Genomic DNA, 131480 nt, shown 5'->3' with positions numbered 1-131480 from the left:
TACTCCTTCTGTGCATCTCCTTGCAGTGCAGCAATTAACTCCTCCAATTGTTCTATATTGATCTGCACATCCTCTGGGATTGCGGGCCTATGGAGCATCATGTAGAGTCGCTCTGGAGCATTGTTCCGTACCAATAAGAACTAGATGCGGGTGCAGGTGGTGGGAACTACAGGAGTTTTAATAGCGGATGCGGTTGGTTTTGTAGGGATACACGTGGCAAATATTGGTTGGAAAAGCTCACCAACGTTCTTTGAGTGCCCTAAAAGCTCATGACAAAAAGCTCACCAAAAGATTCTCCCCACTTCCTCATCCTCCCCCTTCTCATTCTTCCACTAATTCTTTTCAATTGGGAACTTATTTATAATCTTAATATTATTCATTTTTATTTGAGGATTAGCCTTATTTGACTCAAGTACTTCAAATGTTTTTAGTTGCACAAGAACACTTAGGAGACCAGGAGGTAGTGCCCTGGAAATTTGTTCACAAAATCAGCATGTACATGAAATAAAACCTTGAACAATGTACATTTGATTTCTACGTTTGCTTGCTTCGTGTTGCGATCTGCATTACACACCCTTTCGTGTCATATCTCAAGGCAGACGTCGAAGTTCCTGAAGAGGCTCAATCGCTGTGAGATGTAAACTCTGGTTGCTTCTTCTTTTGTGCACGTCCGTTGTCGACGTTCTGTAAAAAAACATATTGGGCCGCAAAGCCTAGCGTTGTGTGCAGGGACCTCTGCGTTGGCCAGAGGCCAGTTTTTTCCTCCGGAGGATTGAAGCCTCTCCGATAGCCAGGAAGCGTTCGGGTATGGCAGATCGCCCTGTAAAAGTAGGGAATGAGGCCAGAGTAGCGATCCATGAGGTAAGAGCAGCGACAGGAAGGGCCGTCAGCTGAATTCTGAGCAAATGAAGATTGAGAAGCAAAGCGGAAAAAGAGATTGGCAGCGATGGGTGGAGATCTAGGAGAAGATGGATTTTGTCACGACAAGAGCTGGGAATGAGGCTGGGAAGGAGGTTTCCTTGTAACTTTGGTCAACTATAAGTAAGCTGGCAACTTATACAGGAAGACATTTATCGCCTGTAAAAGTTGATTGTCTCTCAACTTATACAGGAAGGCATTTATCGCTTGTAAAAGGTGGATTCGCTTTGTCAACTTTACTCATCCATGAGGCTAAGTAAGTAAGCCATATGATGGCTGTATCGGCAACGTTTTCCTTACAGCAAGTGTTTAAAAGTTGACTGTCTCTATGCATCAATACTCTCTTGAATCTTGACCTCTCACAATCGGCTTTCGAAAAGTCTAGAACTCCCTGAGAAGGTGCAATTGTAGTTGTTCCAATTGTCCCATAAGTGACGTGGCCCCTTCCCATCCGCCCATGGTTATCCTTTTTTTTAAAAAGTCTTCCTTCGAACCATGAGTATTTCCTTCAAGACTCACTTACATCATCTTGAGGTTCATCCTTTGTGCCTTGAGTGGGAGTCATCATGATGTTTGTTTTCATCCCCTCTCAAAAGAGCATGTGCTCTAATGCGGCTCTAATATACACTTTGCCCATCATTTCGTTGAACACATTGTCCTTGTTGACCAAAAGTAATTATTGACTCATTATTCTCGCCCGCCTCTCAATTTCTAGCTCCCAGGTCTTTAAAAGAAAATAGAATATGGACATCAACAAATACACACAACTCCTCCAAGTGAGACATGCTAGTATCCCACATTTTAATGGATTAGCTTTCATTCTCTTTCATTCATTATACGGAATAGAGGAGTTCCCATATAATTTCAAAGTATATACTTCTAGTATCTCCATTATTCCATTACATAACCATTCATTATAATTTATCATTTCCTCATTTCAAATGCCATTCACCTACATGTAAGCAGTTTATTCATGAAGTTATGTAAACATGCGGACGTAAACATTTAACCTTGCTTGACACTTTAAAATGCTTGGTAAAGCTTTCACATTTTTTGGCTTATTGTTCTTTGATCTGGTGTAACTTGGGATTTAGAAGGAGTGTAGTGACGATTAAGTTGTATATCTCTCTCTATATGTAGAACTTGCATCTAGGATGTGCATATATAGAAGTTGCATGTAGGAGTTGCATGTTTCATGTAGGATTTGTATGTAGGAACTGCATGTAGAAATCGTATGTAGAACTTGCATGTAGGAGTTGCATGTAGGAATCGTATGGGAATTGCTTGTAGAACATACATGTTGGATTCCTAAGAGAGATTATTCCTAGCCTTATGCAAGTGCAAGCGGAGCTTTGCGGCTACTCTATACACACATTCTGTGCTACTTAAGTCCATGTTGACTTTGTGTCAACATACCCTAGATCCATTTTATTACCCATCCTCGGGTTATTGCTTATTATGATCATAGAGTTGGGATGCCATGTGTATAACCTAGTGTGACTGTGAAACTTGTGGTGTGCCAATCAATCCTACTATAATGCCTTTGCACCATACAGTTTTTTCTCTATTTCCAGAAAGCCTATATCCACCATTTGTTCAGACAAAGACATTTGGCATGCTTCTAAGATGATGACTCTTTGATAGAGTCTGCTTGTAGTCTGTGAGAGTGCTCTCAACAGAAGCAAGAACGGAAGAGGGAGAGAGAAAAACAGAGAGCCACACAAGTTTTGGTGGGTGTAGAACACCCTAATCTTCTTTTTCATTCATTTATATATGTGTTTGAGTATTGTACATAACCAAGGTAAAGGCACAGTGAGCTTTAACCCCCACAACCTCCCACTTAAAGGACAATGTGTCTTTAAGGGAGAACAACCAGTGAGCATACTATCCAATGCCCATCAATACACGACAATACTCAAATCGCTGACTAGGTAGACTCTTCGTCAGCATATCTGCAGGGTTATCATCTGTATGAACCTTAACAAGCTCTATGCACTTGTCCTCAAGTACCTCCCTGATGAAATGGTACCTGACCTCAATGTGTTTGGTCTTTGCATGAAAGACTGGATTCCGTGCTATAGCTGAATAGCACTCATGGAATCACTATGCAATGTCAGTACACCTGTATGAGTCCCCAAATCTCCCACTAGCCGATCAAGCCATATAGCCTCCTTGTAACTCTCTGTGGCTGCAACATACTCAGCCTCTGTGGTAGACAAAGCAATGCACTTCTGTGCACGAGACATCCACGACACTGCACCACCTGCAAAGGTGAACACATAACCAGAAGTGGATCTCCTACTATCCACATGCCCTACATAGTCTGAATCTGTGTACCCAAGCACACGCATGTCTCCTCTACCAAAGCAGATGCACATCTCCTTGGTATCCTTTATGTACCTCACGATGCACTTAACTACCTCCCAATGCCTCTTTCCTAGATTAGCCATATACCAGCTAACAACTCCCACTACAAATGCAATGTCTGGTCTAGTAGCTATCATAGCATACATAAGACTCCCAACTGCTGATGCATAAGGAACCTTGGCCATCATGGCCCTTTCCTCATCTGATTTGGGACCATCTATATGACTCAGTTTCACATATGGAGGCAATGGAGTACTCACTGCCTTCCCCCCCTCCATATTGAAACGTTGCAATACTTTTGTAACATACTCTTTTTGTGAAAGCCAAAGGAGTTTCCTACTCCGATCACGCATGATGCGCATACCAAGAATATGACCTGCAAGTCCCAAATCCTTCATATCAAAGGCCTCATGCAACTTGGCCTTTAATGCATCTAGCTCATAAGTATTCTTGCTAGCCAATAGCATATCATCCACATATAGTGCCAAGATTATCAGGCTATTATCCTTAGCCCTTTTAGTGTAGAGGTAGTGATCAATTTCACTCCTTCTAAAACCCTGGGACCCAATGAAAGCATCAAACTTCTGATACCATTCTCTAGGCGCTTGCTTAAGACCATAGAGACTCTTCTTCAGCTTGCAAACTAAATGCTCTTTGCCCTTTTCTTCAAAGCCTTCCGGCTGCATCATGTAAATTTCCTCATGCAAATACCTATACATCTCAACTACGGCATCATCAAGTTAATTCCCAAAGACGGTCGTAAGGATGTGCTAAAGAATTGGAGACCTCTAACTGTGCTCGATTGCAGCTACACAATTTTAGCCAAAGCCCTTGCCCTACGAATTCAAGACAAGATGGCCAAATGGATCCTGCCACAGCAAAAAGGATTTATTAAAGGAAGGCACTTACTTGAAGCCATTATAAATCTATGGGAGGGATGCATCTATGCTGATGACACTGGTCAAGACGTATGTTTCCTAAAGATACACTTTGACAAAGCATACGATAGACTAGATTGGGAATTTATCATACACTCATTGCAGGATTTGGGACTTGGTTCGATGCTCACTCAATACATTAGGCTTCTACTAACTAATGCATCAGCTAAGGTCAGTGTTAATGGAAAAACGACCCCCTCTTTCTCCCTGAGGCGATAAATCAAGCAGGGGTGCCCCTTTGCTCTTTGCAATAGCAGTTAGGTGATGCTCTGGGATGGCTAGTTAAAGAGAAGGTTTAGCAAGGGTTAATCAGAGGGATTGAGTTGCTCCAGGAAAACAACTCATGGCCTAGCAGTTCGCGGATCCCCAAGAAACACTCAACAGGATGTTTCAAAAATAATGCAATGCTTGGATGACTTCTATGAAGCATCACGATTCCTCATCAATCACTCAAAAACAGGGTACTCTACGCAGTGGAAGCCAACAACCTTTTCTGAATAATATGGGATGACACTTCCTCCCTCATGGTAAAGTTTTTTAGACTCCTTGGCATCCTTATGGGATTTGGGATCACCATGAAAGATAGATGGGGTTGTTGGTCTTGGACAGATTCGACACAAAGGTTGACAAGTGGCGGGGTTATCAAGCAAACTTGGCGAGCAAGGGAATGGTACTGAATCACTGCATTTACCCCATCACCATCTTCTACTTGTCATGATGGCAACCGAGCAATAAGGGGCTCCTTGCCAAATGTAGATTTTTTCTCTGGGGAGGTTCTAAAAGGATATCTAAGGCCAAATGGACTTTTTGCACTAGGCCAAAGAGGAGGGAGGTCTAAGCGACTTGGATTATCAAAACAATACTACATCCTAAGGAAGACTGAGCTCACCTTCTTTCAAGGCAAATTGCTAGTGTCCGTCCTACAAGAAACCCAAAGTGGAAAAACTACCCGTTCTCTCGGTGTTATGCTACCCTGAACCTTGTTCATCAAAGGGTAGTCAACTATGGAAATTCATGTGGACTACATATGAACAGGTCAAAGCTTAGATAGTCTTCTCTAGGAAAGGCTCCTTCATGATGCTGGACTCCATTTGGGTTTTAGCAATTCACCGAAAGGCATACTTGAATGATGAAGACTTTGAACTAACAGGGAGGATGTTCAAGAAGCGGCTACAGAGTCGGGGTCTGCTATGGAATTGGGAGCACATAAGATGGAAATCATGGCCAGAAATAAGGAGAGAGCTTGCTCTCACTAATCAGGCTACTACCTTGGTAAGAGAACGCCACTCACTGTGGGAAGGAACTACACAGTGGAAAGGAGGGGAGGTGTTGGTTTATCACAAGGAATTTAGATGGGACTATGCTCCTCATCTTCTGCCTATCCCTACCCCTTTCGAGGATAGCACTAAAATACAAGGAGTATTGAACAGACGATGGCACTTGCATGACAGCCTATTCTATTGAAAAAACAAGTTTTTCAAGATTTGGACAAAAGACATCCTGAAGAAAATGTCTACTCTACTTTGGCTGATCCTTCAAAAGGCTATTTGGACTAACGCTAAGAGCCAACAAAAAGGGAAAAGAGATGGTAGATGCAAGAGGTGTCTGAATGTGCAAGAAGATGTCTTTCACTTATTTGTAGCTTGCCCAAACGCTAGGAGAGTCTGGAAAGCTATGCAGATGCTTTATAGGGAACCAGTTAACTTGAAAGCCATGATGCTAGGCGATTCAATGAAAGTTCAATCAGGGGCTGGTCAAATGTCCGAGCTCACACACATTGGTTTATATGGACTTCAAAAAAGAAAAATGGAACATTCAAAATGTGTGTGGACTATAGGGCACGAATCGCTATGCAATTTCGAGAGTTGATCATCTATTGGATAAGTTGAGGGGAGCTAAGGTGTTTAGCAAAATTGATTTGAAATCCAGTTATCACCAAGTAAGAATGGTCGAGGAAGATGTTTATAAAATTGCTTTTCGAACACAAACAGGTCATTATGAATTTTTGGTTATGCCTTTTGGTTTGACTAATGCTCCTCCTACATTTAGTAGGATGATGAATCAAATTTCCTTGGAACATCAACATTGTGTAGTTGTGTTCTTTGATGACATATTGATTTTTAGTGAAAATGTTGAAGAACATTAGAAAAATCTTGAGTTAGTTTTTGGACTAAGAAAATCTATTGTTTATAAATCCGAAAAAGGGCACTTTCTTTCAAGATCAAATTGAATATTCGGTTCATTGAGGAATGAACAATGTAGAGGAGAGATTATTTTTTTTGTGGGCGAAAAAAAGATAGTATTTTATTATATGAAGATTTTACAGTGAACAAGATAGAAAGACATGAGACACAAAACTATAGTAGCTGCAGCATGTATCAGTAGTACTCCTAAAAGGATCAGTGACAACATATGCTCCAGTAGACAAAACATCAGAGAGGACAGCGTAGGAACTAGTAAAGTGAATAGCAGTAACAACAAGAACATCATGCATAAGAATTGGTAGTAACAGCCCATATATTTCCATGGTACCAACAAGTGTTTCTTCAAATTCTTTGATATTGTTCGTCGTGGACATGGAGTTCTTCAAATAACAGATCGTGATCCTTGTTGAATACCTCAATGGCCTTTGAGATTCTGCTCCTTTCCTGAGAACCATTCAAGGAAGAGAAATTCCGCATTAGTAGAAATAGAGTTAAATTAAAATGCATTAACAAGCACTGGTGCACCATATGGGGAACTACTCGATCTTATAAGGTTTCTTTCTAGAAAGACTTCAATATATCGTTGAATTTCTTCTTGTTCCGTTTGTTTACTCTATAAGGAGCACGATAGGGAGATGAATTGCCAGGATGTCTATATTATGATCCTCAGGCCTAGATGCTAGTAGACCAGGCGGTAATTCTTCCATAAAACATTTAAGAAACTGGGATAAGAACAGTGAATGTTTCTTATTAGTTTTTTCTTGAGTGGCAGTGATAGAATGGACAAGAACCAAGTTAACTTTTTCCTTTTTTCATTGTCCTTTACATTTCGCATTTGATGACAATCATAGTCAATATTGGGGTTATACTGATGTCTCCATGTCATTCCTAAAATGATATCTTTTCCTTGAAGGGGTGTTACTAGGAAATTTCTTTTCTGTCGTAAGGACCAATCATGATTTTCAAATTCCTAACTTCCTTCACACAATTCTATTTGGCTCATGTGAAAGGTACTTTGACTTTATAGTGAGTAGATGAAGTGTCAAGTTTTTAACATTCCAACCATTCTTTCAGAAATAAAGTCCTGCGAGCTACCATCATCATGCAGAATTGTGACATCTTTATTACAAATTCTTCCTTTCATTTTTAACAATGAATTTGGAGCATGCTTATATGAAAGTCTAGGAGATGAGTTACCTTCTTGCTTAGCATCGTCGTCATCAATCATGTTGACTCTTGCTAATGGAGCTTTCTTCTTTTCAAGATAAGTGTTGGCATAGTGTCTCTCTTTATGGCATTGGTAGCAAGTAATGGCCTTCTTAATTGGGCCCTTTTCTCCATTGGACTTGTTATCATCACCTTGTACTTTGTTGACATTTGTAGGAGCAAACCTGTAGGATGGCTTACCCTTGAACTTCTTGCCCTGTACTTTGTTGACATTTGTAGGAGCAAACATATAGTATGGCTTACCTTTAAACTTCTTGCCCTTCTTTAAATCGGTACAAATGGCATTTTAAGTCTCACCTTCTTTAGGTACTCTATTTTTCCTTTCACAGTTTATTGTGAGTGATATTGCAGAACTCAATGAACGTGGATTGAACATGTTTATCTCTGCCCTAATTTTAGATCCAAGGCCCGATACAAACTCTCTCTTTTGCGCTCTTTCCAAAATTTTGTCAAATGACTAAAGCTTAATAAGTATTTGCTCAATGTAAATACATATAGTCTCACTCTCAAATTTGCTAGAATTGTCCCATTCTTGCCTAACTTTAGCCCTAAATTGAGTCGATAAGAATTCTTTCTTGATAAGCTTTTTGAGCTCACGTTTTAAGACGCTTCCTACCATTCTTTACCACATTTCACCAAAGAGCTACATCATCGACCAAATGATTCACTGCACACTTTGTCATTTTCTGAAAATCTCTCTCCGTGAAAATAATAATCATGCTAACTAAGCCAAGACAGTACAGTGTGTGCATCCTTTCTTGTGCTAAAGTTAAAAACTTTTCCCACTAATCTTGCTATCCTTTCTTAACTTTTTTTCTCTCGGTGTGGCCTTTATAGTGCATCAAAGTCAAATTTCAAAGTACTCTTCTCTCGTGAGTGCCTTTTCCTCTTTTTCTTAGTGCGCAATATCTATCTTAAAAAATTCTCGGGGTGCCCCCTCTCTTATAACTATTGTTCTTACAGTGCGTGCAACTGATCTTGGATTGATGGTGATTGTGGAAAGTGTTGTGCCATTATGACTCAAAGAAAAATAATAAACACTTACTCGTGATTTTTTATCGAAAAATCTCCAAGAGTGAAAATCAACCGAAATGTCGATTGTCTTCAACGGATTCCCACAATCTCAATTCAATGATGCTATGTGATAATGACATTTTTTCCCACGTATCAATAGATATGAGAATTTCGATGTTCTCCCTCGAAAGAGCGTAGAAGACTTTGTCAAGATGTTGATGTCGAAAAGCTTGTTGAAAATCACTTGGAAATATCACTTCTTCCGTCTTTCAAGACGAGGCTTTTGTAAGAAAAAAGGAGGAATAATGGAGGGATTTTTTTGGAGACTTTAGAGAGAATGAAAAGAGTGGGTGGAAGAAAAGAAGAATGATAGCTTATAAATAAAATTTGAGCACTTATCTACACGAAATTCACTGCTCTTATCTCCCTCTTCCATGAACTATGACGATTTTCCTCTTGATAAGCACGGATCACGCTCGTTAATCGGCTCGATGAGAGCCCAAACGGTCCGAGGAATTGGATCTAGAGACCTGGAAAATGGTATAGCCCGATTATTAAGCCGTATTATCCCCGAACGAAGAGTACTTATCGATCCTTCTCTCTCACGCGCCGAGACGACGTTCTCTGGCTGTAAGCAAGCTAAGTTGAATTTTCAACTCCCTGGATGGATAGAGAGCTTCAGAAGGGCTTTAGAAGCCTCTTGGGAAAGCGCGGATGAGAGATACTCAAGCTTGAAGGTTCACGCAACTCGTCTTCTTCCTGCGTGGAAACTCGTCTCTTTTTCTTTGCTTGGACAACCTTGGCTACTCTCTTTCGTCCTTCGGCTTTGAGACGTCGACTCCTCTCAAGCTCTCTTCCCAATCCTCCTCAAGTTAAGTACTTCACAATCCACTCCCTCAAAGAGCGTACCAAAGCTCTTATACCATTGTTACGAAAGTGATATTTAAGCAATACCACATAATAGCATCAATTCATAGAGACACAAAAATCCATTAAGAAGAAGAAGACGAGAGACAAGCATTGGGTACAATCTCCCTCCCCCTAGGTGTAAGGCTCTCACTTTCACACCTAGAGTATTTATAGATATTGCATTAAGCTTAGAGCCATGAACACAAAAGATGCCTAGTGTGTTCTTGATCCCTCCTTTTCCATAGTTTCCCTCTCATCCATCCTTTTCCATACTTTCCCTCTCATCCGTCCTTTTACATACTTTTTCTCTTATTCACCCTTTTCCATACTTCTCCAAAACTAAAGTGGACACGTGCTCAAAAAGTATGGTAGGCATTTTAAGTCCTCTATCATGTTACAAAATCATTTGAGCACTATTACAAAAATGAGGCCTATAGCCTTGCATACAAAACTAGAAGGAATATTTCCATGAACTCCTTCAATCCCATTAATCCACGTCTTCACCTATACTTAGGTCATCAATAACATTAGAAGTCACAACTGAATGCATTACACATCAATCAATTCTAGTGTTATAAATCAAACATTAATAAACACATGAACATGGCATTACACCATCATATGGTCATATAAGCACACGCCATCCATACTAGTATTTACAATGGAATCACCCATGATACTAAATGGCAATATGAAATATACATGTCTAGCTAGGCGTCCCCAACTAAACACACAAAGTATAGATAGAACCCTTGCCACGTCTCGTGTGCTTCTACCTAATACTTAGCTTACACGTAGTCACTCACTGCTGCTCACTACCAATAATCCTAGCAAGTAGGGTGAAAAATAAATGTGTGTAGTCTTTGATACTTGGCTTCAAACCATGATGCTGATCCTTGCATTAGAGAGAATACATATTCTAAGGCTACAGGAAACCAAGTTGCAAGAATTGGTTTAGGAATAAAAGTGGAGAGATGAGTATGCCCTGCCAATGTCCTTACATGCTGCCACATCATCATGACAAAACCAACCAGGTCATCTTGACTTGTCACTTTCACATAAGCAACATACTAAAAAAACCATCTCATCAGGACCCATATTGAATCTGATATGCCAGCTAGATTACCAAGCCACAAGATAGCAACACCACATTCTTGCCTGAAACATTCAGCATTTCTTCCAACTTTTTTGAAGTTGGAAAAAAACAAATAAGAGTGACTCCTTTTTTTCCAAAAAAGGCATACATTCACTTTTAATTCATCTTTCAAGGTTGATTCTAAAACTATTTGAAGATTGGAAGTTGGTCACGTGCTAAAGCATAAGATAGCTGTCCGGAACCCTGAAAACACTGTTCAATCATTTAGAGTGTTGTACGCTTGCGTGCAGTATTCATATATGGCCGTATCACCCATTCATTTTGGGCTTCCGTTTGATCCATCGTCCCTAACTTAACCTGTAGGACAGACAAAACATGTATTATGGGTGCTTTAGGCACATGTCCAAAGTGCAACCTAGCTGCTAGCATGTGTGGCCAGAGATGAATGTGGAAGCAACAACAATACTGGATACATCAGAACCTGACAATAGATGTCTAAAGATGCAAAAAAGCTCATCCAAAAGAATTATCATCAATGACGGATATAGTAACACTATCAAGCAATAGAGCACAAGCACACTGTCGTACACAAACTTAGCTTCCCAAAAGTTTTTAACCATACCATACTAATCATGAGAATCAAGACTGTAAGAGCCCTACTTTATGCCAATTCGCTTCCATGGATTTCGAGGCTTCATCCCATCAAATGTTATGGCATATTTATATCTTTCCCAGAAGATAACAACACATTGAAAGTTTTTGCTGTTTCACATACAAGTCGTCTATCTATCCTATAAGGTCAACTGAATTGCAGATCAAATTTTATACTTCCATCTCATACGAAATTTTATAAAAGACATGGGTGCACAGCCATGCACACGCGTGCGCGCACACACACAACAAGTCGACACCCAACACTTATACTTGTACAACAGGAGTTTACTGTTTATCTTCTTTCCAACATATTAAATTTCTAGAACTGATATTATATTTCACATCCCTTCCATTCTGAATCCTTTCTGTAAAGAGTCTGTTAATGAAAAAGGCCCATGCAAAAAGCAATCAAGAGACTTCACGTCCAACATGTCACAGCTGATAGGTACTCATACATGAGGATGCCCCTTAGAAGGCAGAAAATGACATATACTGTGCAGCCTCCAACCCCTTCCATGATCTGAGCGCACAGATTAAAGCAATAAGAATATATGTGCCCCTTTTGATTCCATATGTTGTAGTGAATACTATCTTGCATTCACTACAATCATGACGGGATTGTTGGGAGAACAACTCGACATCAGAAGAAGGATCCTGTTCTAACATTCTCTCTACTTATACATTTATTATCAACAGGGGTTATCCCTCCACCATAGAAAGTGCCAAAAAAGGTATCAACACTCCATAGCAAACCTTAATCCTGCCTACCGTTAGGTATGAAAATTAACCTCTACTACAATGTTAGTGTACAGTTTGCCATGCATCTCTCATGTATGCTCTATGATGCCCCTTTCTCATTCTCGCCCATATATACTTGAATACGGTATCGAAAAATGGTGTATGTGAGTTTGAGCTTCAAGCTTTGCATTGCGTGCTTTTTCTGAGTTTTGTTGAAATAACTTGCTGCTTTGAGCAATGTCGACCTGCTCTATTTGCAGGCTTTCTGTACCCATCCGCTTGAGAAGCAAGCTCTCAAACTCAAGCTTTAATCACCTAAAGGCTTCATTGTGCCCCTTCTAAGTCCTTGCCAAGGCTTTGAGCCTTGCAAAGAAAGGACCAAACAGGCCACAAAACCCATGAGCTCTCATTGCAATCTAGACTTCACATGTGGCCATTTCCCATGCTCAATCACTATTAGGTCCCTCAAAAGGAGAGAAAGGCCAGTATATGGGCAAATACTTCAGTGCCAAGCCACTACTGTCGGATGCTTGATCATCTCTGTTGAAGGCATCAAAGTTTACTGCCCTCTCCTAACATTCAATAACATCGACACATGAAGCACACAAAATAGCTTCGCTGGACATAGAACAACCTGGCTATTATGCATGGGAGGCCTACACTTCCCTGTTAAGCAACGTACCCAGTTTGGTACTCCAATGACTGTCTTTCCGACCCATCCAAAATTTCAAACGTGGCATTTCTAAAGACTTTTTGGAATCTCTCAAGTACAACTCGAAGAGTGTTACTCAAACTTCAAAGAAACAGTTAGCGACACTGCATCCTTTCAAAAAATAGGATCTTCAAGCAATATCAACCTGCAAACATCAGCTAAGCTCAAAAAACCAACTATCGCACATGGAAACATGGATGGAAACAATTCTTGTCTTGCAAGATACATGACAATACCTTGATGGCACAATCCACAAAAACCCTAGAGATTCAAAGATTCATGCAAATAGCCAAACAGCAAACAAAATGGGAAGAAAGACTGATATGCATTTCGTCCAATCAGCCGAATGTGCAAGTTGTAATGCTTGGACAACTCAACCTATGAAAACCTCATAGATATATCAGATATGGTTACATCATTGTATAAAGCAAAGATGCATCAAGAACCTTGACATTGAATAAACCAAGACAAATCAAAGGTATAGGCAAAACAATGAGACAGGCCCTCCATGTCTTCGATGACCAACTAGCTACAGCCAGAGAAACTGAAGCTTTGGTTCAAGCAATGGTTTAGCTGAAAGATTTGGTTCAAAGCTTACAATTCCAAAAATAGATCCACATTGGTAGATTACAACCAGTGTTATTGAGTAAAAATTTGACAACACGGGTGATTCAAGCCAAATGTGGCTGATATGCAGGCGGGACAGCAAGCTGAAATGCCTTTGAGAAGATCAGCTACAGTGTCTAGACCGCCTGAGAGATTTGTTCCACGGGCAGACTATCTGATGCTTACTGATTGCGGAAAGCCTTCTTGCTATAGGGAGGCTATGATGCGCGAGGATCAGTGCAAGTGGCAGTATGCTATGTAATCACATATGAGTTCACTCATGAAGAACAAGACTTGGGACTTGGTTTCTTTGCCACATGGAAAGAAAGCATTGCCATGTAAATGGGTCTACAAGATGAAGGTCACAGGTGATGATGTGCCTAAGTACAAGGCCCGTTTGGTTACTAAAGGGTTCAAGCAAGAGAAGGGTGTGGACTTTGATAAGATCTTCTCTCCGGTTGTGATAAAGGGTTCAAGCAAGAGAAGGGTGTGGACTTTGATAAGATCTTCTCTCCGGTTGTGAAGATGAACACACTTAGATGTATACTTGGAGTTGTGGCAGCAGATAATATGGAAGTAAACAAACCACAGGCCTGTCATCTGTAGCCACCCAATCATGGGGTAAGGCTGCATCTATCTAAAGCATCCTCCCTGCAATTCCTCTGAGGTGATTGACCAAATGTTGTTGACGATCTTCTCGAAGCCTTTTGAAGGTTTTCCAAGAGCCTACAGAAGCGGAAGGGCCTCTCTCCCACTTGGACCGCTACATATAATGAGACAAACCAAGCTGTCTACCATGCTCATCAAGTATACAATCATTCGAGCTTGTACTCGAGCTGTGAGAGCGTCTACTGGTTGCTGTAGATCTCTCACGTGTTAGTACAATAGCTAGGCATATGGCGCTCCTGTGAGCTTCCCCTCCCTACCGCCGCTCGCTCTACCTCCCCTTAGCTCCTCCTCCCGCCGCGACCACCTCCGCTCCCTTCCCTCCCCTTCCGCCCTCGCCCCCCGCCCCCCCTCCCCCTCACCCGCCGGCCACCTCGCTGCGCCCCTCCCCTCGCCTCGCCTCGCTCTCGCCCCCCCCCCTCGCTGTTCTCTCTCGCCCGCCGCTTCGCTCCAAACCGCCCCCCCCTCACTGTTCTCCCGCCCCGCCCCGCCGCGCCGCTCCATCTCCCCTCACCCCCGCCGCCCCCTCCCTTCGCCTCTAATCCCCCCTTCTCCCCCGCTCCTTCTCACCTCACCCTCGCCGCCCCCTCTTACGCCTCCACCCCCCCCCTTCCCCTCGTCTCAGCCGCCCTCTCATCCCCCCCTCCGCTCTCATCCACTCCGCCCCTCTCCGCCCCACCTCGCTTCACCCCTCCCCCCCCCTCGCCTCGCCTCACCCCCTCCCTCCCCCGCTCTGCCTCACCCGCCGTCCCCTCTCACCTCACCCGCCCCCCCGCCTCCATTTCGCTCTCCCCGCCCCCCGCTTTACCTCTCCGCCCCCGCCACCCCCCCCCCGGCCCTCCCGCGCCCCCCCGTTCCCCGCACCCCGATCCCTTCACCCCACCCTCCGCTCCAACCCCCCCGCCCCCTCACCCCGCCTCGCCCGCCTCACCCCCAGGCTCCACCTCCCGCTTCGTCCCCCCCCTTTTTTGGGGTGGCAGCCTGTTCATACTCCCCATCGGAAGCTTGCAGTTAGTCTTGGCGGTATGGCGGCCCCCTGCCCGGATCCGGAGGCCCAGTCGGACCCTCCCTCTCCAGATGCCTACCGCGTTATCCTGACAGAGCGACAGTCATCTCGTGTTCAGGAGGTTGCCATTGACTTTACGCGTACCTCTGTTTACGGTAGAGTCATTGGTCACTCCCCCTCCAGGTTAGCCATCAGGGACTGGCTCCAGTCCACTCTCCTGCTAGAGGATGGCCATATTGAGGAGGTGGCCCTTATGGGAAGGGGCATCTTCTGGCTCAAACTCTCCACTGAGAAAGCTGCGAGCAACCTGATTGCCAGTTCCCCCACCTCGGTGGATGGGAAGATTATCATGATAGTCCCGTGGTACCGTGGATTCAGCGCAGCGGAGTTCGATGCTCGGTTCCGCATACCTCGACACCCAGTGACACTTGTTTTTCCAGGGCTTGCTGCAGAGTTGCGCCCGATTGTCAGGGACTTGGGCTCCCATTTTGGCTGGGTTATGCACGACACCTTTGCCGACGCGGTGACCACGGCAGGAGCCCCCCGAGTCCGAGTGGCGGTGGCGGATCCTGCGACTCTCCCTGCTGTGATCGAGATTGTGACAGGTGCCGGCAGTATCACCCAGAGCATGATAGTCACCGGACAGCCAGGTCAGTGCCTGCGGTGCCACGGCTTTGGGCACTTGGCGGCTGCTTGTCCACGTTTCGCCAGCTCGTCTCGACCTCCCCCGCCCCCGACCCCTCCGCCCCCACCCCCACCCCCTGGACAGCCACGTCAGGAGGAGCCGAGACAGCAGGAGTCGGGTCCAGAGGTAGTGGGCGGTTGGACCGAGGTTAAAAGGAAAAGGGGAAAGAACAAGAAGACTTCGGATAAAGGCAAGGAGGCAGAGGTTACCCTTCCTGCAGCAGCACCCCAGAGACCTGTCAGGCAGCCGCCCCAGGGGTCTGGGAGAGCTTCTTCTTCGACGGCAGCCCGCCCTCCACAGCCTCAGTTCCCCCTCTCTCCCGTTCCCCCGCCCCTTTCCTCCCCGCCCCAGCCCCCTCCCCAGTCTCCCCCCCCCCCCCCCGCCGCCCGACCCGCAGTTTCAGCCCCCGCCTCCTCTTCCTCAGTCTTCTCTTCCTCCCTCTCAGCCCCAGCTCCAGCTGCACCCCCATCCCCCCCCCCCCCTGGTCCCCCTCGCCTCTCCCTCAGAGTTAGCTGCACCACCGGCTTCCCAGCCGTGTGCAGCCCCCGCTCCACCTCCTCCGCCAGTCGCCTCCGTGGAGTCAGAGCTGCCTATCCCTCAGCCTCCTCCCCCTCCCCCCTCGCTGGCAGGACACCCGGAGTCTACACCACCAGTGGAGCAGGCTTCCCTTCCCGCTAGCCCCTCAGTGGTAGACTCAGTTGGGTCTCAGTTCCATGAGAGAGAGCTTCCGCGAGACTTCTACAGATCTGGCCCCTGGGACTACCTGGATGTAGCCGACCTTGGGACCTTCCCGGCTTGTCTCGACATCAGTATTTTCCTGCTCCGCAAAGGGGCGGATGGGAGGATTGGTGCCTTGGCTCCCAGGGATGGCCCTAGCTTCGCTTTCACGTTCCTCAGTGATGGCACCGAGACCTGGACAGACGACTCGGTTTGGGAGGCTCTCAGAGAGCAGACGCACGCCCAGGTGTGTTCCTGGATAGGCCCGTCCGGTGGGCAGCTCCTCGAGACTCAGTGGTCCGAGGGCGACGTGCGCTTGCGGTGGCGTTGCGCCGCCAAACGCTTCCGACTGATAGTGATCCTCCGACCTTCCCTGTCATGGCCTCTCCCCCAGGATGTCAGAGCTTGGTCCCAGCAGAAACTCCGAACCTTCTACGGGATGACCTCTTCAGAGATCTCGAGCTGGCTCGAGAAAGCATTTGTTCATGGCACCAAAGGCCTCTCGCCTTTGCTGAAGGTGTTGAAGAACGGGCAGGACGACCCCGTCTCCCCCTCCAAACCTTCTCATAAGCGGCAGCGCCTCCATTCCAATACGTCTGGTTCTTCTTCGACTTCGACCGCGAGCAGACAGTTGTTCGCAGCCCCCCCTCCCTCTCCATGAGCTTACACCTCGTATCCTGGAATGTGAACGGGTTTCACTCCTCTGGCACCCGTGGTCCCAGGAAGCTCATTTTGCGGCAGGAACTTCAGCCTGCAGTGATTGGTCGTTTGGATGTACTTCTGCTCCAGGAGCACAAGCTTTCTGTGGCTCATTCCCGTAGCTGCGGGAAGATTCTCCCTGGACGGTCCTACACTTACTGGGAGCCTTCTATCGGCGCTCAGGGGAGGAGTGGGGGTGTCTGTACTTCCGTGTGCGAGCAGTTAGCCCAGGGAGTTTTTGGTCACGGCACGTTGATTCCTGGCCGAGCCCTTTGGGTAGGCCTGGACCTGGAGGGATCCAAAATAGGCATCCTCAACATTTATGCCCCCACAGACCTCCGTTGCAGAGCCACCTTCTGGAGGACACTTACAGGGATTCTTCCAGACATGGATTCCTGGATTGTTGGAGGAGACTTCAACAACCTGGAGACCCTGGAGGACCAGCAGGGCAGAGGCCCGGAGTTCACAGGTATGGCCCAGGCAGAGCAGTCAGCTTGGGACTCTTTCATCTTCGAGACGGGAGGGAGGGACAGCTGGAGAGACCCGTCCTTCCGGCGTTGGCACGGGAGCCTGGACTTCTCCTGGGGCTTCCGCAGGGAAGGAGGCAGACTCCTGGAGAGGCTTGATAGATTTTATGTCAGTGACTGGGCCATCAGCAGAGGCGGCCAGGCGGGTATAGTTCCAGGGACGACACTCTCCGATCATGCGCCTGTGCTCCTTTCCTTAGATTCGGCAGCCCAGACCCTCCCCTCCCGATCATGCAGGATTCCCGACTCCATCTTCTCGAGGGTGGACGTGCGCAGTAGCATTTGCAGTCTTTGGGACAGAGATTGGGGGGAGGGCGTGGATCTGGTAGACTCAGTCGCACAGGCTCTGCAGGAGTCTAGCCAGATCTGCCAGCTCGCAGCTTTACAGGTTCGACAGGATTGGTGGGGCAGAGAGAGAGCTCTTCGGAGGGACCTCGCCTCCATTCAGCGACTCCAGCAGGCTTCCCCGGGTTCGGAGGAGCTGCGGATCCAGGCCCTTCGAGCCAGAGCCCTCCTGGAGGAGACTTTCCAGCGTCGCTCCGAGTTTTCCTTTCACGCCTCTCGCTCCTTTTGGGCCCGAAAGGGTGACCGGATGTGCAGGGAGTTCTTTAGGACGCATGGCCAGAGAGCTGCAGGTGATCAGCTTCGGAGTCTCAGGACAGCGGAGGGTCACATCGTTACGGATCCAGGGGAGGTCCTGGGGTTGGCCACGGACTTTTACAGGACCCTCTTCCAGCAGGAGCCGCTTGCCCCTCGTGCCAGTCGTGCCCGTGAGGAGGTGTGGAGGCACATTCCATCCCTGGTCCAGCCTAGCATGCAGGCGACGTTGTTGGCGCCTTTCACCTCGGATGAGATGTTGGAGGCCTTGATGGCTATTGATGGTCAGAAGTGCCCAGGCGAGGATGGGCTATCCCGAGCTTTCTTCACCTCCTTCTGGGACCAGATCCATCAGCCCCTCCTTGCAGCTCTGCAGGGGATTTTCAGCAGCGGTCAGATGCCAGAGAGCCTTTCCTCGGGACTGATTTGCCTCATCCCGAAGGGAGGAGATAGACAGGAGATCCGCCAGTGGCGTCCGATCACTCTCCTTACCACTGCCTACAAAATCCTCGCCAAGATGATCAGTGCCAGAGTTCGACCTCTACTTCCAGACCTCGTCCATGACACTCAGACAGGCTTTGTCCAGGATCGTAGTATCCTGGATAATGTCTTCACCTTTTCAGAGGCGGCGGAGTGGGCTCAGTACAGCGGATCACACCTTGCCATTTTACTTCTCGACTTCGAGAAGGCCTACGATCGCGTGGATTGGTCCTTTTTGGAGGGGACTCTGGAGCGGCTAGGTTTCCCGGCAGGCTGGATTCAGGGTATCTCAGCTTTGTACAGGACAGCGTCCAGCAGAGTCATCATTGGAGGCAGGATGGGTGAGCGATTCAGCTTGGAGAGATCAGTACGTCAGGGCTGTCCCCTGGCTCCTTATCTGTTTCTCTTCTTCGCCGAGGCCATGACTTACTACCTTCGGGCGAGGTCCACAGGGCTCAGGGGTGTTCGCCTTCCACTCCGGGAGGACACGGAGCTTCTGGACTCAGAGTACGCAGATGATACAGCCCTTTATGTCCAGGACGATGAGAGGATGCTAGAGAGGGTGCGGATGGCCCTGGAGGTTTTCTGCTCGGCCGCTGGTGCGAAAATCAACTGGAACAAATCAGTTGGTTTTCTCACAGACCCGGGGGCGTGTTCTCAGTGGGGGCGATTTCTAGGCTTCAGATGGATTCCACGTGGACAGACAGCTAGATACCTTGGCTTCCAGGTTGGCCTAGACATTACGCCAGCTCAGCAGTTTCTCCCGGTGCTAGATTCCATCCGACGGAAGCTGGCTTTCTGGAGCACTGCTAAGCTTTCCCTTGCAGGTCGTGCTTTGGTAGTTAACCAGGTCCTTCTAGCCACGGCTTGGTATGTGGCTTCCTGTTGGTGCTTCTCGAGATCCAGCGTGGCACAGCTCAGGAGGTTGGTTCGGAACTTTCTTTGGTCTGGGGAGGATGGGCATAGAGATACCAGAGCCAGGGTTGCTTGGCAGACAGTCATTCTTCCGCAGGCTGAGGGTGGTCTGGGGGTCATTGATCCAGAGCTTCAGAGTCAGGCCTTGTTAGGCAAGCTTATCATCCGCGGTTTGACCCCAGGGGGGCAGACGTGGAAGATGTTACTTCAGCAGGGAGTCGGCTCTTGTGTCCCGCGCCGAGGTGGAGAGTGGCTACCGTCCTTCAGGTGGATCTTCACTTCCGCCCCGCTCACTCAGCCCCGCTCCCCACTCGTTCGTAGCCTCCTCATGGTTTGGAGGCGGCTCCGTCTCAGTCTCATTCAGTCCCAGCCCAGCTGTCAGGAGGAGATCGATCGACAGCCGCTCGTCTGGAATGGGCAGGTCAGAGACGCCGAGGGCCTTCAGTTGGGGGAGAGATCACATATCAGGTGGGACGGCTGGATGAGGGGGCCAGCCCGGTCCCTTCGAGTTTGGAGGGATACGTACAGACATCTGGAGATGGCCGATCTTGCAGACGCAGCTGGAGGTGCACGCGGAGTCCAGGCGAGACGCACGGAGATCGACGGTGCGATCCCAGCCGCTTGGTTGGCTCCACCTGAGCCTCAGGTCCTCATGCCTGGAGACACCCACTGGCTGGGACAGTTCACCCCCCGTGGCATCCCACTGGTGGTCGCAGGACGTTTGGATGACTCCTCTATCGCCTTCTTCGCGGTTTCAGGGGATGGACGACTCAGGAGAGAGGATGCGCTCATCGACCCCCTACTCCCGTGGCAGAGGGTTAGGGTCGTAGGCCTTCTGGGGAAGGTCTGGCATACCGACCCTAGTATCGAGCAGGACCAGTTGCAGCTTTGGCGTCTTTGGCTCTGGGAGGGGCGGGCCTTGTCAGAACTTGAGTGGGACCCAGGAGAGTGGTGGTGGCCAGAGATTGTGACAGGACAGGGGCCGACTTCCTTCTTCGCTTACAGCACGACTCTGGGCAGGCGAGTTCTCGGGAGGATGCAGAGCCGCCCCCCCACCCAGCGTCCTAGCTGGTACGCACAGGGTATTTCCAGGTTCTTTTTGCAGGCATTCTGGAAGGCCTTGTGGGAGAGCTGGCGGCCGCGGAAGATCTCATACTTCCTGTGGCTTCTTACCCACAAAGGTCTTCCAGTGGGGAGCTGGTTGAGGCAAATAGGCCAGGACGGTTGCTGCCAGATTTGCCATGCGGATGAGGAGTCACCAAAACACTGCCTGTGGAGCTGCACGCGCGCCCAGGAAGTGTGGAGGTGGACTTTCGGGCTTCTTGCTCGAGCAGCACCAGAGCTAGGAGTGATCACTTGGGGCGCGTTCTGTTGGTGCAGCACCGCACCTGGTCTTCATCACTTGTTCGAGGCATGCCAGCAGGACCCCACTTTCCTTATCACACAGGGGACGTGGGGGCCGCTCGAGGGTATCCCACAGCACCTAGCAGAGGCTGATACAGGAGTTCGGGAGCGGCAGCCAGTCTGGGAGATTATCAGCAGCATTACAGGATGGCACATCTGGACCTCGCGCTGCGCGCAGATCCTTGGTGGCACCTCCCTATCGACTGCCCAGATCATGGCGGAGATTTGGAGTGAGATTATTCATACCCTCAGAGGCCAGTGGGACCAGATTCAGGGAGACTCCCGGGCCGGTCAGGAGAAGCGGAGACGCTTCCTCCAGGCTTGGGACACACAGAGCCTCTTCTTCGAGCAGACTACGCAGGGCCTTCGGTGGCACTACTCACCACCCCGATGGCTGTTCATTCACACTCAGCATATCCCTCCGTGAGAGTATGATCTATTATGCTACCTTTTGGGCTGCGTCCGGTTTGTGAACGCAGCCCGTCAGCTATAAGCTGACCTCTTGTATCTTGTTTTCGAAGTAATATAATTAGCACTGTTTTTTCGGAAAAAAAAAAAAAGTATACAATCATTCCACATGATAGGCTGCCTGTTAATCTCTTCGAGAGAGGAGGGAGGAACTCTCTGAAGGGTACTTCTGAAGCTTGACCAAGCTTTCTAAATAGCAACCATAAGCGGGGAGGAAGGAGATCTGAGACGGGCTGACGTGAAAATCCATCTGGTGTTGTCCATCCAGTCTCCACTTGAGGAGTGTCTACATGTCTAAATGCACTGAATGAAGAAATTTTACCATGGCTCAAGCCCACACGCAAAAAACTTCTAACCACAAACGTGCAAAGCAAGGCCTTGCATTGCAAATATGGGTCAATGAGAAGCATCAAGGTCTCCCAAGCCACCCTGGCAATAGTGTCTATTGTGCCATCTAGCCCACTCCATTAAAAACTCCTTATAGGCCTTATGGGCTGAGTGATGCATTCCTTGGAGCGGCACCAACAAGAGCAAACATACCAAGCCATGGCCAGCAAAACTTGGTTGACAACCACCACCCTGGATGCAAGGTCCAACCTGGCTGAACTCTAGAAAAGGAGTTTTCTCTTGATACTCTCCAACAGAGGAGCAAACTGTTGCGCGAAGAAGAGATGCCCATCCGACCTAGCGCTAAGTATCTAACTGACACACCCTCTGAGTCCAAGTGAAGCCCAAATCAGCCCCCAGTCCGGAGTGTCCATCACTAATCCAAAAGCCATTGGACTTGTTCCAATTAATGTGAGCACCTTCTGCAATACAAAACAAGTCCAAGGTTGTCTTGAAAGAAGTTAGACTCTGAGGGGCGACCTCCAAGAAAATAGCAGTATCATCAGCTAGCTCACTACAATCGACGAGGTCCTCCTGCTGTCTGAGTGGTAGTTTGAGCCCAAGAATGTCAGCTCGAGATCTGAGAAAAATGCTCATAGCCTCAGCCACAAATAGGAAAAGGGGCAAGAGGGCATCCCTGACGGACTGATCTGGAAATCTGAAATCTATCTCCCCTGACCCCTCCTATAAGTACCCGGCTGTGGGCTTATTTGTACAAGGCTGAAACCCCTCTAATCCATGCATCTGAAAAACCCAAAATGAAGAAGGGTGCCCTCCAACAAATCCCAATCTACCCTGTCATACGCTTTTTCAAAGTCCAGAAGTAGAATGGGTATCTTTTGTTCACTCTGCATGGCCCACTCAGAAGCTTCCCAAAAAGAGAATATATTATCAAACATGCTTCTGCCATGAACAGATCCCGTCTGCGTATCATGAATAAGTCCTGCAAGTATGGGATGCAAACGCGATGCAAACGCAAGCTGATTGCTTTTGCCGGGATTTTATAGCAAGTGTCCAATAAAGTGATAGGTCTCCACTGTGACACTAAATTTCCGCACCCTCCTTTTGGGATTAGATGTATGAGACCCTCTGTAAGTGAGTCAGCCATCTCACCTGAGTACCAAATACCCTGCAGGGCTGAGGTAATGCAATCCCCAATCATATCCCAAAAGGTCAGGAAAAAAGGTGTAAGGCTATCTGAACCTGGTCACTTTCCCTTATGAAGGGTAAGAAGTGCAGACTTGAACTCTATGTTGGTGAAAGGTATATCAAGAGAGAGTCTCATATCTGGTTTCACCAACCTAGGAATACCTTGCCATATGACCTGTCTGGCATCATTAATGGCTGAGAGAAGGGAGGCATAAAAATATGTAGCTATGCGCATAACGGCATCTGGATCTGACTGCAAAACTCCGTCTGAGTCAATGAGCTGAGAAACACTCTCTCTACTATGCCCGGGGCCATGAGTAGAGAAGAAACTCTTATTGACTCTACCTCCCATCTAGATCCAGAAGTATTCTCGTGCATGAAAGGCATACTCTGCTCTCTAATCCAACAAAATCTGCTGATGAGCCCTTGCTGCAGCAAGGCGCTTCCTGTCATATAGGTGTGAAGAATCCCTTCAAAGAGAAGCGGATCAATAGTGTACACAACCTCTTTGCAAGGGAGCTGAGGGAAGGAGCTGCTCTAAAAATGCTATGATCCGAGAAAGCTGCAGGGGGCCTCTCTAGCCGGAAAATTATCATCAAGTGCCTGGCCAAGGAGAGGGGCTACCGCTGAGTCAGTGAGAGAAGCTGCAGCCAGGGCTGCAACTGGAGCACTAGCGTCCTAAACCGAGTGATATGCAACATTAGCGGGAACAACCAGAACAGGAATATCCAAAGCTCCGAAGGGGATGGCGTCTTGGACGGTGGCCTCTTGATCTGGAGGGTGTGAAGGCTGCACACGAACCAATACCCATCTAGAGACAGCGGGTGAAATGGAAGCAGGTGAAGGTACCAAGGGAGAACTCTGTTGACGAAGAGCACTCTGACGTGGAGGTGCACCAACACCCTGTCGAGGTCAAGGTGTTGGAACTGTACCAACACCGAGGTCGAGGAGGAGGTGCTAGACCTGTAGTCGAGGTCGATCCTGCACTTGGTCCTATCTGCCCGCAATCTCCACTCTCTGTTAAAAGAAAGAACATCCGAACGCTGAAGCATGATATGATCATCTGATAAATTAGGGTCCAGCGTAAGAACCCTAACTCTAGGAACCCCATCAAACGTGATCGCCTCTGCAGCTGGCGAGGGCAAATCAAGGAGGAAGGGAGTCTCACTAATAACACCAAAGTACTCCCCAACAATCACTGGGAGTAAGCGATGGTAAACCTGTGGGAGACCGAGAAATCGGACGAAAAACGAAAATCCCTGCTTGGCCTCCTCCACAGGGTCGAACCGCAACATGAAAGGGTCAAAAAAAATCTTTCTATGTCCCAAGTGCAAGCACTCGCAGCCTCCAATGAATCAAAAACAACCTAGAAGAAACCTCGCCCTAGTAAGCAAACATCTTTGAGTCGAGGGTTCACTAACGAGATGTTGCTACATGTACAAAGGTTCTACATCTGCTCATTCTCTTGACTACTTGAACAACACCACAAGTTAGACATCTCATCATCATAGTACAATCATCTCACTCTATTATTGAATATCTGTCGGCAGAATTCACTAACGAGATGTTGCTACATGTACAAAGGTTCTACATCTGCTCATTCTCATCTTGAACAACACCACAAGTTAGGCATCTCATCATCATAGTAAAATTAGGGACTTTTGTTACATCATCCCTAAACCTGGCATGAAAGGTGTCAGATCGACAGACTAAAATACAGCCATGACTCCTATGTGAAAACTAAAAAGTACCATCCAGCATTCATATATCATATCAATAATGCTTTGTCTATATTCATGCTCAACATGAAGGACACCAAATAGATAATAACGTTTCATACCTGGTAAAGTCGAAGCTCAAACCGAGGACCCACTTCTTTCAATTCTATTGATTTCACACCTGCCGGTTTTTCATAAATATGGTGCCTACATAGTCCAAAGTAAGTCAATTTTCCTTTGCATGCTTTGACGCAGCACAGCCTATTCAATAGAGAAACAAGCATCAACATTTCTATACAGATGCACGAGGGGTAAACGAGTTCCAACAATATATCTTACCTAGCTATACATCTTACCAGCTATAGTAATATAGCAAGCTATACATCTTACCAAGCTATAGTTCCAACCATACATCTTACCTAGTTATAGTCATATAGCAGCTTAAAGAAGCCTTTGAAATGGCAAAAAGCCTCTGAAATTATACATATACCCACAAGACCATTTGCCCTATCATCTTAACTAGGAGGCCACATAAACTAATAATTTTCCTACTAATAGCAACCTGTGCATGGAAATAGTCAAGAACAAGTATCAATAGAACTGATTATAGCCATTGAAGCCATGCCTCCACTGACACTTGGATGCGCTTCATACTTTCTGCGAGACACATGACTGGAAGGCGCGACTTTGGTAAAACCAAGGTCATGATCTTCAATACATCCCGAGCAGCCATGCACAGACAGCACTTCACATTGGATGGGTCACCAGTGGAGGGTGTTGCACCCTATTGGGGTCCCTTTTGGCTAACCCGAGTTTCACGATGCGACCAACGATGCAAGCCCGACCGAGCTAGGGATATGCTACGCTCGCTAGACTTGAGCGGCAGTGCTTTCACTCTCATTTCCAAGACCCTCACACCAAATCTCGTCTTTGACTCCTTCGTCCACCCAGTGGGTACGTATGGCAGCCCTTGTTGGGGGGCAGACCTGTCGTAGACGGATTGGGCTCAAGTGGAGAGGCTTCACGTTCTCTTGCTCTCATGAATTATCCTTTTTAAGCCTTCCGTCTCACATCGGATAGTCCTAGCTGAGTTTGGAGCATCCCCATTACAACTTGGTGCAGCATTCCAGGTTATCGCGTACCACTACAACATCAAGGATTATGCTTCTTGAACTACATGCCGACGTAGACTACCATGGCTGGCCCTATCTTCATCCATGGCTTTGGCAGTTGAGGGTAACCAGAGGCGTTGGCATGCACATACATGCAAATGGTTTGAGAGTCTGGGGCTCCACATGAACAGATTACCCCCCTTTAAGTATAGCATTGAGGCCCCCTCTGTCTTGCTCATATATTAAGAGGTCATCCAAGAGATCCTTCTAGATCTCTTCCAATTCCATACATTCAAGACCTGGTGGGCACCTAGCGAACTCCTTGTGAAACTCAACTTCTATTGAGACCACTACTTGCGGATTTCAGCGAAGGGCTTCATTGACCCATGAGGATATACATAGATTCAGCTTCCCCACTGCTTGAGGATATCAATCAGTAATTCCATGTCTCATCACAATAACCTCGTATTGAGAGTGGATAGGCATAGGGCATACCCAGAGGGTCGCATATTTACTTTATGTGATCGGCAGGACATCGAGTAGGAGGAGCATTTTGCTTTCAGATGCCCTCTATACTATGAGATCCAAGGTCGCTATCACTGTCTTTTTAGGGATGGCTTCGGACCCCTACCTAGTTTCTTGTCCTATCGAGATCAGAGATACCTGGCAACTTTATTCATGAGGCCGTCCAACACAAGGGGCATTTGCTCAAGACACAGAGACGAGATCAGTGTGCATAGCCAAACTCCACTCAAAATATGATCACTGAGTTTTTCCAGCCAAATAGCACAAACCATCAGCAAGACGGCAAACCCAAGGCCTAGAGCGAGAGACACAACAGACTTGCCAACGGGTTGAGGCACAGATCAAACTAGGAGACCTTCCCTCCATTATAACCAATCGAAGGCACGACCGACGGGGGTGACGATGGCACTTGTCCAAAGCTAGGAGACCACAATGGACCATATATAGCAACAATCTCTAGAGCTCTATCACAGGCTTTATGCCACTGCAGCCTCATACATCATCGGATTCCTATTATGCTTGACCCCTCCACCAGCTTCCACATGATTATCATGTTGAAATATAGGGTCTTCTATGGTCCTAATACCCCCCATGGCACCTTGGACTAAGTGGACTAATGGAGAAATCGAAGGCTTAAGGGCCTCGTGCCTTGACACATGGCAATATGACTCGGAGAGTAATCCCATGAGCAAAAATGTAACCTAAGTGACCAAGCATATGAGCACTTAGTGAAGTCCCCTCCTCAAATCCCTCCCGCGATCTTTTGGGAGATGAGGAGGCTCTGTGTGGCTATGGGACGCGAAGTGGGACCCCCACGCCCAACACATCCATGTGTGACCAGTGGGGTGTTCTCCCACGCTTTTCAACATGATATCAGAGCGGGTCCAACCCGCTAGACTCTATGGCAATGACACTATGAGATTGCAGACGACTAGCGTGGTACCCATGTGAACCACAGCTCATGGCAGAGCATGCATTGATTGCATGCGCGTGCCACAGGATCTGGCGATCCATGCACACTTTGCTCCTACCTAAGTGCGGCCGCTATGTGACAACTGGCGGGCGGGCGCATTCACGGGCAATGGCAGCCCGTGTGTATGTTGTCTAGGGCTCTAACTTGACGCCTCATTTATGTGTGGCACATAATTGGCAGCTCTGCTCTTCGTAATTGATCGTGTACTGACTGATCTACACTATGTAAGGTGAGTAGTACTCTATGATTGGTGCTCAGCTAGTCAAGTTGTGGTGTTAGGACCAAGGAGGGGTGTTGAAATATAGGACCTTGTGTGGTCCTAACACCCCCCCCCCCTCCCCAAATGGCACCTTGGACTAAGCAAAGTAATGGAGAAATTGGAGGCTTAAGGATTTTGTAGCCTCACACATTGACATGTGGCAATATGGCCCGGGGGGGTAATCCCATAAGCAAATATGTCATTTAAGTGATCGTAGATATAAGCACTTGGTGAACACCCGTCCTCAAATCCCTCTTGGAATCCTATGGGATAGGGAGTGGGAACCCCGCACCTGGCACATCCCTATGTGACCAATGGCATGCTCTACCAAGCTTTTTAAACACATGACAATGGTGCCACATCAAAGGACGTCCTCTTGCATGGGCTTAGATTTTTCTTTCCATGAAAAGCACAAGAAGATGCACGAAAGTTGATGCATGTACTGCATGTCCTTTGCCAAAATAGTGGGCTGTAAGCAAACATAGACAAGACAAAGATTATGTTGGTGAAAGCTCTCAAGAGAACACTGCCTCGTATTACTAATCATGGGGAGGATGTCGGAGTTGTGGAACCCCTCCAGTATCTTGCCATAGACGTCCCTTCTGACCATCAATGGCATAGATGTGTGTGTAGTCTCAACAGTGACTCACATGTCGTGGGGATCTTGAAGGAATTCCAATGGAGCCTCCACTCCAAGCTACTCCTTGTGAGAGCAATGCAAGGCATGAACCGTCCGCATGTGTTACTCAAGCGACTCCCGGACTGTAGCAATGTGTTTCCACGAGAGAAAGAGGAAAAGGGGAGAAAGAAGAAGAGAGAGGACAAGGGAGGGAGAAGGAGAAGGGAAGAGGAGAGTGAAGGGGAATGGAGTGGAAAACACAACGGAACTACAAGGGAAACAAGAGAACACCCAAAGTTAGTCTTGAAGAGAAGAGGGAGCTTGTATTCCAAACTTGTGCATACAACAATAAAGACTAAAGTCAACCATTTGGCCTTTTATACAAGTCACCTTTTGAATGGAGAGCCAACCCTTTTTCTTTTTGCACTCTCCCTTTCTTTACATTCACAAGGCTCTTGGGCCCGTAGGGTGCCAAGGCATCTTCACTATCCTTTCCATCTCTCCTCTGTTGTTTTACTCTTCGTGTGTTGAAGATAGCACTTGTATTAACCATATAAGAGCACTTGGGACAATCCTGGCATTAGGAGGTGCTCCTAACCAGGTCCCAAATAGCGCTTGTGTTAACCTCATGCCTCTGAGTCCTAAGCTATTTGAGGCTCAAAACCCATCTACGAGACTCAAAACCTAGAGTAGTGAGGCCGATCTTGAGCCATTTGCGGCTCAAACCCTGTAAAGCTTGTAACCACTTGGGCTATTTGTGGCTCAAACCCTGTAAAGCTTGTAACCGTACTCCCTCCATGGCGGAGACGAGCATTTTTCGAGCAAAATCTTTCGAGCGTTTGAGCGAAGGGGAAAAAAATAGATCGGAACAAAACATAGTTTCACTTAGAAATATGCAAAGTATTATAGCAATGCCTATTTTATACACAAATCTTTACATGAATCTTTGGAAACGGTAAGTAACATAATGGGATGGCCTTTGAAGAAACCCACATATAGAGTAAACTTCTCTATGAAAATTCCCTTATGATCCTTCTTGCAACTTTTACTTAATAGGGGGCGATATTGAAAACCCTTTCTCAACCTAGCTTCATGAAAGGGTTTCTCCAAAGAAAACTCATTTGAAGCAAGCCATCACTTGATCCACATGCCCCGATTCAGCCACATGCTGATTTTGCACCTCCATAGGGTGTGGATGAAGTTGTCAAGCAAGAGATTCCTTGTATTTCGTTAGGAAACATGGTTTTTACACTTTTATTTTCACTAGAACTAGATTCCTTTATCATAAAAATATATAGAATAGTCAGTCATCATTTTTACATAACATAAATTTTGTTATTCATAGACATCCTTTGACCCCTATTATTACCTTAAAAAAGTGTTGAAAAATAATTCATTTAAGAAACATCCCTCATAATCACTCTCAATGTAATAATATTATACATATATAATTACTTAATAAACACATTTATATCAATGAACCGTACGGGGTGTACAGAAGCATGGCTTTGGCCTACATCCTTGTGATGACCTTCAAGGGTACCGCTGCCACCTAGACCTATTCAATACTTAGCAAGTTAAAATTGGTGCTCTTAGGCGGGGTGACCGGAGTTGTTCTTCTTCTCAAGGGACAATCCTTAAATAAATGTTCTATCTTGCACCCAGCAAACAAAGGTGTAGTGCCTGTCATGGGTGGAACAGCTGGGGTAAGATCCCTGTAAGGGTAGTCCTTTAAGAAATGCGGCCCCTGGCACTTGAAGCAGGACACCGGAGGGTTTGAGGTGCCCTTATAGGGACACTCACTTGTCCTATGCGGGCCCTGGCAGGTATAACATTGGATCAGGAACCTTCGAGCAACAGAGTTCATGTCTCTCGTCCTTGCAGTCAAGGGGGTGGTCTAGAACACTAGGACTTGCTGATCCTCATGCAAGAGGTAGTGACTTAGGGTGCCCTTCCTTCCTCATAAGGGTAATAGTCAGGGTGATTGTGGTCCGGATCCGGTTCCTCCCAATCATTAGGCACTTCCTCCATCAATACTTGATTGATGGGAGTTATACGGGGTCGGGGAGGTTGGGGACCCAGTATGGGCGGCGATAGGGGAGCCTGTTGTGCTATGTACTACCCTGGGCTAGCCAAAGGGGCACCTTGTGCATTTATAGGGTTAGGCGGGTCCGTAAGGGCTTGGAGTAGGGCCCTTGGGAATCGGCATTGGGAGGTATCATGTTTTCCCCATCTATGACAGTGTGTGCAGTAGAGGATTGGCCTTGCCCTAAGGCGGGAGCACTCATTGGAGGGATGGTTGCCATTACATATCTTGCACCACATGTTGTCTCTCTGTGGAAACAAGTGGGGGTTACCTGGTGCCTCCTTGGAGGTCCTTGACCTCCACTGTTGGCCTAGCTGATTCAATAACTTTGAGACCAGTTCACTCATATCCAAGCCCTTGGGCTTGATATTCTGCTCCTTGGTCGCCTCCACACTGGAAGACCTTCCCGATGATGATACTTCTGATGGGGTCACAGTTTTGTCCTGGATAACCTTGTCCATCATATTATCACTTACACGGATAGCCGCCTTGCTGCATAGTTCGAAGGAGGTAGGATTCATAACCATCACGTGGTCATGCAGCTTCGGGTCTGCCAGTCCAATGAGGAAGCGGGGCAACAATCATTCATCGCTCATCCACTCGTATGATTCGCAACGGGAATTGAGGTGCGTGATTCTAGTTATGTAATCCCGAAGGGATTCTTTGTCATTCTACTTCACCTCATATAACTGATTAATCGGGCTCCATTAGGGTCCACTGGGGGAAAATCCTATAATGAATGCTTTCCTCAGTGTCTCCAAGTCGACCTTTCTTCGGGGGTGAGAGCTCTATACCATTGGCTTCCCTTGCCATCCAGACTGAGACCAAACGCATTAGCCATTTCTAGATCTCCAGGAGATCCAAAGGTTTCACATATCTACTCAAATCGCTCCACATGGGAGACCAGATCTCCTTCCCCAAGGAATTTGGTCATCAACTTGGAGATGGCTATGGGTCGACTCCTCCAGGGATTCGTGATCCCTGCTGGAAACACGGGTGCAGGCGGGGGTGGTATGGCCCCTTTCCTAGCGCATTCACCAGGATGCACATCGCCTCGTACCGTTTGGGAAGTACTCTTCGTGTGTCGAAAATAGCACTTGTGTTAACCATATAAGAGCGCTTGGGACAATCCTAGCGTTAGGAGGTGCTCATAACCAGGTCCCAAATAGCGCTTGTCTTAACCTCGTGCCTTTGAGTCCTAAGCCATTTGAGGCTCAAAACCCATTTACAAGGCTTAAAACCTCGAGTGGCGAGGCCGATCTTGAGCCATTTGTGGCTCAAACCCCGTAAAGCTTGTAACCACTTGGGCTATTTGTGGCTCAAACCCCGTAAAGCCTGTAACCATACTCCCTCCATGGCTGCAACCGTTTAAGTAAATCATGAAGCCTAATCACCTCTAATCATTCATTACCATGCATTCTGCGACTGTACTCTGTGGATGTTAACAATGTGTGGACAAGAGGATTCAGGCTGGCTAGAAAAGCTACTATGCCTTTGAGAACGCTTGTAGACAAGTCAAGATACGGAGCTAGAATCTGACAAAAGTATCTATTTGATGCATTGGTTACACCCATGGTGATTTACGGGGTAGAGGTCTAAGGTAGGAGCTTATCCAAGTCAGCCTAGAATGAGGTGAGGAAAAATCCAGAAGCATTTCATAACCAATATCCTAGGACACTCCTCCATATTCCCTCCTACTCTTGGTGATGGAGAGAATGTCACGATACTTGGTTAAGGTCACCAGATTGCTTGAGAGGAGACTCCCATGTCTATCATGGGACACAAGTTCGAAGTTATAAAAAACTAACAAAAAGCAAAATTCCGATGGAAGGTATAAAGCGATGGATCAAACAATGGGGTTCAGAAGCATTATGGTGTCTATGATAGAAGACAACTTCTTCTAAAGGCCTTCTTGATGAGGAGACGTTTGTTAGTGTCATGGGAGCATGCAGATCATTGCACAAGATTTGAGTACTACACTCAAACAATATGCCCGCATACACAGACTATTTCTTTGCACCATGGGGACAACATACTCAGCCTACCATATGGATCTGATTCCAAGACTTGCCATTCATGTAGTTGCTTCAATAGAATAGGCTAACATCATTTAAGACGTGAAATAGGTAGATGGCGTGCTACATGCCTCACACCCCTCCTCATTCAAAGAGGCTATGCACACTATGCCATCAAGGCACATTAGAGTCCGCCGAGCAGCACTCCTTTTTGGAATGTGATGCCTACTTAAGCATCAAAGAGAATTTCAAGACTATCATCTCAGGGCATTTGAACATTGCTAGTCTCAAACTCACTTAAGTAAAGGAAGCATGTAAAGCAAGTATATGGGCAGTCTGTTGAGATGGACAAGCATTGATTACAGACCTCAAATCCAAACCCAAAGGCTCTCATTCTTAAATTGATGCTATAAAGGCCATCCTATGAAAGTATTAGTTACATTTTAACATAACTCAAAAGGAGTTGAGCATTGTGCACTCTTAAGATTCTCTGGTTATCCATACGCAATAGTCACTTTTTGCTGATATGAGCGAGTTGCATATGATGCTTTGTCAGTTGCTACTACTTCATAGATGGCAGATGCATATCTTTGGCATGCCTGATTTGGCCATTTAAATTTTTGTAGCTTGCTGCATTTGCATAGGCATGTTATGGTGTCTAAGATGCCACGGATACATGCTCCTGCCCGTCATGTTTGCGGTACCGTGTCTCATAGGTCCACGAGGCCTTCTACAAACATTAATGCATCTCTTTCTTTCTTTCCTTCTATTCCCTCAGCCCCACCTAGAGCTGACCATATATATCTATTTTTCAGACTATCCATCCCACTCACACTACCGAGCACACCACGGGTGTGAGGAAAGACTGGAGAGCGGCGTCATGTAGGAATGAGTGATAAGGGCAGTCTATCCTTAAGTAGGTGGATCATTGGGGCTATCAAGCATAGGGCCATATAAGCAGGAGGTAGTCTGTGATAAAGTGGATCTCTTGGAAAGTGTTGTAAGTGGCCAGATCCACCTGCCCACCACCCATTGGATCGGTCCCTTGCAATAGCTGGTACAATTATGAGTGCAAGGCCTTGCACCGTCAACTCAAACTCAACACCAAGCAACATCTTCGACTCATGCAAAGACCTAACGAGAGTATCACCATCTAGTCTGTTGAAAGAAAGAGACTTTGTCCATCGAAATGAGGAAGAATTACTAAGCATTTTGTTTAGTAATAACTCCCAAGACGTAGAAAAGGGGTAGGGGACAGATTAGAGAAAGGGGGAGTTGAGGAGAGGAAGGGAGAAGGGGTGTAACAGAGAGGAAGAGGGGAGAAAGAGAGAGAGAAAGAAAGAAAGTTTATTAAAGTCTTCGGAAGACCGATGAGTCTATGAGACTGTGAAATCCTAGTACAAACAAGATGTGAGGGTGGAGCTACTAAACGAGCATCCACACCAATGTAGAATGCAAAAATGGAAATGGTAGTACTAAGTACTAAGTGCAACATAGTCATGTCAGTGGTCGACTACATATCAATCTCATCATCATCATCATTATCATCGTCGTCATCATCATCAGGACATCAGGGTGGATGAGGCAATGGAGGCATGAAAGCGGCACCCTTGTTTGACCCCAATAGTGCTCATGATCTCGTTTGTCGGCCCAAATCCTACCTGAACTCTGCCTGAGACACTCTCGTAAAGTGCCATGACAACCCAAATGATCTCCTGGTCATAACCCAAATCCTATAAGCGCCGGATGAGGCAAGCTCTCAGAACCGTATCAAATGCTTTGCGGAAATCCACAAAGCAAAAGTAAACCCTCTGCTTTCGTTCCCTTGCCTCCTTCATGATACACCTGAGCGTGAGAATGTGATCCATGGTGCCATGATCACGTCGGAATCCAATCTGTCTTGCTGCTCTAAGTCCTCAGCACTTCGTAAATTGGCTAACCTCGAAATCAAGCACTAATGCATAAATCTTGGACATGACATGTCCAATCATAATGGTCCCGTAATTCTCCGGGCTCATGGGATCCCCTGCCTTGTGGATGGGTGAAATAGTGTTAATGGTCCAAGTGCATGGAAACCCCAAACAAACAGCTTCATTAAAGATCTTTGCTAAGATCAGGACTAGCAGGTTAATACCATATGAAATGAACTCAGTGCATAGTCCCTCATGATCCTTCGCTCGGCCATTATGAAGCTTCATTATGGCGTCCTTCACTCCCCCCTTAGTGAAGAGGGCACAAGAAGTGGGACGTGGCAAATGTGAAAGGTCAAGGATTGGCTGATTTGAGATGTCATTTGAGATGTCATATAGTGTGTGTGCATAATTATACCAGACCTGAGTGTCAGTGAGTGGTGAGAGGGACCGTCCCTCTAGAAATCTCCGCCAAAAGTCCTTAGAGTTGTTACTAAAAAAAATGTTCAGTAGTTCCTCCTCGTTCCGGCGCACGAAATCTAGTTTCTTTCTACGTATTAGTCAAAAGATACTCGCGTAGTGTCTCTGATTCGCTCGGAAGACTGTTTTTGGTTTCGAATCTGAGCTGACAATGTAAAGCCTTACACTCATCATCGTACCAACTATTATAGGGTACGGCCAGATGGTGGTGGGCGAGTGGAGCGAGTGGCGTGAGGGAAAGCATGAAGGGAAGCCTCATGTAGTGAGCAGGTGATCAAGGCAGCGCGGTCCTCTATTAGGGGTATGAAGTCAATATAAGCAAGAAGTATATACAGGTGACCTGAGTAAATAGGTGAGTGGTCGTGGTCGAAGTGTATATCATGATAGGTGAAGTACTCAGTGGGGTGGAGGGTGTTGTGTGACGTTTTTGAAAATGCTAAAGAATAGGTAGGTAAGATCAGCCCCTGGAGGAAGAGGTGCTACAGTAAAATCAGTGATGCAAGATGTCAAGGCAAGGGATCCCATGATAGAATCAACAACACTAGAATCTCCCCCATGTGGAAAGCATGTGTGACCACTTGAGGCCATCTGTCAAGACCATTATAAATAATGAGATCGTGTATCCTACCAAGGTCCAATAGGGCCTGCCCATAAGATGTGACCGGACCTCGTCTATCAGCCGAAACCCATAGCATACATGCACCCTCAAGGTCAACATCTGGCAATAGAATGGAATCATCCCTGAAGTCGAGGAGTGGTACCTGACAAGCGCATGTCCTCGCAAGTAGGGGAGAGAGAGAGAGAGAGAGAGAGAGAGAGAGAGAGAAAGATATATTAACGTCCATGGGAGGCCTCACGGGCCTACGGGACAAAGTACACAAAAAAGCGAACTCATACAAGCCTCAATGGGCTGAAGCAAAGGGTACGCTAGGACCCTTGCTGAGTATTAAATTTTAATCTATGCTAACAGAATATAATCATAGAAAAAAAGTCAACTACAACTGCAGAGTGGGCCATATCAATCAATCAATCTATCCAGGTGCTGGGACAAAACCAAAGCCTGGTACAGTGATGGCTCTCTGGTAGACTTCAAGTAGGAGGAAGGAGGAAGGGTAGATGGGATTAGATGTCACATCCAAAAGTGTTACAAGGAGTGGAGCGCTTGGACTTATATAGTCCCCTCCACTATCCCCTCTAACCCTCACTAAAGCATCCCTAAATTAACCCCCTTTTCCCCTTATTACAGCCATTCCTCCTCAAAAATAATTCTATCCTCAAAATTGCAAGAGACAGTTAGGCACCAAGGTCCCCTGCTGTGAAAAGCACATACTTTATCATGCATGCCACCAGGGTCAAAGGGAGATGTGGTATATGCCTTTGCCTTGGGTGTTGTGGCACCTCCGGGGGTCATGTGGGTAGTACAAAGCTCCATAATCACATAGGTTCTAGCTGTCCCCATGGTTTATGTTCTGCACAATGCATTGTGTTTTTCTGTCCCCTTTCCTCCACATGGGAAGCATTGATTGCTTTGCCATATACCCCACATGATAGCTTCAATGAGTGCTTCAATGAGCTGTCTTTGCATTGCATCTCTAGTTATGCCATCCTTACCAAATGTAAAGAACTGAAAATTATCTTCATTATAAGCTGCTGTACTTGGACTCAAACAGCTCCATAAATTTCTCTAATCCCTGAACATCCCATGGATCTAGAGTTCTCACATTTGAGATACCATAGGGCTCCAATACTTGGATGCTAGCAAAGATTATGTCTTTGCTGCAACATGGTGCATTAGCCTCCGAACAGCCAAAAGATAAACCAAAGTCCAGCCCCCCGACAACAAAATAATCAAACACATTGTCTGAATCTGTTTTGATAGAACAAGGACGGGGAATTGGATGGAGCAGGTAAATGCTAGATCCTCTTTTGACCTCCATTTGCTTCAGGCAGAAATGTAGGCCATCCTCTGGTGGTTCTAGTGATGCCCTATAGGCCATGGTATGTGCCTTGTAGGCATAAGTGTAGGCACTTATAGTGTTAGTGCCTTCTAGGCCACATAGGACACTTAGTCCTATGTGACACCTAGGACACTTAGTCCTAGGTCTAGGTACAAGTACTTTGTACTTGTGTATTTTCATCTTATCTAAGTTTTGACGTGACTGCTCTATCGACTCGTCTTGTACCTGCACTCTCTCTCTCTCTTCGTTTCGTACCTTCAGTGGTATCAGAGCAGGTATTGCTCTAGTCTTCCAACTCTCCTCAGCCCCCGAGTCCTCCATTGCTCATTGGGAGTTTTCTGCCCTGCTGGTCGACACATTCCCAGCCTGTTCGAGGCTCTTCAGCTGCTGTCCAAGATCCAGGCGTCCAGCTTCCCAAACCAAAGGTGTAACTGCATCCCTTCCGTACAGTCGTACGGAAGGTCTGGTATCTGCGTCCGTACTACACATCGCCGTACCTACGTGTCGCTTTGCCGTACTGCACGTCCGTGCCTGCATCGCCGTACCTTCAATAGATTCGCCATACAAGATACCTACACCGTACAGTTGTACCTGCGTAGGAACTCCGTACAAGGTACTTTCACCGTACAGTTGTACCTGCATAGGAACTCCATACAAGGTACTTGCACCGTACATGTTCCGTACACGGTACCTATTTTCGTATGATCTTCCGTACATGTATACCTACAGATCAATCGTCAGCAGCTTGTACCAGCTTCGCGTACACATGTACATGTAGAACAGCTGATTGTACAGCTTGTACTTGATCTGGGTATTCCGTACAGTTTCACTACAAGTTCCGTACATGTTTTGGCATTGTCTTGAATCAGGTTCTTGGTCTCACTGCAGCCATCTACAAACATTTGCAGTTTTGGGGCTTTTACAGGACATTGGCAAATTTGGGGCTTTCATTTCCTTTCATCTCCTTTGATTGCAATTTCTTGCAAGAATATTGGAGTTTTGGGATTTAGTCTGCAATTTCTTGTTTAGATTGCAGTACATTGGGTCAGATTGCAGGACATTAAGTTACATTTGCAGGACATTGGGTCAGATTATCTTACATTGGGTCACATTTGCAAAATTTCAGCAAAATTTGGGGCTTTTCTACATTTACCCTCTTTTTGGCCTATTTGACCTCAATAAATTTGGGGCTTTTGCCAAATTTGCTGTTTTTGCAGTGAACATTGCCTGTCACAGTCACATTTGGGTCAGATCTGCATTTGCCCTTTGATTTGGGTCAGATATTTGCAGATATTTGCTGTCATTTTTGGGACAGCCAGCTTTTTGCAGTGATAGCCTTGAGGCTTTTGGGTTTTCAGGTCTTTTTCACGGTATCACAGTTGCTATGGCTGGGAACAATCAAGATTTATTTGGAGTTCTTCGTGAAGATGATAAGTTGGATGGCACCAACTATCCGATGTGGTCTTATCTCATGAAACATATTCTTGTTGCAAAGCATTTGTGGAATATTGTTTCTGGGGCTGATCTGAGGCCAGCGAATGCTACAGTGGTTGTTTCTACTGCTGGTTCTTCTGCACGGGGTACTCCTCCTGATGCCTCTTCCTCTAGCACTCCTGCTGCTGCTCTTCCAACTCAAGAACAGTCAAGATGGGATGCAAGAGATGCAGTGTACATTCATGCATTGCTTTATCATGCAAGAGAATCATTATTCCACACATCCGGTCTTGCAGGACAGCAAAGGATACTTGGGATAAATTGGCTTCTCTCTATTAGATACGCAATGAAGCTCGTGTTGCATATTTGAGAAGGCAATTACAGGAAGTGAATATGAATGAAGGTGAGTCAATGGATGCATATTTGACAAAGGTCAAGAACCTCATGGAACAGCTTGCCAACATTGATGAGGTGGTGCCAAATTCACAGCTTGTCAGTACCACATTGAATGGACTGCCAGATACATATCAAGGGTTTGCTACAACCCTTCGATTAGTGGCCATGGGTAATCCAGACCACTATGCTTTTGACCAGCTAGTTACTTTGCTTTTGCAGGAAGAGCAAAGTAGAGCTAACAGACAAGCCATTATTCCTGATCATGCATTTGCTTCACAGCAGACTAGAAGAGGCAAGGCTTCCAAGCCTATGGGCAAGCCGAAATCTGCGCACAGCAGCTGCAATTCCTCTACGCATGGCAGCTGCACTTCCTCTACGCATAGCAGCTGCAATTCCTCCCATGCATCTAAAAATACAGCAGATAAGGGAAAGAAGAAAAGATGCAACTATTGTTGCAAGCCTGGACATGACATTTCAAAATGCAGGAAGCGCATTGCTTCGGAGAAAAAGAAAGCAGGATTGACAGTTAATGCCTCACATGCCATTGAATCCCATGAGCCAGCAGATGCTTCACATAACATGCTCTTCAGGATGATTGGGCATGGGCTGTCCATTGCTCATTTGATCCCTCCAAAGCTGATGCACTCTTTACTGCTAATGATGCTCAGTCCTGGTACTTTGATAGTGGTGCTTCCAAGCATGTCACATCTTGCAGACAGTTGTTTCATTCTCTAGCTGATGCACCTCAAGGGGGGACTGTTACATGTGCCAATAATGCTTCATATGCTGTAAAAGGAGTTGGAGATGTGCAGCTCACATCCATTTCCAGCCATCCTGTCACTCTGACAAATGTTCTTTTTGTGCCTGGCATTGAAGTCAACTTGATTTCAATTTCAGCAATTGCTACTTCAGGTTTCAGAGTAATTTTTGATGGCTACAGATGCCTAGTATATGATCTTCGTGATGACAATGCCTGACAATGCCATAGTTCTCACTGGCACTTTGCAAAAATGGCTTTATCACCTTGATCATCATTCAGCTGCACTTTCTATTGAAGCATTGGCTATTTCAGATTCACAGCTTGCTGAAACTCATCTTTGGCATGAGAGAATGGGCCATCTCAATTATAGAGCTCTTGCAAAGCTACATTCACAGCAGATGGCAAATGATGTACCTCAGACTCACACAGTTTCCAAACATGTGTGTGAGGGTTGTCTTTTGGGTAAGATGCATCGATTTCCTTTTCAAAAAAATTGTCCAAAACTCTCACAAAGGAAATTGCAGCTAGTACACAGTGATGTCTGTGGCCCAATGAGGACAAATGCCATTGGGGGGTATAAGTATTTCATGACTCTCATTGATTATTTCACAAAATATTGCTGGGTATATCCTTTGAAGGCCAAATCTGAAGTTTTCTTATGCTTTCAGAGATGGCTGAATATGGTTGAGAATGAGTCAGGATGCAAGCTTGTCACCCTCAACACAGATAGGGGAGGGGAGTATATGTCAAAGGAGTTTGATGTATTTCTATCCTCACGCGGCATTATTCACTCATACACTACTCCTTACACTCCTCAGCAGAATCCTGTTTCTGAAAGGAAAAACGGGTCCACAATGGAGATGGCCAGATGCATGCTTAAGGTCTTTGCCCAATAAATTTTGGCTTGATGCAGTAATGTGTGCCAACTACGTGCTGAATAGATCACCTACACGGGCATTAAAGACTATTACACCTTATGAACCATGGAAAGGCAGGAAGCCTTCACTTTCACACATGAAAGTTTTTGGGTCTCTTGCATATGTTCATGTATCATCTCAGCTGAGACATAAGCTTGATGACAAGGCAATCAAATGCATATTAATTGGTTACAGCCAGGAGAGCAGAGGGTATCGGTTATATCAACCAAATATTGGGAAGATTATTGTCAGTAGAGATGTGATCTTTGCTGAACATTCAGCTTCTCCTCTTGTGGACTGCAAAGCAAAGCCAGATGTTGACATGTTTGATGCCTTTGAATCTTGGTTACCTCTGCCATCATCAGAGGAGGATTTTGAGCAGCAACATGAGCCTCCTGCAGGCCCTCCACTAAGCAATAATCAGCCACAACCTCATGCTGATTTGCAGGTTTCTCTTCCGGCACAAAATGATCCCACTACTCATGATGCAGTCATTGAAGAAAGAGCTGTCAATAGACAGCAAAGGCAAGTTCCCAGATGGCTTCTTGATAAATTGAGGGACATCAAACAAGATCAGCCTTTTGCTGCCCGGACAAGATCAGGGAATAGACAGCATGGTCACTTTCTTGAATCTGCACTCCTTGCTACAGCTTGCAATGAAGAGCCTTTGTGCCATAAAGATGTTTTTGATAGCAAAGAGTGGATGGATGCAATGAAAGCTGAGTTACAATCTATTGCCTCAAATGACACATGGGAATTAGTAGATCTCCCACCTGGCAAGCATGCCATTGGAACGCGGTGGGTCTAGAAATTAAAAAGGAAATCTGATGGCAGCATAGATCGATACAAAGCCCGTCTTGTTGCACAAGGGTATGCCCAACAACAAGGCATTGACTTTGAGGAGACATTTGCTCCCACATCCAGGATTACTACCATTCGATGTGTCATTGCCATTGCAGCCCATCATCATTGGCAAGTGCACCAACTTGACATCAAGACCACTTTTCTTCATGGGGATCTGCAGGAAGAAGTCTATGTCACACAACCTCCTGGCTTTGAGGTTGTTAATTCTGAAAATAAGGTATGCCGGCTTAGAAAAGCCCTTTATGGTTTGAAGCAAGCACCCAGGGCATGGTATGCCAAAATTCATGCACACTTACTATCCCTTGGTTTTCAGAATAGTCCCACAGAACCCACTCTTTATGTCCGTGGGAGTGGATCTGATTTTTTAGTGCTGATTTTATATGTGGATGATATGCTTATCACGGGCCCTGATACTCAAAAAATTGCAGCTTTCAAGGCTGATTTGCAGCAGATTTTTGACATGTCAGACATGGGACGGATTCATTATTATTTGGGCATTCAGTTTGCTCATGTTGAGGGAAGTATCATGATGTCTCAGTCCAAGTATATTGGACAGCTCCTTGATCGTTTTCAGTTTGAGGATTGCAAGCCAATCTCTACTCCAGTGGACCCTGGCTTCAAATTCTCAGCTCATGATGGGAGCCCACCATGTGATATCACTCTTTATCAGCAGGCTGTTGGATGCCTTATTTATTTATGTCACACCAGACCTGACTTGCAGTATGCAGTATCTCAGATCAGCAGATTCATGCACATGCCCACTTCACAACATTGGCAGGCAGTGAAGAGAGTCTTCAGATATCTCAGAGGCACTCAGGATTTAGCCCTCTTTTATGGTGATCAGGGTTCACTTACCATGCATACTTACACGGATAGTGACTGGGCAAGATGTTCCGACACCAGAGTGTCACATACTGGCAATTGTTTTTTGCTTGGCAATTCATGTATTTCTTGGCTCAGCAAGAAGCAACCCACAGTTGCCACGTCTAGTTCTTTCACCGCTACAGTAGAGTGTGTTTGGCTTCGACAGTTACTTACAGATCTTGGTATTTGCCGGACATCCTCCACTATTGTCTACACTGACAGCCAGAGTGCTTTGGCCATTGCGCATAACCCAGTGTTTCATGCGCGTATCAAGCATATTGAAGTTCACTATCATTATGTTCGGGAGCGGTTGTCAGCAGGAGACACAGAGTTGTCCTATCTTCCCACAGAGGACAACATCGCAGATATGTTTACAAAGGCACTTCCTCGTCCCAAGTTCGAAGTCTTCCGACAGGCTTTATACTTGGTTCCCTTTGTTACATGATCTGACATTCCTTGTACATTCATAGGTGGCTATATCCTTTTGGATGAACATGTGCCACCATGACCAGAAACTACCAGGTATTCTGAGACGTTTCCAGAGTACTTCAGCCCATCCCATGGAGGGGGGTTTGTAGGCCATCTTGTGGTGGTTCTAGTGATGCCCTATAGGCCATGGTATGTGCCTTGTAGGCATAAGTGTAGGCACTTATAGTGTTAGTGCCTTCTAGGCCACATAGGACACTTAGTCCTATGTGACACCTAGGACACTTAGTCCTAGGTCTAGGTACAAGTACTTTGTACTTGTGTATTTTCATCTTATCTAAGTTTTGACGTGACTGCTCTATCGACTCGTCTTGTACGCCGCTCTTGCCAGGCTGGAGCGATAGTGCTACAACTCCCACTTCCAGGACCCGCGGACCAAGTCTCTCCTTTTTTATTCTTTGGTCCGCCCAGCAGGCATGTACGGTAGCCCTTGGTGGGGAGTCGACCTTTCAGACACAGAGTGGGCTCGAGTCGAGCGCCTACAGATATTGATGTTTGCTCAGATGATCCGTAGCAAACCATCGGTACCACACCAGATCATTCTAGCAGAGTTCGGCGCCTCACCCCTACAGCTTGATGCGGCTTTTCAGGCTATCACCTATCTCCACAGAGTCAAGGATTTCAGCTCCTCCGCTGACGGTCGCCTCCGCCTACCTTGGTTAGCCCTATCCTCCTCTATGGCCTTATCCGTTGATGGGGACCAGCGATGCTGGTATAGTCGTCTTTCCAGTTGGTTCACCCGACTAGGCCTTCGACTTAGACCGGTTGCCTCCTTTTCAGTACAGCCTCGACGCTCCACCATCTCCCCTCTCCCCCACTGACCAGGAGGTCAACCGGCTCATTCGAGCGGATCTGCTCCAGCTCCACACCTGGCGGACATGGTTTCTTCACTCCGAGCTTCCTGTGAAGCTCGACTTCTACCGCCGACACTGCCTCCAGATCTCACAGGAGGGCTTCATCACACCTCCGGGTTACACACAGCTTCATCTACCACATGCGCTCCGGATCTCCCTCGGTCAGTTTAGGGTCTCGTCACACCGATTACGGATCGAGAGCGGACGTGCAGAGGGTATCCCACGAGAGGACCGCCTTTGCCCACTTGCGACTTGCAGGAGATCGAGTCGGAGGAGCACTTTGCTTTCAGATGTCCTATCTATTATGCCATTCGAGGCCGATACCACTGCCTCTTCCGCAACGGATTCGGCTCCCTCCCACACATGCTATAGTTCCCGGATCAGCGATGCCTAGCCGCTTTCTTACATGAGATGACTCGCCACCGAGATACCTCTCTCCGAGCACGGCGACACGAGCAGCGCACACAGTGTGAGGACACCCAGCGGCCTATTACTGACTTCTTTCAATCACAGGATACCTCTTCTCAGTATAGCCGACGACGCAGACATGAGCGAGAGCCAGAGCCACGACAGCTGCGTCAGCGGACAGACTCACACATCCAGGTCCATGACATCTCGTCTCTGCTCTCTGCCCGCCCCACCGAGGTTACCGTTGCCCTCATCCACAAGGCCACCCGCCGCCCCCGACGACCGAGCTCGACTAGGCCGCGTGACGTCAGAGGCCAATCATCTATCGCAGGGTTTTTTCCGACCTCCCATTTGACGGCCCCTCTATGATTGGTCTCTGACGATCACCACCTGCACATGTATACTGTATCTCCCCCCTCTGCCCCATTTTTGGTGCCCCCCCCTTCTTTTTTGTATCATCTGGAGGTAGACACATATTTTTTGTATCAGCACTAGACACACAGTCCTTCATAACCTCTTTTTTGTAGAAACGGTTGGTTGGCCCGTTTTGAGACCACCACCGTTATGCTCATTGTATCAGTTATCTTTAGTCTCATAGACCTTCACGGTCTCCCGAAGACTTTAATAAACTTTCTTTCTTTCTTTCTTTCTCTCTCTTCGTTTCGTACCTTCAAGAAAAGGGTTAGCTGTCCATGTTACTGTTGTAGCAAGAAGACAACATAAACATGCACATTCCCCAAAAGCCATCAGCCATGTGTAAACCATAGTCTTGCGTACGCATGCCATATTGACTGGAGCGGAGCACCATTGAGCAAGTCATCTCTACCATAATCCTCAAATACCATTAACCAAGATCTAATCGAGCACTCTGATAAGTACCCCTTCCTTCTTGAAGGTGAGGCATGAACTTGCATATGTGGATATTCAAGATATCCTGCAACCAAATCTGTAACAAAATTACCATTTGCTTGCTGTATGCTTCTGGCCCTTTTCCCACATAACACTAGCAGGTTGCATGTAGCTCCTTTCCAAATCGCTCCTTCAAGCACAATCAGTTCTTTTGCAAAGCTCAAGCTCTCCATAAAAGGCACAATTCCCAAGATTGGTGCCATTGTAGGATTTGCAGTCAGCTGACAAATAAGTTTCCATAAATCCTCATTGGGAATGGACTGAAATAGTGGCATGCAGATAATGCTGTGTAATGCATTACCCCTTGAAAATAATTTCATCAAAAATTTTAGTTCCAAAGCCACAATGCTCAAATCTGAAAGGAGTCCATTGTCCAGGCTTGAAAGTGACTTATCAAGCAACCATTCATTTCAATAGCATGATTCCCATCTATGATTACATTCTGCAAGTGGCCATGAAGGAATTCGCACACATATGGGTGGTCTCCCTGTTATACCAACATCCATGGACCATTGGCAAGCTGGAACAACTGCATGCAGTATAAAGAAGCATAATGCCCTGATGATAAATAAGCCAAAATTTGTGGCCCAAAAACCTCAACATCATATACCTAGATGAATCCAGGAACATTCCCAAACTCATCCTCTAAAAACACAACATAGTGCAGTTTCAATCTCACGATAGTCACTCATAAGATTGAAAACCATAAACTCCATCACGCATAGCAGGGACTAGCTACTATGACATCCCCACTGACGTCATCAGCGCCCAACAGTGGGTGTAGACCATAGTATAAAAGTATGCTCTCACACATACAAATCCACACACCCACACATACTTGAGCATCCATTTATACAAAGTCTTTGTACTGAGTTTCTGTCGGCACTCCGGAGGTGAAGGGCAAACCTCAACATCACACTGCATTGGGACTGCAATTATAGCAGCTGAATCTCGGTGCTTGTCTTGCTGGTTTATGTCTGCAACTTGCTGGACAGAGAACCTATTTACATATTTCTTGAATTTCTAGCTCAAAGGTTAGTGATATCTGCATGTTACTAGTAGTCAGCCTCGATGTACTGTAGTTAATAGTCATGAGACCACCCTCATAATTTAGCTCGGCCTCATCGTGTGCACATGTATATGATTTTGCAAGTGCCAAAAAATGGCAGCAATACTTTTCATGTGATGTACGCAGCATAAGGATACCGTTCCAAAGTTCTTCCCTTGCATTTAAAGCACTCCTACAAGATACCATTGTTCTCATTATGGCTGCTAAGTGTAGAAGGCAAAGCTCCCAAATATACTCACGTAGTGAGCAGTAATGAAGGGCATTAGGTATGTTAAAGCTGTGGCCACATTCCCCACCGTCATGCTCCTGACTGTTGTGATGAAGCTTCAAGATTATGCATATCTTGTTCTTGCTGCACAAGTTGCTGCTCCTCATTGTGTGTAAGTTTACTTTGGCATCCTTTGCTATCATGTGTGTGGTCATCGATATTTTCTTCCTTTATGGACACCATATAATGCTAGATACTCACCTCCCCCTCGAAAACATTGCCCTCGACATTGCATGCCTAGCAGTATCAAGTGTAGGCACATGCAAGTCCTTATTGTTTGTCAACATCCTCATCTTGATTTCTGTCAGATATTTGCTCATCATTGCTTGGCTCCTTATGTATCTTTTCACCCATCAGGCCTGCTTCATTGTCACTTTATGTAGGCTTGTTCCATCACCTTCCATATAGGTATTTCTTCCATTAGTATGCTGAACTGCCAGGGTATCATCTGAAGCAATGTATTGTTTCTGCAAACTGATAGTACAGCCCTTCTCTTGCTGTCCAATTGTGTTTGCATTATGTGGGTTGCTGTTTGTGCAGCTATACCCACAAAACCGTCTTGCATTTGCAACCTGAAAACAACCAAATTTTTTTCTTGCATACGGAGGCATCGCATCCACTCTGAAAGATTATTTGGCTGTATACTAGGGAGAGGCATAGCATGGTGCTGGCCGCATTACCAGCATTGGCATGACTACATTTTCCTCAGATGTTGGGTGTCTACTTTTATAGGCTTGCATAGCCTTTGGCATGACTTCCCTCGGCGTCATAGCTCCAAGAACTGACTGTCCTATGGCCTTTGTATCTCCACATTTAGCATAGAAGGACTTACTTTATCATGCATGACACCAGGGTCAAAAGGAGATGTAATATATTCCTTTGCCTTGGGTGTTATGGCAGCTCCAGGGTCATGTGGGTGGTAATCCATCCTGGCAAGATCATCACAAAGCTCCATAATCACATAAGTTCTGGCTGTCCCCATGGCTTTTGTTCTACACAACGCATGGTGTTTTGTTGTACACTTGCCTCCACCTGGGAAGCATTGATTGCTTTGCCATATACCCCACATGGTAGCCTCAATGAGTGCTTCAATGAGCTGTCTTTACATTGCATCTCCAGTTATGCTGTCCCTACCAAATGTGAAGAACTGAAAATCATCTTCATTATAGCTGTTTTACTTGTATATATGTTGCTATATAGCGACACTTGCTTAGAGTCGCTATATAACGACACTTGACTAATCCCTCTTTGCTTACCAACAATTAGCACCCCGCACGCACTAAACGTCGGTGCTTAAGCGTCAGAATAGGGCCCGTGTGTAGTAGTGCTACTTTCTAAAAGAGAAACATGAAGTGTATTTCAAATTTCAAGAATTCAAGCCATGGTAGAAAACTAGACAGGCAAAAAGATCAAAGTCATGAGATCGGACAGAGGAGGTGAATACATGTCTTCAGAATTCATGAATTTTTGTAGAAGTCACAGCATTCGAAGATAATTCACGTGTGCAAATACTCCTCAGTAGAATACAAGTGATGAAAGGACTAAATTTCTATAATCCCTCAACATCCCTTGGATCTAGAGTTCTGACATTTGAGATAACATAGGGCTCCACTACTTGGATGCTAGCAAAGATTATGTCTTTGCTGCAACATGGTGCATCTAGCCTCCGAACAGCCAAATAATCTAAGACAGACAAATCAGGCCTGCTAGGAGTCTTGTAAGAATGGTCCCATAATCTTTCCTTGTAACCAGATACACCGAAGTCCAGGCCCCCGGACAACAAAATAATCAAACTAAGGTTTACGTGCAGGCTGAGGCACCATATAGGTCATGGGTATAGGCTCACGGAAGCAAAAGGATGCAAAGAGTGGAGCAAGGAGTGAAAACCGTCACATCAACTATGAATGAAATGAAAGTACAAAGCACAATAAAAGGAAACCCTAGGACCTAGTGTCCTAGTGGTACCACTAGTACTAGGTGTCATAAGACACAAAGTACTAGGTGACCTAAGTGCCAATAACTAAAGCTACATGGCACATACCAGGGCCCAAAGGGCATCAATACGACCAGGAGAAGATGGACTACAAACCCCCCTCCATGGTATAGGCTGAAGTATTTCTGGAAACATCTCAGAACACTTGGTATTTTCTGTTCATGGTGGCACATGTTCATCCCAAGGGATATAGCCACCTATAAATATACACGGTATGCCAGATCATGTAACAAAGGGAACCAAGTGTAAAGCTTGTCCAAAGACTTCGAACTTGGGACGAGGAAGTGCCTTTGTAAACATATCTGCTATGTTGTCCTCTGTGGGAAGGTAGGACAACTCTATGTCTCTTGCTGACAACCACTCTCGAACATAATGATAGTGAACCTCAATGTGCTTGGTTCACACATGAAACATTGGATTAGGCCCAATGGCCAAAGCACTCTGGCTATCAGTGTAGACCATAGTGGAGGATGTCTGGCGGCTACCAAGGTCTGTAAGTAGCTGTCGAAGCCAAACACACTCTACTATGGCGGTGAAGACTACCCTGTACTCAGCCTCCCAACTGGATGTGGCAACTGTTGGTTGCTTCTTGCTAAGCCAAGGGATACATGAACTGCCAAGCAAAAAACAGTTGCCAGCATGTGACACTCTGGTGTCGGAACAACCTGCCCAATCACTATCCAATTAAGCATGCATGGTAAGTGAACCCTGATCACCATAGAAGACGATTGTGCCTCTGAGATATATGAAGACTCTCTTCACTGCCTGCCAATGCTGTGAACTGGGCATGTGCATGAACCTGCTGAGCTGGGACACTGCATACTGTAAGTCAGGTCTGGTGTGGCACAAGTAAATGAGACATCCAACAGCCTGCTGGTAAAGAGTGATATCACATGGTGGGCTCCCATCATGAGCTGAAAATTTGAAGCCACAGTCCACATGAGTAGAGATTGGCTTGCAATCCTCAAACTCAAAACGATCAAGGAGCTGTCCAATATACTTGGACTGTGTCATCATAATACCCCCTCAACATGAGCAAACTGAATGCCCAAATAATAGTGCAGCTGTCCCATGTCTGACATTTCAAAAGCTTGCTGCAAATCAGCCTTGAAAGCTGCAATATGCTGAGTATCAGGGCCCGTGATCAGCATGTCATCCACATATAAAATCAGCACTAAAAAATCAGATCCACTCCCACGGACATAAAGAGTGGGCTCTGTTGGGCTATTCTGGAAACCAAGGGATAGTAAGTGTGCATGAATTTTAGCATACCATGCCCTGGGTGCTTGCTTCAAACCATAAAGGGCTTTTCTCAGCCAGCATACCTTGTTTTTAGAGCCAAAAACCTCAAAGCCAGGAGGTTGTAACTTCTTCCTACAGATCCCCATGAAGAAAGGCAGTCTTGATGTCAAGCTGGTGTACTTGCCAATGGTGAAGGGTTGCAATGGCAATGACACATCTGATAGTAGTAATCTTGGAAGTGGAAGCACAGGTCTCCTCAAAGTCAATGCCTTGTTGTTGGGCATACCCTTATGCCACAAGACGGGCTTTATGTCGATCTATGCTGCCATCAGATTTTCTTTTTAATTTGTAGACCCACCGGGTACCAATGGCATGCTTGCCAGGAGGTAGATCTACTAATTCCCATGTGTCATTTTTCGCAATAGATGTTAGCTCAGCTCTCATTGCATCCATCCACTCTTTGCTGTCAAGCATCTTTATGGCACAAAGGCTCTTCATTGCAAGTTCTAGCAAGGAGTGCAAAATCAAGAAAGTGACCGTGCATCTGTCTATTCACTGATCTTGTCCGGGCAGCAAGAGGTTGATCTTGTTTGCTGTCCCTCAATGTGTCAAGAAGCCATCTGGGAACTTGCCTTTGCTATCTATCGACAGCTCTGTTTCATCAATCACTGCATCATGAATATTGGGATCATTTTGTGTTGGAAGAGGAACCTCCAAATCAGCATGGGGTGCTGACTGATCCTTGCTTGTTGGAGGGCCCGCTGGAGGCTCATGTTGCTGGTCAAAGTCCCCTCCTGACGAGAGAAGAGGTAACCAAGAGTCAAAGGCATCAAACATGTCAACTTTTGGCTTTGCTTTGTAGTCCACAAAAGGAGAAGCTGAATGTTCAGCAGAGATTACATCTCTACTGACAATAATCTTCCAAGTATTTGGTTGGTACAACCGATACCCTCTGCTCTCCTAGCTATAACCAATGAATATGCATTTGATTGCCTTATCATCAAGCTTATGTCTCAGCTGAGATGGTACATGTACATATGCAAGAGACCCAAAAACTCTCATGTGTGAAAGTGAAGGCTTCCTGCCTTTCCATGCTTCATAAGATGTAACAATCCTCAATGCCCTTGTAGGTGATCTATTCCGCACATAGTTGGCACAGATCACTGCATCAAGCCAAAATTTATTGGGCAAGGACTTGGGCCTTAAGCATGCATCTGGCCATCTCCATAGTGGACCTATTCTTTCTTTCAGGAACAGGATTATGCTGAGGAGTGTAAGGGGTAGTGCATGAGTGAACAATGCCTCGTGAAGACAGAAATGCATCAAACTCCCGTGACATATACTCTCCTCCCCTATCTGTGTTGAGGGTGACAAGCTTGCATCTTGATTCATTCTCAACCATATTCAACCACCTCTGAAAGCATGAGAACACTTCAGATTTGGCTTTTGAAGCATATACCCAACAATATCTTGTGAAGTCATCAATTAGAGTCGTGAAATATTTGTACCCACCAATGGCATTTGTCCTCATTGGGCCACAGACATCACTATGCACTAGCTGCAATTTCCTTTGTAAGAATTTTGGACAATCTTTTTGAAAAGGAAACCGATGCATCTTAACCAAAAGACAACCCTCACACACATGTTTGGAATACATTATTTGCCATGCCCTGTGAATTTAACTTGGCAAGAGCTCTATAATTTAGATGACCCATTCTCTCATGCCAAAGATGAGTTTCAGCAAGCTGTGAATCTGAAATAGCAAATGCTTCAATAGAAAGTGCAGCTGAGTTATATTTAGGTGATAAAGCCCCTTTTTCAAAGTGCCAGTGAGAACTATGGCATTGTCATCACGAAGATCATATACTAGGCATTTGTATCCATCAAAAATCACTCTGAAACCTGAAGTGGCAATTGCTGAAATTGAAATCAAGTTGACTTTAATTCCAGGCACAAAAAGAACATTTGTCAAAGTGACAGGATGGCTTGAAATGGATTTGAGCTGCACATCGCCAATTCCTTTTACAGCATAGGAAGCATTATTAGCACATGTGACAGTCCCCCCTCGAGGTGCATTAGCCAAGGAATGAAACAACTTTCTGCAAGAGGTTACGTGCTTGGAAGCACCACTATCAAAATACCAAGACTGAGCATCATTAGCAGAAAAGAATGCATCAACTTTGGAGGGATCAAAAGAGCAATGGACAGCCCATGCCCAGTCATCCTGGAGAGGTGCATGTGAGGCATCTGCCGGCTCATGGGATTCAATTGCATGTGAGGCATTTACTGTCAATCCTGCTTTCTTCTTCTCCGAAGCAATGCGCTTCCTGCGTTCTGAAATTTCATGCCTTGGCTTGCGACAATAGTTGCATCTTTTCTTCTTGGACTTATATGCTGTATTTTGAGATACATTGGAGGAATTGCCACTGTTAGGCACATATTTAGGCTTGCCCTTAGGCTCGGAAGCCTTGCCTTTTCCTTTCTGCTGTGAAGCAAATGCATCATCAGGAATAGTAGCTTGCCTATTAGCACAACTTTGCTCTTCCTGCAAAAGCAAAGTGGATCAAATGAGTAGTGATAAGGATTTCCATTGGCTACAAGTCTAAGGGTTGTAGCAAACCCTTGATATGTCTCTAGCAGCCCATTGAATGCAGTGCTAACAAGCTGAGAATTAGGCACCATTTCATCAATATTTGCAAGTTGCTCCATGAGGTCCTTGACCTTGGTTAAATACGTATCCATTGAGTCACTTTCTTGCATGCTGAGTTCTTGCAATTGCCTTCTCAAATATGCAACCCGTGCCTCATTGCGAACCTGATAAAGAGAAGCTAGCTTATCCCAAGTATCCTTTGCTGTCCTGCATGACCGGATGTGTGGAATAATGATTCTCTTGCATGATAAGGCAATACATGAGTGTGCATTTGCATCTCTAGAGTCCCATCTAATCTGATCCCGAGTAGTAGTAGTAGTGACATGAGTACTAGAGGAAGAAGAGTCAGGAAGATTCCCCCCTCGAGGAGTGCCAGCAGTAGGGGCAGCCACTTGAGCATTGGCTGGCCTCAAATCAACACCTAAAACAATATTCCAGAAGTTTTTGCAACTAGAATATGCTTCATAAGGTGGGACCACATAGGATAGTTGGTGCCATCCAACTTATCATCCTCACGGAGAACGCCAAACAAATCATTGTTGTTGCCAGCCATTGTAAAAAGCACAAGTCAAAGCACAAGTCAAAGTGCACTGACCAAGTGATGCAAAAATAGCCTCAAGGCTTTCAATTGCAAATATAAGCTAAGGCAAAATCCCACAATCTGAAAGGGCAAAATGGTCAAAAAGAGGGCAAATGGTTAAAGCCCCAATTTAAGCTGCAACTTTGCAAATGTGACCAAATGTCCTACAATGTCTTGTCAATTTCACTGAAAACTGCCAATTTCATATCAAAGCAAGTAAATGTCACTGCTATTTAAGAAAATGTGACCAAAATAACCTACAAATCTGAGAATATCTTGCAATCTGCCTGCAATAAACCCAAAAGCACCAAATTTCTGCAAGAAATTGCAACCAAAAGCGGCAAATTGATTGAAAGCCCCAAACTTGGCAATGTCCCTGCAATTGCCCCAAAAATGTTTGCAAAATTGCAATGCAAGACCAAAAGCCCCAAATTTCTCCTGCTTGAAACCACAGCCAAACAATGGCTTCAAGTTGGCAATGTCCCTGCAAATGCCCCAAAAATGTTTGCAAAATTGCAATGCAAGACCAAAAGCCCCAAATTTCTCCTACTTGAAACCACAGCCAAACAATGGCTTCAAGATGCACCTATGTAGCTAGAACAAATCCCAAAATGCAAGAGTCTTGAGATGAGCCTACAATAGAAAGAACCTATACGGACAACCTGCTAAATCGTATTGTTGTACGACGCTGTACGGAACAGGTGTACGGATGTTGAGCGGGAGCTGTAGGGACAACGCTCGGGGAGCTGTACAGATGGAGCACAGGGGATTGAACGACTGACAGTAGCGCTGTAGGTACGACAAGTGTACGGCGTGATGGCGCAAGCTGGAGCAGCACGAGGTGGGCAGGACTGAAGGAGCAGGAGGAAAGCTTGCAGGGCAGAAGAAGGGGCAGACCAAGAGTAATGAGCTGCTCTAACAATGAACTACTTCGGGATGTGGAAAAAAGCTGCCACGAACAAGTGCTTGGCCGAAATCTCCTCGAAAAAGGTATAGGTCAGCTCTAGAACAGTCGTCTCGACTGAGAAAGTGGAAGATTGTTGATGATGGAGGCGCTTGCAAAGTCCTCAGAGACCCACACGTGCCAAAAACGAGCTGTATGGAGCTGTAAAACAGCAAAGGTACACCTGCCTCAAAGGTGTAGAGGGCTCAGGATATCTGGGAGTGACAAGAGCAATAGGTAGAACCCGCTCTGATACCACTGTAGGCTCACGGAAGCGAAAGGATGCAAAGAGTGGAGCAAGGAGTGAAAACCGTCACATCAACTATGAATGAAATGAAAGTACAAAGTACAATAAAAGGGAACCCTAGGACCTAGTGTCCTAGTGGTACCACTAGTACTAGGTGTTATAAGACACAAAGTACTAGGTGACGTAAGTGCCAATAACTAAAGCTACATGGCACATACCAGGGCCCAAAGGGCATCAATACGACCGGGAGAAGATGGCCTACAGTGGGCTTGTTGGGCTACGGATGAGGAGGCAACGTAACATATGGGTCAGGGTGAGGGGCAGATTAGGTGTATGGAGCAGATTAGGCCTATGAGCGGGTAGCCACGTCGGGATTACTACCTCCGTCCATCCTAGTGTGGCTTGGAGAATCCGCCTCTCCAACCCGACTCTCCAACCGAGGAATGCCTCAACCTGACGATTCAAGTGTTACAAGAGTAGAACCGCCAGATTCAAGTGGAGCTGGTTGATTTGGGTGAGGCTTATACGGGCGGAGCTGATTCGGATGGAGCTGACGTAATTTAGTAGTAGTAGAAGGATTCAAATGACCATTCCAAGTCAAGCGCTACTAAGCTAGGTCTGGCCGTTTGCGAGAGCCTTGTAGAAGTCCTTTGCAGCTGTTGCAATCCAGCTCAAGTGGCTGGGAGAATCTGCTAGTGTTCGCCAGCTTTACCATGCTCAGACCTTTGCTAGTCTTTCGGACATTTGCAGTTTGCTTTGCCATTGAGTCAAAGAACTGCCCATCCATTTTGACAAAGAACTGTTTGCTTTAATCAAATAATCACATTGCGTTATCTATTTGCGTGAATACGATGTGCTAGTCGTTGAATCCTATGTCCTTTGGTCTACTGCATCCATTGACCATCTGGGTTGCTTGTTGCTTGAGCTTTCGCTGTCTATTGTAGCGTGTGTGTGAGAAAGAGAGAGAGAGAACGATATATTAACGTCTGCAGAAGGCCTCGCAGGCCTATGAGACAAAGTGTGAATCCAAAAGGTACCTCATACAAGCCACTGAGGGCTGAAGCAAATGGTTCACTAAGACCCTTGCTGAAGACTGAAAAACTGAAAGCTAAGGCAAAAGTGCTAACACGCTAAACTAGTGAACATAATACTAGAATAGCAAAGTAACAGAAGAGTGTCAGGTGCTCAAGACTACTACTCCTAGCACATGCTCAGGTTCCACATATCCAGGTAACCTAGTGGCACTCTGATGAGATGTGAGAAGCTCTCATATCTGCGTCTGTCGGGCTGTCTCGCGACGTAGGGGGGGGCGTGGTCTCCTCGACCTCTGGATCCGGTGGGCTATGTCAAGGGTGATGCCTCGTCTCTGGCGGTCGCATCTGAGAAGGGATGAGATAGACCGTACCTCGATCGAGCATGCTCTAGTCTCTCTATGTGTCGCACGTGGAGCGTGTGTCCCTCGTCTAGCCGCATCGTGGTGGACACTCCTACTGCTTCTCCATGATGCTCTCATCTCATGAAGCTCCTCTCCCTCGGCCACACTGGCAGCCGACTCAAATGCATAGAAGTCTGCAACAAAAGTTTGTGATCTGCCGATGGTGACCTGTGGCATCAATCCATGCTGCTCTCTGGCTTGTCACATCAGTGTGTCTCTGTCGGCGTATCTCAAGCAGGTAGAGCCCAACACAGACCTTGTCGTGAAAATGTATCAGCCGTGTGAGTAGACCAAATCCATGTCCCTCCTGAAAGAGGCTATGCTATTGTCCTCGAATCTCATAGTAGACTGGGTAGACACATAGAAAATGCTCCCCCATCTCGATCTCCCCCATCTGGTATAGTGTGCAATTCTCTGCTGTCTGGGTATGCCTGCAGCTCTCCCACACCTGATGTGATGAGACTCATAGCTGACCAATGGCCATCCTCAGTGCATGTGAAACTCTCCTGTCCTTGAGATACTGAGGTCTCATGACAAGGCCGTGCTCTGAGATCCTAAGGAAGTGATCATGGTAGAACTAGATCTTGGTAAAGAGCTCCTCTCCCCCCGAGGTCCGACACGTATGGAGCTGGAGGAGGTCCAACCGTATGATACGGTTGATCTCATCTCGTGGGATCATCTCGGGTGGTGCGTCCAAACTGTACTGAAAGAGGGGAATTCTATCCATCTAAATGCCGTGACTACCAAACCACGTCGATATCCGTGCGTACCATGCCGTATCAACACCACTCTTCGCTAGTCGCCTACAAGACTCTACTGCTAGCCTCGGTAGTCTCCACTAGGGTAAGGCCCAAACTCTCTAGAGGAACATCACAGTCTGGAAGATGGCATCAACCTAGAGAGGGGTCATGGTGAACTATGCCTGTATAATCTGATGAGGGACTGCGGGTTTACTCCGAATCATCCTGGATCCCTTGGTCACCTGTAATCTCTCAAATCTTTTCCACTCAGTCTCGCTGAAATATCACTCCCCCAGAAAGGTGTTGCGTACATGGCAATTAGTCTCACCAGCGTGTCAAAGAGCCAACCCTTCGTCGGGGGGTCTTGGAAATGTGCTTGGAAGCATCGCCTCTCTACTCAGGCCAGAGCACCCCGTCCTCGTGTGAGTCGTGCCGTACCCACATGGATCATCGTGAAACCTGGTCCAGTGAACACTATCCCCAACTATGTGTAGGACTGCACTATATCCACAAGCTCGCCACGGTTTGTGAAACTATGGTGACGGGACACTGCTCGTGAGGTGTTGAAGACCGTAATCTTGGTCTTCCCAAGGCTAACTGTCAAGTCTCTCTCCTTGCAGAACATCTCCAGAGCCTCTAGATGTTTCTGCAATCCCTCTGCTGAGGATGATATGAGGACTATGTCATCAGCATATAGCAATATCTGCACCATCAGGTTGGCCATGAGCGAACCCTCTCCGCTTAGTCGATCGATAAAAGAAGTGATCTCGTCAATATAGAGCCCGAAAAGAGTCGGTGATAGGGAGCAGCGTTGCTTTACTCCAATGGTGTTCTCAACCCAGTCTGATAAGCCTCCAGGGACGCGTATCCTCCCTCTGACAGACTCAAGACCCCCCAAATCATCATATCTAGGAGCTGTAGTTCCTGTAATCTCCTGATCAAGTGGGAGCGTGGGACAGTGTCAAATGCCTTACAGAAATCTACGAAGCAAGTGTAGACTTTCTTATGCCTCCACTTCGCCTCCTCAATAATAGTCCTCAGGGTGAAAATGTGATTCAGGGTGGAGTGCTATCTCCGAAATCCTACCTGCCCAAGTGCCCACACTGGGCGTGACCCTCTATGTGGCTGCTGATCTCCCTCTCTAGTACCGACCCATATATCTAAGCCAAAGTGTGGCCAATCATAAGAGTACGGTAGTTCCCACTGTCCATGGGATCACCAGCTTTGTGTATCAGTACTATGGTGGTGGTGCTCCAGGTAGGTGGGAAGCCATGGCATACGGCATGGTTGAACAGTTGTGCTAAGATCGGGGTCAGGATCTCTTGCCCATGCGCAAAATGCTCAGTACGTAGTCTCTCACGGTCTGGTGACTAGGCATGCGCCAACAGGGTTAACACCGGTTAACCAAGATGTGCCAACTTCGGTTGGAGAGTTGTGCCAACTTCAGTTGGAGAGACTTGGCTATAATTAAGGCGCCTCGACCCTTGGTCAAAGCTCCTTAATTATGATCAAGAGCGTTGACTTCGGTCAACCAGAGAATAAATATATTTTTTTATATTTGTTATGTGTGCACATGTGTTCAGTGGGGACGCCCACCGTGACTAGAACTAGTCCACAATGTGTTGTTTGCATGCAAAGCGCTAACAATTAATGGGTGCCATGGAATGTAGACTCATACCTGACTATGCCACCTGCAAGAATTGATATTCAAGAGTTTCAGATGTCCCTACTGAGCACTCTACAGACTCAACGGCTAACAACAAAGAAGAGGGTTAAAGCGAGCTGCCTCCCCATACTTCCACTCCATAGAGTACTGTTTGAACCACATATGCATCAAACAAAATGTTCCGAATCTTCCAATTGCGAGTGTCGGTGTGCCTGCAGTCATTTTCAAAATGATAGTATTTGCCCCAGCCTGTGTCTAGTCTTCTTTGGACACATTGCCACCATCTATGATCTGCTGGAATATCAATTCCTAGGTATTTAAAAGTATCGACATATTCGAGGGGCTGTCCATCGAATATAATGTCTGGGGGATGTAAAGGCTGAATGGTGCACACTGCCATCATTTTGGTTTTGTTGACATTAGCCCGCTCTCTAGACAAAAGGTCTTCAATATCTGTAATAGTTTGTGCATGTGGTCGGGATCATATGCAAAAAGAACTATATCATCTGCATATAACAGTAACAATATTACCCACACTCCTATTTTGGGGACTTGTATGTCTTCTGTTGTTCTTCTAGCCTGTCAATGCATATCCCAAATAAAGTGGGTGAGAGTGGGCAGCCTTGCTTGCCCTCCTCCTCCTCCTCCTCCATCCTCCTCCTCCCTCCTCCTCTCTCTTGTTTCCCCCCATGCTCTTACACCTTCTTCCATGTTGCTTTGAAATGCAATCGATAGTCCCTGAGATTGCTTCAATCGGCATAGAACTTTTTCATATATCCGGGAGATGCCCACTCTGAGTGTCAGAGGGACCTCCAGGATGTGCATTCTATCCCATAAACCTCCTCGTGGTACTGTATCAAATGCTTTTCTGAAATCAACAAAGCAACAGAGTAGAGTGTTTCCGTGTAATCTGCTTTCATCCATGAGGACCCTCAGTGTAACGAGGTGGTCTGCAGTTCTGTGTTCTTTGCGGAAGCCTGCTTGCCCAATAGCCCTTTTCTTGGCTTCTTCTGCCCAGCTGCTGATTTTTGCTTCAAGTACTGTACTAAAAAGTTTGGCTGGGGTGGAGCTGACCATTATAGTTCGATAATTGGTAACTGAATTTCTGTCGCCTCCCTTGAAAAGGGGCTGAACCCAATTTTCCTGCCAATCAAGCGGGAAACCATGTTGTAAAGCGTGTGTTAACACCTGTGATAGCCACTCTCTTGCTTTGTCTCCTGTCCATTTTAGAAATTCAGCGCACATAGACATGTGGTCAGATGCTTTTCCATTGGCCATCTTTTTCAGCCCTGTTTCTATGTCTTCAAATGCAAAAGGATTGGGAGAAGCAAGTAGTATCTCTTCAGTCCCCATTTCTGTCGCATTGACGTGATTGTAGAGTTTAATGACGTATTCCATCATATCTTCATCTGATATATTCCCCATGATCTTTTTCTTTGGACTCTTGACATGCCTCCAACCTTTCTTGGGATTTTTAATGAATGTAAGTAAATCAGATTTTTCCTTTTCTAGAATGTAATGCCTCTTCTTTTTCCGTGTGAGAGCATTATATTGTTTCTCCTTCTGTCTGTACACGTCTGTGTTTGGAATGTGTTTCAATGCTTTGCGCATTTGCTTGCACTCTTCATCGTACCATTTCTTACATGGTAGACCTTTGACCAATTTCTGTCTTGCTTGGGGGGCTACTCCAAACACCTTTGTGGCGGTGTCCAAGATAGCCTCTTTGAGGGCTCCCCATGTGGGTGTAACTGCCATTGTATTCAGCTTTGCATCCAGTGTGATGGCATATTCTTTCTGTTTCTCTTGATCCACGCGGAAGCCTCCTGGATGTGCTGTAATTTTCTGTGTGTGGAATTCAGCCTGCACACTAAGGGTGAGCCACAGGGAGAGATGGTCTGACTCTGGCTGTTTTGCTCCTATTTTGAGGCTCTGAATGTTAGGTAATGCATCTACATGTGCCAAAGCATAATCTAATACATTGTGCCCTCCACTAGCCGAAAAACATGTAGTCCCGTTGGTCCCGGGAAATAGTTGCATTCCATTTAGTATTGGCATATGTAGACCATTCATCATGCTTCTGAGTGCTCTGCGTTGTGCATTAATGGTGTTATCATCTGAGATCCTGTACCATCTGTCATCCACTTCGATTATATCCTCTTTATCCATTTCATCATGCATGATCGGCTGAAATTGCATTTGTCCAGTTCTTGCATTGAGATCACCCAGTATTATGACTTTACCTACTTCCTTCAACTCAGCAATGTCTAGGCATAAGGCTGCAAATGCATCACTGGTGTCTATTCCATTCCTGCCGTAAAAGGGAGAGTCATGATGTGGTATATAGCAACCTGCAATGAAGAGAGGGCATGCACCTTCAACTTTCAGCCATATAAACCTCTTGTATTTGTCGGCTCTGTAGAAACTGATCTTTTCTGCCAAATGTTCCTGATACATGCATGCTACACCACCTTGACCTCTTTTCCCTATCTGTTTCTCATACACGGTATGCACCACGTATCCTCGTACGTCTGGAATCCTGCAAATTTCGCTCTCCCATGTTTCTCCAAGGAAAATGATGTCTGCATCTTGTATGAAAGCATTGATACTAATTCCCTTGTTCCAGGGGAATCCTCTGCAATTCCAAAACATTACTTGTAAGGACTTGTGAATCCCATGGGTCTCACATCCCTATTTGATAGTCTCCTCCATTGGAGGGATTTCCCCTGTCGCTTGAGCCTCTCATTGTATTGCTTCCTTCTTATTTCTTGCTGTTTTGGGGTGCGGTTCTCACTGACATAGAAAGGGGAGCCCTTGAGGTATACTCTATTGCTGTCCAAAATGATGTCACATTTTGTTGTGTCCATCACTGTGCATACAATGGCTCTTTTGCCAGTCATACCTTCTTCTATTCTACCCACACAATGTGCTCCATACACTGCCACATCTGACATCACGAAGTGCTCTGCAAAGAACTCTGTCACCTCTTTTGCTAGGCTGAGGGGACTCTCCTTTTCCACCTCTGGAATTCCTCGTATGACAAGGTTACGGGATCGTCTTTCTTTTTCTTTTTGTTCCTGTAGGTCTTCCTGTGTAGCAGTGTTGTTACAGGCTCTGGAGGAATTTGGGCTTGTTGAACTTGTTTATGCTCGTTTGCATTTCCACCGGGTGTGAGCTTTGAGGCAACTTCTACCCACTTTTTGGGTTCCTCTAGAGTGAATCTTTCCTTGTTCCCCTGTTCTTAGGCTTGTTTAAGTTCATGCACCTGTTTGCAGCCTGTTTCCACTTTGGTTTCTAGCACTATCACTCTGTTTTGCAATTGCATCACAGTCTTGTGGAGTTGGAGATTTTCTGCTTGGAGTTCCACCAACATGTTAATGAGCATGTCAATTTTCTTGCTATTTTTGGTGCTGTAAACCTTCGAGAACGGAGTGGCAAGATCTAGTTTCTTGCTCAGTTTGAAAGGGGTCTGAAAAGTCCCCATCTCTGCCTTGAGGCCTGTCAGATTGCTCCTCTTCCTACAGGACCTTGCTAGACGAGCTGGAAGGGGGACGGCCTGTTCTTGGTGTACTGAGCAATACCCGTGACCTCTTTCGAGGTGCAAGGGAGTCGAGGAAGGCAGGTCGGCGAGGTACCGCGGGCTGCTGGTTGGCGAGGTGCGAGGGTGTCGAGGGAGGCAGGTCGGCGAGGTACCGTCCAGCCTCCCGAGAGAGAGAGAGAGGCTACGGGAGGGGACGGAGAGGCTACGAGAGAGAGAGAGGCTACGGGAGGGGAGGGACGGAGAGGCTACAGGAGGGGACGGAGAGGCTACAAGAGAGAGAGAGAAGCTACGGGAGGGGGGGGCGGAGAGGCTACGGGAGGGGGGGGCGGAGAGGCTACGGGAGGGGAGGGGCGGAGAGGCTATGGAAGGGAGAGAGAGAGAGAGAGAGAGAGAGAGAGAGAGAGAGAGAGAGAGAGAGCTCTTATGAGAGTGTTTCTACAGTAACTTATGAGCGTAAGGTTCCACGAGAGAGTTAGTATTTCATTGGTATCAAAGCATAAGGTCTCATTTCCTTCCTAGGAAGTGACGATCCAAGTGAAATTGAAGAGTGCAGGCTTTGGCGTAGAATAGTGACGGCATGGCGTAAACCCAAAATTGAAGGTGTAGTGTTGATCACTAGCACGTGAGAATCTAAGGCGGGCGGCGTCACACGGAATACTAAAGTTATAGTGTATGAATTCCATCATGCTAGTGTAGAGCTGCTAACAAAGTTATCTGTCTGGAAGTTGATGCAAGTAGCGAACAGACGACGATGTGGCTATTGATAGCGCAAATGAGCTCCACTGCCATAGGTCCGATGGCAGCAGAGGAAGGAGAATACGCCGGCGATAACTAATACGACAGGCGTCGTATGCAGACGAGGAGCAGACGATTGCTTGACGCTCAGGGCGGAGGGCTAGGAGGGATTACTGATGCTGTCACGCGGGCACACATGGTCCCCACGCAGGACGTAGTGTAGCATGGCGTTGGCGTGACGAGTAGCGACAAGATTCGTAGGTTCCATCGACCATTTCCTTGCGCAAGGGTTGCTGAAGGGACCAGGGTGCCGGCGCGACGCTGCCCAGCCAGCCAAGGTTGCATTTTTTCGATCTCATTCCATGTCGATGGGGGAATGCTGCCTCCCCATACTTCCACTCCATAGAGTACTGTTTGAACCACATATGCATCAAACAAAATGTTCCGAATCTTCCAATTGCGAGTGTCGGTGTGCCTGCACTCATTTTCAAAATGATAGTATTTGCCCCAGCCTGTGTCTAGTCTTCTTTGGACACATTGCCACCATCTATGATCTGCAGGGAGGACATCAGCTGATGTGGCAGACCCACATGCAGGGATGACGTGGCATGCACGGGTGAGATGACCTGGCATTCTAACAGGTGACATGGATGCTGACGTGGCTGACCAGGGGTTAATCTAACTCAACCTTGGTTAGTGGACTGGTTAGAGGTCCAGTTAGTTGACCCAACCAGTCTAGTCTGGTCACTGTAACCAGACTGTGACCAGTCCAGTTAATCTAGTTGCAGACTAACCAGACCAGAACCAGTCAGTCTGGTTAGAGTAACCAGCCAATTACTCCATCTGGTTACTGTCCCCAAAAAAAAAGAAGACAGTTGGCAGAGACTGTTTCTGCCAGTAGTCTTCACCTATCTGAGAGAGTATTTACTGTCAGAAAAGCAGCAGAAACACAGTAAAATCAGAGATTTGCAGAAAAAGAATACGCATGCCTTTGTGCTCAGGAAAAGATGAGTCAGATGCATTCTGAATGCTTTTTGCAACAGCCAGAAAAGGGGCAATATAGTTATTGATGCCTTGGCAACTTTGTGGGTATATGCCTTCAGTTGACAGCCCGGTACTGGCATAGATTGTGAATGCAAGACACCTCCTGTTGAGGTAATTTTTCCCTTTGAAAAGCAAAGACAGCGTGCATCAATTGCATACACAGTGTGTGTGAGAAACTTGCAGATCTTAGACGAGTTGTAAGAAAATGGCTCAATCACCTATCCAGTGGGATTCACAAGATAGGGATGTACATCCAAGGCAGAGAAGTGTGCAGCAAACTCAGCAAGAATTTGAGCAGATGGTACGCACTCGTATACAAGAGATGGAAAATATCAGAAAGAATCCAAGGGCTCAGCATTTGTTTCAAGCAGAAGCTATGCCTAATGCAGCATATGATGTGCCAATGCCAGAGGCACACTCTCGTGTACCGCCAGAGAAAGAGAGATCTCATAGGGGGCAGTCTCATAGCAGGAAGAGATCGAGGCATCATCACTGATCTCCCAGTCCTTCACCGTCTACCTCGAGCTCGACTTCTGTATCTTCTTCTTTATCAGATAAACCATCCAGGAAAAGAAGGAAACACAAGAAGTCTAGGAAGAGTAAGTCTTCCAGAGAGACCAAGGAATTCAAAGAGGGAGGTAAATCTGTCAAGTTTATGACCTACAATGGACAGTATGGTCATACAGACAAAGCATTGCAGTTCATCAAGCAGTTTGATGCTGCATTCGGTACAGAAAAGTTTTCAGAATCCTCCAAGTTAAGAATGGTCAGTTTGCACTTGACAGCAATAGCTAGTGCATGGTGGAGTGCACAGACCACAGATGGGTCAGCCCCAAAGAAGTGGAAGGACTTGAAGAAAGCCTTCTACCAGCAGTTTATGCCTAAACAGTTTAGAGATCATGTTCTTCAAGATTGGGACAGTTTACATATGGATGCAGGAGATACAGTGGATGTGTACAACCAAAAGTTTTGGGATGCTTATTTGCAGGTTGCACCTTTCAAAAAGATCTCCAAAGGAACCTAAATGAGAAAGTACAGAGCAGGTCTCAGTCCAAGAATCCGGGCGGTAGTGAATGCTTTGGGGGCACAGAACATTCAAGACCTTATGCATTCAGCTTCAGTAGCTAGTCTTGTGCCATTACAAGATCCATCTACATTACTATCCTTGCATGCAAGACGTGCTGAAAGAAAGAAAACTGATTTTTCAAAATCAGAAGAGAAAGAGTACCCCAAGGTTGAAAAGAAAGGGTTTCAACCTCAGAAGCCGAGGGGTGCTTAGTTTTCAAAGACTTATAAAGGCAAATCCCCATTTACTCCTGAACAAATAGCTAAGTTTCGCCGAGATGGGAAATGCTTTAAGTGTGGGAAAGAGGGGCATGTAGCTGCCCAATGCCCTGAGAAGCCTTCGGGTTCTAAGGAGCAAAAAAAGCCACGAGTACCACCGAGGCCAATGGTGGGAGCAGTCCCAGATGTTTTGGGGAGTACCTCAAACCCAAAAGAAAAAGAGCTTTTGCTATCATGGGGAAAGATAAGAGATCAGCAAGCATTAATCCTATTTGATCCAGGGTCTACAGACATTTCATATCTAAAGATTTAGCCCTGAGATTAGGGATAAAAACTGAAGAGCTAGGCAGAGCTCTTGATGCTGATCAAATGTTTCAAGGGAATCCAGTGCAAGTTACTCCTTTGATTGGAAAGCTTCGTGTCCATGTGTAGAACTATGTAGATCAGGAGGACTTTTTAATCTCTCCTCTCAAGCAGCATGATGTTGTACTTGGTACACCATGGTTCCATCGCAAGGAAGTGACGATAGAATACCCTGAGAGGGTGCTGAGTTTTATCCATAGGGGGAAAAACCAGCGTTTAGTTGCCAGGAATAAAGGGGAGACTATCCCGATTGTATCTGATGTTACATGTGGTAAAGCAGTAAAGTCTGCAATTTCGCGTACATGGTTTTTGTAAAAGAAAAAGAGAATGATATGCATGCTGAAATGAATGATGCAGACAAAGTTTCAGTTTCTTGTAAACTTTAAAGATTGCTTTTCCGATGCTTTGCCAGGGGAGTTACCCCCAGAGAGACCAGAAGATCATCAGATAGAGTTAATGCCTGGTAGTGAGCCACCAAAGAGACCACCTTATAGAGTCAGTGCGACTCAGAGAGAGGAGATTATGGCTCAAGTACAAGACTTGCTATCCAAAGGGTTGATTCAAACCAGCTCGTCTCCTTTTTGTTCCCCTATACTGCTAGTACAGAAGAAAGATGGCTCATTCCGTATGTGCGTCGATTACCGCGCACTGAACAAAATGACCATCAAGAATAGATTCCCTATTCCGCGCATTAATGATGTGCTGGATCAGTTAAATGGAGCTTCAGTTTTCAGCAGGATAGACTTGAAGAGTGGCTATCATCAAGTCAGGATACAACCACAAGATGTGCATAAGACAGCCTTTCGCACTACATTCGGGTTGTATGAATACTTAGTGATGCCTTTTGGGTTGACAAATGCTCCAGCTACATTCAATAGAATGATGGATCGCATCTTCCGAAAGTACAGGCATTTCACGGGTACTTTCTTTGATGATATCCTTGTCTTTTCAAAGACAGAAGAAGAGCACAGGGAACATCTTGCTTTGGTATTTCAGGAGCTTCGAAATCATCAACTTTTTGCCAATAGCAAGAAAAGTGAATTCTTCTTGGAAGAGATCCATTATCTCGGGCGATGGATCCTGCAAAGATCCGAGCCATCCAAGAATGGCCTGAGTTGAAAACTGTGCATGAAGTCCGAAGTTTTTTGGGATTTTGCTCCTATTATAGGAGATTTATCACGCATTTTGCTGATATCGCAGCTCCATTACATGACCTTACTAAGAAAAATGCAGCCTTCACATGGGGAATATCACATAAGAAAGCATTCAATACACTCAAGGAGAAGTTGACTACAGAGCCTATTCTTGTAGTCCGGGATCTTTATCAACCTTTTGATGTTGATTGCGATGCTTGTGGAGAGTGTGTTGGGGCTGCATTACATCAGAATGGACATGTAGTAGCCTACGAGAGCTGAAGATTGCGTGATGCTGAAAGATATCTGGGAATCTATGAGAAAGAGTTATTGGCTGTAATTCATGCCATCCATACATGGAAGCACTATCTTTTGGGTGCAGATTTTACTGTTAAAACAGATCACCAAAGTCTGAGATACTTTTTGACTTAGACCAAGCTTTCCGAGAAGCATATGAAATGGACAAACATGCTGTCAATGTATCATTTTTAGATTGTCCATACCCCAGGAATTCGGAACAGAGTGGCAAAAGCCTTGTCCCGAAGACCCCAGGTCAATAATGTGACTATTGCCTATCATCAGGACCTGGAAGGCATGAGGGAACAATATGCTAATGATGCAGATTTTGGCGAGATTTTACAGCAAATGCAAGAGGGGCAGTCCATTAGTCACTATTGTTAAAAATGGGATGAGAGACAAGATCTGAGGCATGAACTGATGTTGATAGATTGTGTAATCACAGCAAGTACATAGCCTCTTTTATAGGCTGGGCAAGCCTTATCTTCCCACACAGACACCTCATAGATGAGGTCACACACAAGAGAATCTAGATCCTATAATCTAGGGGAGGAATCACACCTACCATATGAGGTGGCACAAGTGGCCTCAAGACTCTTCACACTCACACAGTTGTAGGACACTCCTAGGATTCTAGGACCACACACACTAGGACTCCGATTCCAACAAACCCCCCTTCGGAGCTAGGGTGAGAAACTATGACATCATCCAGACTGTGCATCCCAGGCAATCTCAGAGGCTAACAGCTGAGCATAATTCAGAGGTTGAACCAAGCACTCTCATGGCTTAGGTGTCAATGTGATCAGAGACTCAAATCTAAGCATGGATCCATGACCAACTCATAGGTCTAGGGAGTACACCAACATCCTGGAACTCGGCCAGGCCTGATAAAGGAAAGACATAACAACCCCCCTGTCTCCTAACTGGGTACATGGAAATAAGTGGAGCCTTTTATAGGACAAGGCACACAAAATGACAAATTATTACATCATTTTAGGGGGACCACCCAAGGCAGAGTACCTAACACACATGACTAGAGAAAGCCCACTCTTCATCTATCACCTCATGGAGGGATAGACCAGAAACAACAGCAGTGCAGGCTTGTTCCTCAGGTCCAGAAGGTGTAGCTTCATTGTCTTCGTCCTCGCTCTGCTCCGCAACCAAATTGGCATGTTCTTTGGCTTGTACCTTTGCCATCTTCTTGAAGCAACGATCCTCTGGATGGCCAAGCTTCTGGCAGTAATTACATTTAAGAGGTTTTCCTTTCTTCTTGGGCTTATTGTTGAGAAAGAATGCTTTGCCAGATTCAAAGGAAGATTCTGCTTTCTCTGTAAGCCTACGGTCCTCATCAATGAGATGAGCTACCATATCCTTAAAGCTCATATTGCGGCTGACTCTTAGGACAGCAAGGATCTCATTGTACTTGGAAATGTCTTCAATACTTGAGAGAGGTACAGCAACTTGATCATCATCTTCAACAATGGCACGGATGGCAGATAATTGTTGGAGAATTGACCCAAGATTGCTCAAGTGTTCATTGAGGGTTTCAGTTTCCTTCATCTTGAGTTTAAAGAGTTTTTGTTTGAGAAATACTTTGGAATTATTGATCTTATTTCCAAACAAATTCTCTAATTTTTCCCAAACGTCATTTGCAGTCGTATCAAAATCCACATGGTGGATAAGGTTGTCAGCTAAAGCTAGGCCAATGATAGCCATTGCTTTATCATTTTGGATCTCTCACCAACTGATTCTAGCATCATCACTTTGGGATTTTGGCTCCTTGCCATTGGTGATATTCCATATGCCTTCTCGCATAAGAAGAAGCCGGAGTTTTGTCTGCCAAGTTGGGAAATTGCTCCCTAAGAATTTCTCGATGAACGAGGAGTTTTTTATGCTATGTTAGAATTATAGATATAATTCAGCAGTGACCAATGTAATTTAATAAGCTAGTTAGGGACACTTTTCCCTCTTTAAGAGGTTTTTCCCCCTAACCGCAGTTAGTTCACTAACTATGGTTAGTGACTACTAAGGTTTTGTCACTAGGACAAACCTTATCTCTTTCTTTTGAGTTGTATTTTTTTACACTCTTCTATTGCAACTAAGCTTTCAGCTCTTACTCTCTTGCTCTCTCTCACTCTCCATTCTCTCACATTTAGTATCAGAGCCAAGTTCAACTCTCACACCCAGCCCATCAGCTCTTGTCCCTGCTGTAGCTCCCGCTCCTGTTGTCGCTCCTGCACCTGCATCAACGTACGTACAACTCGAAGTACAGCCAAGACTGTCCGTACAATCCGTACGACTGTATGGAATCTGTACCTGCACGTACCATCGCTTCGACATTGTACCCTCTGCTGGCAGTTCGCCCGTACCTGTCGTACCCTGCATCATTCCGCTACGCCATGGTTGTTTGTACCTGCACCTGACCATACAGCAAGTACTGCACGCACGCACCTCCAGCCTTACCTGTGCCGTTGCAGTTCGTCATCGTATAAATCGTTGTCACCGTACTGCACGTGTGGCGCTCCGTTCGTACCGTCACTGTACCAGACCTGTTGCTCCGATACTTTGGCCATACGTACCTGCACCCGCTGTACCGGCGCTATACCTGCAGTCTCGTCGCCATAAATTTGAGACAGCCGTATAGTACTTCCGTACAGTCCTGCTTCCGTACAGTACTTCCGTACTGTCTTGCTTCCGTACAGCAGGTAGTCCTCCGTACAACCTTTGATTCCGTACAGGAGGAATTTGCAGGTGATCTTTGGCAGGCACATCTTGCAGAAAGCCATAGTTTGGCTCACTTTTTGGGAGTACATTTGGGGCATTTTGTTTGTTGCAGACATTGCAATCAAATTGCAGAATCTACTTCACAAATTTGGGGTGTTTTCAGGTTCACAGTTACTTGCAAAGCAAACATTGCAGATAGATCTGCAAATTTGGTCTAAAATTTGGGGCTTTTGTTCAGAAATTGCAAATTTGGGGCTTTTGGTGAATTTGCCCCTTTCTGATTGCAATTTCAAGCTCGAAATTTGGGACTTTCAGTTTTGCATTACAATTTCTTGAAGAAATTTGGGGATTTTGTGATTACACTGCAATTTTGCAGTAAAATTTGGGGCTTTTACAGACACAGGGCAATTCTTGCAACATTTGGGGTTTTTTTATCAGATAGCCCCTTTCTGGTTGCGATTTCGGGCCTATTTTGGGGCTTTTGTGTTGGGAGAGCAATTTTGGAGATTTCAGTTCATTCTGCCTTTCTTGAAGTGTTTTGCAGCACTTTTGGCAGATTTTGGAGAGTTTTTGATGCTTGGACAGATTTCTGATAGTGCAAGTGCAGAAATCTAAGTTGCAGTTACAGCCAGTGCTTGGCTGTGTTTTTTGGGAGTTGTGCATTTCATTCCCAGTTAAGGAATTCAGTTTTGTATCTGCTTCAATCTCTTTCTCAGATATGGCCCAGCAAAATCAGAATGACTTCCAGTTCGGTGGTCTTTCACAGGAAGACAAGTTGGATGGTACCAACAACTCCCTCTGGAGTTTCATGGTACGCAATATTCTGATTTCTCGCAATTTATGGGATTATGTCAATGGGGATGAGATCCGACCAGCAGATATTGCACCTGCTACCCCTCCCCAGCAAGGAGGTGGAAGAGGTCGTGCACAGGGTGCAGCTGCAGGACAAGTTGTTGGTGCAGCTACAGCCACTACTCCATAACAGAAGAGATGGGATTCACGGGATGCCTTAGCTTTGTCATGCATCTCTCTTTCAGTGAAAAGATTTATCATTCCGCATATCCGGTCGTGTAAGACCTCGAAGGCAGCATGGGATATCTTAGAAAGCATGTATGCAGCCCGGAATGATGCAAGGGTATCTTTTTTGAAAAGAGAGTTAAGTCATACACATATGGAAGAGGGTGACTCCATGTCAGTCCACCTCACAAAGCTACAGGATCTCAGAGAGCAATTGTTAAATATAGATGAAATTATTCCTGATTCAGAGATGATTACAACCACTCTGAATTCTCTTCCTGAGTCTTATCTCAACTTTCATACCTCGCTGAACTTATCATTGAGGGGGGGTGCAAATCCTCTCATTTTTCATGAGTTGATAGGACTTCTACTTCAGGAAGAGCAGACCAGGAAAAATTTGGCTTCACGTGCAGGTGAACAAGCCACGCTCTCAAAGTTTAAATCAAAAACAAAGGGACAGGCAAAGACATCAGTAAATCAGCCTTCCAGTGGGTCAGGACAGCCTTCACAAAAGGCTAAAAATGATGCAAGTAAGCCCAAGAAGAAGGGTTTTTGTCACTACTGCAAAAAGCCAGGTCATCACATTGCAGAATGCAGGAAAAGGCTTGCAATAGAGAAGAAAAACAGCTCCGGAATGGCTGTTTCAGATTCCGCTCCTCATGCATCTGACAGTGGGGATGCTGCAGCCAACTTTGTTGGACAGGATTATGCCTTTTTATCTTGCATTTCAGATTCTAGGCTGGCTGTTCCAGATGCTCGGGATAGTACAGCCACTTGCAGTGATGATACATATGCATTTTTGACTTGCAGTTATGACTCTTCTACAGATGCATCTGCTTTCAGTGTCAATGAAACACTGAACACTTGGTATTTTGACAGCGGTGCATCCAAGCACATCACTTCTAGGAAGTGTCTTTTTACTTCCTTGCATCCACCTCCCGTTGGTAAGAAAGTCACTTGTGCTAACAACTCATCGTATTCAGTACGTGGCACAGGAGATGTTGAGCTCACTACCATTGATGGCTCAATTTTCAGACTTTCAGATGTCTTATATGTGCCTGGCATAACCAAAAATCTTCTTTCAGTGTCCACTCTTAACAGAGGTGGATTTCAGGCCATCTTTGAGGATGACAAATGTGTTGTCCGAGATAGGGAAGATGACTATGCCTTAAGGTTATCTGGTACTCTGCTGTGTGGGCTTTTTCAGCTTGATATTTTTGAGAAAAGAGCAGCCCATGCTCTTGCAGTTTCTACCCCTACAACTGCCATGCAGAATGCAGAATTATGGCATGCCCGATATGGCCACATGCATTACAACAGCCTGATGACACTTCAGAAGTATTCCATGGTTGATGCATTGCCACCTCTTGAGATACCTCCTCCACATGCCTATGAAAGGTGCATTTTGGGCAAGATGCATCGATTTCCCTTCAAAAAGGATGGTTCAGTTAAAGCTGTCCGCAAATTACAGCTTATACACAGTGATGTATGTGGTCCCATGAGGACTCCATCGTTGGGTGGTCATCTCTACTTCGCTACATTTATTGATAATTACTCCAACTTCACTTGGGTTTTTGGGCTGAAACGCAAATCAGAAGTGTTCACGGTGTTTAAACACTTTTCAGCCATGGTTGAAAATGAAACCGGACTCAAGATACAGACATTGCGCACAGATAGAGATGGGGAATACTTGTCTGCAGAATTTGATGCTTTTCTGAAAGGCAAGGGTATTGTGCATCAGCTCACAGTCAGGCTGACCCCTCAGCAAAATGGCAAAGCTGAGAGGAAAAATAGAACTCTCATGGAGATGGACAGATGTATGCTGAAAAGCAAACACATGCCTCATAAATTCTGGCTTGAGGGTTTGATGTGTGCCAATTACATTCTGAATCGGGCTCCCACTAAGGCTTTCAAAACAAAAACTCCTTATGAGGTCTGGAATGATAGAAAGCCTTCAGTGGATCACTTCCGAGTCTTTGGATGCCTTGCTTATGCTCATGTGCCAGTTGAATTTAGGCACAAGTTGTCAGATAAAGCCATCAAATGCATATTTGTTGGATACAGTGCAGAAAGCAAGGGGTACCGTCTCTACAATCCTGCTACACGCAAGATCATAGTAAGTAGAGATGTGATATTTTCTGAAAATTCAGCTCACACTCAGGCTGAATTTCAAATGCCTTCTTCTTCAGAGGATGTCTTTGAGGGGTTGCTACCCATTGCCTTGGGTTCCCTTGCTGATTTTTCTGATGCAAATCAGAATTTACAGCAACCTCCAAATGCTTTAGTTCCACCACAGGATGTCTTGCCCCCTCCACAGGCAGTGGAACAGGTGGTGCAGCAAGAAATTGCAGACATACATGCAGCAAAAACAGTCCCAAACTGGCTGTTACAGACTCTCAGGGAGAGTAAAATTGATGCTCCGTTACCTGGCAGGACTCGCAGTGCAGCAAGGCACATGGAAGGTGCTAATTCAGTGGAATCAGCATATGCAGGTACTCTTCTTGATGAGGAGGAGCCTGCCACATTCGAAGAGGCAAAGGATAATGTGCATTGGATGAATGCCATGCACGATGAGTTGCAGCCCATTGAAAAAAATCAGACTTGGGATGTTGTAGACTTGCCACCGGGTAAACATGCCATTGGCACACGATGGGTTTTCAAGGTCAAACGGAAGCCAGATGGGTTGGAGAGACTTGGCTATAATTAAGGCACCTCGACCCTTGGTCAAAGCTCCTTAATTATGATCAAGAGCGTTGACTTCGGTCAACCAGAGAATAAATATATTTTTTCATATTTGTTATGTGTGCACATGTGTTCAATGGGGACGCCCACCGTGACTAAAACTAGTCCACAATGTGTTGTTTGCATGCAAAGCACTATCAATTAATGGGTGCCATGGTGGTGCGCTTTAATTAATTGTTGCAGGTACTAGGAAGGGTTATTTTCCTAAGCGCTACAAGAGCTTAACAAGAGTCTAGGAGGCAGTTCGCGTGACCAACTGCTTCGAAGACTCCAGAGTTGCCCTTAGTGGCATGTAATTGGGAAAGTAGTGTAGAAATTTGACAAGTGGCTTGTTGCCAAGAAGGGGAGCCTTAGAGCTCATGTAATGATTCATTCTACGTTGGATTTTTTGATATGTACAGCTTCCACGCTGAACTCTTGTAACAGATTCTCTCTTCAAGAAATAAAATACCTTCGGGGGGGTCCAACCCGACATGTTGTCCTGGGCCCTAGGTGTGTGGAGAGAGAGAGAGAGAGAGAGAGAGAGAGAGAGAGAAAGAAAGAAAGAAAGAGAGTTTATTAGCGTCCTCAAGGGGCCAAAAATGACCCATGGGACCCGTCTCGATACAATGTAAAAAGAGTCTCCTCAAGGAGAGAGGTCAGGAGTCTACGAGTTCCTGACGACAGGTAAAAAGACGAGTGACAAAAGATCCCAATGCTGCCGGAGAGGCAGTGGAGAGAACTGATGTCAACTTAGCGGAGTCCCCATGGTAGTCCTCCCTGATATGTGCATATCGGGGGCACTGTAGAGCTACATGTGCCTCCATCTCAACTGTCTGCATGTCACAAAGGGTACAGACTCTAGCATGTCTAGGCTAGTGTATCCAAGCTCCCTGCTCAATGGCAAATGTATGAGATCTGGTACGGAACCTGGCGATGTTTCTGCGCGAGAGAGAGAGAGAGAGAGAGAGAGAGAGAGAGCTCTTATGAGAGTGTTTCTACAATAAATTATGAGCGTGAGGTTCCACGAGAGAGTTAGTATTTCAGAAACAAGTGAGTCCACCAAATGATGGCCATCTTCGGAGACTGCTAAATATGATCAAGTCATGTATAGCCCCCAGCTCGAGTAAATGTCTCCCGTATGCTGTCACCGGGGCATCTGCATCTGCCGATTGCCTCACGATCCCAGCTCTACTTCATCCCTCTCCAGTACTATGAGGGAATACTCTTCAAAATCTAACAAGCCCACCTGTCTGTTCCCAGTACATGCATTGAAGTCATCAAGAAGAAGAGTGTCCCGTGTCTGGAAAACTATGTGATATCATCATGAATAGTCTCATGCGGACTGTGCCCATCCGTGGTGACCTCTCGCGCATAAGATGATGTGTCTCGGGGAAAGTAACATATTGCAATGAAGGTCAGCTATGTGTCTGGAAACTGGACCACAATCCACATGTGCCGTGCATGCTCCTCCCTTCGTATCATAGAGAGGAGTGGCCTCAAATGTGATCTAAAGAGAACAGCCACACCTCCGGATCCTCCCAAGGAGTGGCCTTAGATGTGTGTGTGTGTGTGAGAGAAAGAAAGAAAGAAAGAAATTTTATTAGAGTCTTCGGAAGACCAATGGGTCTATGAGACTGAAAGAAAACCTAATACAAATCACAGTAAGGGTGGAGCTACCGAAACGAGCATCATCACCCGTGCTGAACCCTAAGTCTGATCATACATAATCAAATACATCTGGATGTAACAATGAAAAGAAAAGAAAAGCACTGGAGCGGAGCAGAATCCTCCGTATGTCATGTCGCCCTAGCCGGTGCATAGCCGATGATGGGACGCTAGCGCCCGTCAAGGTGTGCCGTGCGTCTCAGTCTCCATGGGAAAGAAAGAAAAGAAAGAAAGATATATTAACGTCCATGGGAGACCTCACGGGCCAATCGGACAAAGTGCACAGAAAAGCAAGCTCATACAAGCCTCAGTGGGCTGAAGCAAAGGGTACGCTAGGACCCTTGCTGAGTACTAATCTATGCTAACAGAATCATAATCATAATCATATCATATCAATCAATCTATCCAAGCGCTCGGGCGAAACCGAACCTTGGTACAATCATGGCTCTTTGGTGGGCTGCAAAAATATCTCGTATCTGCGTCTGTCAAGCTATCTCGTGCTCCGGTGGGGGGCACGGTCTCCTCGCTCTGTGGACCATCTGGGCTACGTCTAGAGTGATGTCGGTCTCCTCTGAGAAAAGCTGTGATAGGACGGACCTCAATAGAGTGTACTCTGGGGGCTCTCTGTCGCACATGTGGCCTCTGTGTCCCTCTCTCAGCGGTATTGTGCAGGCTAGTCATCCAGACTACTCTCATATCGGCTAGCTCCTCTACCTCCACTCCACTATGTCCGCAGGCTGACTCAAATGTATAGAAGTTTGTGATGTGCCGCTGTGCCCGGTCACCCTCTATATCCTGTAGTGGTCTAACCACCCCCTGTTGCTCTCTGATCTGTCGTAGAAGCGCCTCCCTGTGTCGCCGCATCTCCATCAGATAAAGTCCGATACAGACTTGGTCATGGAAATGGATCAGTCGTGACAAAGGACCGAAGCCATTCCCCTCTAGGTAGAGACAGTGGTAGCATCCTCGAATCTCGTAGTAGGCTGGGCAAACACAAAGAAAATGCTCCTCTGTCTCAACCGCCCCCAGCGTACATAGCGTGCAGATCCGCTACTCTCTAGGTATACCCGCTGCTCTCCCTGCCTCAATCCTTAGAGAGAGAGAGAGAGAGAGAAGTAGAAGTAGAAGTAGAATTTATTAGCGTCCTCAGGGGGCCAAAAATGACCTATGGGACCCGTCTCGATACAATGTAAAAAGAGTCTCCTCAAGGAGAGGGGTCAAGAGTCTATGAGTTCCTGATGACAGGTAAAAAGACGAGTGACAAAAGATCCCAATGCTGCCGGAGAGGCAGTGGAGAGAACTGATGTCAACTTAGCGGAGTCCCCCAGTATCTGCTAGTAGTCCTCCCTGATATGTGCATATCGGGGGCACTGTTTAGCTACATGTGCCTCCGTCTCAACTGTCTGCATGTCACAAAGGGTACAGACTCTGGCATGTCTAGGCTGGTGTATCCAAGCTCCCTGCTCAATGGCAAATGTATGAGATCTGGTACGGAACCTGGCGATGTTTCTGCGATATAGAAGGGGGATAGGTGTGCTAATATAAGACTGAGCATGAGTCTCTATGGACATGTATGTAGACCAACATGTGGGATTTATGTTGTCTTGGTAATATTCCAGCTTTACCCTCTTTTCACTTGTCAACCAGTGATTCCGCAAAGTGCTCAGTAAAGATAGTTGAAACTCTTGCATGTTGACCTTTTCAGGCGGCATGATCAAATATGCTTCCACTTTCCATCTGCTGAACCATTTTCTTATGTCGGTTGCCCATCCTGTGCAGATGACCTTACTTTTGTAGTTCTTTTGAAGCTTTGTGCTGGCATTCCATGCTTTATGAGGCAGCCTATCAGGTTGCATTTGTTGCACCTCTATTAGGTATTGCATAACTCTAATCAATGCATGAAATTCAATCGGTCTCCTTCCCGTTTCCAACAGAAGTATTGAGTATGGAGTAGTGGGTTTGACACCAAGGTGTCTCCTTAGGAAAGCTTTTTGCATTTTCTCAATATCATTCCATGTAGAGGCTGAAATGCTGCCTCCCCATACTTCCACTCCATATAATACTGTCTGCACTACATATGCATCAAACAATATATTTCGAATTTTCCAGTTCCTAGTGTCGGTGTGCCTACAATCATTCTCAAGCTGGTAGTACTTCCCCCAACCAGTGTCCATCCTTCTATGCATACATTGCTACCATCTGTGATCTGCCGGGATATCAACCGCTAAGTATTTGAAGGTGCTGACATACTCAATGATCTGTCCCTCAAAGGTGATCTCAGGGGAGATGTTCTGGCTGATTGGTACAGACTGCCATCATCTTTGTTTTTCCGACATTTACTTGCAGCTCGCTTTCCCTACAAAAAGTCTTAAGCACTTGTAAAAGTTTGTGCATAGATTCCGGATCGTATGCAAAAAGAACGACATCGTCTGCGTATAACAACAATAGCACTGTCCAAAGCCCCAATTGCGGTCCTTGCAACCCTTTCTCTACTGCAAATTCATTGATGAGTTCCTCCAGTTGGTCAATGCATATTCCGAACAAGGTAGGCGCTAGAGGGCAGCCTTGCTTCACTCCCATATTGCTTTCAAATACATCAGACATACCTTGTGTTTGTTTGAGTCGGCATAATACCTTTTCATAGATGCGAGAGATGCCTACCCTTAAGGCCAAAGGGACTCCTATTTATTGCATTCTCTTCCATAATCCTCCTCTTGGAACTGTGTCAAATGCTTTCTTGAAATCCACAAAACAACAAAATAGAGTGCGTCCTCTCAATCTGCATTCATCCATGAGGACCCTTAAGGTAATAAGGTGGTCGGCTGTCCTGTGCTCCTTGCGAAAGCCTGCCTGTCCGGTGGCTCTTTTCTGTGCCTCTTCTGCCCATGAGCTGGATTTCATTTCAAGCACTCTACTGAAGAGCTTGGCCAATGTAGAGCTGACCATTATAGTTCTGTAATTTGTGACTGAATTTTTGTCTCCACCTTTGTGTAAAGGCTGGACCCAATTTTCTTGCCATTCTTGAGGGAAACCATGGTGTAGAGCATGTGTTAGGATGTGTGAGAGCCATGTTCTTGCTCGGTCTCCTGTCCATTTCACAAATTCCACCTGTATCTTCATGTGATCTGATGCTTTACCATTAGCCATCTTCTTTAGTCCAACTTCAATGTCTTCGAAGGTGAAAGGACTAGTGCATGTCACCGATAGATCCTCCTTCCCCATTTCAGTAGCAAGTGCATGATTGTACAACTTGGTAACATAATTAAGCATGGTTGCATCTAATATATCCCCTATGACCTGTTTCCGTCGCCTTTCACTTGTTTCCAGCCCTTTCTTGGATTTTTTATGAAAGTGACCAAATCAGATTTCTCTCTTTCCAAAATATATTTTCTTTTCTTTTTCCTTGTGAGGGCATTGTATGTCTTCTCCAGTTGTTTATGCCTATCTGCATCCAGTATGTATTTCAGCTCTTGGCGTAGTTGTTTGCATTCCTCGTCATACCATTTCTTGTGTGGTAGGCCTTTGACCTGTTTCTTTTTTCTTGTAGTTGCTGCTCCAAATGTTTGCGTGGCTGAGGCAAGTATTGCTTCCTGCAAGGCTGTCCATGCGGGGTTGGTTATTGCTCTCAGCTTTGCATCCAAAGTGTCTGCATAAACTTGGTGTTTGTCTGGGTCTACTTTGAAACCTCCTGCATGTGCTGAAAATTTCTGCTCCCTATGTTCAAGGTGTATGTCAAGATCCATCCATATTGGGAGATGGTCCGATTCCGGATATTTCATCCCTATGTTGAAGCTTTTGATAATGGGTATAGTATCCACATGTACCAAGGCATAATCTAGCACACTCTGTCCTCCGCTGGCTGAGAGACACGTCATCTTGTGGGTGTTAGGGAATAGTTGCAGTCCATTCAAGACTGGCATGTGCAGCCCATTAATCGTGCATCGGAGTGCTCTACCTTGTGTGTTGATGGTGTCGTCCCCGGATCCTCTCTGCCACATGATGTCCGCTTCTGTGACTGCTTCTTTATCCATTTCATCATGCGTAATGGGCTGAAACTGTAGTTGACCAATTCTTGCGTTAAGGTCTCCCATGACTATGACTTGGCCCTTTTCTCTGAGTTCAGCCACATCAAGACATAGTGCTTCAAACGCAGCACTAGGGTCCACTCCGTGTCTACTGTAAAAGGGTGACTCATGGTGAGGTATGTAGCAATCTGCGAGAAAGACAGGGCATTTGCCAAGTTCTATTTTCAGCCACATGTATCTTTTGTATTTGTCCACTTTATGAAGGCTGACTTTTTCTGCCATGTGTTCCTGTATCATGCATGCAACACCTCCTTGCCCTCTTTTCCCCACTTGCCGTTGGTATATTGAGTGCACCACATATCCCGGTATCTCTGGGATCCTGCATGTTTCACTTTCCCAGGTTTCTCCTAAAAGGATGATGTATGCATCCTGAATGAAGGCATTTATGCTTATCCCTTTATGCCAAGGGAAGCCCCTACAATTCCAAAACATAACTTGTAAGCATTTGTGTGTCCCATGGGTTGCGAGCCACTATTTCACATTTTGATCCCCATCTTGTGTTTGGGGCAGCTTTCCTTGTCTCATTTGTCTTTCCATGTATTGCTTTCTTCGCACTTCCTGCTGTTTTGGGGTGCGGTCTTCACTGACATAGAAAGGTGTGCCTTTAAGATACACTTTACTGCTATCCAGGATAATCTCCCTTTTCCGTGGATCTGCTACAGTGCACACAATAGCCCTTTTATTGGGTTTGTCCTCTTGTGCTTTCCCTACACGATGGGCTGCATATACAGTCACTTCAGGCATCGCAAAGTGTTCTGAAAAAAATTCAGTCACCTCCTTGGCTAGAGCTAGAGGGGTTTCCTTATCCATCTCTGGTAGACCACGGATAACAATGTTTTGAGATCTCTTATCTCTTTCTCTCTATTCATGGGCATCTTCTTGGTTTGTGGTTGATGGACGTGACGGTGTTTGAGCTGGTTTTGATGGTTCTTCAACATGTGCTGCACTGGCATCTTTCTTAGACACTATTTCAGTCCATTTCTTCCCTTCTTGTACATTCTTTGCATCCCTTTCGACAGGCTTGGCTTGCATAAACTTTTGCATCTGTTGGCATCCATTATCCACTGTGTTCTCTAAGGCATCCACTCTTTTTTGCAGTTGCATGACAGTTTTTTGGAGTTGGAAATTCTCAGCCTGTAGCTCGATGAACATATTCATAAGCATATCTATTTTCTTGCTGTTCTTGGTGCCATACACTTTCCCAAAAGGAGTAGTCAGGCATGGGTGTTTGTTCAACTTGAAAGGGGTCTGAAATGACCCCATGTTTCCTGGAAAAGAAGGCGGTCCACTTCCACCAATCTAGCAAGGAAGAATATGCACTCTGTTTCTTGGGAAGAAAGAAAAAAACATTCCTGCGTGTTTGTATTCTGTAGACGATCAAATCTGAGTGTCGAGCTAGCTGATTGTCGATGCTGACTGAGGCTGGTCGCGTAGCTATTGGCAGCTATCTTGATTCGTAGAAATTGGAGGTCGCTTCCTAGGCTGATGTCATGATTCTCCTGGTGAGTCTTCTCGTGGTTTCAGAATCGACGGCGAAGCTGACAGGAGATCTACAGCGAGGGGCTATACTCCCAAGAGCTAGGGCGAGGGCGGGCAGGTCAGCGAGCTGCTGAACATGCCTACGCGTTGGCTGAGGCTATGACGGACAGGAGGTTACAACAAAAAACGGGAGGCTACAACAAAAAGAGAGAGGCTAACGACAAACGGGAAGCTGCGACGCCCGGAAGGGGCTACGACGGACAGAAGGGGCTGTGACGACCAGAAGGGGCTGCGACGGACGGAAGGGGCTACGGCGCCCGGAAGGGGCTACGACGGACGGGCCTACGACGGAAGGGGCTACGACGGAGGACGCTGTGGATCGACGGAAGGACGGGCCTACGACGGATGCTGTGGATCGAGGAGGAGAGAGAGAGAGAGAGAGAGAGAGAGAGAGAGAGAGAGAGATTGGGACAGAGAGGAAAAAAGAAAGAAGGATGTATTAACGTCTGCAAAACCAAAAGGTAACTCAGAGGCATCACTATCTTTTCAACAACGGTCTTGGCCCACTCAAAGAGTTTCTCGCACACCCTGATTAGCGATGCATGGCATTTTTCCTCCTCCAAGCCCAAAGACATAGAGATTAGCTCATATGAGCTCAAACAAGAGCACAAGAGGGACCATAAGAGCCTAGTCCAAGGACTCTTGGACCTTTTCCCAGTGACCCGAACCAAGGACCAAATGTCGTAGAGAGCCAGAGGGCACAGCCCGACAACCTCGACCTCTAGTGGACACCCACATGAGCACTGCAAATATCTCCTCCCTACTCTTTGACGTGGGGAGACAACCACGAGAGTGAAAGCGGCACTTGTCAGACAACAGCTACATGTGAGGAGGGAGAGACTCGGAAAGTCTAGACAACAACAATCCATCACTAATTTTCTTCCTCGATGTTGCCATTCCTTGCTAGATCCAGAGCAACTAGTAGACGAGATCACCTTGTCCATACTCAGCTGACGGTGGAGTTAGTCCCACAGACAACATACATAGGTCCAATCACCAGGATGGATAGCTAATTGGGCAACCGATAGCAAGGACATCCCATCATTGCCCTTCACGTTTTAGGTTTCTCTCGCAACAACACCATGATGTATTTGTTTATTGTCTTGTCTCAGAGTGGTATGGGTGCCCATTTTTTGTGGCCCCACCCCTTATCTTTGATTGTAAATGGGTTCTTTTCAATCTCATAGACCCTTCGGTTTTCATAGACGTTAACAAACTTTATTGCTTTTGTTCTCAACTTTTAAGATGGAAGTTTTAACTTTGAACCAAACATGTTACATATATATATATGAAAAAGGTAATGTGGACATGCAAATCATCAATCTTGAAAATAACAAGTTTGAAGTCACAAAGTACAAGTGGCAAGTAGCTTGTAAGTCAGTCACGACTCCTGAATAAAACAAGTCAGGGAATGATAATAGGCTACAGTGAATAGAGTAAAATGTACACTCGAGCTAGCTGCTAGTGCCTACTCCAAGACCCATGCTAGCACACTCAATAGGAGTCTACACTGTTACCTAAATCGGATGATGTGTCCTAGGAATAGAAAGACGCAAATGAATGATACTTAAACCAATCCATCCCTTCAAGTCCTCGTCCTAAACCTTAATTTTGACCAATAACCCTAATTTTGGGGTTTTGAAAAAAAATGGTCAATTTCGGGCGTTTTGTAGGGCAAAAACATTTCTACACGTTTTAGATGCCCAAAACGCCTTTTGTGGTGACTATGACTTGGTAATAAACTAGCTCTATCAAAAGGATGTAGAGAGTATATTTAGTTATACATAGTAAGTAGACATGAACAAAAACTAGGTGATAACCTTGTATGTGAATTCTTGATCAAAAGAAAAGAAGAGAACAAGACATACAGAATATCTAGAATATCTGGTCAAGTGGACAAACAAACAAGAAGAAAGTTGGGAGGAGGTAAGCCATCTCCAGAAGGAGGCTTTGCAATTTGTTTTCCAAGACGTAAACATTTTTTAAGGAAGGGAATGCTTTGTAATCCCAGATCATGGATACGGATCACAGTAAGGTGGGAACCATTAGGGATTGACAATGTTTGCATTGGTATAATTAGAAGGCTTGGGCCATGAGGGCTGTAGGGGATAAACCAAGGCTGCATAGAGAAGGGCCAAATATAGGATAGAATACTAAGGTCCATTGGAGGACACATGGCACCTCAAGGATAACTGCTAGGTTACGATTCATGTGGAATTTTGTTCGTTAAGACTAGAGTAACACCCTCAAACAGTCTTGTTTTCATTCTGCATCATGTGACAATAACTACATTTGAAAATTCTTGAATTAAACTATGCTTCTCTTCCGGTAAGGAGTCCCAAGAGCTGTATAGCCTCAATCATTAGAAACCATTACTTGTCCATAACATGAGAGACAAGTCGACAATCATCCATAAAATGTAGATATACATGTGTTCACAACATTGGTCTCATCACACGTAGCATGACTAGTTTCTCTCGTTTTTATTCTACCTCAGCACTGGGAAATCTCTTCTATGAAGTGAATTGTTGTACCTTGAAATATGAAAAAGTGACCACCAAAGCATAAGCAGGGCAAGCTTTGTAAAGGAAAGAGAAGGGACTCTAATTTCATTCTGGTTCTCCAAGAACATATAGCACAATTAAAAGCAAACATTTACTTTAACATAAAAGAAATGCAAACCAAAACCAATATACCGAGCACTAAAAGCACATTCTATAACAAACGCAGAAATTGTAAATAGCCACCAAAACTACCTGAATGAGATGTAATCAGCCTGATTTGCAAAAGTTATGATGCGCTTTGAGTCGGTCTTGGGAACTGGAAACAAATGCTTCAATATATTTGTTGTCCGTACACCTAACTATGAGGCCAAACAGAATATGCTAATCAAAATCTAATTGAGGAAAGATAACAATTGAGTTCTACCCCCTGAAAGCACTTGTCAATTTGGTCAAGGATGTCCGTGGCATGTAAATACAAATCCAAACAATCAGAGTACTCACCTTCGTATTGAAATTGTTAAAGATAAGATGTGGATATGCTTCAGACATAGTTCCAAGTGCCTTCTTATCCTTGATGTCGTGCCTTGTAACCTATACATAACATATGTGTTCCATCAGAAACCGTGCAAGGTCAAAAAACACATTGTTGAGACATAAAGGGTAAGATTTTCAATTGTGCAATGATAGCTAGACAACAAAGAATCGGAAGATCCATTTATAGATGGTCCTTGCATTGAGAAGGGTAGTTACCACATTAAGTAGGCCAAAATACGCAGTAGGTCCAAAGGGCAAGTGACAAACAATCAGGCCATCTGGCTCACCACGATGCTCGTGTACCATTACTATGTCTGTGAAGTCGTTGGCTCGACATGCCTCAACAATCTCTGATATGACCTGGAAACATCATTAGCACGTGCTTACTGCTACTAGCTGCATCCAAATATGTTCCTGCTTTTTCTTATTCAAAAACTCTAAGCAAAAAGATGTCCGTCTTTGCACCAACATCTTGGTGTACAAGTAAATTGGAACCACAGCACCATAATACCAAATCCAAAGCTTTGTAATATATCCAAAAATTTCTAGAGCGCATGCAGCAGGAAAAATGCAAGCAGCGTTTTCCTATAATATAAATGAACGTCCATGCTGGGTCAAAATCTGAAAAGTAACAGGCAGCTTGATATGGAAAGGTGCAATGGATGAAGTTATGTGGTGTTATCTCACATCGTACAGCATTGTCCAACCAAGACAAATGCTTAAAGAGATCCTCACGAAGGGGCTTAGTTGGGAGCGGGGACATGTTGGAGCATCAATGCTCCACCGCATAGTTCCAGCTGGCGCTTTCCCCTGAGACCTCCTTACCTCCAAACTGCTCTCTCAAATGTCTGTGACTCCTGAATCCTCTAGGGTCGTCAAGTACCATCTTGGTAGCTCTCTCTCCTTTGTCAGGCCGACAAACAAGGATATTCCAAAATCATTTCAGCTAGGTCATTAACTTTGAAGCTAACCTTGAGAATAGCTTGATGCTGCAAGTGACGGTAAGAATGGAAAGTCACACTGTGGATAAATTTTCATTGGAATTGGTGGCAGTACAAATTGGATGTAATTTCATAACTGGAAGCTTTAAATAATACTGATACTGATGAAGTTTCAACTCTTTTAAAAACACAGTTGCGAGGATATTACTGCTGCTACTTTATTTCAGGCTTCAGTAGTCAATAGGGTTTGAGGATATTGAGCCTACAGAATAAAATAGAAAAACCAATAAGTTATTACAAAAGTCCAATGTATAAAACCATTACTTTTGCACATTAACATCTGATCTCCCCAGTGTGTATGAGTCTCATGCAAGCTGAAAGACTGTAATCCTCTAAAGGAGCAAGAAACTTGGAGGCTGGTAGGTAAAGACATAAGCCTGTAGTCATACACAACAAGGGGAAGCAGAGGGAGGCCTAAAGAACAGAGTTGGCGGAGGAAGATGGTAGCCAGAAAGGAGAAACAAAGCAGAAAAAACCAGGGGGCAATAAATGAACTTGGCTGATAGATGCTCAGGCAGCTGCCATGACTTATAACTAAACAAAAAATGATAAGACAAATCAGCTGCCCAAGGAGCTGAGAAATGAAACAATCGAATTAAAGACCTTGCAATTCAGTTGAAGGTCTCAATGCCTAATCACGGGACCTCTGGAAGAAGGACAGTCAATACCCCCTTTATGATGTCTACAGTTTTAATCATGCAGATTGACTTTGTCACTATCCAGGTTGAAGCAAAAATACAGGATTGATGTATAGGGTAAATATAAGGTCTTTTTATACCTTCTGAGTATGTGACAGGACTTTGAAAAGGAAAGATTTAAATATGAATCTTAAGATCTCTCTATGTGGTCATAAAGTAGCATTTCTGAGCAACCTGCAGACCTGAATGCAAAAATAGGAAGCATGCTAATACTTATATCAAATTCACATCCAACTATACAACTAAAGTGGTACAAGCCAAGTTGACTTCCACTTTGCCAGTGAGGCATCTAATCACCTGATTTCTCTTCCCTCAAGAGTAAAATACGAGAAGTTCCCTTACATCAAGAACATCTGTTAGGATTTTGGAAAAATATGTAGCAATTAAATTGGTTTATCAAGAGTACTGTCAAGAAAAAAAGCACGTTGGCATTCCCAAAGTAGAACTTGAAATAAAAGAAACAATAACTCAAATTCCGACTGAAAAAGATACTTTGAACACTCAAAGCTTGGGACATACCTGACCACCTCGGTTGATCCTTTGTGCATTTGGAAAGACAAACTTCAGCTCCTGAAACAGATCTGAAACTAAGTTCAGGACTGCACTTGCTGTCCACATATATGGACGAACTGCACTGACATCACACTATCATGCAAAATCTCAGACAAGCACTTACATATATACGAGAAAGGTACTTACGTAGAACAGTATTTATTAATTAAAAAGTATCGTAGAGGTAAGATACTCAGGTCAAATAGCCTAGAGTTAAAGAATGTAGTACAGTTAATTGACATGTATTAAGGACTATGCCAAAGCATTGAAGCAAAGCCCAGAAATCGTAGCAAACCCCAGAACCTTACAAAAGTCGAAGTATTTGGAAATGTCCCTCAAACTTAAGCTTGGATTTTCTTGAAAGGAGGAAGCATATCAGACGTGTGGCTTAGCCGTCTTGCTGGTGCTTTCATAGGGGGTCCATAGGGCAATTGAGGCGTGTAGTGCGTAATTTCTTGTGAGCAAGCTAGAATGGATCATGGAATACTTGGGCCAGCATTAATTGTAAAAGCATGATTCTTTCCCAGGCAGAGATCCGGAGCATAGCCATGTTGGGAAGCTCATTGTCAAGGATCTGGCTCTAGGAGAGCCTTGGAAGCTCCTTTGATGGTAGGGTCTTCCGAGGAAGATGTCTTGTACAACATCTTGTACCAAACTTGACAAAGGCACACTTGATTGATCCAAGAGTCACCTTACACCGAGCAAAGGGTCTCCTTCCTTCAGTTATTTTAGTAGACTTCTTGAGTAGAACATCTATAGCTTAGATAAATTGTCACAAACTGGGCAGCACACCTCTCGCTACCCCTGCAATGGAATATGTGCTCGCAAGGATCCTCACTACTCTCAAATCTCACTCACTACACGTGCACACAAGTATAGATGAAGGCAACACTCAAATCAAAATATGCACAACAATATATGCAAGCCCAAATGTATTATCATGCTCCACAATGCCTGGACTAGATGCCCCACTATTACCTGCCATATAATCATTCCAAGAAATCAATTGTGTATTATCCATAAGCCAATGGACAGGTAGAATCTTCTAATAAGATCCTACAAAACATCATGACGAAGTTGGTCACTGAAAATCGGATGCATTGGGACGAGAAGCTCTACTCCACTTTATGAGCTTTCCAAATGGCATATAAGATAGCTACTGGAGTAACTCCATTCAAGCTTGTCTATGGTATGGAGGCCGTAGTCCCAATGGAGTCCTAGTTCCAAGGCTCCGAATTGATGTGTCCGAACTATTAAGTCCAAACCAGTCACTTTCTCATAGGATGGAGCAACTTCAGTAGATGGGTGAAGCCCGCCATGTAAGCTCCTACATATCGGACACAGTACAACAACGTCAAAAAAGGTGGGTGGATCAGCACTCCAAGGTCCAGAATTTCAAAGACAACATGCTATTTTACTATTCCGATCCCGTGTTGGCTTGCATCTTGGAAAGCTTAAACACCACTGAGCTGGACCGTATTGTGTGCGACATTTTTATTGGGCACATTACAAGGTGCAAAGTTCAAGAAACCGATGAACGGCTATGGGTTCACGTGCTATTTTGGGCCAATGCCTCCATATCCCTTTCATAATATAGAGGCGGGTGTGCGGATGCGTCAATTTTACGAGCAAAAACCTATAAGCAAGTTTATCCAAGCGTGTTTTTCAAGAGATTTAAAAATTTGTATTCCTTTAGGAAACATGGCTTTTATACTTTTTTTTTTCACTGGAACTAGATCCCTTTATCATAAAAATATACAAAATAGTCACGCATTCATTTTTACATAACATAAATTTTCTTGTTCATAGACATCCTTTGTATCCCTGTTATTACCTTTAAAAAATGTTGAAAAATAATTCATTTAAGAAACAACCCTCATAATCACTATCAATGTAATAATATTATACATATATAATTACTTATTAAACATATTTATATCAATATGACAAGAGCTTCTAGTGTTTTAATAGCATAAATAACAAGATATTTATGGATATGTTTTTAAAGAAGTTTAAATTACTATAAATAAGTATTAACTTGGGCTTATATATTACTCTCATAAAACACATGTAATATTTAATATTGTATATGCAAGATTTTCCAAAATATAAGCCCATAGATGTGCTCAAATGGGGTGTTTTGATCAATTTGAGTGGTTCAATGACTATATTTGGACATTGGATGTGAAAGTTATGCCACTTTTAAAAGTGTTGTCCATGGTAGTTTCGCCAGCGAAACTATCTTGCAAGACCTACTTCAAAAGGGTTTCGCTGGCGAAACTACCTTGATGGATTTCTTAAATGAGGTTTCTTTGAAGCTAGGTTGAGAGAGGGTTTTCAATGTCGCCCCAAACACAACCCCAGCACTCCTGAAACCTCTGATCTACAAGCAAACATAAGAACACACCAAACGTGAGGAAACTGCATAGGCTGCTCACCACCCAACCATGACATCTACAGGATGCGATCCCGAATTAGGAGATGCCCGCTTCGAGCCACGAGCTGAGCTACTAGCACGAACTCCCACCAACCAACCAGATCCTAACCAGCCTGGTGTCCCATACCACCAGGTGGCGTTGTTAAGCTTGGGATCTGCTACTGGGCCTTGGGCTATGCTATGATGCAGGCGCGCATCCGCCACTCAATCCAAGATCAGACCTAGCACCTGGGAACGAGACTTACTCCCATCGGCTCTCCTAAGAATTGAACCTCTGGACCCCTTATATAGACTCGGGCCCCATGCGCCAAAAATAGCGAAGACCTCTAACAGATTCGTACCCTTGCTACTCAACCCGAGAATCAAGCCTACCTAGCCCTAAGCCTTCCCAAGCTACCTGAGCTAATCTTGTGTACCCATAACACGTCAGATACCAATCCGTGCACATGACATACTTCCCCTCCTCTAAGAACTCACTCCTAAGTTCGCTAAAAAACTCGGGAATGTCCTCTGGAGGTTCTATAATGTCTCCCATGTTACATCCTCCTCAACACGATCCTTCCACTTGATCTTGTATTCCCTGATAGTTCTATTACGAATCTGTCTTTCACGAAATTCAAGAATACTCTCAAGCTCGTGTGGAATAAAAGTCAAATCTGTAACTTCTGTTATTTCTTGAGGAGAAACAAGTTGATCATCCGCACCCAGTAACTCTTTCAGTCTACTGGCATGAAATACTGGATGTACTTTAACATTAGGAGGCAATTCTAGTTTATATGCAACTGGTCCAATTCTTTTAATAACCTTGAACGGACCACAGTATCTGGGGGATAACTTCGGAACCAAACCAGTACTTAGGCTCTTGGATTTCTTGGGAATACGCAAATATACCATCATTCCTTCAGAGAACTCTCTAGGTGAACAATGTCTATTAGCATAAAATATGTCCCGATCTTGGGCACTTCTAATAGACTCCTTGGCAAACTACTACATTTCTTGCATGTCTTGCAAGAATGTCTTTGCAGCATCATTTTTTATTCCCTTTAACCCAACCATAACTGGTGACTAGGGTTGAAACCCGTACATAAGCATAAAAGGAATGTACCCAATACTCGAATGCTTTGCACTGTTATAAGCAAATTCTATCATAGGTAGATAATCTTCCCATGAAGACTGTCTCTTAGAAACATATGCCCGAAGCATATCTTCAACCAATTGGTTGACCTTTTCTGTACTGCCATCAGATTGTGCATGATCTGAGGAACTCATACTTAGAGTAGTTTCCAACTTCTCAAAAACAAGTGTCCATAAGTTACTTGTAAACTTCGAGTCTCTGTCGTTGACTATGTCAGACGGCAAACCATACAGCTTAAACAAGTGGTCCACAAACTCGTGAGCTAGCTAAACAGTTGAGATGGTTGTTCTAGTAGGTAAGAATCTAGCCATTTTTGTCAGACGGTCCACTATGACCCAAATGGAGTGATGACCCTTGCACGTTCTAGGCAAACCGGTAATGAAATCCATGGAAATACTTTCCCATTTATTACCCAGGATTTGTTGCAATGGCTGTAATAAACCCGCGCTTCTAAGGCGTTCTGCCTTAGTAACCTGACAAACCCGGTAACCTACCACATAGTTTTCAATAAATGCACGCATCTTAGGCCAATAAAAGGTATGCTTCACAAGAGACAGAGTCCGATGTATACCCGGATGTCCAGCACTAGGAGCATCATGACACTCCTAGAGAATCTTGGATCAAAGATCCGACACATCTGGCACACATATCTATCCATTCCGGAATAGCAAGCCATTCCTAATCATCCACTGACCTCCCACCGCCTGTACCGTAGGTGGCACAAACCCCGAGTCCTGGTCAACCATGGAGCTCCCATCTTGGACTTTTTGCCAATAAGAACTGAAATGACTATCAGTTACGCAAAGCCCTCTCAAGGATTGAAATAGGTCTAAGGATATTTGTGTAAATGACATAGCATTTACAAACTTGACTCGACTTAAGGCATCCGCAACACTATTCATCAGACCCTTTCGATAACGTATTTCAAAATCAAAATCTTGCATTAACTCTTCTCCCCAATTCAGATCCGTCACACACATGATTGATTGATGATCGGTCAACACAAGAAACTTCGAACCAGACAAGTAGTGTCTCCAAACCTTTAGAGCATACACAACTGCATAGAGTTCATTTTCTAGTGTGGGCCAACGATATTGGGTATCGTCTAGCTTCTTACTCTCAAAAGCTACAGGTCTGCCCTCTTGGACTAAAGCTGCCCCAATCACAAAATCACTCGCATCGGCCTCTAAAACATAAGGCCGGGTAGGATCGGGTAACGCAAGAACGGGTGCTTCCTTGATAGTTAACTTCAAGGTTTCAAAAGCCTTGTTCACTGCATCATTCCAAGAGATCGGCTGGGTAGACCTGCGTCCACGAGCTTTCAATATGTTGGTCAGGGGTGCCGTGATGTGTGAATAATCACGCACAGACTTCCATAGAAAAACCGTGAATCCTAGGAAAGAACAAAGTTGTTTCACACTCTGAGTGATAGGCCATTCCAAGACCTTCTGGATACGATCCAGATCAATGCTAATACCTTCAGAAGAAATCATGTATCCTAAGTAAATGATCTCCTTCATAAAGAAGTCACATTTACTCATCTTGGCATAGAGCTTATGCTGTCTTAGTATAACTTAGACAATCCGGAGGTGTCCAATGTGATCCTCTAGCGTTCGACTATATACCAAGATGTCATCTAAGAACACGACAACGAATTTGCCCAAGAAATCTCGAAACAAATCGTTCATCATTTGCTGGAAGGTAGCAAAAGCATTGGTCAAACCAAAAGGTAATACAAGAAACTCGTAGTGCCCATACCTAGTTCGTAATGCGATTCTATCTATGTCTTTAGCATAGATATGGATTTGGTGATAACCCGTACGCAAATCAATCTTAGTGAAATACTTCGCTCTGGCCAAACGGTCTATCAAATCATCGGAACGATGAAGAGGGTATCGATTCTTAATTGTCACTTTATTCAATCGTTTATAATCTATACACATTCTCCACGAACTATCTTTCTTCTTTCTTAAGAGGACAGGTGCTCCCCAAGGTGATTTACTTGGGCGAATATAGCCCATATTCAGATAATCTTATAGCTGTGAAGCTAACTCATCCTCCCCGGGCATTTCTGGGTCGGGAGAGCCTTGAGGGCTTCCCAGAGCTCCTCATCTGTGAAAGGCTCCTCAAGTCTGCTGCATAGGTCCCGCGAGACTACTGTCGAAACGTGATCCCAAAACTAGCTCTCGAGCCACAAGACCGGCTGGGGTCATCCTCTCTGTCTGAAAGAGCTGGCTATAAAAACCAGTGGTCATGTCAAGAATCTCCTGCGGGTCAGTGTGCATGATGCCCTGCGAGTCCCAGAGATGCTGTAGCTGTGTGCCAATCGATCGGGGCCCAGTGGTCTGAAAGAACCTCCCTTGGCTGAGTGCTCTTATATGACACTAGCCATCTCTTTTTATCAGATCCTTCAATGTTGACATTTTCCAATCTCCTCCATTTTAGAGCAACATGGTTGTCTTCCCTCTTTTCATTTGGATAGACATTGAATGTCTTCTTCTTCATCTTCAAACTGCAATGCTTGCATCATGTGCCACGAATGCATTCAATCCGGTGCCACTCAGTCGCTCAAACCATCTCTCTGTACGTGCATAACAACACCTCTAGTCTCGTCCTGTTGCAAGTGCCATGTCCTTTACACTATTCTCAATTTTAGAAATCCTTGCAATGAGAGTTCTAGAGAATTCTCCCATGCCCTGTGCTATTACTGCCTGCTGTTCAGACACAATTGTCGCTCCTGCGAGCTTCCCTCTCCCCATCGCTAGCTACCTCCACTCCCTAGCCCCCCCCCGCCGCGACCACCCCTCGCCCCCTGTCTCTCCACCCTCGCCTTCCGCTCGCCATCCCCCTCACCCGCCGCCTCGCTCACCCGCCACCCATCCCTCCGCCTCGCTCGCCGCCTCCCATCCCCCGCCCCCTGCCTCTCCGCCCTCGCCCCCCCGCCCGCCCTCGCTCACCCGCCCCCCTCGCTCACCCGACCCGCCCCTCGCTCACCCGCCTCGCTCACTCCACCCGACCCCCTCGCTCCCCGCCTCCATCCCGCTCCCCCCCGTCCCCCGCGCCCTCACCCGCCTCTCCGCCACTCCGCCTTCCACCCCCCCTCGCCTCCATTCCGCTCCCCCCGCTTCCTTCCGCTCCACCTTTTTTTTTTTTTCCCGCCTCCACTCCGCTCCCCCGCCCTCCGATTCACCCCTCCGCCCCCGCCACATCACCCCCGCCCCCCCCGCCCTCCCGCGCCACCCGCCTGCCCCGTACCCTTCACCCCGCCTCGCCCGACCCCCCCCCGTTCACCCACCTCGCTTCGCCTGCCCCTCTGCTTCACTTCCCCACCCCGCCTCCACCCTCCGCCTCCGCCACCATCCCTTCCATACCCAGGCGCCATCCTCCCGCTTCGTCTCCCCTTTTGGGGTGGCAGCCTGTTCTTCATCGGAAGCTTGCAATTAGTCTTGGCGGTATGGCGGCCCCCTGCCCGGATCCGGAGGCCCAGTCGGACCCTCCCTCTCCAGATGCCTACCGCGTTATCCTGACAGAGCAACAATCATCCCGTGTGCAGGAGGTTGCCACTGACTTTGCCCGTACCTCTGTTTACGGTAGAGTCATTGGACACTCTCCCTCCAGAGCAGCCATCAGGGACTGGCTCCAGTCCACTCTCCTGCTAGAGGATGGCCATATTGAGGAGGTGGCCCTTATGGGAAGGGGCATCTTCTGGCTCAAACTCTCCAATGAGAAAGCTGCGAGCAACCTGATTGCCGGTTCCCCCACATCGGTGGATGGAAAGATTATCATGATAGTCCCGTGGTACCGTGGATTCAGCGCAGCAGATTTTGATGTTCGGTTCCGTATACCTCGCCACCCAGTGACACTAGTTTTTCCAGGGCTTGCTGCTGAGCTGCGGCCGATTGTCAGGGACTTGGGCTCCCATTTTGGATGGGTTATGCACGACACCTTCGCCGATGCGGTGACCACGGCAGGAGCCCCCCGTGTCCGAGTGGCTGTGGCAGACCCTGCGACCCTCCCTGCAGTGATCGAGATTGTGACAGATGCCGGCAGCATCACCCAGAGCATGATAGTCACCGGACAGCCAGGTCAGTGCCTGAGGTGCCATGGCTTTGGGCACTTGGCGGCTGCGTGCCCACGCTTCGCCAGTTCATCTCGACCCCCCCCGCCCCCGCCTCCTCCGCCCCCGCCCCCCCCCCCGGACAGTCACGTCAGGAGGAGCCGAGGCAGGCGGAGCCCGGTCCAGAGTTAGTGGGTGGCTGGACCGAGGTTAGAAGGAAAAGAGGAAGGAACAAGAAGATCTCGGATAAAGGCAAGGAGGCAGAGGTTACCCTTCCGGCAGCAGCACCCCAGAGACCTGACAGGCAGCCGCCCCAGGGACCTGGGAGAGCTTCTTCGTCGACGGCAGACCGCCCTTCACAGCCTCAGATCCCCCCCTCTCCCGCTCCCCCGGCCCTTTCCACTCAGTCCCAGTCCCCTCCCCAGTTTCCCCTCCCTTCGCCCGGCCCGCAGCCTCAGCCTCCGTCTCTTCCTCCTCAGTCTCCTTCTCCTCCCTCTCAGCCCCAGCTCCAGAGGAGTCCCCATCCCCCCCCTCCCTCCGCTCCCCTCGACTCCTCTACAGTGTTAGCTGCACCCTCGGCTTCCCAGTCGAGGGCAGCCCCCGCTCCGCCTCCTCCACCTGCTCCGCCAGTCGCCTCCGTGGAGCTCGAGTCGCCTGCCCCTCAGCCTCCTCCCCCTCCCCCCCCGCTGGCAGGACACCCGGAGTCTACACCACCACCGGAGCAGGCTTCCATGGCCGCTAGCCCCTCAGCGGTAGACTCTGATGAGTCTCAGCTTCAGGAGAGAGCGCTTCCTCGAGACTTTTACAGATCAGGCCCCTGGGACTACTTGGACGTGGCCGACCTTGGGACCTTCCCGGCTTATCTCGACATCAGCATCTTCTTGCTCCGCAAAGGGGCGGATGGGAAGATTGTCGCCTTGGCCCCTAGGGATGGCCCTAGCTTCGCCTTCACGTTCCTCAGCGATGGCACCGAGACCTGGACAGACGACTCGGTTTGGGAGGCGCTCAGAGAGCAGACACACGCCCAGGTCTTTTCCTGGATAGGCCCGTCCGGTGGGCAGCTTCTCGAGACTCAGTGGTCCGAGGGCGATGTGCGCTTGCGGTGGCGCTGCGCCGCCAAACGCTTCCGACTGATTGTGATCCTCAGACCTACCCCGTCATGGCCTCTCCCCCAGGATGTCAGAGCTTGGTCCCATCAGAAACTCCGCACCTTCTATGGGATGACCACTTCAGAGATCTCGAGCTGGCTCGAGAAAGCATTTGTTCATGGCACCAAAGGCCTCTCGCCTTTGTTGAAGGTGTTGAAGGACGGGCAGGACGATCCCGTCTCCCCCTCCAAACCTTCTCATAAGCGGCAGCGCCTCCATTCCGACATGCCTGATTCTTCATCGACTTCGACCGCGAGCAGACAGTTGTTCGCAGCCCCCCATCCCTCGCCATGAGCCTACACCTCGTATCCTGGAATGTGAACGGGTTTCACTCTTCTGGCACCCGTGGTCCCAGGAAGCTCATTTTGCGGCAGGAACTTCAGCCTGCAGTGATTGGTCGTTTGGATGTACTTCTGCTCCAGGAGCACAAGCTCTCTGCAGCTCATTCCCGTAGCTGCGGGAAGGTTCTCCCTGGACGTTCCTACACTTACTGGGAGCCCTCGATCGGCGCACAGGGGAGGAGTGGGGGTGTCTGTACCTCCGTGTGCGAGCAGTTAGCCCAGGGAGTTTTCGGTCATGGCACGTTGATCCCAGGCCGAGCCCTTTGGGTAGGCCTGGATTTGGAGGGATCCAAAATTGGAATACTCAACATCTACGCTCCTACAGACCTCCGATGCAGAGCCACTTTCTGGAGGACACTTACAGGGATTCTTCCAGTCATGGATTCCTGGATTGTTGGAGGTGACTTCAACAATCTGGAGTCATTGGAGGACCAGCAGGGCAGAGGTCCGGAGTTTACAGGTATGGCTCAGGCAGAGCAGTCAGCTTGGGACTCCTTCATCTTCGCGACAGGAGGTAGGGACAGCTGGAGAGACCCGTCCTTCCGGCGTTGGCACGGGAGCCTGGACTTCTCTTGGGGCTTCCGCAGGGAAGGAGGCAGACTCCTGGAGAGGCTTGATAGATTCTATGTCAGTGATTGGGCCATCAGTAGAGGCGGTCAGGCGGGTATAGTTCCAGGGACGACACTTTCCGACCATGCGCCGGTACTCCTCTCATTAGATTCGGCAGCCCAGACCCTCCCCCCCCGGTCATGCAGGATTCCCGATTCTATTTTCTCGAGGGAGGACGTGCGTAGCAGTATTTGCAGTCTTTGGGACAGAGATTGGGGGGAGTGCACGGATTTGGTGGACTCAGTTGCGCAGGCTCTGCAGGAGTCCAGCCAGATCTGCCAGCTAGCAGCCCTACAGGTTCGTCAGGAGTGGTGGAGTAGAGAGAGAGCTCTTCGGAGGGACCTCGCATCCATTCAGCGACTCCAGCAGGCTTCCCCGGGCTCGGAGGAGCTTCGGATCCAGGCCCTTCGAGCCAGAGCCCTCCTGGAGGAGACACTCCAGCGCCGCTCAAAGTTTTCCTATCACGCCTCTCTTTCCTTCTGGGCCCGGAAGGGTGATCGGATGTGCAGAGAGTTCTTCAGGACGCATGGCCAGAGAGCTGCAGGTGATCAGCTTCGGAGTCTCAGGACAGCGGATGGTCACATCGTTACGGATTCGGGGGAGGTCCTGGGGTTGGCCACTGACTTCTACAGGACCCTCTTCCAGCAGGAGCCGCTTGCCCCTCGTGCTAGTCGTGCCCGTGAGGAGGTGTGGAGGCACATTCCATCCCTGGTCCAGCCTAGCATGCAGGCGATGTTGTTGGCGCCGTTTACCTCGGATGAGATGCTGGAGGCCTTGATGGCTATCGACGGACAGAAATGCCCAGGAGAGGATGGGCTTCCCCGAGCTTTCTTCATTTCCTTCTGGGACCAGATCCATCAGCCCCTCCTTGCAGCTCTGCAGGGGATTTTCAGCAGCGGTTTGATGCCAGAGAGCCTCTCTTCGGGACTGATTTGCCTCATCCCGAAGGGAGGAGATAGACAGGAGATCCGCCAGTGGCGTCCGATCACTCTCCTTACTACCGCCTACAAAATCCTCGCTAAGATGATCAGTGCCAGAGTTCGGCCTCTACTCCCAGACCTCATTCATGACACTCAGACAGGCTTTGTCCAGGATCGCAGTATCTTGGATAATGTCTTCACCTTTTCAGAGGCGGCGGAGTGGGCTCAGCACAGTGGATCACACCTTGCCATTCTACTTCTCGACTTTGAGAAGGCCTACGATCGCGTGGACTGGGCCTTTTTGGAGGGGACTCTGGAGCGGCTAGGTTTCCCCGCAGGATGGATTCAGGGTATCTCAGCTTTGTACAGGACAGCGTCTAGCAGGGTCATCATTGGAGGCAGGATGGGTGAGCGCTTTAGCCTGGAGAGATCAGTGCGTCAGGGTTGCCCCCTTGCTCCTTACCTGTTTCTTTTCTTCGCCGAGGCCATGACTTACTACCTTCGGGTAGAGGTCTACCGGGATCCGGGGGGTTCGCCTTCCACTTCGGGAGGACACGGAGCTTCTGGACTCGGAGTACGCAGATGATACAGCCCTTTATGTCCAGGATGATGAGAGGATGCTAGAGAGGGTGCGGATGGCCTTGGAGGTCTTCTGCTCGGCTGCTGGTGCGAAAATCAACTGGAACAAGTCAGTTGGTTTTCTCACAGACCCTGGGGCGTGTTCTCAGTGGGGGCGATTTCTGGGTTTCAGATGGATTCCACGAGGACAGACAGCTAGATACCTTGGCTTCCAGGTTGGCCTAGACATCACGCCAGCTCAGCAGTTTCTCCCGGTGCTAGACTCCATCCGACGGAAGCTGGCTTTCTGGAGTACTGCTAAGCTGTCTCTTGCAGGTCGTGCCCTGGTAGTTAACCAGGTCCTTCTAGCCACGGCTTGGTATGTGGCTTCATGCTGGTGCTTCTCGAGATCCAGCGTGGCACAGCTCAGGAGGTTGGTTCGGAACTTCCTTTGGTCTGGGGAGGATGGTCTTAGAGATACCAGAGCCAGGGTTGCTTGGCAGACAGTCATTCTTCCGCAGGCTGAGGGTGGCCTGGGGGTTATCGATCCAGAGCTTCAGAGTCAGGCCTTGTTAGGCAAGCTTGTCATCCGCGGTTTGACCCCGGGGGGGCAGACGTGGAAGATGTTACTTCAGCAGGGAATAGGCTCTTGTGTCCCGCGCCGAGGTGGAGAGTGGCCACCGTCCCTCAGGTGGATCTTCACTTTTGCCCCGCTCACTCAGCCCCGTTCTCCACTCGTTCGTAGCCTCCTCATGGTTTGGAGGCGGCTTTGTCTCAGTCTCATACAGTCCCAGCCCAGCTGTCAGGAGGAGATCGATCGCCAGCCGCTCGTCTGGAATGGGCAGGTCAGAGACGCCGAGGGCCTTCAGTTGGGGGAGAGATCACATATCAGGTGGGACGGCTGGATGAGGGGGCCAGCCCGGTCCCTTCGAGTTTGGAGGGATACGTACAGACATCTGGAGATGACCGATCTTGCAGTCGCAGCTGGAGGTGCACGTGGAGTCCAGGCGAGACGCACGGAGATTGACGGAGCGATCCCAGCCGCTTGGTTGGCTCCACCTGAGCCTCAGGTCCTCATGCCTGGAGACACCCGTTGGCTGGGACAGTTCACCCCCCGTGGCATCCCACTGGTGGTCGCAGGACGTTTGGATGACTCCTCTATCGCCTTCTTCGCGGTTTCAGGGGATGGACGACTCAGGAGAGAGGATGCGCTCATCGACCCCCTACTCCCGTGGCAGAGGGTTAGGGTCGTAGGCCTTCTGGGGAAGGTCTGGCGTACCGACCCTAGTATCGAGCAGGACCAGTTGCAGCTTTGGCGTCTTTGGCTATGGGAGGGGCGGGCCTTGTCAGAGCTTGAGTGGGACCCAGGAGAGTGGTGGTGGCCAGAGATTGTGACAGGACAGGGGCCGACTTCCTTCTTCGCTTACAGCACGACTCTGGGCAGGCGAGTTCTCGGGAGGATGCAGAGCCGCCCCCCCACCCAGCGACCTAGCTGGTACGCACAGGGTATTTCCAGGTTCTTTTTGCAGGCATTCTGGAAGGCCTTGTGGGAGAGCTGGCGGCCGCGGAAGATCTCATACTTCCTGTGGCTTCTTGCCCACAAAGGTCTTCCAGTGGGGAGCTGGTTGAGGCAGATAGGCCAGGACGGTTGCTGTCAGATTTGCCATGCGGACGAGGAGTCACCAAAACACTGCCTGTGGAGCTGCACGCGCGCCCAGGAAGTGTGGAGGTGGACCTTCGGGCTTCTTACCCGCGCAGCACCAGAGCTAGGAGTGATCACTTGGGGCGCGTTCTGTTGGTGCAGCACCGCACCTGGTCTTCATCACTTGTTCGAGGCATGCCAGCAGGACCCCACCTTCCTTATCACACAGGGGACGTGGGGGCCGCTCGAGGGTATCCCACAGCACCTAGCAGAGGCTGATTCAGGAGTTCGGGAGAGGCAGCCAGTCTGGGAGATTATCAGCAGCATTACAGGATGGCACATCTGGACCTCGCGCTGCGCGCAGATCCTCGGTGGCACTTCCTTATCGACTGCCCAGATCATGGCGGAGATTTGGAGTGAGATTATTCATACCCTCAGAGGCCAGTGGGACCAGATTCAGGGAGACTCCCGGGCTGGTCAGGAGAAGCGGAGACGCTTCCTCCAGGCTTGGGACACACAGAGCCTCTTCTTCGAGCAGGCTACGCAGGGCCTTCGGTGGCACTACTCACCACCCCGATGGCTGTTCATTCACACTCAGCATATCCCTCCGTGAGAGTATGATTTATTATGCTACCTTTTAGGGCTGCGTCCGGTTTGTGAACGCAGCCCGTCAGCTATAAGCTGACCTCTTGTATTTTGTTCTCGAAGTAATATAATTAGCACTGTTTTTTCGGAAAAAAAAAATTACTGCCTGCTGCTCCTACCTGAGAGGGCGTTGGACTCAGGCCTGCTGACTCTACCTACTCTGTGGAGGAGGGGGGGGAGGCGCACAAGGGAGGCCACGGGGGCAATCTCTGGCGAGATGGCCCATCTGTCTGCATCGACGACACTGGCCTGGTAACCCAGAGATCTCCACCCTCTAGCGAAGTGTGCCCCCTTCCAGGGTCTCAAGAAGAATCAACTCTGGGAGGGACTCCGGGCTCTCCACCACCAGTCTGATCCTGGGGACTCCATCATCTACTAGAACGAAGGCCATCGTCTCTAGCGGGGACTCTAGCACTGTGCCATTTTGTTTCCTTCGCTCGAACGCTCGGAAGATTTCCCCCCCTCTCATCCTTCGCATCGCATTTGCTCCCCCCATGCATAAGCATAAGAGAAGGAGACATATGCTCATGCTTATGCTTATGCATGAGCATAAGAGAAGAAGACATATGCTCATGCATAAGCATGAGCATATTTCTCTTTTTCCCTCTTTCCTTTCCCTCTTCTCCTCTTTTCCCCCCTCTTTCCCCTCTTTCATGCTCATGCTCTTATGCTCATGCATAAGCATAAGCATGAGCATATGTCTCCTTCTCTTATACTTATGCTTATGCATAAGAGGAGACATATGCTTCTCTTATACTTATGCTTATGCATGAGCATAAGCATAAGCATAAGAGAAGGAGACATATGCCGATGCTTATGCTTATGCATGAGCATAAGAGAAGAAGACATATGCTCATGCATAAGCATGAGCATATGTCTCTTTTTCCCTCTTTCCTTTCCCTCTTCTCCTCTTTTCCCCCCTCTTTATCCTCTTTCATGCTCATGCTCTTATGCTCATGCATAAGCATAAGCATGAGCATATGTCTCCTTCTCTTATGCTTTTGCTAAACACGGCCTGCATGCTCCCATAGAGCTTGAGTCGGCCTTATTATCTTGCCCGCTCACACACCTTCAAGCTGCCCCTTCCAGACAGCCAAACACAAGGCAGTGTATGCTATGAAGACTTGACCTCCTTGCTGCCCTGATGTGCAGCCAATGGTGAGGCCCAAGTTTCCTCCATCCTCCTTGCTGCCCTGAAGACAGCCAAGTGATGAAGACTGTGTGAGCTCTGTGTCTGCTGCAACCAGCCACCTCCCTTGATCCCGAACTGGTCCGTGAGGCAAATTTCCTGCAGCTCCAATCTGCTCCCACAACTGGTACTCCAATGGATGAGTGAATGAGCCCAAGGGGTTCCCTTTATTTGCCCCAAGGGCCCTGGAATGGACCGACTAGATTTCCCCAACCAGCCGACCTGGTTGGCTCCCCAACCAGCCGACCTGGTTGGCTCACCAACCAGCCAACCTAGCAGGCCAACCTGCCACATGTCAGCCTGACACTGGCCTGCCCTATTTCCGCCTATTTATGGCCTGTTTCCTAGCCGGATCGCCCTGCCTGCTTCTGGACCTTCCGCCTCTATTCTAGACTTGTCCCTGTATATCCCTTCTGCAGCCTTCCTACAGCCACCTGCAGCCACCCATACTGACCTGTACAGATGTGCCTAGGATCCCAGCCTGTCCTTGGTCTTCTCCCCACAGCTCCAGCAGGGTCCACCTACTCCAGAACTCCACACAGAGTCCCAGATCCATCCCCGCACTGTGCCAAGCCTTGCGCCAGGCTGTACATCTCTTCATCAAGCGTCATCGTGGCTGATCCTGGCAAGAGACCAAGCTCTGCTGCTCCTCCGATTCTGCAATAGTCTTCCAAACTGCCAACACTGTTTCTTGTTGTGTTGCTCACATGGCAGCCTATATGGTGCCCATGTTGCTGCCCCATGTCTAGCATTATCTTCATCTATATGCTGCCCACGACCAGCAATGTGCTGTCCATGTGGCAGCCCTTTTGTTCCATGTTAGATCTCACCATGTGGCATCCTAAATCAATGCCCACATGACTTCCAACACACACACGTACGCCTCCCCTTTGCTCTCCTCAATTGGGGGCTCACAGATGGGGAGGTGACCACACAAATTCCAACAATCCCTCTCACCAACACATCATGGGCCAATCCCAACTCTCCGATGCAATGCTCTATCAGCTTCCTTGGTGAAGCCCTTTGGAAACATTCAGGGCCCTAGTCATCTCGCGGTCTTTCAACCATCATCTCTTGCTCCACCAAGTCCGATCCTGTACAATAGAACCATTCTCGGTAGCACCACCATCTTCAATTACGGTCCCGCCAGTGATCCCGAGCACACGTGATGCAAATAGTCTCCCAGCCTGGTCTCTTCCAAGCATCACACTCCTCGGGCCTATGTCCTTCCTCTAACAAGATCCGTAGCCGAAACTCTCCATAAGACCTAGACCAATAAGCAAGTACTCTTCTTGGATCCGTACACTATCCACCTGTAAGCATTCCTATCTCCACCACCACAAGTTCACCAACTCCACCTTCTAGCAATCTACTTCCAAGCTTGAGAGAGGCAACAACACCTCCCCTCTGACTTCCAAGAAGGAATACACCCTCGAGTCTATCATCGCACCAGAAAGCCAAAGCACAGAGCCTACCCACAGCATACACCTAGATGAATCCAGGAACATTCCCAAACTCATCCTCTAAAAACGCAACATAGTGCAGTTTCAATCTCACGACAGTCACTCATAAGATTGAAAGCCATAAACTCCATCACGCATAGCAGGGACTAGCCACTATGACATCCCCATTGACGTCATCAGCACCCAACAATGGGTGTGGACCATAGTATAAAAATATGCTCTCACATATACAAATCCACACACCCACACATACTTGAGCATCCATTTATACAAAGTCTTCGTACTGAGTTTCTATCAGCACTCTGGAGGTGAAGGGCAAACTCACCCATGATGAAGGCTAGCACTAAAGGAGAAGGCTAATCAAAAAGTAGTCCAAAATCTCTTCATTCAAGCTACAACTACTTGTGAAGTCTAAACGATTTCATTTTAGTCTCTACCAAACGAGCATCCAAATCTAGCTGATAGGGCAACGCACCATTTAAGAAAGAAGGAATTATCGCAATACCAACAAGCCACAACTTGGACGAAAACTTCAAAAGGTGAACTTTGCATACTACTAAGGTTCAAATGCTTAATCAAGGAATGCACATACCCAAAGATTCGCCTACTTGTTTAACTTCTCTCGAAGCAAACCATGCATCTTATGAAGGTACACAAATTCTCACACAGTAGTACTTTACTACTCCCATCCGTATCCCTGCATCCCTCTGACCATGAGCATTGGGGTCCTTCCAAAGAATCCTCCCTCATGTCAGCAAATCCAGCTCCTTACCAGAACAAACCAAGCACTCCTCGTCATCCTTCACCTTCACAAAGGTTCCTGATCCCTCTCCACACCACCTTTCCACATCATACATCTTTACAAGAAAACCAAGGTCTACAAACTTTACCTCGGCAACACTTGGGGATGTCACCAAGAAATTCTTCAATAACTACGTGTGCCTGATCTAAATCCTGATTGGACTCACTCTTCTTCTTCTAATCTGCCTTCTTCTTTCTGCAATCCTTCGCAAGATGTCCTAGCAGGTCATAGTAAAAGCACTTCCTCTGGCTCTTCTGTTTCTTCTTGTTCTTGCCTTTAGAAGCATCCCCATCAGTCTCAAGGTTTCCCCCCTTGGGCTTGCCATCGCAAGGCTTAACCTCTCCTATAGTCTTATCTTTGACATGGAGGGCTTCACTCGAATTGTCATATTTTTGCTCTCAAGCCTCCTCTTGTAGCAACAAAGGCACCAACTTCTCAAAAGTCGCTGGTGTTTTTATTGCCCTGCAATCATTGTAGTGACAAAACTCTTATAGCTCCTGGGAAGCATGCCAAGCAAAAGCGTAGCCATCCTTGATGAATTCGTTGTTTGACCAACTAATGCCAACTGATCCCATACAACCTCATTTTGGCTGCATACTCTTGTACCGAATCTCCCTCATACATGCTCATGCTAAATAGCTCCACGTCTCGAGGTCTATAATCCTCATGATCTCGTACATGTCCGTTAGAGTCAAATGAAGTGGTCGCAAGCTGTATGTGAGGAAGTAATGAGTCAACCATTGTGCCAATGATAATGGCTAGGACCTCCACATCATGTGTAACCCAACTCTGCCGGATCCGCCGGTGTCACAACTACAATTGCAATCACAGTGGTCATAGTAGCCTGTGGTACCAACTCTCCTCTAGTACCAATACCCCACGTTGCTCCCACCAAAAGATGGCTTCTGACCTTCATCTTCCATAACGGATAGTTTGGTCCCATCCTATTTGCCCATTTCCCCAAAAATAGGGATTGAGAACCTGCTACCAGCCATGACAATGAACTTGAAAGAGAGCTGGAATGGCATACACCTGATTGACCCAATCTGCCCTCAGGGGCACTGACCTTCAATCGCAAAAGTTCATTGCTGCAAGCTTGTATCGAGGTCGTCCTTTGCCAAGGTCCTTGCCTACGAGCTCAACCACCTATGAATCACAATTCAGCGCTCTGATACACAACAGAGGGTACGCACGGCGGAAGTTTTCTTAAAGAGTAATAAACACTGATAGATATAGCCCACCTGCCCCTTCTAGACAGCCACACGCAAGGCTGTGTATGCTCTGAAGACTTGAACTCCTTGTTGCCCTGAGATGCTAAAACCAGCCTCAACAACGTAAAGGGTGGTAGGATCCACTTAAATACAGCATACACAGTAAATAGACAAGTAAATATGCACCACATAACAAATCACAGGGGAGCTAGAGCGCCCCTACTCAAAAACAAGAAACCGATTGGCCCCAAACCTTGGTGTTCCTTGTGGTATTTATTTAACATTCGTTTGAAGCCAAGCGGCTGATTACAAAGGTCTCTGGGAAGCTACACCACAGGCAAACCAACACCCTCAGACTCCTCGTCCAACCCACCCTGTAATTCCCTGCTCAACTTCAAACGGTAAACGGCATCCAATCACTAGACAATCCTGTATCCTCAGCCAACCAAAGTATGCAACAGAGACCCCAATAGCATACACTATCTGAACCACTCCTACAATTGCACAACCAAGTGCCCAACCAGCCAAACACGGCTGAACAACTGCAAGAGAAAGCCCTCAACAGCTGAACTCTAGTGCAATCAAACAACCAAACACTTCCTAGCGGGTTGCCTCAATCTATAGCCTCCCTGGCCACTGCCCAATAGCATAAATCAACCCTTCTTCACGAGGAAAGAAACCCAAACACAATAACTAACCAGCAACCAATCAGGGAACGGCAAAAGCAGGCAAAGACAGCCTTCTTCTACCTAGAATCGACAAAAGAAAGCTCACCCTGGATGGAAACCCTAGATCCTGCGGAGATAAGCTGAGACTGCTCTAGCACAGCCCCAAAAGTAGCTTAGAAGCGAACACCCACGCCTGGAAAGTTACCAAAACCAGCCACAACACCCAGAAAGCTCTAGAAATCAAGTCGAAATCTCCTGCAAAGCCTGAAATCTTGAAAAAGCAAGTCGCAATTCACCTGGAGCAGACTGGTCAAGTCCAGAACTCCTAGAACAGCCCTAAAACGAATCGCAGGCGCCTGCAACAACCTGGAAGAGCCCAAAAACAAATCGCAAACTGGAACAGACACCCTGGCAGACATCGCCACCTGCAACAGGCTCTTGGATCAATTGCGATTTGCTCTGGCAAGCCATAGATCACCTGGAGCTGGCCCCTGGGTAAAAACGAATTTCCTTGGTAGGCCCTGGATCACCTGAAACTGACCCCTGGGTAAAAACGAATTTCCCTGGAAGGCTCTGGATCACCTGAAAGTGGCCCCTGGTTAAAAACGATTTTCCTTGGTAGGCCCTGGAACTCACTGGTAAAAAGCAATTTGACTCTTGGCAGGCTCTGGCAGCTCCAAACTGATGATTTGGCTCCTTCTGGAACTGATTTGGACAACTGAACCTAAAAGAAGGGCTCCCCCCCCCCCCCCCCCCCCCCTTTCTTTTAAAGCCCTAGGCTCCAAAAAGTAGTGTTTTTTTAATTGCACCACTCTTTTGGCCCCCCTGTTGCACACTTTGGCCCTAGGAATTAATTGCCTAGTAATTGGGCACACATTCACTATTTCCAAGGGCCCACTAGGAATTTTAGTTCCCCAAGTCCCACCCCATGGCCGGACCCTCGCGCCCCAGAGGCTCAAGGTAGTCACGCGCAAATTACGGGAGTCGCAAATCAAAAGTCCCATAATTTCACGTCCTCGTGACAAATGCAGCCAATGGTGAGGCCCAAGCTTCCTCTCCATCCTCTTTGCTGCCCTACAGACAGCCAAGTGATGAAGACTTTGTGAGCTCTTTGTCTGCTGCAACCAGACACCTCCCTTGATCCTGAACTGGTCCTTGAAAGTTGAGGCAGGCTTCCTGCAGCTTCAATGTGCTCTAAAACTGGTACTCAAATGGATGAGTGAATCAGCCCAAGGGGCTTTATAGGGCCCAAGGGCCCTGGAATTGACCGATAAGATTTCCCCAACCAGCCGACCTAGGGCTCATCAACCATACGACCTCTTACCTGCCAAGTGTCAGCCTGACACTGGCCAGGGTCAGTCCTGCTTTGTTTCCACCTATTTCTAGGTCTGTTTCCTAGCCAGATCTCCCTGACTTGTGCTCCTGGACCTTCCACCTCTGTTCTGGACCTGGCCCTGCATATCCAGCCTGCTGCAGCCTTTCATACAGCCACCTGCAGCCACCCATACTGATCCGTATAGATGTGTCTAGGACCCGGCCTGTTCCCAATCTTATCAATGCAGCTCCAATGGGGTCCACCTGCTCCAAAACTCCCAGACCCATCCCAAGACTGTACCAAGTCTTGCGCCAGGCTGTACACCTCTTCAACAAACTCCAAACACTACCACATGGTATCGCGGCTGATCCTAGGGAGATCCCAAGCTCTATTGCTTCTCCGATTCTGCACTTTCCAAACAGCCAAGTACTGTGCTGCCCATATGGCAGCCTATGTGCTGCCCATGTGGCAGCCCCATGTCTAGCATTATCTTTATCTGTATGATGCCCACATGACCGGTAATGTGCTGTCCATGTGGCACCCTTTGTTCCATGTTAGATCTGACCATGTGGCATCCTAAATCAATGCCCACATGTCTCGCAACACACACATGGTTTAGGGTTGCATGACCTCTAGCTCCAAGGCGATCCTTTGCGGATCTATGATTGGGTGGTGACGCACTAGCTTACACCATGTGTATCCCTTTGTTTGTGTACTAACCTTTGTAGGCCTTGCAAGTAACTTGAGGATAGCACCTCCAAACTAGTTAACACACATAAATAACCCTGTAAGGGGTGTTTCACTTCAACCTTTGTCCATCCACCAAGGCAGTGTCCAGCTCATTGAAGTTGTATGGAAGCTTGCTTATGAACAGCATGGCCAACTGAAAGCAAGTAGCTTGAGGATAAGAATCAGTGTAGTGCCTCCAAATTAGATGACGCTAACCATGTAAGGAGTGTTTCACTTCCACCTTTCTCCATCTATCAAGGCAGTTGCCAACTCATTTAAGTTGCGTGGAAGCGTGCTTATGAACAGCATGACCAACTGACTGATCAACCTTTTGGCCAACCATTTGCAAGTTCTTTTGAGAATCTTCACCTTGACAAACCCTCCCTCACCCAACATCAGCATGAATAATTGATTCACAATTGTTACTATCCATGCCGCATTGTTGGCTAGTGTAGATCTATAAGTATCTTCAAGGCCTCCCAAGCAGTCTGAATGTGCAACAGCATTAAATCTCCAACCGTCCTAATAATCATCAATAGTGCCACAACATCCCTAAGCACCCAATCTTTCATATGTGCTGGATCTGAACACTCTCAGATACCATATTGACAACAAAATAATAATGTCCCACTAGAATCTGATACCACATGTGGAGCTTTGATACACATCTCTGGTTCACAACTCAAACACCATGTAAGAGCAACAATGACCTTGTATCAATCACCAACCTTGAACACAAGCCATCTAATGTGGAAGTTGAATTGCCACAATATTAAACACCATCTTATCTTGCCTTCACACGTGTGCACACAAGTGGATAAAGAAACATGATCTCGAAAGAAAACACACACAGTAGTACAGGCAAAAATGCCATGTATGGGATATATGAATCAAGGACAAACCTGCCACATTAGTGTACCACTACTTGCTCCAAGGTACAGTTAAGTATGGCACCATTATATTATTAGACAACAGAGGTGGAGGTTGCTTGCTATAGCCGACGCTTCCCACAAAGCGGATGATAAAACAAAGAGGTAGCCCAGGAATCACACATTGCTTTCCTTGGTGTGTACTAGTGTAGAGATAAAACAAAAAGGTAGCCCAAGTATGACACGGTGCTAAATTCCAATCTAATGTGCAGACAATAAATGAACTGTGCTCAACAGAGAGAGTTATGCAAGCCGTATGTATTGGCCTAGGTGGCCCATGAGACTGCCCTAGAATAAACTTAAGAAGGATGCTTTGTTGCTGCCCACATGGCAGCCTGCTTGCTATACCCATGGCAGCCTCTCTCAATCCTTCCCTCCTACAGGTCTGACTCCCACTTGTCCTAGGGCTCAAAGGTGAGGAGTTCACATATACATTCCAAAACTAGGTTGTGATTATAGGGACACTAGGAGCCAATATAAACTCTGGATTGATCACATGCCTTCGCCAAAACTTTACTTACAAAATGTGTGTACATACATGAAACTATTATAAGAAAACAAACTAGAATTTGATTGACATGTAGATATACATCACAATCTCATAGCATCTCATGCATTCCTTTTCGGATGGTCCAACCCACTTATGTATGTTGGAATTTTATATATTAGATTCAAGACGAGATTAATTACCACTCATGCAAATCAAGTATCCACATAGATTAGAACTAAATGAAAGAACAAACTCAAATATAACACACAAACCAAATGTTGCCATATTCAAACCTACCTTTACAAATTGTGAAAGACGACTACTTGGATCTCTAGATGTCGTGAGCAAAATTTTTGGATCTCTATCAGTTGCATGTGCATACTCGTCATCAATATGGCTTGCAAGATCTATCAATCACAATCAATTATTAATTGTGAGTACTTTTTAATTCCATGATTCAGATGAATTTACATCTACAGTGAGCATAAAGCAAGTAAATACATGCCATTCCATTCAACTGCTATGGGAAAAAGTTAAAAAACAGAGGGTCGGGGATGCAATGCGTGTGAGAGTTGCACAAGACCCTAAAACAGATCCACGAGGCAGCATGAATACAAGAAGTGCGTGCTTCTCCCAAACCTATGTACTTGAAGGAGATACAAAGCACCAAAAATCCTATGTACTGTCTTTATTTTTTTTCCCAGAAAAAGAACCGTTTAGAAATTTTGAAAAACACAGATGCAGCAATTCATGAAGCATTGAAATCAGGGGTGCTAGCCATCCTGCAGCCTGCCTCTCAAGGTCTCATCTCACTGCCTAGAGTATCCCGGAAGCGAGCTCCAATGGCCAGAGGAAGGAGGGGTATACAACCAGCGGGTACCTACATCTGTGAAAATGGAGAAGGTGCCTACAAGCAAAGCCTTTCCGAACCGCTCCATGTTTAGGTGTGCGTCTTCTGACTTCCGCTGCTAGGAACATATGCTCCTAGATCATCACATCAATTGATCACTCAACAAGGACAAGGGCTCATTGCAACACCTGTCTCAGGATCAACCATTGGGACTGCTAACACACCCGGTTGTAAAAACCATGCACATTCCAGCTCAGTACTATCTAACTCATGGGAAGAACAAAGGCAAGGAGAACAAATCCCTGCTAGAGCTAGAGGCCTGCGAAGAATGCTACAAGCGGCCCACCTTGGCCGGTGGTTTGGAGGATGAGTAGTCCCAATCCATGCGTCGCCTCGACTAGAGAGGCATCACAAACGCCACTCAAACCTATTGGCCCAAGTCAACAAATCAGGTATGCTACTACTTGCAAGGGCCAAAAAGTGCCATCCGAAGAGGCCTGGGGGCGCCACATATGCACAGTGCTCTGCAAGCACACCTTACATAGCTGCACATGGACACATGCCACATCACATTATTTTTTTAGTATGCTCTATTTCCTGTGCTTTTTTCGATTTATGTAACAATAAGTCTAGTGGATGGTTAGACTAGCTTGGCCCATAAGTCATTTTGGAGATCAAACTCCACAAAAGCCAATAGTACAAACCCATTTGGACGTCATAGTCACAGCAACCTTTTGATCAAAGTGGCAGCGTTGGTGTCCAAATCAGTTTGCTTTTGAAGCTTGAAACAACCAAATTTAGGCTACCGTGCCTTGGTCATTTGGACTTAGATTTGCTATTGATGTCACCCTTTTGTCAACTAGGCTACCATGGACCTTGTGAAAACCCATCGAATGCCTTAGCCATGTAATCCTGCGGTTTCATGTTCAGATGGATGCTGTACTTCAGAAGGTGACACTACAGGTTACACAGGCTATTGATATGTGCCTTGATGAGGTGCACGGTTTGCTTTTAGAGCAAGTACACAAACAGTACGACGATCTAGTATGTACTCGATGTTCTAAATTTGAGCCTTTATAGCATGCTGTGATTTGTCTCAGGTAATGAATGCAAGATAGGAAGGAATTGGCCTTCTTCGAAGGCAGAAGGGGAAGTGTGGGTGCTTCTTCAAATCTCGGACGCACAGTGGTGGAAGGTGATGGACAAGGTGTACTGAAGCCAGAAGAGTACCTACTTGAGAGCTCAGTGAGAGTTCATGGTCCAGGTTATCTGGAAATATTCATTTGTTGCGGACCTTGCCAAAGGAAGGACGGGTTGAAATAGACCCTCAGAGCATGGTGCCTGGAGGTTGTTCACTCATTATGAGGGGGACAACTGGAAGATCGTGGCGGCTGGATTGCTCGAGTTCGAAGGCAGGAACATGACTGAAGGTGGTGGTGCCAAGAGGTGCTACCAGAGATGGACCTGTGTACCAGGATGGTGTGCGGAAGCGTAACCAGACCTGGTGGAGCAGGCGCCACTGGATGAAAAGCCAAGAAAAGATTTCGACATCAAAGTGTTCCAGAGGACTATGACCAGGGAGTCACTGGAGCATCGTCATCGACATGTTGGCATTGGGCCGAGATGTGTCGGTGAGAGGGGGTGTTGGAGAGGTCACCTCCCCATTTGTAAGCCCCCATATGAGGAGAGCGTGGGGGAGGGAGACCTAGGGCACGATGTGCCAAAGAGAAAAGAAAGAGAGGGGGCTGCCAATTGGGCAACATGGCTGCAACGGACGGAACCTGTGGAACGAGCAGATGGCAGGGACAGCAAGTCCTGGATCTAACCTGGCAGGAGGTCAGTCAGGAGCAGCAAACATGGCGGGGGATTGCACAGATAAAGGTGCCTATGTGGAGGGCATCTGTCTGCAGATGGGCAGCCTACAACAGAGCCTAGGTGGTGCAACCATGGAAGGGAGCAGCAGCACCTGGGTCAGCCATTGGCTGAGGCTGGTGGGTCTGGTTGGAGCCAGCAAATCAGGCCTGGAGATGGGCTGGCCAGGACAAATTGCTTCATCAACTTGACCTCACTACTTCAGCTAAGGAGACCCTGGACAAGCTCGAGAATGTTTACACCACATCTACTGGACCTGAGAAGCAAGCTTTATCTGCTATATTCCATGATCTATCCCTCTCTGCCATGGTAGATGATGCTTAGTTGTATGTGCTTTTGTGTTGAGTCTATACAGGTTTGACAATAGGGGGGTGTTATGGTGGTCTTCACCCCCAGTTGTGTCTTTCGAACGGACTAGAGTATAGGTGTGTAGAATAAGCCTCTTATCAGGCCTAACATGAGAGTTCAAGTGTTGGCTCATAGTCGGCTGATATCGTCAACCTAGTTGAGGTCTCTCTTGTTGGTCAGCATCTCCTAATGTCACATATTAGGTCATGAGTGAGGACCTTGTTATGGGTGTGCCCGACCCCCCCTGATGCTAGCCTAGTTTAAGGGCAGATATGCCTATGTGAAGGTGGCTCAAAGCCCTCAAAGCCCGATGGGCATGAGAGAGGGCTGCTATGTTGGCGCACTGCAGCAAGGTGTTCCCATGAGGGTATGGGCCAGATCCACCTCTCCTTTGGGCCTCTTTGTTGCTTGCCGCCACATGGCACCCTCTGCAGAGGCACCTTAGTTAGGCCTACTTGGGGGCCACCTTTTGTTGCTGTAGCCCCACCCCTATCAGGCCCTTTATGGGCAGAGGTGGGCCGACCTATGAGTCGGCCACCTAGGCCTGCTGGTCAGGCAGTGGGGGGCATGGTGGTCAGCCCCTATAGGCTATGCAGCAGCCCACTTATAGGGCAGGAGAGGGTAGGCCACTGGGGAGCAGCCCAGTCAGCTCTAGAGCAAGGAGTTCAGCCCCTTATACAGATGCATGGCGGGCCCTATTTGTAGTAGAGGAGGTCGGCCCTAGAAGGTGGTGGATTGGTCCACTCTAGGCCTACTGGCATTGACACACCATTTGCCCCACTTAGGTGTCAAGAGATCAACGAGGTCATACGTGAGGACCTTCTGCAACAACTACACACATTCCGGACATGGTTGAAACCAAGTGAGCTCTCGGTGAAGCTTAGCTTCTACAAAGATCACTCCCTATGCATTTCTGATAAGAGTTTTATTGATCCTCCAGGATGTGCTCTGAGTCACCCTCCCCATTCACTGAGGCTCTATTGGGCAGTTCTGGGTTTCTCCACGTTGAGAGTGGGCGAGCTGAGGGAGTACCACAGAGAGGCGCATATGCACCTTGTGTGATCTACAAGAGATTGAGTCAGAGGAGCATTTCATCTTTAGATGCCCAGTGTACTACGAGATCTGATGCCACTTTTACTATCTCTTGAGAGATAGCTTCAAACTGCTCTCCCGCTTCCTCGCTTTCCTAGACCAGAGATGTTTAGCCGCCTTCATCCATGAGGCAGTCAAACATCGAGAGCGCTTACTCAGATCACACAAACAGGGGCAAGGCATGCTGGAAGACTCTTCTTGGAGTATGATCACAAAGTTTTCCCAACCAGAGCGCACAGGTTATCACCCCACGGGCCTTCGACACAGACGTGATCTGGAGGCAACGACGCGGCATATCTGAAAGAGGACGGACACGTTCGTTACACTTGGAGACATCCCTTCCATGTTCGGGGTTGGAATGTGATCGAAAGGGGTCACCGTCCGACACAGAGTCACTGGCAAGAGAGCACACCGGGCAGCGCCCACATGTAGTCGACAACACTCTATCTCTGAGTTTATACTCCCACTGTCCATGGTCACTAGGTCCACCATGATCTTCTTGGAGAGGCTTTTATTCATCCTTGATAACCAGTGGAAGGATGAATACGTTAACCTAGGAGGAATTGGTCCCGATGGTGCTCAACCGGGAGAAGAGATTTATGGATTGTACATATGACATTTACTCATAGGCTTGTCAGTTGAGCAGAAGGGAAGGAAGTTGACAGCTAAGGAAAGGGAAGCACTAAAGGCCTCATGTACATGTAACCGTTGTGGCCAAAGAGGTCATTATTGACGGCAGTGTCCTCAGAGGATCAGTGAGGGCACTAGTGAGTAGAAGGGAGGTTTTGCGGCCGTCACGTCAATTGTCCAGCCTCCTAGTAGGACGAGGCAGGGGGCGCTGCTGGCAAGCTTTCTAGTTCCAACTGGAGGATAGCTTGCTTGTATATGGCAGAGCGGGACCTGCCAGACAGGTGCCATGGTGAAGGAGTCGTTATTCAAGGCAGGATTTTATGCAAGCCCTCAAGCCATGAGGAATTGTTCCCGCAGACTCAGATGGCAATATGTTCCCAGTTTATATTTTGTTTGGACATCATGACCTGGCAGATCCAAAGGGGGGTTTCCTTGTGTTCTGCTACAGCTATTGTCTGATCCAGACGGGTCAATTGATTGCCAGTGCAAGAATCGAGACACTGCAGATTGATCCCAGTGAGCAGTTGGATGCCCATTGTTCCTAGAGCACGTCAGTTCATCGATCTGGCGTCAGTGCACCAGTTGGGACCTGAGAGGGGGCTGTCTAGCTTTGTGATACAGTTGCCCATGCAAGGAAGCAGACCTTGCACCAATGGCAGTATCAGTTGGATTATTGGTACAAACGGATTATTCTACCAGTACTGGACCCAAGGAGTATGCCTAGCACCTGTGGCCTAGGAGCAGCAGTACCAGGTTTCCAGTGATCCTGCTAAGAAGGTTTGTGTCAAAGTGGGGGCCTTCTTTAGCAATCCCATTGTTCCAGCGGCACACCCAGCTCCATAGAGATCATGTTCCATCCAGGAGCTGAGAGCAGGTGTTGGAGGTCAACATCTCCTAATGTCACATGGATAGGTTAGGTCATGAGTGAGGGCCTTGTTGTGGGTGTGCCCGCCCCCCCGAGGTTAGCCTAGTGTAGGGTAGGGTAGATATGCCTATGGGGAGGTGGCTCGGAGCCCGATGGGCATGAGAGCAGGTTCCTATGCTGGCGCACTGCAGCGAGGTGTTCCCATGAGGGTAAGGGCCCAATACGCCTCTCCTGTGGGCCTTTGTGTGGCCTGCTTGCTGCCACATGGCACCCCGTAAAGAGGCGCCTTGGTTAGGCCTGCTCGAGGGCCACCTAGGCCACCTTTTGTTGCTGTAGCCCCACCCCTATCAGGCCCTTTATGGGCAGAGGTGGGAGCTGGTCGGGCAGTGTGGGGCATGGTGGTCAGCCCCTATAGGCTGTGCAGCAGCCCTCTTATAGGGCAGGAGAGGGTTGGACATTGGGAGCAGCCCAGTTGACTCTAGAGCCAGGGGTTCAACCCCTTAATAGGACTGCATGGCACCCCCTATTTGTCGCAGAGGTAGTCGGCCCTAGGAGGTGGTGGGTCAGCCCACCCTAGGCGTGCTGGTCTGCCACATGCAACAGCCGACTGGGGGGTGAGGCTGCCCATATATAGGCCCCCCTTCCCTCACTTGTGTCGATCTCAGTGTGGAGCATCTTGTGCATCATTGAGCAGAGGTTTTCCCCCAGCAGTTGTGGGGTTTTGTCCTGAGATCCCCTGCAGTCTCTCGTCTCTTTCTCTCCTTTCCAGTTCTGTTTGTGTGGTTTGCTCTCTTTCTCTCCATTTCTGTTCAGATCCACTGCACTTCTCACATCTCTCTCTCTCTCTCTCTCTCTCTCTCTCTCTCTCTCTCTCATATCTTCTCACCCTTGCTTTGAAGGGGGGTGTTGGATATCGAAGCCTTAGTGTGAGAAATCCTAGAGTGAATGTCCCTCACTAGAGTCGCATTGGGAATGAGACAAAGGTTTAGAGCCACATGTCATATGTGGTAGTGGTGGTGATTGAGTAGGAGTCTGAGGTGGAAGGTCCATATGACCTCACCTATGACGTCGAAGAGAAGGCCTCTCAGCCTATAAATGAGACATATACTTGCATCCATCACAGCAATGAGATCTTGTGTTTGCCTCTATGTGTGTGCCCAACTGTTACCTCCATTTTTGCTTCTCTCTCCCTCTCTCCTTCCACCATCATTTCTATCATATACAACAAATCCCTTGATATATGAGAATGTAAAAGATGCATGTAGGCCAAACCTTGCAAAAATGCTAATACCACTCTGTGTTTTCCTAGAACCGCTACACCTTGCTCCCAGGTCGAGAGCAAGGTATATATGATATCTAGCCAAATGTTGACAAGGGTAGTAGCAAGTTGGATCTACTAGCCGCCCCCCCCCCTCACAAGGCTACATCATAGACCAGCAAGATTCTCTCAAATCTTGAGTTGACACCCTGAGTTAGAATCCTCTGTATTCAAACCAAAGATGCATGTAAGTAATGCAAAGAAAACTAACCCGTAAGGGTTGAGCTAGCAAGCTCATCTATCAGCCTTAAGTTCAGTATTCACAACCACCCCCAAGCCTAAGGTCTAGACCACCGTGGAAGCTAGTCTACTTAAAGCTTAGGTCATTCCACCAAGCTGCTATTCTAGAGCCAACGTGTCCACATCCATAGGAAATACTACTCCCCTAGATGCCTTGCATACCACGCCCGCGGTTTGTATTTATAAGCCTAGCTCAAGGTATCTTTAGCATCTAGCCCAACTTTTAGAAGTCATGCCTAAAGTAGGTTACCTTTCCATACTTTTCCTTAAAGCCAAGCTTTTCACAAAATAGCTTGCTTTTCTTAAATTAGCTTTGCCTTTTTGGATCAACTCTACCCACTCCATATAAACCTTAAGTGGAACTAGACCCCTAGTTAAATTTCACCCTAACCACGGCCATCATTGATACCAGGTTAGTTTAGTCTTAACAATAGCATGGCCAACTCTAGGCTATACTATCATGAACCCTAGACCAATTCAGATCTTAGGGTGGGTTCAGACCATCCGCCAGCCATCCTCCAAAAGGTGGTGTGAAGTGCTCCTGTCCTAGTTGGCCCAATAAGACAGACGGGCCCGACACTAACGAAAAGATTTGTGTCCGGCCCATGAAGGCTGCCCACTCCATAGCCAACTCCTGCAACTACTACATAATTGGCCCATTCCATCTCCTTCGACCGCTACACCAATGACAAGTTGATGACATAAATTAGCAGCATGAGGAGCCATAGAGCAGATCAATGGAGGAAGGGGATATAGGGTGGGTAAGGGCTACTCTCCTATCCCCATTTGCAAGCTCGAAGGAGACAAGATCCAAAGGTGTCCCAAGGTCGCAAATCCTCCATGTCAAACTCTTTTGGATCTCCTCTCTGCACTGCTCTTGATTAGTTATATCTACATTCTCTTCCTCTCCACTCAAAGCACATCTTGCTTGCAAGGGCCACGAGGCCTCCCTACTTCTAGGAGAAGTGTGACCAAGCAAACTCCATCTTCTCCCTTTTCGAGGGAGGGCGGCTGGAAAAGTGGGGTGAGCCAAGCCCTGCTTGCCAAATGACCTCTCTCCTTGTAGCATAAACATTGGCCTAGGAATCTAGTGGCCTCAATCCTCTAGCAAAACTCTCCATCGCCCAAGGTCTCGAGTACCATCAATCCTAAATGGATTGATGGTTCTCATCAATCAGGCCGTAGCTTCAGTAGCCATCGCACATAAGTTACCGAAGGTGATATCAAGACAAGAGCCTTCAAGACCGTCATGTTCGCATTGAAGTCAATTGAAGATCATGACCTTGGTCTGCCAAGGTTGACCTTCATGTTCCCACTATGGCAAATCTCTATAGAACTAATATGTGTCTACCCTCTCCTGTAATTGATATCATTATGTAAAATGAAAATGAGATTCTCTCCAATGGGATCTAAAAAAGATGCTACCTCATAGGTATAGAGTCCAAGGAGGGTGGGAGATAAGGACATGACTCCATATGAGCGTCGCATGTCTATGGCAATAGGATAGATCTCATCTTTGTTCATTTGGCTTAAATTGGCCATTGATAACCATAATAGACATTACAACTAGAGTACTCTCTCTTTCGGGAAAGGTTTAATGGCTTGTACTAATGAGCACAGATTAATCAAATGAATTCCAACAAATATTAGGCAAGGAGGTAGATCGAATACAAGAAATATCCTCAACAAACTAGCATGTACTTGTGACAATATAAGTTGTGACTGAGAACTTAGAGGAGAAACCAAATACGACCATATGGGCTAGTTGAGCTGGCCTACCAGCAGTTTGTTCATCTTCGAGATCTATCTCCTGCCTCAACGCAGCCTCTTCATTACGAACTTCGGTAGGGATAGACTTGCCCTCTGATTCCAGAAAAGACGAAAGAGTGAGTCAAGATAAAGCGAGAGAAGAATGTAGCTGTCACAGGTAACCAGACGTTACAGTGATAGCACCTTCCAGGGCCTGTCGAATTTTGCGCTTCTTCTCGTAAAGGGCACGCTCTTTGCCTTCCAAACTTTTGCGATAGAGATACTCACGCCTAAGGCGTATGTTTCTCTTGAGCATTTTCCAGAAGATGGAAATCCCTGAATAGAATAGAGTGAACCTTAAAGGCCTTCTAAGTTCTCATAAGCCAAGTCCAATTGTAGATGCTCTTGTTAGAATTGCACTGTCATTAGTTACGCTCTTTACACAATTCGGGGTGCCCATGACCGGGGCGGCCGACCAATAGGAGGCCAATTTTTTAACGATGAGCTGGCATCTTGTTACACGCACACACCACCCATTACATCCTGCCCTCTCCAAGCCCTTCCATGGGCAACCAAGATTGGCTACCCATCGATTTGCACCCTGCAAATCTGCCAACTCACTTGTGTTTTCAGGGCCTCGCAAATCACAAAACCATAGCTAGAATGTCTTTGGGCACGGGTGGGCATTAAATCCACGATGAGTTGTAATGGGGTGCGCCCATTCAAGAGTTTAAGCAATGTAGTAGCACATGAATGTATGCACAAAATAAGATGCTCTTTTTTTCATGCACAAGAAATGAGTGCATAACTAGCACCAAATATTGTTCAATTTCACCATTGAGCAAAACATAAGAGAATTTTGATTTGCTAACACAAAACCAATTGAGATTTTAAGAAAAAGAATTATGAGTCACATGATTTTGGGTGTTACTTCATAATTGTTAACAGCCACGATTGACACCACCACATATTGCACCCTATGTAATCATGTTGTAAGTATGCGCTTAAGGATTTTATTAGGAATTGCCTTGAGGCCGTATTGGCCCAATAAGATTTTTAAAAGTAGGAACAATAGAATAGAGAAGGTAGGATAACAATAGAATTACCTTAGAGCTGTATTGGCCCAAGAAGATTGTAAAAACTAGGAACAATAAAGAGCATAGGGTTGGCGCTCCTTTCAAAAGGTGACATGTAAAAAAGGCCAAAAGTTTGACTTTGGTCTTTAGTTGTTGTATGCAAGTTTTGGTGAATGCCACCCATCCTCCCTTCCCCTTCTCTTGTCTCTTTACTCCCCTCCCCTCCCCCTCTCCCTCTCTCCTCTCCCATCCCTTCTCCCCCTTATTCACCATTGCAACAACTCCGTGAGCCACTTAAGTGACACATGTCGACCGTTCGTGCTTGCATTGCTCTAACAAGGAATAGCTTGGAGTAGGACGCTCCATCAGCATTCTTGCAAGATCCTGAAGAACAAATTGATGCTAGAGGGTCCTATGGTCTAGAGAGCCTATGGTCAGTTATGTGTGTGAGTGAGTGGAGGACATCTAGTGTGAAGATGTACTCGAGTTTGTGGTAGGTCTCAGTAGGTGTGAATGAGTGAATCTAGGAGTGTGGTGTATGATTGAGATATTCATGGAGATGGTGGCATGATTATAGGATCTCGGTGGTTTGTACTATAACATCATCTATGATGCTCATTGGTGTATCTTGGTGCTATATATTGGCCTTCAACTCATGAATAAACAATCTACTTTGTGTCTACTGCCTCCATCATGTGATTTGCCTCTACTTCCTCTCCATGGTTCAACATGTGGTATCAGAGCTGCACGATTTTCTGATATATCTTTCCTAGTTGAGCTTGGGAAGCTCGTTGTTCTTCCACTTTGTGATTTCTCATGGAGCTGCCTATTTTTCTGAACGTGGTAAGCTAGAGGCATTACCTTTTGCTGAAGGAGATGTTGCACTGCTGTTACTGGATGCATTCCACAAGCTCGAACACTTGTGCCAATTTTTCATCAAGATGACGTGCGGGTATAGCAGTGTCACTCCATCTCTCTGCTTGTGAGTTTCATGATGACTAGCTAGAGCTACATATCCCATCAAGAACGATTGAGTTCCTTCCGTAATCTTCCCACGACGCACTCTCAGGGATGAGGTCTAAAGTTTGCAGCATGGCAATGTAGCTCTCGGGCATGAGGTCGCATTGGGGGTGGAGCGATGCTCTTTTTAAAGCCGACAATTCTCATGTTGCAGTACGTTGAGCTCTTCCTACTGCAAGTCAGTCAAGCACTTCTGGCTTAGGAAGGCACTAAACCCACCAGCTCTCCTTCACACAGAAGTCACAGGAGGGCTCGATGAAGAGTCACTTGACAAGTCTTGCTGAGCATACTGGAGAATGTCTTTGGTTAATTGATCGTAATCATCAGCTAAAGAGCACTGCAAATGCCATCGTGTTTCAATAAGTGGAGCTTCTTCTGTCGGCCTATTTCTGAGATTTGATTATGTGTTGCGATGGCAATCTGATCCATGAAGGTTTACAGCCCTTTCGCATGGCTATGAGCTATCATTTTATGCACTCTATCTTCGTCTGGTACGTGAATGCTTGCTTGTGGACCTAAGGCTCCAACTTGTGAGCATACACGAAGCAGCAGCTATTGCTGGAATTCACATTTGTTTGGGCAATGCGGTGCTCATGGTTCTTGCATGTGTAATCACCTAGATGCCCATGTTTTTGAGATATATCTCCAGTGCGCAACAGTTGTAACTAGAGCGTTGTCAACCCTATCTATGATAGATTTTTTACTGGAGGTCCTATAGCTTATCACCACATGAGAGCTAAAGAATCTCTGCTTTCTCAGACTCTCAACAGCGCGTTTCTTATGAGTTTTGTATTTATCATGACTTTGACATCTTCTAGATCGATGCTCGTAGAGAAGGCTTCCCAATATGGCAAACATATATGAGACTCCTCTGATGCATAAAGGGCTCTGGAACCTTGTAAATGGAAGAGATCAAAAGCCAGACTTAGATGAAAGTGAGATTCTCTTATGGGAGAATTCCAATGACAAAGCCTTGGCTATTATCGGACTATACTTGGCTGATAACCTTATTCACCGTGTTGCTTTTGACAAGCCAGCAAGAAAAACATGGGAGAAACTAGAACTTTTGTTTAAAGAGTAGGGTCCTCTGCCCTGGGTTGTTTCCTAAAAAATGAATGAAATAATGCGTTGAGTCAATAAGGGTTCTCTGCCCCAGGATGTTCCCCATAAATGATTGTTAGTCCTTTGTTTGAGGTTTTACCTTGTTGGACCCATGGGGATTTCCATACATAGTCATCATCCAATCTTCCGGTTGTAAACCAAGAGCCATAACCAGAGTGAGTCACAGGTTGGGTTCATGAGTGTTGTTACTAGGTGTGAACAAACCACGAAGCTTCCCATGTACTACTGCTGGGGTGAGGTCATCAATTTATGGGGGGTATGAAGAACAAATTGATGTTAGAGGGTCCTATGGTCTAGAGAGACTATGGTCAGTTATGTGTGTGTCAGTGGAGGACATATAGTGTGAAGATGTACTCGAGTTTATGGTAGGTCAGTAGGTGTGAATGAGTGAATCTAGGAGTGTGGTGCATGATTGCGAGATTCATGGAGATGGTGGCATGATTATAGGATCTTGGTGGTTTGTACCATGACATCATCTATGATGTTCATTGGTGTATCTTGGTGCCTATATATTGGCCTTCAACTCATGAATAAACAATCTACTCTGTGTCTACTGCCTCCATCATGTGATTTGCCTCTACTTCCTCTCCATGGTTCAACAGATCCCATGATATGTGAGTCACCATCAAAGACTACACATTTTTGGCACCGTTGCCAAGGAGTTAGAGGTATGCTTTTGCTTGCATGTGCTTCTCTCGTTACTTCCCATTGCCCAACACTTAATAGCTTAGTGAAAAGTGGTTGGTTTTGGTGTTGAGGAAAGGTGAGCTGAATAAAGTGGAAAGTAGAGTGGAAGCTATTTCAAGTTGATTGGTAGATGCTTTTTGAGGTTTGTAGTTGTCCAAATATAAGAAAAGGTAGTTGAGATCATTGCTAAGCCTTGTAGGCTGTCAAATCCTCATAAAAAAGCTATAAAATGATGATTGTGGGAGAGTTTCAAGGTCTTGGGAATGACAAGCCAATCCCTTTTTCAAAAAACACCCCATTTTGATTGTAAAGTTCTTTTTTTTTCTCTTCTTCTTCTTTGCAGTAGGTAGAGTAGGTAGCGAAGCACTCCCCTAGAACAACAAACCTTACACAGAAATCATGAAACATCAGAATTTCCATCCGCAACACAATCTCGAAAGGTCACACAAAATTAGCTCCTATTTCAGCGCACGCTAAAGTAGTAATTTAGCATACACATTGAATTAGCTTCAAGCATTCTAAATTAGCTCTAACACTCTGGCCAATCCTAAGACCCTTACAGTGACAAGGACTAATAGGTAGCACATTAAATGTGCATGTTTCAATCCAAAATAGGAGTAAACTCTTAATTTAGTGCACCTTTTATTAACAATTCAGCTCACGCTGAATTAAGGCTGATTTAATGCATGCTAAATTAGCACAAGAAGGGTCTAATTCTAAACTAAATTTTACAAATTTGACCATCAAGTGGTGAGTCAGCCATTCACTATTCACCATCCACCCCAAAAACACTGAACTAGAACTCAACTATTATTAAAGAGTGGTAATCATTTTGTTGGTTGAATTAAAAGAAAGATCATGAAATTAAGAACTTTTGAGAGCTACTGACATCATGCTAATCACACAACAGGACAGAAGCACTTGAACCCATCAATTGGAACCCCTGAAATTGCTAAAACATCATCACGTTGAATTATGTCTAACTCAACCACGCTGATCTTTTATTTAGTGCATGTTGAGTTGGCATTTCAACAAATGTTGAATTAACCACTTGATTGTCGATTGCCAGTGGTTGACCTGACTGCCAGTGCTTGCACACGTTTCCATCTACACATAATCCACCTACATGCACTAGAGGTCTAGAAGGGTGCTTGCATTTGAGCCTGAATGAACCGAAAGATAGTACCTCCAACAACATCCTATCCGGCCAAATACCTAGCTTAGCATCACTCCAATTAGGGAGCTTAGCGCTGAGCTCACATTCTTTACATGGATTATCTGAAACTGATATTTATAGCTCAAAATATTCCTAGAGTTTTGATGGAGAGATGGATGAAAATCCAAATCGTCCAGGCAAAACAAAGTGCGAGAGGAGCTACAAGGCCCATGCTAACCAACCATGACTGAGGATATGCACCAATTTGCACCATATTTGAGCCAAGGATACCAAGTGGTTATCGGCCACAAGATCAATGGACAAGTTGGATCTTCTCTTGCATAGTCAATGGCCCCATCCTTGCACACCAATAGTCTAGAGCTCTTCTAGCATAGGATGTAGCTTTTGCAGTGCCATCAAGAGCCAGCAACTCACTCTCCCCAAGCTGCGGCTTCCACCTCTCAGTCGTAGCCCACTCCTTCTCATTTGTAGGACTCTACCTTCTTGAAGAAGACAAAACTAGGCTGTTTGTTCTCCCAACTTCTGGGCTTGAGGCCCTGCCTTGGGTAGCCCTTGTCTAAGGAATCTGGGAGGATCGTACCATGGAATTACTTGGAGATTCCAAATGAGTAACCTCTTTTCCTAGAGATGAAAGTGATGATCTTGTAGCCTCAAAAAAGGAGATCCAATAGAGTGATTGGTTCCCCCACTCATCCTTTTTGAGGCTTCCACACAAGAGGAGAAATCTAAGAGAAATGGACCCCCACTTTGGTTCATAGTACGATGAAAGATTAGCTATTTCATTTGATGGAGTAGTGGATGATGGGCCCCCAAGGGATAGATATTTGGCTCATCCATGGAGACTCAACTACTTTTCAGCTTGACTTATTGAGGAAAGGCCAAGTACAAGCATAGCAATGGGGGTGATCCATTTGGGCCAGAGGTATGGGTCACATAAGCTATGTACTAGATGCTTCATTAGTGCACTACCAGGTTGGAATAGAGGTCTCCTTCATGATTCAGTGGGCTCTAAAGGTAGATGCAACACATGTTAAGGCTCTGGTGAACCATTGCATGGATTGGGCAATGCATAATGGGGGAGGCACTAGCATTTTTATAGGTACCATGATGTCTAACCACTCATCGATTGTTCTTCACCTTGAGCAACCCTGTCGAGGCCCCCCAAGGAAGGGTTCTAAATTGTAGATGCCTTATTTTAAGAGGTGGAGGTACAATAGGTGGTCACCAAAGGGAGGTTGGGCTCTATAAATAAGACATGTAATAAAGCTAAAAAATAAAAAATATATAGCTTCAAACATATTAAGAATTGTTCACAAAAACCTTAAAAGCTCAAAAAAAGGTAACACATATAAGCAAGAACTCGCACTTACAGATTGAACCTTTGAAGAGCAGCTATTAGCTTCATTTCTATTTCTTTCTCTGGAGTAATAAAACTTGCTAAAACTCGAATATGCCATGCCTTTGATGTCTTGAATTTCTCTTCAATTAGAGACGTCCATGCAACAGTACGGTGATTCCCCTCCCACATAAAAAACATATTTCGAGACAAAAATGACCAATCAGCATCATCAACAATCTATTCCTCAAATTCTGCATTTACATCCCTCCAACAAGAATCCCATGATTGTTCAATTTCATCTGTCACCTCTTGTGAAACACCATCCGGAAGTGTTGTAGATAAAATAAACATTCCTTTGTGTTGAATATATTTTTCTACCTCTAGAGCTTGCTTTAGGCTATCCATATCAGTTCGTAGGCCTCTCACTCTTGTGTCTACAACACAACGACATAATGGGATTAAGGGAGCAATCTTTCCAGGATTGATTGCAAGAGATTCAATAACATCCTTCCGTTGTTGGCCAATATCAAGTGCAGCAGGAAACCCTTGCTCAAACTCCTCATCTAGTTATTTATCCTCTTTCTTTCTCTTCTTAGAAGATTCCTCCACAATTATAGTAGTGTCTTCAAAGTCTTCCATCTCCTTATCCTCTTCAACTCCAATTTCAACCTCTTTTTGAATCTCTAAATTTGGTGTAGATTCCACTTGCAAACTTCTCTTGCTACTTGTCCTTCCACCTCTCCTGCCTCCTCGTTCTCCTCTTCCACCTCTCCCCCTCCTCTCAGAAGTTCTTATTTTTACTATCCTGCCAATGTGACAAAAATGCATTAAAAAAAAGAAGACATCACATGGCATAGAATAGATTTACAAGGTCAATTAAGTCCCAGCATTACTTCAATAGCATACAAAGAAAGCCCAAGAGTCTTCAAAATAGAAAATACCTGAAGCTTGATCGTGATGCTTCTAATTGAAGCTGAACTTGACGAGATGATGAGGCTTGAGGAAACTAGCTAGATAACAAAAGCATACAAAGAAAAGTTATTAAGCATACAAGAACAAGTTATTAACCACAAAAGCGTACAATATCTCAGATATTGTACGATACCACAAAAGCGTACAATACCACAAAAGCGTACAATATCTCAGATATATTGTGTTGTGTCTCTCTTAATATATTTCTTCCCTAGTTCTTAGCGAACCTTGCTACCCCCAATAGAAATCGGTGTTACAAAGTGGTGCGAGGATCAAAATCCAAACAATGACAGATGAATTATGTGCAAAAATTAGTGAGAAGAACTTACGACGTCGTGCGAACATCAAAATGGAAGCAAAGGTAGATGAATTCCGTTGCAAAAATTGGTGGGCCGGAAAGGTAGGTGCAAGCAGTGATGGAGAAAAAGTGAGGCGAGGGAGGAAGGAGCGAGGCGAGGGAGGGAGGGACACAGAGAGGGTATGGAGGCGAGGGAGGGAGGCGAGGCGAGGCAGAGGGAGGCGAGGCGAGGCGAGGGAGGGAGGGAGGCGAGCGAGGCAGAGGGACACGGAGAGTGAGGGAGGGAGCAAGGGAGGGAGGCGAGGTGAGGGAGGGAGCGAGGCAGAGGGACAGAGAGGGAGGAAGGAGTGAGGCGAGGGAGTAAGGAGCGAGGCGAGGGAGGGAGGGACACAAAGAGGGTATAGAGGCGAGGGAGGGAGGCGAGGCAGAGGGAGGGAGGGAGGCGAGGCCACGTGAGGGAGGGAGGGAGGGAGGCAATGTGAGGGAGGGAGGAAGGGAGGGAGGCGACGTGAGGGAGGGAGCGAGGGAGGGAGGCGAGGGAGGAAGGAGCGAGGCGAGGGAGGGAGGGACACAGAGAGGGTACAGAGGTAAGGGAGGGAGGCAAGGCAGAGGGAGGGAGGGAGGCGAGCAAGGGAGGGAGGCGAGGTGAGGGAGGCGAGCAAGGGAGGGAGCGAAGGAGGGAGGGAGCAAGGGAGGGAGGGATGTGAGGGAGGGAGCGAGGAGCCAGAGGGACAGATAGAAGGCCAATAGACCCCTTTCATTGATGAAAGGGGTCTATTGGCCTTTAATTTTCTTAAGGGCTCTCATGAAAATTAAAGGCCAATAGACCCCTTTCGTCGATGAAAGGGGTCTATTGGCCTTTAATTTTCTTAAGGGCTCTCGTGAAAATTAAAGGCCAATAGACCCCTTTCATCGACGAATGGGGTCTATTGGCCTTTAATTTTCACATTTGCAAAGCTCAAATAGTAGGATTGACATTTGTAGAAATTGGCATCCCTCTTCTATGATAAAGAACACCTTTGCTAGCAAGGGACTACCACATGTCCTCGATCGACCCAAGTACTTAACCTTGCCTCTTTATTAGCTAGCACTCCTTACCATATAAAAATTCATTTATTTTATCGTCTTTATTATTTCAAATCATTACAATCAATGCGTTTATTTTATTCACCATGACGGGATGACATACTGGCTATAGAAATGCTACCAAACCATGATGTTATTAGGAACCATGACTTATAATGATTATCATACAAATTCAATTGCTAATGAGAATGCAGCAATGATGAGTGATCATTTAATTAAACATCATTACTGCGTGAGGTTTATAATTTTTCATATTTGTTTTTGAAAATTATAAAAAATAGAGCCCAATAGATCCCTTTTATTGACATACAATTAAATATCTTTTTGATTAATATTTAATTAATGATATAGGCCAATAGACCCCTTTTGGAGAAAATTAATGATAGAGGCTAATAGACCCCTTTCGTCGACGAAAGGGGTCTATGGGCCTCTATCTTTCATGAACCATTAATTAAATATAGAGGCCAATAGACCCCTTTCGTCAATGAAAGGGGTCTATTAGCCTCTATATTTAATTAATTATTAATGAAAGGTAGAGGCCAAAAGATCCATTTCGTTGATGAAAGGGGTCTATGGGCCTCTATCTTTCATGAACCATTAATTAAATATAGAGGCCAAAAGACCCCTTTCGTCGACGAAAGGGGTCTATGGGCCTCTATCTTTCATGAACCATTAATTAAATATAGAGGCCAATAGACCCCTTTCGTTGAGGCCCATAGAACCCTTTTGTCGATGAAAGGGGTCTTTTGGTCTCTACCTTTCATTAATAATTGATGAAAGATAGAGTCCAATAGACCCCTTTCATCGACGAAACAGTCTTTTGATGAAAGGGGTCTATGGGCCTCTATCTTTCATTAATAATTGATGAAAGATAGAGTCCAATAGACCCCTTTTATTGATGAGACAGTCTTTTGGCATATTTTTAACATCATAATTTATATTCAAAAGGTTAGAGATATGTTGACCAACCATTTCTTGTTCACCACAATTATAATTTATATCTATCTATCAACTTTAAAATACTTATATCAAATTGTCAGAATGAATATGTAGCAATTATGAAATGTCATTGCTAGCGAGAATGGCTTGCAATAACTCCCATACGTGTCAAAGAAAGGTTGGGGATTAAAAGGTCTAAGAGTCCGTGGTATTAGAGTATTGTTGTTAACAAATGATGGCTAAAATTTACATCATGATTCAGTACCATTGTCACACTTGTGCCGACTTTCACAAGACCTATCTTACAAAGCTGTGAGTATAAACAATGGGCAGTGTGTGCAAAGCATTTGTGAGCAACTTTTCTTGCGGCAAACTCTTGTTTCAAATGAGTTCTTGAAATGAACACTCTGCTCTTGATCTCACCCTTTGGACTTCATCTCATTGAGTTACACAACTCAACCATTATGTTCTAATGGAATCTGTCACAATTCAGTATGAGGATAGATCTTTGCATGTGTTTGTTTGCACTTCCGTAGGTAGAGGAGTGTTGTCAGAGATGGTGCTTGCTAGCCATTTTCAATTCACACTTGGGTCCATATCTGTCCATCAGCACTTTGGTGATAATGGGTCTGATTTGACAATGGAGCTGCAATATGAAGTCCATGACGATGGATACAAAATGTTTCACCTCGATGCATAGTTTGGTGATATTTTCACCGTGAAGGGAGAAAGATTCAAGCTTGATGACAATGAACTTCAGAAGACTCTAGTGCACGAAAATAAACTCTGTTTGCAACAAAAATGATGAGGCAAGGAAACATGATTCACCTAGCAACATTAAGAATGACAAACAACATAGTGTCATTGAGATTATTATGCAACTACCTATAAAGAAGAGATTGTGTGAGACCTATGAGAAGGTTGAAATGCACATCACTGTGGATGAGTTGCCTTCTACTTATGATGGTGATGTTTTCTTTGAGTTACCAGCTACTTCAATGAAACATCACACAAAAGGTACGGAGTCAAAATTTGATGGTCATGTTTGGAGTGATCCTATTACAACAAATATAGTATTTCCTGGTGTGGTTTGTAGAAAGGAATGTGGAGGTCACCTCCGTTGTATAAATGCAACTTGTGGTTATAAAAAAAGAATTGGGATAGAGAATGAGACACAATGGGATGGGAGATTGATTAGAGTGGCCCCAGAAAATGTGTCAATTCAATCATATGGCTCCTTATCATGTATACATTGTGGTCGTCCACCAATCTGTTTGGAGAGATGTTACTGTGAAATGTTACTCTACATGCCAGAAGGTAGAGATGGTGTGAATCTTACTCGTGCAGTCATACACCATGGCCATCATAATCATCCCATTGGAGATCGTTTGACTAGGAGAACAAAGGATGCCGTTAAAACCAAAGTTTCTGAAATGGTGAGGATTGGTGGTGTTGTATGCCCTAAAGGGATACAAAATATAGTTGTCCAAGACATTATTATGGAAACTTTATTGTCTAAAAAAGTGCAAGATGGGATTAAGATGTCGGATGTTGAGCTACAAGATTTGCTAAAACAATGTGAACCTTTGCTCAACAAAAGAAGGTAATTACCATAATCTTTGTTATTGCATTGGTTTATTAAATTATGTTATTGACAATGAATATTGACCAATTTTATGTCTATGTATAGATTATCAAGATGGATTGAGGAGGGTCGACGTGACTCTCGACCTGTGTCAGATGGGCTAGATGGAATTTTATACTTGAAAAGACATTGTAGATATAATTATTTCCAAAGTGTAGTGTTTCCTAGACAATTGCAACATAGTTCATTCAGCAGGTGTCATGTATTTAAAATGACTACCCAAGGTTCTGGTTCAGGGGTTGATTTGGTAAATAAAATGAGACCTGGAGGAGAAGTGGGTCATTGTTGGGTGTTGTTTGATTTTGTGAAGCGAATGAAAGATTGGACTACCATGGCTTGCCATGTGTATAATCCTTTTATCCAAGAGTTGCAAACAATTGCAACTTGTGACTTCAAGGTGGAAGATACTGATGCACAAATTCTATTTTGGGATACTCTCAACAAAGTAATGGTTTTAGAACGGTTTGACCATGCTGAATTCAAAGGGTTCATGGTAGATGAGGCCCAAGCCAACTGGAGAGCTGTACGTGCCACTTTCAATGGTGGCTCTAACAATATAATGGAAGGGAAAGAGCGTTCTTGCCTTTTCCATTGGGAGCAAAGTCTTCATTCCCATGCGAAGGCATGTATAAAAGTTGGCAGCCAATCCGATGTAGACGCTGGAAGGATGCCTCTACAGAGCAAGCTGCAGAAGTCGAAATGAGAAGCCTAAGGGCATGGTGGAATGCAGGCCATGCAAGTGATTCAGACTTGCCATGGCTTGAGACTTGGTTTGCATGGTGGCATGCTAGGATTTCCCATTGGGGCCACTACATTATAGAGGTTGGTTTTGTATTTCTCTTGAATTTTTTTAAATCATGTTTATAATGTCATTTTGCCATTATAATATCTCTGCAATGCTTGGTTTGTAGAGTATATTAGATAACAAGAAGTACTTGATACCTCGAACAAATCTAGCAGAGTTTATTCATGGTAGTTGGAGGGATGGATTGAACCATGTCAAATATGTTGGTCTCTACAATGCCTCTATTAGTGACCTCTCAAATGCAATTTTACAAAGCTCTAAATACACATCTTTTTTGAAGGGCCAGTTCATCGGAAGTGGGCCGAGTCTAGAGACCTTTAAAAAAAGATCTTCAAAATCTTGGATTGACATTAGTTCCAAAACAGTTGTTGATCTAACAAGTAATGTTGCAAAGGAAATGGGTGTTGTATCTGAAGTATGTTTTAATGATGGAGATGACAAGATTGTGCGAAGGAAAAGGCCAAAGTCAATGCCTTCATATATATGTGAGGATGATAGTCACCACCCTGAGTACAGTTATGCAAATAAGAAAAGATACTCCATGTCTCCAAAATCTAGTACTAAATTTACAACAGAGAGTTTTGAGGATGATGATTCCAAGAGTGTACAAGAATATGAAGTGCATGATGCAAATTGGTCATTATGAAGAGTTTCTATAACAAACCAAGTCCGTTGCCAGGCTTGGACAAGGAGGAAAATGTAACAAGCTTGTCAATATAAAGGATCGTGAAAATCGACGTGGAGTTGTTGCACCATCATTCTTTGGGAGGATTCAAACACCAATTGGAGTGCGGTCCCAAATGATTTGGTTTTGTGGAAATGATGTAACCCACACGTGGAAGCCATCAACTAGCATTACAGGTATTCTAGGACCATCACCAGGAAGGTGGAAGGTTCAATCAGGAACATCCTTGACAAGTGTAAAGATTGCCAGGTTGACAAGCTCGGGGTTTGTCATATTAGGAGTGTCAACTCCAATAGTGGGTGCAAGTTGTGCTTCACCAATTCAAGCCCATGATGAAACAATAGTATTGCATGAAGATCGACCTCGGCGTCGAGATGGCAAAGCATTCAGATGGTGAAAAAAAATCTCCAAAGAAATGGAAAATAGAATTCAGAGGTCATTGGTCATGAAATGCATTGTTAAGGACACAACAGTCATGAAGGCCATGGAGCATGTTGAGTTCATTGTTTCTACAGAAGGATCAATGCAAAAAGGTATTGAATACAAGGTTGACATTTCTCCATTTCCTTCTTGCAATTGTGAAGACTTCATTGGACGATCATGCAAATTGGATGCCTATATTCCATGCAAACATATTTATTACATCTTCCTTTCATACCTTGGATTGGATAGCAGAAATAATATGTTTGTTCACCAAGCCACCTTGAGTAAAAAAGAGATATTCCAGGCATTGTCCCGCATGCCTTGAGGTTTAGATTTTGGAGACTATACTTTCATGATGGTCAACAGAAAATGGAAGGGTTTTTCCATGAGGATTTTGAACCACAAAAATAGTATTTTTTTGAAGACTGAACCTTCATGACGTTGAATACAAAATGAAAAGATATTTATAATAATCCTTTTTTCCATGAAGATTTTGAACCACAAGAACAATGTTTTTGGAGCCTTTTGCATTTCTCCTTGTGTAAATTTTTGGTTTGTTTCTCTACTTGTTGATAATTTTGGCAGGACGCTTTATAGGATGATTCTGCAATCATAAAACTTTCAATATGTCTTTTATGTGATAAATCATGTCTTCATTTATAGTGATGTAGGTTGGAAACTTATTTGAAATAACATGAACTCAACACAACTAGTAGCAAAATACCAAACTATGAGTAAAATATTGACTTAAAATTTGGCTATATTTGTTACATTTCCTTTTGTACCTTGGATTGGATATAAGAAATCCTTTTTTCCATAAGTAATTTGAACCACAAGGATAGTGTGCTAATTATTCTCCACTTGATAATTGTGGTAGGACATTTTGAAGGATGATTTTACATCACAAAAGTTTGAACATGTCTTCTATGTGATAAATCATGTCTTCATTTTCATTTGCATAGGTTGAAAACTTATTTGAAATAATATGAACATGTATTGGAATATACAACAAATAACAAAATAGAAAATATTGTGAGTGTATTTGACTTAAAATTGAGCTATATTATTTACATATTACTTCTATGGATAGAAAAGATAATATTTTTGGTCACCAAGCTAACTTGAGTACAAAAGAGATCTTCACAGCATTATCTTGCATGCCTCAAGGCCTAGTTTTTGCAGATTGCACACCTTCATGATGTTGAACAAAATTTGAAAGGACTATTATAATAATACTTTTTACCATGGAGATTTTGAACCACCAAAATAATGTTTTGGAGCCTTTTTCATTACTCCTTATGGAAACTTTGGGCTATTTCTATACTTCATACTTGATAATTGTGATAATTATGATGGGACACCTTGTAGGATGATTTAACAATCACAAAACTTTGAACGTGTTTTTTACGTGATAAATCATATCTTCATTTGTAGTGATGTAGGTTGGAAACATATTAAAATTGTAAATATAGAATAATTAGAAAACTATGAGTGGAAAATATTGAGACTTAAAATTAAGCTAGTGTAACAAAGATGCAGAATACTAGATTTTGCTAAGGTCGAACATAATCTTTTTTTTTTTTGTGGACTATACATCCCTTTTAGTCAAAAAAGGGGTCTAGCAACTTCAAGATTTGTTTTTTGGTTATTGGTTGTTGTGGTTTATTAGTTTACAAGGATAACCACTTCTTTTATTGAGCAATATAGACCCTTCATTTACAAAACGGTTTCATAATCATGGCCTCATTTCATGAACTTCAAGAGTTAGAAAACTTGTTTAGTTAGAAATGAGGATATCCATTTCTTTTATTAAGCAATATGACCCCTTTATTCACAAAAGAGGTCCATACACTTGGATTGTTTTCATAAACTTCGACACAAAAAAACTACATTCTGATCCAATTTGCTCAAATGCTCAGATGGTTTTGCTCAAAAATTGGAAATCCCCCCAAAAAGGGAAGAGGGCGACAAAGAATTGTCCAAGAATTGATACTCTACAATTGGATGAGGTAGATATTTTGGTATATGCATTTCAATTAACACAAGCCGGGCAT

General features: G+C 46.0%; 1 protein-coding gene across 1 annotated transcript; it reads right to left on the bottom strand.

The window, feature by feature from the left end:
* Nucleotides 1-10356: 10356 nt before the first annotated feature.
* IMP4 (Ribosomal RNA processing Brix domain protein) lies at nucleotides 10357-116858 on the bottom strand. Its single transcript, XM_087385901.1, has 9 exons — nucleotides 116357-116858; nucleotides 116183-116266; nucleotides 107486-107595; nucleotides 84868-84918; nucleotides 82866-83009; nucleotides 82617-82706; nucleotides 82368-82474; nucleotides 24924-25008; nucleotides 10357-11030 (listed from the first exon to the last, which is right to left on the bottom strand). The coding sequence occupies exons 1-9, from the start codon at nucleotides 116466-116468 to the stop codon at nucleotides 10938-10940; spliced, it is 876 nt and encodes a 291-aa protein (XP_087242027.1). The 5' UTR covers nucleotides 116469-116858; the 3' UTR covers nucleotides 10357-10937.
* Nucleotides 116859-131480: the final 14622 nt, after the last annotated feature.

Source organism: Dipteris shenzhenensis, chromosome 15 (genome assembly GCF_047967505.1).
Source record: "Dipteris shenzhenensis isolate YYH24624 ecotype China chromosome 15, Dip_SZ_1.0, whole genome shotgun sequence".
Lineage (NCBI taxonomy): Eukaryota > Viridiplantae > Streptophyta > Polypodiopsida > Gleicheniales > Dipteridaceae > Dipteris > Dipteris shenzhenensis.
This window is presented reverse-complemented; position numbering and strand designations above follow the sequence as displayed.

Bases quoted from the DNA above. Each gene is read 5' to 3' on its own strand.
- IMP4 (XM_087385901.1), bottom strand. From the start codon at position 116,468: ATGCTCAAGAGAAACATACGCCTTAGGCGTGAGTATCTCTATCGCAAA. The intron at 82,707-82,865 runs GTAACTACCCTT...TGTTATGTATAG, and splicing joins ATTTTGGCCTACTTAATGTG to GTTACAAGGCACGACATCAA. The intron at 82,475-82,616 runs GTGAGTACTCTG...TTGGCCTCATAG, and splicing joins TTAACAATTTCAATACGAAG to TTAGGTGTACGGACAACAAA.